The sequence below is a fragment of the Crocuta crocuta genome, unplaced genomic scaffold, assembly GCF_008692635.1.
Source record: "Crocuta crocuta isolate KB4526 unplaced genomic scaffold, BGI_CrCroc_1.0 scaffold197, whole genome shotgun sequence".
NCBI classification, from domain to species: domain Eukaryota; kingdom Metazoa; phylum Chordata; class Mammalia; order Carnivora; family Hyaenidae; genus Crocuta; species Crocuta crocuta.
In genome coordinates this window covers 2,372,911-2,517,089 of record NW_027532002.1, presented here as the reverse complement: position 1 = coordinate 2,517,089, position 144,179 = coordinate 2,372,911, and the positions used below count along the sequence as shown (strand labels likewise).

General features: G+C 36.8%; 2 protein-coding genes across 2 annotated transcripts in view; both read right to left on the bottom strand.

The window, feature by feature from the left end:
* Positions 1-23,143: 23,143 nt before the first annotated feature.
* DPY19L2 (dpy-19 like 2) lies at positions 23,144-110,229 on the bottom strand. The gene is given in 22 exon segments (XM_077775332.1): positions 23,144-25,116; positions 26,851-27,020; positions 28,368-28,467; positions 31,554-31,728; positions 32,634-32,753; positions 40,597-40,621; positions 52,216-52,262; positions 54,901-54,972; positions 56,099-56,200; positions 58,347-58,427; positions 63,617-63,676; positions 70,831-70,917; positions 71,704-71,781; positions 80,282-80,381; positions 81,093-81,184; positions 82,811-82,868; positions 87,898-87,991; positions 90,185-90,305; positions 101,511-101,648; positions 103,476-103,563; positions 105,133-105,157; positions 109,781-110,229. Coding segments are annotated over 22 exon segments (2,301 nt in total). The 5' UTR covers positions 110,139-110,229; the 3' UTR covers positions 23,144-25,006.
* Positions 110,230-125,991: 15,762 nt separating this feature from the next.
* Positions 125,992-144,179, bottom strand: part of TBX20 (T-box transcription factor 20) — a 57,385-nt gene continuing 39,197 nt past the window's right edge. The window contains exons 7-8 of the mRNA XM_077775453.1: positions 128,169-128,281; positions 125,992-126,432 (exon numbers count right to left, since the gene is read on the bottom strand). Coding sequence (XP_077631579.1) covers positions 126,092-126,432; positions 128,169-128,281 — 454 coding nt within the window. The 3' untranslated portion in view covers positions 125,992-126,091. The remainder of the gene's footprint in view (positions 126,433-128,168; positions 128,282-144,179) is intronic.

Genomic DNA, 144,179 nt, shown 5'->3' with positions numbered 1-144,179 from the left:
TGATTAAGATGAGACTGGTGTATAATGCTTAGTCCCATTGAGAAGGGCTCACTTGAAGGCTAGATTTTCACTCAATGTTTTCTTCCCGCCTTCAATCTTCTCCCAGTAATCCACCTCTAGATCACTTTCTTTTTTCATTTCTAATGAATAGATTTTGTAAAGCCCTGGTGCATAACTAGCCCACAGACTCTAAAGCATGCATTACTTGTATTCAATCCATATTAGCATTATTTAGACTCTAAGCCTAAAAAGTATTTATCTATCCAAATACTATGTCCTCAAGACTCCCCTTGAGGGGACTGTGCACTTTTTCTTCATGTCACCAGTTACAAATGGGAAGAACTCCACCTAAAAATGCATTTCACCAAAAAGAAGAAATCACATTGGAGAAGTCTGTTTTCATACATTAGTACACGCCTTTTGGTTACATTTCAAATTATCCAGGTGGACGTAAAAGAGACGGTCCCATTTCATGTGCTAATTATCACAAGGTTCTCAAAGGCTGTCCCCATGGCCCGAGGTTTTGTTATTTACTAAATGTGATGGTAAAAACTTTCACTCATAAATCCAGCATGCACTGAGTACTCACTATGGGATGGACAGTGTGCTTGATATGGACACGGAACAAATGAATGAAACAGAGTCCTGCCCTGCCATCTGAAANCCTATACCCGGGGATATAGCAGCTCTACTGTGGGACTTTTCCCTTCACCCCAGATGAATGGACGCTGACCCACACAGGGCCGAGCGTATCATCTCTCCCAAGAATTTTGTCTAATTTAGTTTGGACAAGTCTGCTGAATGAAGGACTCAAAATAGAACCTGACAGAGCAGCCACCTTCTGCTTGTCACGTCAGCTGAGAAGTAAAAAAAAAAAAATCAATCCGTGGAAAGAGTGGAATGAAACAGACAGCAAGAGAACAGGGGTGGAAGGGAGAGGGAGAGAATGAGAGAGAGAGAAAGAGGGGGGAGACTCAGAGAGAGACAGAGAGACACAGAGAGACAGAGAGAGAGAGAGAGAGAGAGAGAATGGGTGAGTGAATGAATCTGGAAGAATCCTGCTTCCTACCAGCAGCTGCTTAACTGACCCTGCCTGAAGTCCGGCCATGTTCAAACATTACAGGGCTTAAGGCACCCAGTTCCTTTTTCTGTTAAGCCTGCTTACATTTTTTTAAAAATGCTTATAACCAAGAGTTCTAACTAATAAATGACTGAATTGTTATTAATATGACAGTTGAAATGGGTGAAGGTGAGGTAGGAAAGCAGAACAGACTCCATTTTAGAATGGCTATGTTTCCGCTGTTTTTCTGCAAGCCCCATTTACTCACGTTCTATATTTTTCTCCTGAATAAGCCAAAGAAGCTACGTCCTCACGTCAATGGGGAAGCAAGGAAGCTAATCATTCTCTGACTTTTGTCCTGGGCCCCAAACACCTGTGGCCCCAAACGCCTGGGGCCCAGCATCTCAGAAGAGCTGGATCCCACACATCTTCCAGAACCTTAGCTTCAAATAAACCTCGGCTACTGCTGGCACTACCCCTACCTTCGCTAATTTATGGAATAACACCTATTGTTCACCTAACATTTGCCTTTGATTGGACCCTACCTTGGATTTCTGGAGGAACGTGTACCTTAGACCCCTTTCCAATATAAAACCCTAACCCCAAGCAAGAGTGAGACTCAATTTTCCTTTCCTTTCTGAGTCTCTCAGACACTTCGTCTGCTGTTCTCTGTCTTGTCATTCATGCTGTTCAATAAACTCTGCTTTCACTTTCTCCAGCTTGCATTGGATTTTTATCCTACTGGAAGCCAAAGGCCCTCTGGCCTGGTCTATGGGCCACTCCCTGAGTCCTTGGACCCAGCCTGCCTGCATCCAAGGAAAAGTTTTTACTTATCTTACTGCTACAGGTGGATAAAAATAACAATTGTAGTTCATGATAAATAGGCCAATGACAATGCATTTAAAACATTTTTAATGCTTATTTATTTATTTTTAAATTTAATGTTTATTTATTTTTGAGAGAGAGAGAGACAGAGTGTGAGCAAAGGAGGGGCAGAGAGAGAGAGGAAGACACAGAATCCGAAGCAGGCTCCAGGCTCCACACTGTTAGCATAGAGCCCGATGCGGGGTTCGAACCCACAAAGTGTGAGATCATGACCTGAGCCAAAGTCAGCCGCTCAACCAACTGAGCCACCCAGGTGCCCCAATGCTTATTTATTTTTGAGAGAAAGAGAGACAGAGAGACAGAGCATAAGCGGAGGACAGGCAGAGAGAGAAGGAGACACAGGATCCAAGGCAGGCTCCAGGCTCTGAGCTGTCAGCACAGAGCTGGACGCAGGGCTCAAACTCACAAACCATGATATCGTGACCTGAGCCGAAGTGTGACGCTCAGTTGACTGGGCCACCCAGGCGCCCCTAAATTCTTTCCATTATAAACATCCACACTCAGCAGCAGCTTTTGCAAGACTTTGAGCTTGGCAATGGGGTTAACAAAACGCATAGCAGTGGTGGGCAATCTTATTTTGATCAAGGACATATTCAGGAGAAAGCACAAATGTTTACAGGCTATATTTCTCTCCATCCAAAACGGTTTTATGTTGACCCTATGGGAGAAATTATATTCTTTCAGCTTAGGTGATCTATTTATTGAAGAGAAGAATGTCATTGAGAAAACTATGCTTGCTTTTAGCCTTTGAAATATTATAATACAGCCCAATTTGAAAGTTAGCAATACAAGACAGCTTTTCCTGATTGTTCATCTCTCATGTTTGGACAGTGCGTTAACTTTTGCCACAAGTTCATCTGCATTAGCCTTGTTTATCCGCCCACTCCCCCCCCAAAAGATCTATCCCAAGAAGTATTATTATTCCATTTAACATATGGAGAAACTGAGGCTCTGTGGAGGTCTCAAAGCACCTCTGTAAATTCTGTGACATTCTCTCCATCGAGAAGAGGGGTATACATTCCCCTCCCCCAGAAACATGAGCAGGACTTTCAAATCCTCCAGGAAAACAATGTGGTGACCAGATCAGTGTGTGACCTGATGCTGGGTCACAAGAGGCAACTGACTTCCAATTGCCTCACCCTTGGGACACGTACCCTTGGGTAAGAAGGGTACCCTGAAGCCACCATGCCAGAGGGTCTACATGGAGAAAACACACTCTGACAGGGAGGGGTGTCCAAGAAGCCCCCAGACGTTTAGGGCTCCCCAGATCAGGCAGCTGACATGTGAGTGGAAAGGCCTTCGAGAGAACTAGAGCCCAGCCAGTGTGTAATGATAATTGCAGAAGGACCCAAAACTGCCTAGTGGGGCCCTGTCAACACCCAAACAATGAAAGATAATAAATGCTTATTTTCATTTCCCGCTGCTGAGTTTGGAGGGCTTTGTTGTATAGCAGGCCCCAAGAGTAGTAACTTCCCAGGATCCCTCAGGACCGTCCATGTGGCACCAGGGCTAGAATCCATGCATTCCACTCACTGTGGTATTAACCAGACAAGGTGGTCCCTGGGGACCTGAGGAGACTCAGGTACCGCCCAAACCCTGCCCAGGTTAGGCCTCCTCCTTCCACCTCACCCTCGCAGAGGCTCTCCCTGCGGGAGATGAGCCCCACCACTGCTGGTTTCTAGAAGGAAATGGCTCCGGGGCACTATGGCAATTTCTCTACACCATGCTGTGTGCAGGTGGCTTCTGGCACTTAGAGGTGCCAAGCCGGCTGCCAGGCTTGGCTTTGCCTCCCGTCCTTCTCCGAGGAGTTGGCTGGCTGTGTTTGCATTTGAAGACAGGCAGTGTTGCAAAGGTAGGTGGGTGCCGTACACCCTGCCTGCAGAGAGTTGCTCGGCTCTGATGAATTACTCCCAGTCCCTGGTCTCACATTTGGCTGGATCTCCAGGAAAAATATGTGTGTTCTGGGCCCCAGCTGATCTTTTAATCTAGCTTCTCTGTTCTAAAATAAACATTCTCTGTTAAAATTGTAAATTTTCATCTGCTTCTTCCAAAGAGATTGGTTGAAAAGGTATAAAATATACAAAACTCATTTTCACTTGGAATGAACTCAGGGCTGCTAGGTGGCCGGCACTCATCTAGTGTCCTGGGGCTTTCCTGCAGGGGGCGCCACTTACATTAAAAAAAAAACAAACAAACAAACCCATGAGCCATGAAACCGGGGCTGCAGTGCTGTGGTACTATTGTGTGNAAGCCATCTTTTTCGTTTGGGGGGGCATATATATTCTCATTTAAAATGTATATGTTTCATGAATTAAATCGACAAATATTTACCAAGTATTGACTTTATTAAATATGTTTTTTTTTAATGAGAACCATCCTTTTTTTTTTTTTTTTTGGTGTATTTTAATTTCAAAGCCCAGTTAAAAGATTCATTTCCAAATCTGTATTTCTGCTTTCTAGGTTTCCTTTAAGCAAGGTACTTCTGCATAGTAAGGAAGAAGGAGTAGGAGGGGAAGGAAGGAGGGAGAGTTTCAGGGTTGTAGTAAGGAGTAAATAATATGTTTAGAACATTAAGCATGGTTCTGGCCCACGATAGTGCCTCAGTAGATGGTAATTACTGATCATTACTACTCTCGCCTTATCTTTCCAAGGTTGCGCCACCGGGCAGGGATAAAATGAGGTCAAATTAACAGGACAATTCGAGTTTCACTCACTGGTTGTCTGGCCGCCTGGTGCCCGACCTTCACACCCCCTCCACCTGTAAGCTCCAGCTGGTATTTCTAGGACTCTCCAGAAGGCGTGTCGCTGCTGTGCCGGAACCAGCCTGCTGCCTGTGCCCTGCCCGTCACCAGAGTGCCCTGTCTTCAGGGCTGTCACGGCTTGTGGGGGGACAGCCTCTCTGCGTGCCACCCACACTGATGCCTAGAGAGCAAAGCTGTGCTGTCGCCTGTGACAATCGGGTGTGGGGACTGAAGGAGCAGCTCTGTGTGACTGGCTGTTGGAGGAATGCCAAGCAGGGAATGTCCTGTGTTAGAATTTACCGACAAAACTACTATTTAAAAAAAAAATGTAGTGCCTTTTCTCTCAGTAGGAAATGGACAAGCACGTGCATCCCAGAGCCTGGGCCGGGCAGGGGTGAGTAACTGCCTTCTCACTGAGCTCCGGACCGCCCCCCCCTTCCTTCAGCAGCGAAGGCTTTGTTATCAGGCTCAGCTTGTTGCCCCCGCACCCTTTCTCTTGGGAGGTCTTCTCCCCTGGGGGTTCTGTTCAGCTCTCTACAAAGAGTCAACCCCACAGGGGGCCCAGGTCCCCCTCCTGGAGGCTCTTCCACCAGAGCAAACAGGCCATCCAGGGCCACCCTCCAGCCCGTGGTCTCTTAGGCTTAGGTTCCCCCACTTCAAGTCTCTTCTGTGGAGCACCTCTCCTGTATCTCATCCTCCTCAAGGGACTGGCCTTCGTGGCTGCCACAGGTTCTGCTGGGTCCTGCTGGGACTTGGTGCTTTCTGCCCCAAAGTGACAATTCTGACAAACGGACTCGGGTAGCATGGCGTCTGAGGCGAGTGAGAAGAAACCAGTGTGTAGTGAACACCTACTCTATGCCAGCCACTGTGTCAGCCACCTTCTCTGCTAGCTGTACTAGGGTTCCCCTTTGAGAGAAAGGGGAGACAGATGCTTACTTTGTCCTGGCCTCCAACCCAGCTCTGGCCAAATCAGAAGGCCATGCTTCTCAGAGACTCTGTCTCTATGTCTCCTGAGGGAATCTTTGCTCGTAAACAGTCATACCTCATGGTGTCATGAGAGATATTGGAAATCCCTCAAGAGCTAGGCTAAACATGACAGAGAATTTAGCTACAACACAATTCTGGCCACCATGTTCCTCCTGCATGGCCTCCGAAATGGCCCCAGACCCTGGCTTTACCCAGTCATTACTCTGACACTGTTTTGAGGTCTCAGTAACTATCCACAGTCCTTCCTTGAGGGTGTCTCTTCAGCCTGAGGTCACAGGTCCTGATAATCTCCTCCAAAGAATCTCCAGTTTCTTTCAGGGTCCCAGGGTCCCAGGTCCCCCCAAGGACAAGGGGCTCCTGGTGTTCCTCCTCCTAATGACATCTCTTCTTTCGTTCCTAATACTGCTAGCTATTGCTTGCTCTCTCTCTCTCGCCCTTTTTTGGTTTCTCTTTCACTGATTTTGCTCTTAATTACTTCCTCCCTTCTACTTATTTTGGGTTTAGTTGATTCTTTTCTAGTTTCTTAATGTGGAAGCTCAGAGTATTGATTTGAGACTTTCTTTTTAATATGTACATTCATGTTATATTTTTTTCTCTAAGCACTTCCTACCCTTGTCAGAAGCTGTATTTTCATTGTTATTCTTTAAAAATATTTTCTTTACCAGGGTGCCTGAGTGGCGCAGTAGGTTAAGCATCTGACTTCAGCTCAGGTCATGATCAGCATAGTTGGGTTCAAGCCCCACATTGGGCTCTGCGCTGCCAGCTCCGAGCCTGGAGCCTGCTTCAGATTCTGTGTCTCCCTCTCTTTCTGCCCCTGTCTGCTGGTGCTCTGTCTCTCAGAAATAAATGAATGTTAAAAAATAAAATAAAATTTATTTACCTTGAAACTTCTTCTTTCCACTAAATAGCCAGTGGGTTATTTAAAATAGCCTTGTTTAATTTCCAAATGTTCGGGTATATACTAGATATCTTTCTGTTTTTTTATTTTTTTCCCTCTAATTCTGTGATGATCATACATGTTATTGTGAATGTACTTGGTATGTTTTCAGTTATCTAACAATTTCTAAGGTTTACTTAAAGGCTCAGAACGTGGCATATATAAGTACTTTAAAAGAATATGCATTTTGCTGTTTTGGAATGGATTGGCATCTGTTGACAGGTTTTCCCTTGAGAACTGGTCACATTTTCCTGATTCTTTGCTAACTAACTTGAAATTATATTCTAAACCATTTGTTATCATGCTGTGGAACTCTGGGTCCCGTTAAAATCCTCTGGTGATCGTTGAATTTTTTTTCTCTAGTTATAAATCTAGAGAGTGTTGATTTTGTTTGTTTGCTTTAGCAGTTAGCCAGCCTAGTTAGACACAGGTCAGCAGTTCTGTGAGACCATGATTTCATCATCAGGTCAGATCTCAGAGTGGTGGCCACATTGCTTTTGGGTCTGTTTCCTGCATGTGCAACTTAGTCATTAGCCCAGGCCTTGTGTTAGTTTGTACACAGAATTAGAGCTTTCTCTTCTCTAGGTCTGACCTCTCCAAGATTTCCCTCCTGCTCTCAGGCTCCCAGGGACACTTGTACCTGGCTCTTCTGGCCATAAAAATGAGTTCCTCTTAGAATTTATTCAGACCATGCTGCCACGCAATTCCGTATGACTGGTGGTGCATTTTGGGCAAAATGGCAAGAAAAAAAGAGAAAAATCGATAGTGGGGACTTCTACTATATTCTTTGGACCTTGAGAGCCCTTTTGCCAGATTCCTGTGACAAGAGAAACGAGTTTTTCCTCAGTGCTTTAAGGCTCAGGCCCATAGCACTGCGACGAAGTTTCAGATTGGGTCCACTCTTGTGTTAGAGGGAGGAGGGAAAACAGGATAAAAGTTGACGTGTGCCATACTTTCCAGGTCACAGTGTCCCCCTTTCCTGCTCTGGTCAAGAAAGGAGTTTTTTCTCAGGGTTCTAATGTCTGCCTGTGTGCCTTTCCATAACTGGGGCCACTATCCCGTCAAGGCCGTGGGACGAAAGACGAAAAATGACCCCAAACCCCCCAGTACTGGTATTACTTACATTTTTGTTTTCCCTCTCCAGCCTACTTTCCATTATTTACTTCTCAGATTCCTTAAGGAGTAGGGGGTTTGGGCTTTTAGCTACAGTTTGTGAGGTATAGAGGCTGTTGTGGGCTCACTTCATCTTGGCCAGTCTCAGTCATATTCAACATCCAATAATTAGTGAATCCTAAATATAACCTGCATCTCCCTGTCCTTCCCTTTTTGGGTATGTGGGAATTCCAGAGACTTCGAGGGAATTTGACTTGCTTTGTCAGGGGAGCAGTGCCTCTTGGTCCACAGGTGACTCCTTTGCATATTGGTAGCTTCCACCTTTCAGAAATAACAATAATCCAGTGTCACAATTTTATGTTCCCATTCTGGAGACACGCCCTACTACTACTACAATCATTACCTGTAATGCTTAGTGTAATTGTTGGTTTGTATGTCTGTTTCCTCTTCAAGGTTCCTTGAGGGCAGAGAATTTATATCTGTTTTCTGAGCTCCTTACGGTCTCTGGCACATAACAGGAATGTGATTTTAAAAATATTTTTAATTGTCTGACTTTGCCTTAAAATTGACTACCAGATTCCTAGCATGAATGATGGCAATGAGTGGTATTTTTCTGGTCGTATTAAACATGTCTGCTAATAATAATATATTACACATCTCTGAGAATGATCTTATAATTACAGTCTCTTATCTCTGAAAAGGTCAACACTTCACAAACATGAGCGTCCTGGAGCTTGCGGGAGAGGTCCCTCTAAATCATCTCTACTTCCGAGACAGGCAAACTAAAGCACTGGAAAGTCAGATGTCTTTTTTTCTTAAGTTTATTTACTTATTTTGAGAGAGAGCATGAGCATGAGTGGGGGAGGGGCCGAGAGAGAGGGAGAGAGTGAACACCCCAACCAGTCTTCGCACCATCAGTGCAGAGCCTGATGCAGGACTTGATCTCACAAACCATGAGATCATGACCTGAGTGAAGATCAAGAATTGGACACTTAACCGACTGAGCCACCCGGATGCCCCCAGATGTCTTTCTAATCAACCTACAATTATTAATCACCATGAAGAAATTGAAAGGGAGAATCTGAGTCAACCCAGGCTCATAATGGCAGTTCTGATTTCAATTTCCCTCAGCTGCAGAGCAGACAGCTCAATATCACTCATTTTTTACTTTTGCATTAAGACATCATTTAAGAACACATTTTCTGACTTTCTCTCTGTCTCTAACCACATTCATAACCAAAAGCAGGGCATGCCATGCTTCCCTGATATCACTGTGCTCCACGGCCGTGTTGCGTCCATTCTATGGAGAAACAAAAGCCTTACAAATATTTTTTTAGTTAAAAAAAAGAAAGTGTTTACTTTCTACTGGCATATGAGTGCAGTCAAGGCAATTTCACGTTATTTTCCAAGGCTTTTACCTACTTGGGGAACTTTGCATCCAAGAGGTATCAGCAAGATGTCACATCAGCCATTCACCTACATGTTCTAAATTGAGCACCTGCCCTGTCTGGCTGAATGCTACATTTATCATATCTCTGGGAACAGCTCCACACCCTCAGGAACTACACTGAATCACATACACCCCTTGCACTGTCACCAAATTGCTTTAGATGGGAATTTGATTTCCTCCAGAGAATTTTAAATTCTAGCAAAAGGGCGCCAGTAAACAGAAAATGCTTCAAAGGCCAGTGCCACACACTTCTACTTCAGCGAATCCGGCACAGGAGCAGATCTAGCAGGGAATCTCAGTAGTCTGGAGAGCAGACAGCTGAATCACCGCATGTGGAAGCAGGGTCCTCTCCTTCGTCAGTGAGCCCACTGCAGGGCGGTGAGCTGCGGGGCTCAGGGAAGGTCTCTGCAGCTCCCCACTAATTAGCTTCCTATCAGTGGGAATGGAAGGAACAGGGTCCTGCTGTGGGTGGGAGCTCCTGGGTTCTCAGAGGACCCATTTGCCTGCTTCCCTTTCCCTCCTGCTGTTGGTCCAGTGGAGACTGGCTCCCCACCTCCACGTCCAGCCCAGCCCTGCACTTCCATGCCTCCAGCAACCCAGAGAAGGTCTGGGATGAGAAGATCTGGGTAATTTGCTCGGCCAGCCATTTTTGAGACAGTTCTTCCAATGAACCTGAGTCCTTTAACTGCAGGGTATTTACCGTATTTTTCACTCGCAGGAGTGCCCATGCCTTTATTCTCAGCTAGCTCTTCCTTATTCTTCATTTCCTTCACCACCTGGTGGTCAGTGTCCTGGATTTTGGCCTTCAGGATTTGTTTTAATCGTGTAGGGCAAGACACACAGACAGGGCAATGACTTTCATGAAGAAAGGTCACTAGTGTCTGAGAAGAGGGGGCACACCATGCCACACTTCATGGAGAAATGCCAAGGAGACAGAGGAAGGTGGTAGGAATGGGGGTACAGGGCTTTACTGTGGCTTCTGGGGGAAGAAATGGGCAAACAAATGTAAATAAGCTTAGAATTGGTTAATGTGAATAATTCTAGCAAGTTCTGGGGCACAGAGGCCGTCCCTCGTTGCCTGGTACCTGGCCCTGGTGTTTAGGGCAGATGGAGGATGACCTTGGAATGTGAGAGCATATAAAACAGGCAGCTGGGGGTGTGGGCTATGGATTGGTTAGTTTGCACATGAGAGGTGTAGTTGTTTGCTATCTCTGGGCATTAGCTAACCCTGAGAGAGCAGTCCTCCTGGGTCAGCAAGGGTCCAGATACCAAAGCATCAAATTATAGATAATAAAAATCATGACTAACAGCTCTTTACTGCTACCCCTTCCATCACCAGCCATGTAAGAAGTACTTACAAAGCACACTACTGAGTTAACCTGGACTGAATGCAGGGTCAAAATGTGTTATAGACGGGTGCCTGGGTGGCTCAGTCAGTTAGGCTTCCAACTTTTGATTTCGGTTCAGGTCAGGTCATGATCCCATCGTTCCTGAGTTTGAGCCCCACATCAGGCTCTGTGCTGACAGTGCGGAGCCTGCTTAAGATTCTCTCTCTCTCCTTCCCTCTCTGTGCCCCTTCCCTGCTTGCCCTTCTCTCTTTCCCAAAAACAAATGAATAAATAAACACTCAAAACATGTTATTAAGAAATCACCAATTTCATCTTCTGGAGCTACCTTGAAAAAACATTGAATGGAAACTTCCCTACTTTTCAAATGAGGCATATGCTCCTATACAGTCTATTTGCTACCTGTTTTTGCTTTTGTCTTTCAATGATATTTTCATTATTTAATCTATCTCCTACAATTTCTTGTGAAGATAGACCTCTCCAGAACCTCAGGGCTCACATATTTCTGTCCCCGCCTCCCACCCGGTGAATCCAAAAGCTTCAGTCATCTTGACATTTTTGTGTGTTTTTAACTGCATCTCTTTTCTCCTCCTCCTGAAGGAAAAGTGTCAGCACCAGTGAGTCATATGCAGAACATGGGCTTTTTAGAGCCAAGAGGCCCTTAGAAATCATCTAAATTGGAGTGAGTTGCCTGAAAGTGAGGTGTTCTGCTAGTCAGGCAGGAGAGAAGTAGCTGCAACCAGGAAAGATAGATACGTGTCCTGAAAGATTGGACTACATTAGTGCAGTACTATAATACACTCAGTTACTTTTCCCTTTTCTTTAAAACCCCCATTGATTTCCCATATCTGCCCAAATCTGGGCCTCCGTGGGAACCATGCATGTGGGATCTGTTTGTATATATAAATTCATTCCGGGAACATTTGCCAAGTACTTGTGAGAAGCCAGGCATTGACCTCAGTCTTGGGCAGGCAAAGAAACCGCTTTCTTCCTAAGGCACGTTTCATGCCCCTAAGGAAAATGGAAGTGGAGAATAAAGGCACCAAAATGTTGTCGATTCTGCAGTGCGAGTCATGATCAGTAGAGTGGAGACCTAAAGCAGGAAGCAGAAGTTTCATCCTTGCCTATTTTTCTGATCTGGAGAACAAAATGGGGGCTTTGTAGAAAGTCCTTGTATACTATCCTCTCATATTTATATTCCAATGTCTGATGTATCCACAGACTCAGTTGAGAAACTTGTTATAACGCCAAATTTCTTGCCTTTACTGTGGTGGCTGTATTGATTTTCCTGCAGGAGGGAGTGGCGTTGATGAAAAGTCTCTTCATGGAGGGCTTCTTTCTACTTTCTGCTTCTCTATGGCCCTGCTTCTGGCGTACTGTGGACATGCTGAATATGAGCGTGGTTTCTACACGTGTGCCAGAAGATCTGAAAGTATGAAGATCTGAAAGTCTGAAAGTATGGACATAGAGTATTTTATTTCATAGGAGGGTATGCAAATCGATAATGACAAACCACCTACGATGAGAAAGTGGCATTAGCTAAAATAGTCTGAAATTGAAGTTTAAGTTTGTTTTTCTCAGGTGACAGTAGCAGTGGGAAAATAATGCCCAGAGGAAAATCACCTGTTATGGTAAGTAAAAGCTATGGTCAGTACAGGGAACAGAGTGTAGAAAGTCTGGGGCCAGTTAGACTGACTCTCCATGCGATGTGGATGATCTGAGAGATTGGTCTCATAACCCAAGTTTCCTACTGGAAATGTCCATGTCATGGCTCTACCCAGTTATGTGAATAAGAGGTTCTGGAAAACTGTTCCAACATTTGTCTGGTGCAACCCAGACAATTACTGTCTGTCAACTGCCACTTCCTTCTATGTTGCTCTACATCTTCTCTCTTCACCATCCCTCCCCTTCTCACCTTGTTTCAGGAGTAGGAGACAGGAGAAAAGAGCAACATACCCACTTATTAAAGAACCAAGCCACGAACCTTTGCCTCTGTTTACCTTTTTGTTTTTTGACTGGCTTATCGTAAAACCATCTGCTGTAAAAATAGAAATTTACAGAAGCATTTACAAAGTCCTTCCAAGAGTAGACAGAAACGGCCACCTTCCCTCATCCTCCACTCAACTAGGCTGTGACATTAGGTAAAATTTGTGCATAGCACATCAACTCTCTTGATGGTATTTAGATTTGTTTCCAGTTGAGACGCAGTTATTCATCTTTTTCAATTTGCTTTGCCTTTACCAGCAAGAAATTTGTCAGAAGCAAAATTCGGGAGGCTCAGTGTTGTTGTGTTTCTTATTTTGTGACTGGAGGTAAAGACCACTTGAGTAAATCCAAAGCTATTTGAAAACTTAAAATACCACTATCCTCTAGCAACCCGCTATTTTGCCAGTTAAACTATAGTCATATATTTAGGCTGTGTTCATCTTCTATGTCTGGCATAATGGCTTCTTAAAATTAAAGATATCAGTTAGCCCTCATCAGAGAAACAACACGATAGTAAGGCTTCCCAAGTTGGCATAGCAAAGTGTTGATAGTAGACTCCGGAGGGAACAGACGGTCCCTGAAGAATAAGCAAAGTATTGAGTGGAGAATAGAAACCCCATGCAGTCAGCGGATGCTCTATGCTGGTCTCACTTTAGCGGGAACAATAGCAAAAAGAACAACAGCAAGTAACCTCCTGGGCACTTACTCAATTTTATATGCTTTATGTGTGTAGCACCTCATTTTTCACTTCAAAAGACCATTTCAAGAGATACAGTTTAATATCTCCATTTTGCATACGAGAAAAAATATAAACATTGAAATGAATTGCCCTAGTTCAATGAATTGTCAGCTAGTAAGTGACAGTGCAGGGATTCAAACCCAGTCTTAATCTACATACTAATATTTTGCATTTGATCCTCAGAACACCCAGATACAGTGCTGGATACCCAGAAAATAATTAAGAATAGGTTGATCTATTTTTGGATAATTTAGCCATGTAGTAGAGACAGAAAACAAACTAACAAAATGACACAAAGGGATCACCAACCCCTCTATCTTTATTTTTTTCCTATGTCCTAACCATTTTTTACATTATTCCTTCATGCAATATTTACTGAGCATTTAGTATGTGCCAGGTACTGGGCAGGAACACAGAAATAAATAAGGCATAAATCCTGTAGTACACAGTAAGAGACTCCCGAAGGCAAACATTTTTTTAAGTTTATTTATTTATTATTTGAGAGAGAGAGAGAGAAGGAGAAAGAGACCAAGCGCACATTAGGAGAGGGACAGAGAGGGAGAGAGAGAGAATCCCAAGCAGGCTCCTCACTGTTAGTGCAGAGCCAAGTTCTAAGCCACGTCGTGAGATCATGACCTGAGCCAAACTCAAGAGTCAGATGCTTAACAGTCTGAGCCTCTCAGGCGCCTCCAAGCATACAATTTTTAAACAGTCAATGGACGTGGCAAGTGGAGTGCGGTGAGCAAACCACGGAGGAGCTGGGCGGGACCAGCTTCCAAGAGGAGGGGGCTTCTGGGCAGAGACGTGAAGGATGAGCAGCAAGAGGAAGTACGAGAGCAGGTGAGACCTTGATAGATGGGAGACCAGATGGGACAAGGAGATGCTGGAGATTTCCAGCTGTTCATTAGCACTGGAGTTGGTAGCATCAGTGATCTTGTGCGGGGGGTGGGGGGTGGGGGAAGCGAAGAGAAGCTCTTAAGACCAGAGAGGAGGGGGATAGAGGGAAGACATGGTACAGGTAGAGTGGGTAAACAAAGAAGAACCTATTCTATTTAAAAAAAAAAAAAGTGTAGTTCATGTCTTCGAGTTGGGTGTTTCTCTTCCTGGATTTCTCCCATTTTCTATTAAAACAAAGGCAAACTAGCTCCTTTAGAATTTTTATAGGTATTTCATGACTAATGTTATAATATGTCATAGCCAGCAGATGGCACTAGGTATATATAAAATGAACATTTGGCACACTACCTTTTTTAGTGGGTCTATTTTTTAAAAAATTAATCCAGTTTTTATAATACAGTAAACCATTTTGATAAGTATGGGGGAATAAACAAGTCTGTATTTCATTCAGATTAAGCTAGTTTTGCTTTTCACAATATTGTAAAGAGAGTCTAACAAAGTTCAACTGTTCATTTAAAATAGCTGAACTTGGCTAGGTTAATTTTATGACCAAATTTCAGCATTTAACGCTTCATATAATTGTACATGAAGCGTTAAATGCTGAAATTTGGTCATAAATAGTGTGAATGTACCATTAACGGTTTAAATGCCTGGCCTCTACTGTTCTCACAGGACTTTTCTCCATTTGGGGAACTCTAAAATTTGATGAGGGTCCAGAACTGTGAAAAAGACAGGCATCTCAAAGCATACAGTCCCCTCTCTTGACAATGGCTGCTGTAGGGTAGCCTCCTAGGGATTACCCTGGGGCCCCCAGTAAGTTCCTAAAAAGGAGAGGAATTTCCTTGGTGGCCACCATCTTTGAGTAGTCCGGAAAATCCATGGAAAACTAGCATGGGTGGGTGAAGGAGTGAAAAGTGGGTTTTCCGTAGTCAGTCAGGTTTTCTGTATTTGTAAGTTCCACTACAACAGGGAATGGCAGAAATCTCTCAGACAGCCCGACAGACGGAAACAAAAGTCTGAACTTGCTTTGCTTATGATTGGGGTCGGCAGTCTGCCCAGGTTAGCTCAGGTTCTCCAGGAAACAGAAGCCGAGATGGAGAAAGGAGGGGGCAAGAGCCTTGACGGAAGGGGTAATGGCTGTGAGAGGAGGTAGGATTGGGTGAGGCAGCCTGCAGGCTGTGAGGTCCATCTGGTACCTGGGAGAGGAGGGGCAAGGGACTGCGAGGGAGACATTCCCCGGGTCTTGGCTTCAGAAAAAAGGTTGCTGGTTTGAGGAGTCCAGCACTGGGCAGAAACTGCCAGGCCCTAGTTCCCACCAAGCTGTCATTGGCCGAGGACTGCCCAGAGGAACGTGGCCACTCCTTGACCGCCATGCCAGAAGCCGCAGGTGCTATAATTCGAGGCCATCAGTTAACTGTACTCCTGCAGCTCACTAGTACGTTCTTCCTTGAAGGAACATCCTAGAGGTGGTGTGCCTTTATGACAGCCACCCAGTCCCAGCTAAAAACATTATTCTTGTTAAGACCCCCTGTGTATTCCTTAGGTCTCCCTGATGAAGCCTTGGGAACAGGTTTTTGGTTTTGTTTTCTTCAATGACTGAGGTGCTACTTTTGTACAGATAGTAATTCCTGTGTCCTTGGGTCCTGGTTCAATTCACTATATTGTATGAAGGGGCTTTGCAGTTTCATTTGAATAATCTCAGAATCTATAGATGACTTAGCTGTAGCTCTTCTATGGAATTGTTCCCCTTCTATGGAATTTTTCAAATAAAGGCCATTGTCTATATGGGTTCAAAGGAGACAAATGAATTTTAATCTCAGCCAGGCATAATAAACCAGTATTTGCAAAAGCTCCTCTAACTTAATTCAAAGCCAAATAAAAATGATCTTGTTATTTGCCCTTTTGGATTATTAATACTTTCAGAGCTTCCTTTAGTTAAAATCCAATTCAGAGTTGACTCAATGTCTTTAGAAGTTATTAAAATGGATTGCATGTGGAGTCCTTTATAATGCACTCCCACATGGAATACCTTGTTTGATCCTCACAATTCTGTAAGGAAGGCATGGGAAATAATTTACAAAGAAGTGGAGGCCCAGAGTTACCAGATTGGAGAGTAAGGGCGTGTGTATAGTCTTCCCGCCGCAGACGAGCATCTTCCTTCAAACCCTGCTGCTTGCATGACCTGCTTGTCTCTCTATCCAGTTTCCAGTAAGTCCTTCAACACGCACACGCTGTCACGGAGCCAAAATGCAATTCCTGGACTGAGCCATGCACTTCACTGGTTCTGGGCTGTTGCGCATGCTGCTCCCCCTACCTGGAAAGTGCCTCCCCTCTTCCCTGGTCTGTTTAGTTGGTTACTTCCTACCTTCTCTTTAGGATGCAGATCAAGCAGCACCTGTACTAGAAAAGTGAAATGACATGGTCTGCTCAGGCGTCCCTTCTGTTGTGCCAGGGCACTGGTCACAGAGTGGTTATCACACAGAGGCTTCTCAGCTCTTTGAAGATAGTCCCTTTAAAAGTACATGTGGACAGGGGCGCCTGGGTGGCTCAGTCAGTTAAGCGTCTGACTTCAGCTCAGGTCATGATCTCACGGTTTGTGGGTTTGAGCCCCGTGTCAGGCACTGTGCTGACAGCCCAGAGCTTGGAGCCTGTTTCGGAATCTGTGTCTCCCTCTCTCTCTGACCCTCCCGTGTTCATGCTGTCTCTCTCTCTCTCTCTCAAAAATAAAATAAAACATTTAAAAAAAAAAGTACATGTGGACAGACTTGCACACTGTATCCACACAGTCGATTGTAGGTTTTGAATAGAAAAACAGAAAGGATGCCGAGAGCTACAGGGCATTCAAAGAGTATGAAGTATCAAGTGTTAATACTTGATTAGACCAGGGCACCTGGGTGACTCCATCAGTTAAGCATCTAATTCTTGATTTTGGCTTGGGTCGTGATCTCAAGGCTGTGAGTTCGAGCCCCATATCGGGCTCTGCATTGGGATTCTCTCTTTCCCTCTCTCTCTGCCCCTCCTCCCCTGCTTGCTCTTTCTCTCAAAAATAAATGAATAAGCTTTAAAAAAAAAATACTTCATTAGACCTTATTTCAAAGAAAAGCAACATCTCCTGTTAAATATTGCTGAAACCCAGGCTAGAAATTTTGCTGTTTTGGAAAAAAAAAATCTCTTTATGGATGTGTTAATATTAAGTAGGTACACTGTGTATTTTTTTTCTAATTTTGATAGTTAACTATCAGAAAGATGAAGAAGTAATTTGCCATAACTCAAGAGAAACAGGGAGCCTAATTTGAAGTCCTAATCAATGTACTGCTTAAAGTCGGGTAAAACAAATCTTGGCTTTAAAAAAATAAAAGCAAATTTAATTTGTAATTTTCCTATATATTATAGAGCATGGGTGTTTAATAGACATAGGCCATCACATATACTGTGTTGGGTGGCAAAAACAGAGCTCTTGCCATTCGGAGGCTATTTTAAGGCCATGAAGAAATCACATTATATTGCTCATTATTATGAATTGTAATACAATTTCTGTGAAAGAGGTGTGTGTTCAAAGTCCAATGAACCATGATGTGCTAATATTTAAGAAGTTATACTCCGTTTTCTTCTCAGTGCTATTCAGGGTTTCCAACTTTCCCTTAATGCACATAAATTACTTTCACAGGAAACATTTTAAAGTAACCAAATTTCTATCAAAAGTTCTACCAAGTTTGTGTTCAATAAAGGCACCATCACATCTGCTGTTTGAAGAAACAAATCGCACAAATGGAAGCTCAATAAACTCTACAGCCTGGCATTTTGTTTGGCTGCTAGACTGCAGTCATCAGAACAACTTGTGATGCTTGCATAAGCACCCTGCGTCCACTGAAAGAGATTCTGAGGTTTAAGAACCACTGAGGTGCTAGCACAGCCCTACCTTTTATTTTTTAACTTAAAAAAGTTAAGTGGCTTATATATTTATACACACCCCACCTTTGATAGCTTAAGTATTTTTAACATTATATTTAAAATTGAGTCCTGCTGATACCTAAGTAGATCACATTCACATCTGTACAGTATTCCATCGTATGGGAATACTTCATTATCTGGTCTACTGGTGGCCCTTTAGGTTGTTTTCAGCATTTATTCTCCTAAGGTAGCAATAATGCTTCAATAAATATTCTTGTAATTGGTTTCCCTGGCATATTTGTACACACATTTCTTTTGGGTGAAATTGTTGGCTGCAGGGACTACACGCTTTCAAGTTTGCTAGGTAATTAAAAATTATTTTCCAAGATGGCCGTATTTCCCTACTACAATTTCGTGAGCACCCATTTTGTTACTCCCTGTTTTCATTGATTATTATCAGACTTGCACATTTTGTCATGTGTTTTCTTTTTTAATGTTTATTCATTTTTGAAGGGTGGGAAGCAGAGAGAGAGAGGGAGACACAGAATCCGAAGCAGCCTCCAGGCTCTGAGTTGTCAGCAAAGAGCCTGATGCAGGGCTTGAACTCAAGAGCTGTGACATCATGACCTGAGCCGAGGTCAGATGCTTAACCGACTGAGCCACCCGGGCACCACTGTCATGTGGTTTTAATTTGCATTTCCCAATATTCTTCTAAAAGTTGTAATGTTTTGCCATTTTCATTTAAGTTCTTGACCCATATAAATTTTATTTTTATGCATGAAGTCATATACTTAGCTGTTCTTTTCAAGTTTTCCTTTTGTGTCTCATGGTTAATGATTTTCAAAAAGACTTGTCTTTATCTCTCACCCCATCTGTTTTGAGGAGACTCAATGGATTTATCAAACAATATGAATGGAGCTCCAGAGAATTTTAAAGATTAAAAGTATAGGGAGTTTTTCCTGGACATAAAACTTTACTAGTTCACATGAGGCCAAAAAAATGTTGAAAATTTACTAATACTCATTTCTGTATCCTATAAAGAGCAACTCAGTTTAGATGAATAATAATGTTTTAAGAAATTTCAGTCATAGGGAAGCCTGGGTAGCTCAGTCAGTTGAGCGTTTGACTTACCCTCAGGTTATGATCTCAGGGATCTGGAGCTTGAGCCCCTGTCAGACTCTGTGCTGACAGCTCAGAGCCTGGAGCCTGCGTTGGATTTTGTCTCTCTCTCTCTCTCTCTCTGCCCCTCTCCCACTCTCTCTCTCTCTCTCAAAAATAAAAAAAAAAATTAAAAAAATAAAAATAGTTTGACCTCCTTCCTCCTGGCTGATTTGGATGCCTTTTTGTGTGTGTGTGTTGTCTGAGTGCTGAAGTTAAGACTTCCAATACTATGTTGTATAACAGTGGTGAGAATGGACATACCTGTCTTGTTCCTGACCTTAGGGAGAAAGCTCTCAGTTTTTCCCCATTGAGGATGATATTTGCATTGGGTCTTTCATATATGGCTTCTATGATCTCAAGGTATGATCTTTCTATCCCTACTTTCTTAAGGGTTTCTATCAAGAAAAGATGCTGTATTTTGTCAAATGTTTTCTCTGCATCTATTGAGAGGATCATGTGGTTCTTGTCCTTTCTTTTATTAATGTGATGAATCACATTGATTCTTTTGTGGATATTGAACCAGCCCTGCATCCCAGGTATAAATCCCACTTGGTTGTGGTGAATAATTTTTTCAATGTATTGTTGGGTCTGGTTGGCTAATATATTGTTGAGGAGTTTTGAATCCATGTTCATCAGGGAAATTGGTCTGAAGTTCTCCTTTTTCATGGGGTCTTTGTCTGGTTTTAGAATCAAGGTAATACTGGCTTCATAGAAAGAGTTGGGAAGTTTTCCTTCCATTTCTCTTTTCTGGAACATCGTCAAGAGAATAGATGTTAATTCTTCCTTAAATGTTTGGAAGAATTCCCCTGGAAAGCCAGCTGGCCCTATACTCTTGTTTTTTTGGGAGATTTTTGATTATGAATTCGATTTCTTTACTGGTTATGGGTCTGTTCAAATTTTCTATTTATTCCTGTTTCAGTTTTGGTAGTTTATATGTTTGTAGGAATTTGTCCATTTCTTCCAGATTGACCATTTTATTGGCATATAATTGCTCATAAGATTCTTTTATTATTTTTATTTCTGCTCTGTTGGTTGTGATCTCTCCTCTTTCATTCTTGATTTTATTTGGGTTCTTTCCTTTTTCTTTTTGAATAAAGCTAGTGGCTTACCAATTTTGTTAATTTTTTTCAAAGAACCAGTTTCTGGTTTCATGGATCTGTTCTACTGTTTTGTTTGTTTGTTTTTGTTTTTGTTTTTTTTTTTTTTTGGTTTCAATAGCATAGAGTTTTGCTCTGATCACTATTATTTCCTGTCTTCTGCTGGTTTTGGATTTTATTTGCTGTTCTTTTTCCACCTTTTTGAGGTGTAAGGCTAGATTGTGTATCTGAGACCTTTATTCCTTCTTTAGGAAAGCCTGGATTGCTATATACTTCCCTCTTATGACTGGCTTTGCTGCATCCCAGAGGTTTGGGGCTGTGGTGTTATCATTTTCATTGGCATCAATGTACTTAATTTTCTTTTCAACTTCTTGGGTAGCCCATTCATTTTTTAGTAGAATGTTCTTTAGTCTCCAAGTATTTGTTATCTTTCCAAATTTTTTCTTGTGGTTGATTTTGAGTATCATAGCTTTGTGGTCTGAAAATATGTATGGTATGATCTCTTTCTGTGCTTGTTGAGGGCTGATTTGTGTCCCAGTGTGTGATCTGTTCCAGAGAATGTTTCATGTGCACTGAAGAATGTATATTCCACTGCTTTAGGAAGAAATGTTCTGAATATATCCCTTAAGTCCATCTGGTCCACTGTGTCATTCAGAGCCATGATTTCCTTGTTGATTTTCTGCTCAGATGATCTGTCCCCTGCTGTAAGGTGTTGAAGTCCCCTACTATTACAGTATTATCATCAATGAGTTTCTTTGTGACAATTTATATATTTGGGTGCTTTCACATTTGGACCATAAATGTTTACAATTGTTAGGTCTTCTTGGTAGATAGAGCCCTTAATTATAATACCCTTCTTCATCTCTTGTTACAGTCTTGATTTTAAAGTCTAGAATGTCTGATATAAGTATGGCTATTCTGGCTTTCCTTTGTTCACCATTAGCATGATAGATGGTTCTCCATCCCCTTCCTTTCAATCTGAAGGTATGTTTAGGTCTAAACTGGGTGTCTTGTAAATAGCAAATAGATGGATCTTACTTTCGTATCCATTCTGTTACCCTACGTCTTTTGATTGGAGCATATAGTACCTTGATGTTTAGAGTGAGTACTGAAAGATAAGAGTTTATTGCCANCTTTTTTGTTTTTTTTTGTTTTGTTTTTTTTTTTTTTTTTTTTTTTTTTTGTCTTTTCTCCCCTCAGCGAGTCCCCCTGAAAATTTCTTGCAGGGTTGGTTTAGTGGTCATGAACTCCTTTTTGTCTGGGAAACTTTTAACCTCTCCTTCTATTTTGAATGACAGCCTTGCTGGATAAAGAATTCTGGGCTGCATATTTTTCAGATCCAGCACATTGAATACATCCTGCCACTCCTCTCTGGCCTGTCACGTTTCTGAGGATAGGGCTTCTGCAAACCTCATCTGTCTTCCCTTGTAAGTTAAAGACTCCTTCCCTTGCTTTCATGATTCTTTCTTTGTCTGAGTATTTTGTGAATTTGACTTTGATATGCTTTGTTGATGGTTGGTTTTTGTTGAATCTACACTTTTATCTGTGTTGATTAAGTCCCTGACTCTTTTCTTTCTTTTGGGGTGAATTCCTTTGTTTCTTCGTTTTGAAGGAAGAAAAGGAATAAGGTAAAAAAAAATCTCTACACACACACACACACACACACACACAGAGTATTATATACTATTATGAAAAACAGTCTCTGTAAAATACTTCCATATGTATTGTATAAATAATAAAACATGTGTTTAAATTATGTTAAAACAAAATATGCATCCCTAATAGTAAAGTTGGAAGAAAACAATGACACGATTGTGTTTGTTGAGTATTTCCCTTCTTTCAAATTTCTTTATTCAAAATTAAAATTCTCAATTTGTATATATCAAATTAAATATAATTTTTATTATTAAAATTAACAGGAAAAGTACTCAATGCATTTTACTGCAGCATCTATTACTGGAAAAACAGTAGAAGACAGATCAGTCACTGAAGCTGTACATCAGAAGATGGATTGATAGAAGATGGAGAGGATGGTCGTAGCTTGTGTGCAACTCACTTCTAGCCATAGTTTCAAATAAATGTGCATATATATGATCACAGGAAATCAAGGGAAACACTTCATTGGATTGGGGAAAATCTACCTATGACTCAACCCACAGTGTTCATGCAGAGTCTTCACATTTCAAAAATATAAACAATAAAATATATGCGGGCAAGAGGCCAATAGCATTATTTGTACAAATGTAAGCTGTAGCCCAGTATTTCTATTTATTGACAGAAAATAAAGGTAGAACTATTTGAAATTCTGAGATGAAATAACTGACCATGTAACTTGATATTACTAAGTTGGTTATTTGGTGAATAGAAAGAATGAGCAATGGAAATAAAATTTTTGAGTGCATATCTGTAAGTGCCAAACACTTTACTACATTATCTTATATTACCTCATAATGATGCTACCAAGTAGGTAGTTTGAGTTCTGATTTACAGGTGAAGAAATTGAAGCTCACATTCATGTGACATGGCCAAGCTTAATTAGCACAGTGCCTGGCATATAGTAAGTGCTCAATAAATAACTTTTGAATGGATGGTAGGTAATACAGCCAGTAAATACAAGTGCCAGGATTTAAAATTAGACCCAACTGGTTACAAAGCCCACATTACTTCATTCACAATACACTACCTTCTGTGTGAGACTGTGCAGAATTATTTTTAAATGGCAAAGAAAGATCATTGCCAATGTAAACATGGTTAATACATTTAAGAACCTATGATTTCTACCTTCATACCAGAATTATTTCAATGTCAAAATGTATGCTTAGTAAAGGATGAGAAAGATAGAAAACACACAGAGGATCTTCAAGGGCTTTTTTAATTTTTAAACATACATAGTACATGAAAGTAACACAAATCCATATCAATACATTATATTTGTATGAAACATTTAATTAGTTAATATTGTTCTTCCCTTTTTTGGTTTAACTCTACCAACTTCTTTAAAAATATTTTTATGACAATACCATCAAAAATGTGTTACTTTAATTTTATGAATGTTAGGTGTTATGTCTCTTTTCCTTCTTTGCCGTACACAGCAAAACTATTTGAAAATTCTAAAACAGTAAAATGTGGCACACTTTCTTAGCTGCTTTGCATTTGGTGTCAAACTATTTGACAACTATACAAGTTGAAGACAATAAATCCATGTAAGAACACTTGTATAAAATATTTTATTAGGTAATACAGCTCTTCTTTTAAAGAAAATTCTACCAGCTTCTTGAAAATATTTCCTATGAAAACATCATCCAAAATGTATTTTAATTATTATGAATGTTAGGTTGTCCCATACCTAGGCCCAAATTACTTGAAAATATTGATAAAATGTGATATGCTTTCTTAGCAGTTTTGCATCCTGTATTAAGTATTTCACAATTATAAAAGTTGAAAAATAATTTTATTGGTTTTCTTGAGTATAATCTGCTACCTACCGTATATAAACTAATCTATGAAATTAAGTCATTTGTTATCTCAAATTTAGAGAGCCAAGAACATAAGGGAATTCTAAAGACTCTGAGGTGATTAATTTAAAGTAGATAGGTATGAAAATACTACAGATGTGGCATATTTACTATGTATCAAGCAAAATTGCATTTGGCAACATCTTCAAGATGACTATTTCCCACTGCCAAAGCATTATTGTTGCATAGGTTTTATACTGGAGGAGAAGATTTATAAAACATCAACTTCCTCATCCAAACCCAAAAGTAAATGAGGATGTAGAAATATGTTATTATAAAAGATGACGATCGGAAAGACGGTAATCAAAAAGAAAGACTGTCTAATAAACTACAGGGCTGTCAAGATGGAAATGCCTTTGCTTCATTCAGGATCTAGAATCTTAAAATCTCATATGATAAATTTAACTGGATTTTCTTTTCTGATTATGTGTAACCCCGAAATTTGGTCACGCACCATTGCCATTTTTCCTTTACCTGGATGTTAAAAGAAAAATCACTAGATTGTAAAAATAGATTAATAACCTGTTGAACTTAGGTTGGGAACTAATCAATAGAAAAAGTTATCTGGTTGGGTAAATAAATTTCAAGAGATTCAAAACATTACAAAATAAGTTATTTAAAAAAATATTTAAACTGAAATGATAAAAAAAATATTAAAAGCTATCAAAGATCTTTCCCGAGGGCTAGTAAAAGCAAAAACAACCTTAAGAGACACATGGTTACACACAAATTTCTTCATGGAGGTACAGAAGTTGTGATCAGTATCAAGATTTTAAGGAAGTGTCATTTCAGAAAGTGCATTAAGTCTATTTGAAGTCGTTTAAAGAGTTTGAGCTGGTACATGCTGGTACTAGGTAAAATCTGAAGCAATTCACCTCGTTGGATACAAAAGGACTTACATATACCCTTGATTTACTAACTTTCATTGTTCCTTTACATATATTTTTCTTTAAAACTTTAAAATGGACATTTGTTTCTGCAGCATGAAATGATTTCATTTAAATAACAAGCTTAATAAGGCTGACATTCAATGGAAAACAATGAAATAATTTACCTTTTAGTAATCAGAATAACTAACATATTTTTATTATCTTTTTAAGGATCCCTTATTAAAGCTTGTGATTTTCATTAATGTAAATAAGACAAAGTGATTGATTTCTACACACCTCTTTGCATCACAGTGTGATGGGCAGTCTAGCTGTCAGTTAACCTTTAATACTCTGTACATACTATTTTGAAATACTGTGGTGAAGTAGGGCCTCGGGTCCTTGAGCAAGACGCTACATAAGGGAGGATTAGGTGTATTGGAAGNCAAGGCAAAAAAAAAAAAAAAAAAAAAAAAAGGCACATATATACCTGTATTAAAAATGCATTCAGATACAAGGGAAATAGGTAAATTATAAAGTAGCTCCAAGTGTTTTAGAGGCTAATTTATTTAATAAAGATTTTAAAGCATCATTTCAAAAAAATATAAGTTCAACAATTAGAGACAGACACTAACTTATGGTCCATTTTCATGTTCCACGTACCCAGATAATCGGTATATTATTAATCCTACCAATAAAAGTCCAATATACATTCAGATATACATATTTAAATTTTTATTTTCAAAATAAAATTAAATAGATATATTTTCTAAGTGGTATCACCATCCAAACATAAAGCCCATGAGTAGTAGGAGACAAATTAAAGGAAAGCGAATCTGATTCTGGATGAATTTCATATTCTTGAGCTTAACCTAACTTAGACTAGCATGAAAACATATAGTCCAAGGCAAAGAAGGAAAGCTCTTTTATCAGATGTGTTCTCCTCAAGTCTTTCCTATTTTAGGTGGCTCTATGATTCAACTGTCTGGGATAATATTTCCCACTAGAGAATAACCCTGCATGAGAGTGAGGAAAGGGAAGAAGTCAGGCAAAACTGACTTTTATTTTTTTAATTTTTGTTAAGTTTATTTATTTATTTTGAGAGAGAGAAAAAGAGAGCACATGAGTAGGGGAGGGGCAGGGAGAAAGAGAATCCCAAGCAGGCCCTGTGCTATCAGCACAGAGCCCGACGAGGGGCTCAAACCCACGAACCGCAAGATCATGACCTGAGCTGAAGTCAAACGCTCAACAGACTGAGCCACCCAGGTGCCTCCATCTTATTAAATTTTAAATTAATGTGATGTGCATTTGCATTATGTTTCTGCTTCTTTTACAAGATGCCGTATCTTCCTAGATATGTTTATTAGATATTAAAATTAGATATAAAAATTGGCTACTAAAACTTGTAAACCTAGTTTTTCAAAAATGTTTTATAGTCGAATTCCTAATTATAGGAGAAATGAGAATTTTTAATGTGAGGCCTAATATGACTAAGATTCCTTTTAGTCAAGGAATCCAAAAAAAGGCCTCAAGATAACCTTTCAGGATTTTGTGACTTTTAGAAATTCAAAATTTAGAAATTAAAAATTGTACTTAAGAATGTTTTTTTTTTACTCTGTTCTCTTGAGTTATCTGAAACTTTTCTCACAAGTCTTATAAATTTAATGTTATCCACCTGTAGCAACAGAATGCCAATGTCTCTATTGCTGTAAATTCAAATCTGTATTTCACACATCTAATAGAAATTATCATAAAAATTTGAAACACTATGAAAGAAAGCTACATTTATGATGCTAAATTTAAATGAAAACTTCTGGAAGCTAAAATACACTATAGTTTTTTGAAATTAGATTCTACTTAAATGACATTTAGTTTCATACATTAAATGATTTTAAAATACAGTATTTTTAAAGTTTATTTATTTTAAGAGAAAGAGAGAGAGAGCAAGCAGGGGAGGAGCAGAGAGAGCAGGAAAGAGAGAATCCAAAGCAGGCTCCACACTGTCACGGGGCTTGATCTCCTGAACCAGCAGATCATGACTCGAGTAGAAATCAAGAATCAGATGCTTAACTGACTGAGTCCCCCAGGCGCCCCTACCACAATAGTATTTCAATGGAATTTATTTAGAATAAAAATTCTTAAAGAATCATAGCTACTGTAATAAAGTAAAACAGTTGTTGCTTAAAGAGACTCCATATTATAGAGCATAGGGCTCATACTCACTTAGTTCTCACAACACACCACGCCTCCTCTAAGACGTAATAATTCACATGTAACTCCAACAGTTTATCTCTTACTTCTTTTGCAGATTTTCGACTATATGCAGAATAAACAATTTTTGTCCGGGCCCTTTACATTCAAAACACAAGTTGAATTTTTTTTTTTAAATAAATTATAGTAGAATGAACTAGAGAAATTTTGCTGGCAAATTAAAATCTTAACACTGACTGTATGGAGCATTCATATATATGACCTCAAGCAGCAGGAATTGTTTTGGGGATAGCATAGATTACTTTTGGATAGCAGTTTCCACATTTCTACTTAAGTATGCATGTGCTAAACCTTACAGTGGTTTGAATTTTGTATGTACTGCTTGTTAGTGTTTACCGGAACAGACAGACATAAATTGGTTTAGAGTCTAGAGCTGGGTAACAGGATAATAGTTCAGGATATAAAATTTGCTTTGCATAATGCATAAAATAATTAATCTCCTCATGGAACGCATTCAGATAAGAGGCTGAAATGAGTGGAAACATTTCAGTAGCTAATTTCATCTGTAGAAGCTCTGAAAAGCATCTGAGTTGAAATTGAAATGCAGCAAATCGAACATTCAGATGGAGGGCATCTAGGATAACAGTCAGGTCGAGAAAATATCTTAATGGAAGCTTGAGAAACAGGATTACTCACCAAAACACGGTACAAAAGATGATTTGGCCTTAAACGGGTGTTATTATGAAATCCCGAACAATTATCATTTGCGCATTGGGCATTTCTTAAAATTTCAAGCATATGGGATGTCCAATGTCCACAACCAGACATAAAACTTTAAGTAATTTAAAACGCTACCTCTAACAATAGGCCAAAGATGCATTAACAGGAAAAGATTACCCTGACAGTGACTAAAATGATTAACATAACTTTTAAAGTCAGTTATTTAAGGAAGACATAACTTTCACACCTCAGTGAAAACCTGAGTTCTCATAACTGGCTAACACCCTAAATTTACATTAAAGCATGTAATATAGCAAATTGCATGCACTTTTTCTGTTTTTAAAAAAGGCTAGTTATAGACCGCCAGTAAGATGGAGGATGGTTTCTCCAATCAGGCAGAGGGGCTGTGGAGTCCAGAGCAAGGGCTGGCAAACCACGGCCATGGGCCAGAGCTGCCCCATCTGCTATTACTAGTACTCAGTAGTTCTACTGGAACAGATAGACACACACACAGGTTAGTCAGAAATATGTGACATTTCCACTTTGAGAATAATTAACCTGTTTTCAGTCTTTGGAGATTTATTAAGCATCTTTGAGAGCCAACAGATACCGAATTATAATTCTGGATGGTTATTATACATTTTTAATCTTCCATCATGAGTACGAAGATGAGAATATGTGCATGTGTATAACATTTTCCCTATTCCTAAGAGTCAATATAAGTTGTAAGCAGGTCTAGTTGAAACATTTTAATCAGTTGCCAACCTCAAGTCTGCATCCTCATAATGTGGGTGATTCACAATGGGGTGAAGGGTAGACAGCTTGACACTGGCCATTGTAGGCATGGCACCTGCAAAAACAGCATCTGGAAAAAAAGAACATATTCCTCAATGACATGTTTTAAAGAAAACCAAAGTGATTTTTCATCAATAATATTTGAACTCAAGAAAGACAGAATACATTGAAATAATAACCATTGGCACTATTTTTTTTCTTTGCTCAATATTGTCTATTATAATAAGAGCCAATTTTGTTATCTCTGTACTGGGAACTGTGTGAAATATTTTTACTAGGATTAAAAAATCTAATTTGCACAACTTTATAAAATGGGTTATATGTTATTCTTGTTTTGTAAATGAGGAAGCAAACAGCAGAAAGTCTTGACTTGCCCAAGACTACACACCTTGGTAGTACTGGAGCCCACCCTCTTATCCTCGTTACTACAACTTTCTGCCATGTTCAAGGTCAAGGTAAAAGATGATACTAAGGGCACCTGGGTGGCTCAGTCAGTTAAGCGGCTGACCTCGGGTCAGGTCATGATCTCCTGGTTTGTGAGTTCCAGCCCTGCATCGGGCTCCGGCCTGACAGAGCCTGGAGCCTGCTTCAGATTCTGTGTCTCCCTCCCTCTCTGTCCCTTCACTGCTGTGCTCTGTCTGTCTCTCTCAAAAATAAACATAAAAAAAAAATTTTAAAAAAAAGATGATACTAGGGGCACCTCGGTGGCTCAGTTGGTTCAGCATCCAACGTCAGCTCAGGTCATGATCTCATGGTTTGTGGGTTCAAGCCCCACGTCAGGCTCTGTGCTGAAAGCTAGCCCAGAGCCTGGAGCCTGTTTCAGATTCTGTATCTCCCTCTCTCTCTGACCCTCCCCTGCTCACGCTCTCTCTCCCTCTCTCTCTCTCTCTCTGAGAAATAAATAAAACATTAAAAAAAAGACGATACTACAAAAACACACAGGACCAGAAAGAACTGTCAAATTTTATATTTTCTTTCGATAATTTGAAATGCTAAGAACTGAGAGACTGTTACAAAGGGCAAGTCTCATGCTACATCTTTTAAAATGACTTTCAGGGGTTGTGAACTGTAGTTTCTTGGAAGACAAAAAGACCAAATGCTTACCTCCTGGCACTTTTGTATAATACATTATATAATTTTGAAGGTTATCATTTTTAATCAGCATAATAAAATCACTAATAAGAACAAGACAGGTCATTCAGATCTACTGTAAATAACTGATTATTTACTTGCAAATATAACTAAGTATTCTAAATTCTAAACTTCAAATGAAAATCTCTACATAGGAATTAAATTTACAAATATATAAGTCAACCAGTGTAGACATGTGTATTTATTATCACAAGATTCAACAATTAATGATGGAAAGCTCTCAGGCTAGAGCAGTGGTTCTCAACCAGAGGCGATATTGCTTCCGAGGGATATATGTGGTCAACTTCTGGAGGCATTTTTGGTTTGCATGCTGTGCAGGATAGAGGTGCTACTGGCAACTGGTGGGTAGGAGGAAGGGATGCTGCTAAATCCTTTGTGATGCACAGGACCACTCCCTAACGCCAAAAGTGCCAAGGCAGAGGAAACCTGGGCTAGAGGGACTCACAGCCTAGGGCCACAGTTATCAGGAGGAAATGAGGCAAGCCTCTTCAGCAAGAGCTGTAATCACTAAAGAGAACCCATCTGTGGCAGAGATCGGGGGAGAAATACCCTGTACACTCTTCTAGGTGGTGAGATAAATATGAACACGGTGGCGGAAAGAATATGGTATTTTCCTATAGGTATACTGAAGTCTCCATATACACTCGACTGACTATATTAGAAAAAAGTATCCCTTCTGACTTGACAGAGCTTCACTAATACATGATTAGACCATGGGCTGGATTTCAGTTCTTACTTGTTCTCTCAGCTGAGCACTTTTATGCAGTGCACAAACCATACAACGCTACACGGGGGACCTGAATGTAAGCACTAGTCTCACCCACGCTATAGAGTATATGCTGATTTTAATAAACATGTGGACTCAAAATACAAGGATGAAAAAGACTTGTAAGAAGATCAAAGAAGAGCAGAAACTGTGCTGGAGTTTGTGAGAGTTATCTTAGAGGAAGTTGCCAAATGTAGGCTCTCTCTGCCAGGAACCTAAGACAAACACTGGAACAAAAAAGACACACTAAAATATTTTAAAAGTAGGTACCCGGTAAAGCTTGGGAAAAATAACTAACTGCGAAGGGGTAAGGGAGAGTAAAGGGAGCACCTATACCTTGTACTTCTATAGGGAAAATTCACAAGAGGATTAATTTTAAAATTCTGACTAAATCATCTTGGCAGCTATAAAAGATCAGGTACTGTCACCTCTGAAAACCAAATATCTGAGTTGAAGCTTATAAAACTTACTTAATGATGGCTAATTAGTAAAATGGTGACTAACAAATAAACGATAAGAGGAAACTGACCCAAGGAGTCACAGGATGGATTTAAAGAAGCCATAGTGATGAACTAGTGCCATAGAAAACTACTAAATATCAAAAATAGTCTGGGACAAGATTATAGATTACTTCTAGAAAATACTGTAGAATACACTTATTCTCTGGAAAGGTTTTTAAACATGAAATACGTTATCTCTGCTTGAGGTAGTTGTGGATAAAGACAAGGGGGGAAAAGGTAAGCTAAAAATGATACTTTGGAGGATTTATACTCATCTCTTTGAAATGATTTAGTGAAGAAAAAAGGGGATATGAGATTCTAACTCTTCTGTGTGAAATGGTTTTACAGAGTTCAATCAGAGAGTCAGCACTGACTGAAGTGAAGAAGGGGTGTTGTTCACATCCCCACGGTCAGAAGTATCCTTTCCAAGTAGGAGTGAAATTTTGTTATTAAGGATTTCTTTTATTTGTCATCGTTAAGAGTTAAAATACAATAAGGATCTCAGGGTTTTAGTATGTAACTGTGAACAATCATTAGTTCCTCACGTTAATTAAAATTCTTGACAGTTATCTAGGAGGTATTTAAAGAGGGCACAACAATGTTTTTTGAAAAGGTTTGATTTGGTGGACACTGCAATTAGCGTGCTCAGAATCTGTGAGCGTATAAATGTCACTCTGTGTGTGCATTGTTAAATGTGTGTATATTACTAACTATACATATACGCAAACAGCTACATACCTGGTCTAGTATTGTATTTGATCCATTGTATCAGTTGTTCCTGAGGCAAATTGTTAAATTCTCCTATTATGCTCCATTGATTATGGAGGTTCACACAACCCTGCAGTGACATCATTGCTAGAAGGCCAAAGATAACATTCTCAAAGCGAACTCTGCAAAAAACCCAGCCAAAGAGCTGAAATGAAAGAAACCATTTATTTTTAATTCTTATATGAAGAGTGCTATAGGGCAAATAATAAACTCTCACCTTGCTACTTTAACCAGGGTGGATTACCATTTGATACTATCAATGCACTAATAATATACGGGACTACCATCACCTACTGTTTGAAAATAGTAAATATTTTGGAATTACAGGGCCAGTAAAAATGGAACTTTCTTTCCTTTCAAAAGAATTAAGGTAGAAACACACCTTATCTTTCTAGTATTGATTTATCACCAAGGATCAGCAAATCACAAAATTATGGAACATCCTAGAACTAAATCCTGTAACATCTGCCTTTTATGGCCATCTATGGAAACCCCACTAAGCAGTAACACATATATTCCTCTTGGGAAAATAAGCACTATGATATAATAAGACAAGACTCTTGTCATCAAAGCTAAGTAAGATGTTTCTAGAAGTGCATCAGTCCCCAAATTCTAGCTGCTTTGTATATAACAATAACAGAACCCCAAAACTGACAACTTTTCTTAGGGGTTCTCTGAGCCAAATAGGACAATATGAGAGCAATTAGCCTGCATCTCCTCTAGTATCAGAAGAACATCTGAGGACAGTCTTGGTGGACCAAGAAACTCTTTCACAGACCTAAACTCTAAATAACTATGTCTGCGGATAGAATACTAACAGAAAGTAAAGTGTGCCTCCTCTTTTGTCATAAAAGTATCAGTTAAAATCTAAGAATAATTTTCAGAGCTACTCAAAGTTGCTTTTGTTGTTCATAGTTAATCATGAAATAACATTTTAAATCATTTAAACCAAGTTTTCTTATGTTTTGGATTACTCGGCAAAACCATGGTTAACCACACTGCTGTTACTATAGTTGCTACAGTACAGTTACACAAGAATGAGCACCTTACCCGTCGAGAGCATATCAAGGAAGCTATAACACACATGTGAGGTGTTAGAAACAACTTCAGCCTCATAATTAAAATGGCAAGGACAGTGAAAGCTAACAGTTGCAATATGTGAAAAATCAGCTGTAAAAACAAAACAAAATGACAATTTCACTTTATATATTTTTAAATTAATATAAACTATGTTAACACTATTATCATTCACTAGGACAAGGCCCTTTTAATTGAGTTATAGCCTGTTAATATTTATTCATTCATTCATTCATTCAAATTCAACCTATTTGCCAGGTACTGTTCTGGGGGCTCTGGATACAGCAGTGAACCAAACAACAGTGAGCCATTCCTGCCCTTGGGAGGCTTACATGTTTAGAAAACTTAGCAAGGAGAAGCAAATATGGTCATAGCATGTAAATGAATCTTACAGAGTCTATCAGAAAGTGGTAAGTGCAGTGGAGAAGAGAGTGTACAGCGAAAGGAGCCTGGGAGCACAGGGTGTGGAGTGAGGCCCCAGGTGGGAGCAGTTGCGATTTCAAGTAGGATCATCAGGATGGGCCTCGAGGAAGAGGTGGTATTTGAACAGAACCCACACAAGGTAAGAGACTGAGCCACAGACATATAAACATGGAGCAGTTCACAAATTAGAGTGTCATTCAGTTGGCAACAAAACATGACTTTTAAAGCAGTGGAATGATATATATCAATATTTGTACTGATTAGTAGGACACCTCATTTTTATTGCTCAGTTCCACTGAGCAAAGGTTTTAGATGAAATTTTTCTAATAGACATATTCATAAAATATCAATCGATTCTTCACTAGAAAAATAGAGTTAATGCAACCAAAAGTTAAGTGGCAACTGAATATTAATGTTCTAACTCACTAATTTTCAAATTAAATATTAAAGATAGTCTCATCTATAAAATATTAAATCGATACTGAGTATTAGAGAAGATGCCATGAAACGCACACTGAAATAGGTAATGGGTACATTTCTGTAATTTGGCAATATTTATCAGGACGTTACTAAAGAGCCAACCCCCTCCCCATGACTTAAATTTCCATTCTAATTGAAGGGAAAATCAAGACAAAAAAATGCTTCTACAAATATTCATTGCAGTGAATTTTTAGCAGCAAAAATAGAAACAGCCTATGTGACCAATATAGAGGAATAAGTAAATCCCCACATTTCCCACATGTATATGGCCATTAAAAGATTACATGTTAGATTATACAATGGCATGGAAAGTTTTCAGTATATTATGATGTACATACAAAATATTTTGTGAAAACTATCCATGTGTATATAGACATACATGGGGGGAAAGGCTATGAAAATATATACCTAAAAAGTGAACAGAGGTTATTCCTGAATGGTGATTTTTCTGAACCTTCTAAAAATTTTAAAATGTATTATTTTTATATCTAGAAATATATAATTCATATAAAAAACAGAATGCAAAACTGTTCCCAAAGCTGGTTTTTTCCTTTTTAAGTAAAGATGTTTAAAAATGAAATGTTAATTTTTTCATAATTCTTAAACCCAAAGCTGGAATGTGGAAGACTTATTTCAAAATCAATCCTTCAGGAGTGCCTGGGTGGGTCAGGAGGTTGAGCATGGACTTTGGCTCCAGTCGTCATTTCAAGCCCCACACAGGGCTTGCTGCCATCAGCATGGAGCCTGCTTCAGATGCTCTGTCCCCTTCTCTGTCTGCCCCTCCCCTACTGCTCTCTATCAAAAATAAACATTAAAAAAATCAATCCTTCATTTTTATTTAATTATTATTTTTAAAAAATTTTAAATTTATTTTTGAGAGAGCGCGCTGGTGGGAAGGGGCAGAGAGGGAGAGAGAAAGAATCTGAAGCAGCACAGGGCTGACAGTAGAGAGTCCAGGGCAGGGCTCAAACTCACAAACCGTGAATGAGATCATAACCCAAGCCGAAGTCCGCCGCTCAACTGACTGAGCCACTTAGGCACTCCCTTCATTTTTCTCTATTCGAACTCCTTTTTTGACAAAATCGGGGCTATGATGCGGAGAGAACAGAAGACATCAATATACTTCACACCTGAATAGGTTCTTTTGTTTAGGACCATTAAATCACAGATTGGTAGATTACATGGGCCATCTTCTTTAATCATCTATCCAAGATAGAGATCTCTTCTGTAAATCTAAGAACTGGATATTATTCACTAATTCTTGAAAAGAAATATGCCAAAGAGAGTACCTGTTATAATTATAATTATGAATAGCTGAAAATATTGGAAAATCTTTGAACCAATGTCTTCCCATAATTTCCACATCTCTGCAACTAGACAAAATTAGTCTAAACCAATTCGGTACACATGACAATTTTCGATTATCCAAATACTATAATCATGACTTTGCAGTAACCCCACCTTCACCCTTAGAGAGCTTTCTATTTTTAAGCTAAATATTCAGAAACTTGGATTGTTAGTTCTGTGTTGTCACAATTCTGGTTGCCTTGCTCTGGACATGGTACAGACTACCCATGTTTTGGGTTAAAATGTGGCATCTAGAAATAGACTACCACAGGTATGGTCTAAGAAATGCAAGTACACATCTGACTTCTCCCAATATGCTTTCCTTTGGTTATTCTGAGCCACAGGATGAGACTATCATTGTCTCTCCTAAATCCCATCATTTCTACTTTATTTTTCCATCACTTCTACTTAGGACCAACTTCTCCTATGACCAAAATGAAATCCAAAGTAGTAATTTGTTTTCATATAGAAACCTGAAAGATCCCTACCATTTCCTTATCTTCCCTGCATAATGTTTTTTGTGGGTGAAAGACCGAGAATAGCCATCCCACATGGCACCACTTATGTCTGTTTTTTATTGTCATCCACATGTTCAACCACTCTTCTACTCACTGGTCACTGACTTTCTATAGAGCTCTCTTGCCATAGTTATTTGATCTCCTAAACTATCAAATAGCTTTCTTTTTAAATACCAAATGGAAGACAGAAGTCTACAGTCAAAAAGTACAGTTCAGGGGGCACCTGATGGCTCAGTTCGGTAAGCGTCTCGTCTGACTTTGGCTCAGGTTATGATCTTAGGGTTCATGGGCTTGAGCCCAGCATCAGGCTCTGTGCTGACAGCTCAGAGCCTGGAGCCTGCTTAGGATTCTGTGTGTGTCTCTCTCTCTGCCTCTCCACCATTCGTGCACTCTCTCTGTCTCAAAAAATGAATAAACATTAAAAAAAAATTTTAAAGTACAGTTCAGGCGTGCCTGGGTGGCTCAGTCAGTTAAGCATCTGACTCTTGATGTTGGCTCAGGTCATGATCTCAGTTTGTGAGTTTGAGCCCTGCATTGGGCTCTGCACTGGGGTTTGGGGCCTGCTTGGGATTCTCTTTCCCTCCCTCCCTCTGCTCCTCCCCAGTTCTTTCTCTAATAATAAATAAACTTAGAAAAAAATACAGTCCAAAAATCTTTATTGTATGTACAGTTCATTAGTACCTCTTTCGACATAAGAAGATAGGAAAATCCTCGTAACATCTTTTTAGAGGCTGGAAACAAGGAAAGAAGAGAAGCCCAGGAAACTGTTCATTACCCATCTTTGAAGGAAGTGAGCCAACTGGGTAAGGTGTAAGGTAGCAGCTACCAAGCATAAAGAAAACAACGACTAAGTACAGAAGGCCAGTCCAAATGGCAAACTGTCCCGGTCAAAACTACCTCCCACAACAGTGTAAAAACAGCTTGAGAATATGATGGAGATGTCCTTCACTGGCACAGGTAACAGAGGGCAGAGTGTTAGCTGGAGCCCCTGACATATTGGTCCAGAAGGGACACAAATTTAAAAGTGGGAATTTACACAGCACTTAACTTACACTAGGTATTATTGTAAGTGTTTTACATGGAACTCATTTAATCCCATAGCCACCATTTGAGTTAAGAACTGTTATTATTGCTGTTGCTTTGGTTGTTCCCAAAAAGATGTAAAGCAACTTGGCTAAGATCACACAGCCAGGAAGTGGAAGAACAAGGATCTGAGGCCAGCAAGCTCCTAGGTCTGTGTCTTTAACCACTATGCTTCCTTTCCAAACAATACACTATCAACCGCATGGTTCTAGTAGTCTGCGAACACAGACTTGTACAGACCCCCAACTTACATCACTCAATCCATTTTCCAAAAGAAGTAATTCTTCCCCCTAATTCTGTATTACTTCACCCTTTCAACAGAGGTATTTCAACCAATACCTCCATATTGGTTCTGATAGCTTCAGCTGTATGTCACAGAAAACCCTCTGGCTGGCTGTAGAAAAACATTACTTGTGATACAAAACACAAACTCAACTGACTTAACATATAAAGAATCAAATATAAACTAATGAAATTGGTTAGGGATTAGGAAAAGAGTGAAGGCTGATACAGGACTGACCATCATGGGCAAAAGGAAGTATGAGTGGGTCAAAAGAATATTCAGGAGTGAACACCCTCAGTGTTATCCCTTGCCTATCTTCACACTAGCTCCTCATTGATACTATAACATTCTGGCATTAAATATTGCTACTAACTCTTTCCCCTCTTTTTCCTTCCTGTGAATTACTAGGCACTCCACCAATTTCTAAGCCCATAAAATAGAAAAATTGGTTAAAAGAAATGAATTTATGAAATAAATAAAATACAGATAAATATGTTAAATTGTAAAGAAAAATCACAACAGAATCCTTTAATCTAATAAACTTTATCAATTATCATGACACTACTGAGGTAACTCAGGGGTTTATTTAGTGAGGGGAAGGTTGCGGACTGTCCCTGATTCAGAGGGTTGGCACAAAGCAAGGAATTTAGAACTTATCCCCTAATTATCCTAAGGAATCCTTACCTAATCCTGAAACAAGCTGGAATGTAGAAACTTCTGTTATCATATCACATCCAGAGTTACCCCTCCCAGGGCTTATGCCTTCCATACCTTATCATCCCTAAGGTGAAAACAGTCCTTGTCTCCTAAACCTTGTAAGGAGACAGATTTCTCAAGTGTGAGTGGGATGAGAAGCCAGCCAGACATAGGACCACATGGGCCCTGTTCAGCAATCTATCATAATTTCCTTCCAGAAAATCTACAGCTTTTAGAAATCTAATCTATGTATCAGGAGTTTAACATACTCTCTTTAGTTAAAAAAAAAAAAAAAAAAAGTCAACACATTTGCTATCACTGTCTTTTAGTCTGTTTGACTTCTGGTTGCCTTTTAAAAAACTATCCTCTCTGTTGCCAACAGGGTGAAAATATCTACAGCTCAGATCTGACTATACCATCTCTTCTTAACAATAAAGTCCAGGAGATAGTCCAGCATCTTGGCCTACAAAGCCACCATAGTCTGAATGTGTGTCATTTTCTGCTACTTCTTGTCTTTTCTATGCATCAGCAATACTGATCTGCCTGCAGCTCTGAATTTAATTTATTACTTTGTGCCTTCTTCATACATGCGCATGCTTTGGCCGTGGTAAACTCCTCCTCAAAGGTCATTAATAAAATCTTTCCCTAACTACCCCTATCTCCTCTACGCAGATTTACTCACTCCTTCTGCACTACTTTTATATCTACTTCCTCTGTCATAGCACGTATAATTATGTGTTCACATTGCCTGTTTTCCTCCACTATACATTAAATTCCAGAAAAGCATAGACCTGGTGTGTAATAAGCACATACTAAAGATTGAGCTGATTAATATACAGAACTAACAAATATTTTAAATGGGCAAAACAAGGATAAATGGAGAAATGAAAGACAATAAGAAAGCAAAATAATGTGAAAAATGAGGGCATAAAATTGAGGAATACTGTGTTTCTAAAAAGAGGTGGGTTTTATATTTTTAATTATTTTATTATTTATCTCCTTTCAGTTTATTTATTTATTTTGAGAGAGCAAGCAAGCAGGGGAGGGGTAGAGAGAGAGGGAGTGAATAAGAAACCCAAGCAGGCTCCATGGCAGCAGTGTGGAGCCCAATGTGGGGCTTGAACCCACGATCTGTGAAATCATGACCTGAGCCAAAACCAAGAGTCAGACGCTTAATGGACTGAGCCACCCAGGAGTATTGAGGTGGGTTTTAAATATAGTATGATAAAATATGAAGTATGAATGTGCGCTACTAAGTAAAAGTGGGCAATGTGACACGGCTGACTTGCATAAGAACAGTTCATGTTAGGTGGGAGCATGTGGTGAGTGATTAACAGCATGGTGTTTGCTGCTACATGGCCTGGGTTCATGGCCTTTGGTTCCACAAAGCTAACGTCACTTCAGCTTTGCAACCCTAAGGTACTCAACTTCTCCATGCCTCAGTTCTCTCTCACCTGTAAAATATACAAAATTAATAGTACTTACCTCCATGGGTGGTTGTGAGAATTAAATTTTAAGTACACATAAATCATTTCCCCAAAATGCCCTGCACACAGGAAGCAGTGAGGGCTGACTACTACTTTGAGGGTATTGGAAATGGACTGCTAGTGTTCAAATGCAAGCTTTAGTACCATATAGCTGTAGAACGTATGAAAGCTACTTAATTTCTTTAGGTAAAGCCCAGACCTCTTTGCTTTTCTTCTCAGACAGGCAGCCAGACTCCATTTCCCAGGGTCCTGGCAGTCAGGGGTGGCTGCCTGCCTGAGTTCCGGCTGCAGGCAGGAAGTTCACATTCCCATTTCCGGGCCTAGTCCTTACAAAACCTCCAGTGCACCCTCTTCCCTGTTCTCTCTCCTTTTCTGGCTCCATGCAGACAAGCACATCAGTCCTCCAGTGCACGGTCTTCCCGGATGCAGACAAGTACGTGGGCTCGGGAAGCCACACGCTGAAGACGGCAGAGCTGTAAGTGGAAGGAACCTGGGTTCCTCAATCACTGCTTGTTGGAGGGCCACCTGCCAACCAGGAACTCCTAGTTTTAACTTTATGTGAGCAAAGAATTAGACTTCTACTGAGTTAAGTTATTGAAATGTTAGTGTTTGTCTCTGCAACGGCTACTAACATCTAATTAACATAATTTTCTTATTTGCAAAATGGGAATAATGTTATGAGAATTAAACAGCACAATACATGACACACAGTAACTACTATAAAATATCTGTTATCATTATAGGCTGTTTTTATTAGGTTCAAATTCAATTGCCCTCTCTTGTAAATTTGACCTTACCCTTAAGACTCAAAGTGCTAATACTTAGGAAATCATATTTCTAGCCCCTGATGAACTTTCTTTTCTTATGCCACAAAATAATTTAGCACCATATAAAACATTGTGTTATTTGTATCATGTCTGTTGAAAAATTACACACAACTGAGGGCAGAAACATTGCTATTCCATCTTCCGTACCTGGGAAAACTGCTAAGATCATAGCTGACTGACCATCAAGCCTGTGTGTGGCAGAAGGCCACCAGTCACAGGGCCATGGGTATCCACCCTGATGGGCTCTAGCTGACTGGCTCAGTGGGCTAGGAATTAATGCTTCCATTGTTGAATGAATAAAAGAAGGTTTTTAATTATGCTCTGTGGTCATAAATGAGCCTTTTGGTTTTCAAATCCTTACTACTGTTCAAAAGAGCAGACAGAAGCATGGGAAGAGTCATCCATACAAGGGTCATACAGACATACAGAAATGTATTACCAGTGCTGAATCACAGAAGCACGGCTGACAGTGCGTCAGCAGCAAGGCAATACCTTTGTGAATTACCCTTGAACTAGAATTTAATACACAAATATAGCAGAGATTAGGGGCACCTTGGTGGCTCAGTCAGTTAAGCATCTGACTTCAGCTCAGGTCATGATCTCATGGTTCGTGGGTTCGAGCCCCGTGTCGGGCTCTGTGCTGACAGCTAGCTCAGAGCCTGGAGCCTGTTTCAGATTCTGTGTTTCCCTCTCTCTCTGACCCTCCCCTGCTCATGCTGTGTCTCTCTCTTTCTCATAAATAAACATTAAAAAAAATAACAAATATAGCAGAGATTAAAATGAAAGCTTTACCTCACCATGTTCAAGGAGCTGTTTTCTGGAATAAAAAATATTCTGTATTTATTGAATGTCCATTATGATTACATAAAAATAAACTTCATTTGTTCTTAGATTTAAAAAAACTTGATTCTCTCTAAACTACTCAGTAACATAAATAAAAAATAAAAATGTTAGACAATATTACTAAAAATTACAGCAATATGAAGGCAGGATTGACAGTCATCTTATTTAAGGTATATAAAAAAGCCATGCTTTGGTTAGGATAAAATAGGTTTTACTGATGGCTGGAGACTGTACCTCTGGAAGAATTTTTAAAAAAGAATTTATATTAAATATTCAACCATGTACAGTATATACACTGCTTTACATAAGTACTGCTGGATNCAACTGTAAGTATCATGAACATCCTTGTACATAAAACTCTGAACATCCCTGAGTATTTCCTTAGGATAAATTTCTAGAAGAAAAGTTACTGGGTAAAGCATATAAATATTTTTAGTTCCAGAAAAGTTTATGTCTAAAAGTTTACTAGATTTTCAAGGTGCACCGACCGAGCTCTAGGCACTGTGGAGGGAACACAGCATGAATAGTGTAAATATCACCCTTCTCCTCTTAGGCTGCATGTTAGAGTCACAAGAGAGGTACCGAACTGCCTATCTCATTGTTCCACTGAGAAGATTGGAGACTTCAGTTTTACATGCAGAGAGGTCTTCTAATATGGATTTTGGGGTTGAAGAGAAAAGTAAGACTGTTCAAGTAAGAAAGTAAGAAGTAAGGGAAGTTCAAGGGCACACACAAATCCAGACACTTTTTTTTTTAAAGGCTGGTCAGGGGAAGGCCTATGAGGAAAGCATTACAATCGCCAAATTGCTACGCCTCCATTGCGACTCCTTCCTGACTTGAGCAGTGGAGGGAGGGGCCAAGGGGCGTGGCTTCCCAGGTCCTGAAATCTACTGGGCACAAGGGAAGGCTGCAGCGAACTGCAGTGTGCAGACGAGAGGCCCTGACAGTAACTGTTGATGTGAATAAACCTAGCAGCTAATTTAAAATGTGAATATACAACCAGATCTGCAAATATAAAAATGAAATAGAGAAATTAAATTGATAAAAAGCAACAATAGATATTCAAAAAAGAGAGGCTAAGCAAAAGATGGAGAGCCTACAATTCTGAGATAAAGAACGATGTGAACGTTCAGATTTAAGTGTCTGAAGAATTAATAAACATATAAATACACACACACCACACGTACATATGCATATGCATATCTTAAAACTCTATAAATTTCCAGAAAGCAAAACTTTATATAAAATTTCTCATGTGTAGGGGCACCTGGGTGGCTCGGTTGAGCATCCAACTCTTGACTTTGGCTCAGGTCAGGATCTCAGAGTTCATGGGTTTGAGCCTGAGATCAGGCTCTGTGCTGACAGCATGGAGTCTGCTTGGGATTCTCTCTCTTCCACTGTCTCTGCCCCTCCCCAGCTTGTGCACTCTCTCACACTCTGTCTCTCAAAAAAAATAAATAAACTTAAAAAAACCTCTCATCTGTAATGCTCAATGCTAGGAAACAATAAAGCAATATCTACAAAATGCTGAAAAAAATCCTAGAAATACCTATTAAACAAACCATCAACTTAATGTGAGGACTAAGTAAATGTATTTTTCAAACAAGAAAGCACTCAGAAACCCTTGGGAAGAACACCCCACAGCACAGCTGCCGTTGCACTGCTCTGAAAGTGGCCCTGCTGTGCGTGTGACAGTGGCCCGCTGAAGTGGCAGTGGCGTGCTGAGGCGATGCGGACTCTGCGGACCTGAAGTTGCTACGTTCCCCAAATGCACTCGGGTTGTATGGCTGCTTGACCCCGGCAGATCTCAGGCTGTGACGCTTCTCCACCTCCCCCATCCCCCACTCAACCCCAGGCAACAGGGAAGCAGCGACCAGTGGGACTGTTCAGGGCTATATACCAAAGCCCGCGGACTGGGACCTGGAAATGTGGCAGAGCGTGGGGCATAGAACTCAGCCCACCTTGGCTACATCCTCAGCACAGGGAGATCGGACCCGAAGAAGTGATTTGCAATGCTTGGTTGAGAAGGGACTGGGGCGACGCCATTTTTCTCCCTACAACCACCAAGGAGGGGCCTCACGGAGGCCAGTGGACACAGTGGAGACAAGACCGGCCTACACCAAGCCATGCCCATCCCCTCCAGAGAGCTGTTTTGTTGTTATTGTAGCTGTTTTTACCTGAGCCTGAGTTTGCATGTTTATTGGTTTTGTCTGTGCGTTTGTGTACCTGTGTTCCCTCTGTGGTTGTCTGTTTTCTTTTTCCAGGGCTGCCTCAAGAAACAAGCCAAACTACACATGGTGGAGAGTCCCAAATACCACTACCAGTAGGGAAACAAAATAACCAAACGCTCAACAAGAGAAACCAAGAGACACCATCCAAAGAACACTTCCTGAACAGACAGGCCCTGAACAGTCAAAAGAGCCCTCTCTAACACAGCAGAACTCGCAGGGGCTGAGGGTACAACAAGCTTTTAAAAGTAACAAGAGATAGAAAGCTAACCAAAATGACGAAATGGAAGAACTCTCCTCCAAAGAAACTCCAGGAAGAAATGACAGCTAGAGAACTGCTCAAAACAGATATGAGCAACATAACTGAACAAGAATTTAGAACAATAATCATAAAATTAATTGCCGGGCTTGAAAAAAGCATGGAGGACATCAGAGAAACTATGGCTACAAACAATATGGAGCTTAAAAAGTTATGGTGAATTAAAAAATGCGATAAATGAGATACATAATAAACTGGAGGTGTCCAATGCACGGACTGAAGAGGTAGAAAGGAGAATAAGTGATTTAGAAGACACTATTATAGAAAAAGATAAAAGTGGCCTTGCTGGTCGCGCATAAGCCTGCGCACAAGCCCTTTGCATATTAGGTAGAGAGATGTGGCTACTCCGTGTATATCAGCATTTCAGACCTCCATGGCAACTCTGCAAACACCAGTGCCTCGGGTGTGAAAGCAGTGCTGCTGCAGGCTAGCCAGAACCCCACACCCACAGTTGCTTTATGAGTATGGCCACTTGATGCACACCCATGTCCCACAAATTGTCACCAATGTGAGCTAGCCAGTGCCCCACACCCTGAGGCCATTGTTGCTCCATGACTGTGCATGCCTGTAGTCCCTGAATTGTGCCTGTTCTGTGTACACTCACATCTTAGGAACTGGATCCACCACTACAGTGGGCTAGCCAGAACTGCTGGAGCCCAGAGCTGCTACTGCTTGTCAAGCACACGAGTTCCAATTCCTAGCAACACAGCTGTCTCATGGTCACCCATGTAGCAAACACCAGTGCCACCACTACCACAAGGGCACCCACAAGACAAACCCAGTGCCAAAGGAGATGCCCTTTACCACAACATGAACCATGGGAGAAAAGAAGATCAAGGGGCCCCTGAAGTTTTACCACTGTAGATCCCAGCATATCAGCCCCCATTACAGATATCCACAGCTGTGGTCCTTGAAGACGCTTGCAATCTTCACTGATGCTAACTTCAGCTGAGAGGGCTGCACAGATACTACAGTGTTGGGCCTTCCCCGGGAATGGAAACAGCACACCTTACCTGACTCCTTGTACCCACCTCTCCTCACCAAAACCAGACCCTAAAGTCTGAAAGAGGTGATTGCGCCATCAAATGTGAAGAGACTGGGGCAAGGCTACAAGAAATGAAATATCAAGAAAGTATAATACAATCAAAGAACACAATAATTTCCCAGTAACTGACCCCACAGAAATGGAGATCTGTGAATTGCCAAAGAATTCAAATAATTGTTTTAAGAAAGATCAGTGAACTACAGAGAATACAGACAACTAAATAAAATTAGGAAAACATTATATGAATAAAACAAGAAGTTCAACAGCTGGAAGTTATAAAAAAGAACCAAACAAATTCTAGAGCCAAAAAATGCAATAAATGAAATGAAAAATGCCATATACAACATCAATAGCATACCTGATCAAGCAGAAGAAAGAATCTGGGAACTTGAACTCTGATACTTTGAAATTAACCAGTGAGAAAAGGAAAAAAAAAAAAAAAGAAAAAGAAGGAAAAAGAGTGAAGAAAGCTTATGTGAATTATGGAACACCATCAGAAGAAACAATATTTACATTATGACAGTCCAAGAAGAAGAGAGTGAGAAAGGACAGAAATCTTATTAGCTAAAAACTTGCCAAATCTGGAGAAATATCTGGATATCCAAGCACACAAGGCTCTAGGTACCAATACAAATTAACCCCCTCAAAATTCATTAGACACATCATAATGAAATGTCAGAACCAAAGACAAAATATAATTGTTGAAGCAGTAATTATCTCATAAAAGGGAACCCTCCCCGCCAAGGCCATTAGCAGATTTCTTAGCAGAAACCTTGCAGGTCAGGAGAGGATAAGATGATATATTCAAAATCGTCAAACTAAATACAAAATCTGCCAACGAAGCAAGGCATCTGGGTGGCTCAGGTAGGTAAGCGTCTGACTCTTGATTTCGACTCCAGTCATGATCTCATGGTTTGTGAGACTGAGCCCCACATCAAGTTCTATGCTGACAGTGCAGAGCCTGCTTAGGATTCTCTCTCTCCCTCTCTCTGTCTGCCCTTCCCCCACTTGTGTTGTCTTTCTCTTTTTCTCAAAAATAATAAAACTGAAAAAAAATCTTCCAACTAAGAATATTTTACTCAGGAAAGGTATCCCTCAGATAAAGTGAAATAATAATTTTCTCAGACAAACAAAAGCTGACGGAGTTTATCACCACTAGATTTGCCTTACAAGAAATGCTAAAAGGAGTTATTGATGCTGAAATGAAAGAATGCTAATTAGTAACCTACACATATGTGAAAGTATGAAGCTCACTGTAAAGTTAACTACACAAATTAGGAATACTCTAATACTGTAACAGTGATTTATAATCACTGAACTCTAGTATAAAGGTAGAAAGACAATAGTATTTAAAAATAAATACAGCCACAAGAATTTGTTAATGCATACCATATAAAAAGATTTAAATTGTGACATCAAAAGGATAAAAAGGGGAAGGGGAAGTAAAAAGGCAGAGATTTTATATGTGATTGAAGTTAAGTTTTTATCCACTTAACAGAGACACTTACAAGATGTATTATGTAATAAGCCTCATGAGAACCACAAAGCAAACAACTATAGTAAATACACAAAAAATTCAGAGAAAGGAAACAAAGCATACCAGTATGGAAAAGGAAGACAGCATGAGAGGAAGAAAAGAAATATGAAACAGAAAGCAACTAGGTAGCAAAACAACTCTTTGTCAATCAATAACTGTTTTAAATCTAAGTGGATTTAATTCTCCAACCAAAAGACAGAGAGTGGCTAAATGAATGAAAAAAACAAGACAATTATATGCTACTACAAGAGGGTGCCTGGCTGGCCCTCCTAAAATGGTTGTTAAGAGCATATGACTCTTGATCTCAGAGTTGTGAGTTCAAGCCCCACATGGGGTGTAGAGATAACTTAAATAAATTTTTTTAAAAAATTAAAAAAGAAACACATTTTAGCTTTAAGAACACACATAAAGTAAAAATGGAGGGATGAGAAAAGATATTCCATTCAGATGGAAACAAAAAGAAAGTAGGGGTAACCCTATATATCATATATATATATGTTTATATGTGTATATATATATATATNGCCCCACATGGGGTGTAGAGATAACTTAAATAAATTTTTTTAAAAAATTAAAAAAGAAACACATTTTAGCTTTAAGAACACACATAAAGTAAAAATGGAGGGATGAGAAAAGATATTCCATTCAGATGGAAACAAAAAGAAAGTAGGGGTAACCCTATATATCATATATATATGTTTATATGTATATATATATACACACACACATATATATAAACATATATACATACACACACATAAATAGACCTATCTATGATATCTATATGTCACGTGAAATAGACTAAGTTGAAAATGTTAACAAGAGACAAAGAGTGTCACTACATAATAATAAAGAGGTCAATTCATTAACAGGATATAACAATTGTAAATCTATATGCATCCAACATCAAAACACCTAAATAAATGAAGCAAATATAAATGGATCAGAGAGGAGAATAAGAAAGCAATGCAAAAATAGTAGAGGATCTCAATACTGATTTCAACAATGGATGGATCATCCAGACAGAAAATCAATTAGAACATATTGGACTGGAACTACACTTTAGACCAAATGGACCTAACAAATATATACAGAACATTTCATCCAATAGCAGCACAATACACATTCTCCTCAGATGCATACAGAATATTCTCTAGGATAGGTCATATGTTAGGACACAAAACAGGTCAACAAATTTAAGAAGACTAAAATCATAACAAGTATCTTTTCTGACCAAAATAGTATGACACTGGAAAATCAATAATAGTAGGAAAGATAGAAAATTCACAAATACATGGAAATCAAACAATCTAATCCTGAACAATTGATGAGAGAGATGAAAAGAAAATAAAAAATATTTTGAAACAAATGAAATAAAAACACAACATACCAAAACATGGAATGCAGTAAAAGCAGTTCTAAGAGGGAAGTTTATCCTGGCAAATTACTATATTAAGAAAAAATATTTCAAATATATAATTATATACCTCAAGAAACTAGAAGAACAAACTAAGCCCAACATTAGCAAAAGGAAAGAAATAATGATCATGAGAGAAATAAATAAAATAGAGACAATAAACAATAGAAAACATCAATAAAACTAAGATCTGGGTTTTTCTGAAAAGATAAACAAAATTAATAACCCTTTAATGAGACTAAGAAAAAAAATCGAAGATTTAAATAAATAAAATCATAAATGAAAGAGGGGACATTAAAATTGATACCACAAAAATACAAAGGGTAATGAGGCTACTATAAACAATTATACACCAACAAATTGGACACCTCAAAAAAAGGACATATTCCTAGAAACATACAACCTACAAAGACTGAGTTACAAAGCAATATAAAATCTGCATAGACTTAAAACTAGTAAGGAGACCGAATAAAATAACCAAAAATCTCTCACAAAAAGAAGTGGAGGGCCAGATGGCTACACTGGGAAATTCCACCAAACATTTAAACAAGGATTAGTGCTAATCCTTCTCAAATTCTTCCAAGACATTTAAGAGGAAGGAACATTTCCAATCTCATTTTACAAGGCTGGCATTACCCTCATACTGAAGACAAGGATGATAAAAGAAAAGAATATTGTAGGCCAATATCTCTGATGAACATAGATGCAAAAAGCTCCAACAAATACCAGAAACCTAATTCAACATCATATTAAAAGGACCATACATCATGAGTAGGTAGGATTTATCTTTGTAATGCAAGGATAGTTCAATATATACAAATCAATAAATTTGATGTGACACTTTAAAAGAATGAGTATTTAAAACCATATGATCACCTCAACAGACACAGAAAAACATTTGACAAAATTCAAAACCCCTCCATGATAAAAACTCTCAAAAAATTAGGTACAAAAGGAATGTACCTCAACATAACAAAGGCACACAGCTAACTTCATACTCAATGTTGAAAACCTCAAAAGCTTTTCCCCAAGATCAGGAACAAGACACAGAGGCCCACTCTATTTCCCTCCAGCACTGTATTGGAAGTCTTAACCATGCAATTAGGCAGGAAAAAGAAGTGAGAGAAATAAGAAGGGGAGAAGTAAAACTATCTATGTTTGCAGATGATGTGGCCTTACATACAGAAAACCCTAACAACCCCACCAAAAAACTGTTAAAACTAATAAATGAATTCAGTAAATTTGTGGAATACAAAGTTAACATATAAAAGTCAGTTGCATTTCTACACTATCACAGTGAACTATCTGAATGAGTAATTTAGAAAGCAATCTCATTTATAATAGTATCAAAAACAATAAAGCATTTCACCAAGGAGGAGAGACCTGTACACTGACTACTGTAAGACACTGATGAAAGAAACTGAAGACCACACAAATAGAAAGATATCCTGTGTTCTTGGTTTGGAAGAATTAATGTTAAAATATTCATACTACCTAAAGCAATCTACAGATTCAAAGCAATCCCTATCAAAATGCCAATGACATTTCTCACAGATATAGAAAGAACGATCCTAACATTCATAGGGAACCGCAAGGACCCTGAATTTCCACAATAATCTTGGGAAAACAGAATGAAGCTGCAGGTATTGTACTTATTGATTTCAAACTATATCACAAAGGTATAGTAATCAAAACAGTATGGTACAGGCATAAAAGTGGATACATGGACCAATGAATCAGAATAAAGAGCCCCCAAATAAACCTATGTGTATATGGTCAATTTACCTTTGATAACGGCACCAAAACAACATGGGGAAAGGATAGTGTCTTCAATAAATGATGCTTGGAAAACTGGATATTCACATGTAAAAGAATGAAATTAAACTCTTACACCACTCACAAAAATTAATGGATGAAAGGCTTAAATGTAATACCTCAAAAACTCCTATGAGAAAAAACTCCTAAGAGAAAAAACAGGGAAAAAGCTCCTTGATGATGATATTTTGTCTGACACCAAAAGCACCAGCAACAAAAGCAAACATAAACAAGTGGGACGGACCACATCAACTAAAAAGTTTCTGCACAGCAAAGGAAACAATCAACAAAATGAAAAGGCAATCTATGGAATGGGAGAAAATATCTGCAAACTATGTATCTGATAAGGAATTAATATCTGAAGTAAATAAGAAATTCATACAACTCAATAGCAAAAAAATAAATAATCTGATTTAAATGTGGGGAAAAGACCTGAAGAGACATTTTTCCTAAGGAGAATAGGAAAAATGCAAATGTGCTCAATATCATTAATTATCAAGGAAATGCAATTCAAAACCACAATGAGATATCACCTCGCCGCTACTGGAATGGCTATTCTCAAAAAGACAGAAGATATATGTTGATGAGGATGTGGAGAAAAGGGAAACCCTGTGTATAGCAGGTGGGAATGTAAATTGGTACAGTCATTATGGAAAGTGGTATTGGAGGTTCCTCAAAAATTAAAAAGAGAACTACCATATGATCCAGCCACCCTACTCCTGGGAACATATCCAAAGGAATCAAAATCCATATTTTGAAGAGATATCTGCACTTCTATCCATGTTCATGGCAACATTATTCACAACAGCTAAGATACAGAAGGAGTTTAAATGTCTGTCACCAAACAAATGGATAAATACCTGGTACATATAAGCAGTGGAGGATTATTCAGTCATCAAACAAAAGGAAACTCTGACATTTGTGACAACACGGATAAACCTGGAGGGCATTATGCTAAGTGATGTAGGTCAAAGAAAGACAAATCCTTTATGGTATCACTTAAGTGTGGATTCTAAAAAAAAAAAGTCAAATTCAGGGACAGAGGAGAATGGTAGTTGCCAGAGGCTGTGGAGTGGGGGCTAATGGGGGTGATTTATATCAAAAGGTACAAACTTTAGTTTTAAGATGAAGTTCTGAAAAACTAACATACAGAATAGTGGTATAGTTAACAATACTGCATTGTATACTTAAGTTTGCTGAAGGCATGATCACACACAAAAAGAGCATTCTCACACACAAAAAGTAACTGAGATGTGATGTAAGTGTTAGATGCATTAACTTGATTGTGGTAATCATTTCACAATGCATATGTATATCAAGTCATTGTGTTGTATACTTTAAATATATACTTATTATTTGGCAAAAAATAAAAATTATGAAAGAAAGTATGTGGAAATAATGATTTTGAAGTATGTATTTCTAGGCAACAAATTAACACGGAAAATATGTACAGTTGTGTGTGACTGTATAGAAATTCTAAATTTCTATAAAGCAAAGACCATTAACTATAAATTGACATCCTAGAAGAAATGTAATAGGCAAAAGGTTACTGTTTATAATATAAATAAAAATACCCTACAAATCAATTTTCAAATGGACAAGATATACAAATACACCACAGTCATTTGAAAGATGTAAAACTTCCCACCCACCCCCCTTTTTTTTGTTTTTACCTGTCAGAGAGAAAAAGTTCAGTTTGATAGTACTGATGTTCATGGAGATGCACGGAAATGGACGGACACTCTCATCATAAGTTCTCATTATTTATCAAATTATAAACATTTATACGTTATGGGTCCAAAAGTCCCATTTCAAATATTCTAAATATTCAAATAAGTATGCAAAGAAATATGTACATAAATGTTCATTATTCTTAGCACTTGTTATGACAAGACAATAAATATAATCTTAACACCCACTGATGTGGGACCGGCTGAATACTTAGTAATCACTCATGATGAGGAACAATAAAATGTGGAGACCACTGCAAAATATGAGGAGGATCTAGGGAGACACCCAAGATATGCTATTAAAAAAATTAAAAGTTAATAACAATAATATTGAGTCTATTTTTTATAAAACTATTGTGTTTTGGGAAGTGTTTTCTAGAATGATACATACAAAGTCACTTACGATCAGCANGGTTGTCATTTTTATGAATGTCAGCACCTCCTTCTTTTGAGCTAAATATCTTCCACCCTTTGGTTCCCTCAAGTCTGTCCTCTTCCACATTGCACCTTCTCAAATATTTGAAGACGGCTGCAGTATACTTCTCAATTCTCTATTATCCAATTAAATATCCCAGGTGCTATCATGTATTCTTTATGTGAATAGCTCCCACGGCTCTAAAAACATTCTTTTTACAATGTCAAGGCATATTTCCCTGGGCTCCATGTGACAAGAACAAAGTAGTGTCGGTCTAGTAAGCCCCTTGATTTGGATTTCAACAAATAAGGTTTAACCATTTCAACCACAGGGTTCTATTTAGCTCTTCTAGCAACCATATGAAATGCTTTACTGAAAATATAAGGATGGGATACGGGACTCATGGAAACTCTCTGTACTATCTTCACAAATATTCCATAAGTTTAAAACTGTCCTAAGAAATAAATTTCATTAAAGACATCAAATTTAATGATATATCTATAAGTATAAATTTTAATTTAAGATATTCCTCAGAAGGAGGTTTTCTTCACAATCTACTTCTCATGTCCTGTAGCAATGTGTGATTTGAGTTATATTTTTCTTACATATGTTTATGCCATAATTCTAGTGACTTCACTAAAACCACCAAAAAAAAAGTGATATAGCAAATGGCTTTACAATAAATGGAGAATAAGCTATTTCTTGACTATGCAGAAAAACAAATAATTCTGTTTTCTCTGAAAGTCAAAAAAATTGCCCAAATAAAACTTAAGCTTACTTCTGTTTATGGACTTTAAATTCTAGTCATATATGAACGTTAAACTAACTTGTTTTAAACTTTTCATTAATTCAAATATCAGTGTCTCTAAAACAAGTCCAAATACATAAGAGAATCTCTAAGAATCTCTAAAAATAATATATTCAGTCTTTTTTTTAAAGAGAACATTTAAGATTGGTTCATGTCTTTCTTAATCAAAAAGCTGATTTAATATACATTCATTTAATATTACGGTAGTTATTTAGTAACTGAATAGAGTATAATTTAAAAACAATTCTAATTACCTTTGATAAGTGTTTGCAGATAAGACACATGAAATATCTCGAGTAGCCTGTGAATAGAATAAATTAAACTTTTCTAAGGAATTATGTGACATTTAAAATGCTCTAATTCATTAACATAAACACCCCTACTAGGAAAAAGTATCTTAATTGTTAAAATGAGTCCTCAGAAACACTTTAATCCCACCTTTGCCCCAGGCAAATATTTTCTTGCAGTTCTAAGTTCCTCTGGTATTAAAAAAAGAAAGGAGTGTTGGAGTAAATNTCTTTCCTTGAAATATGATTTCATCTGAATGTATTACTATATGCATGTATTATTTTTGTAATTTAAAAAACTCCTTTGCCCATGCACACACACACANTAAAAAAAGAAAGGAGTGTTGGAGTAAATCTTTTTTTTTTTTTAATGTTTATTCATTTTTGAGTGAGAGAGTATGCACAGGGGGTGGGTGAGGGCAGAGAGAGAGGGGGACAGAGGATCCAAAGTGGGCTCCTTATAGCAGAGAGCCCAATGCAGGGCTCAAACTCATGAACCATGAGATCATGACTTGAGCCAAAGTCTGACGCTTAATCGACTGAGCTCCCCAGGTACCGCAGTGTTGAGATAAATCTTTAAGGTCCATTTCAACTCTAAAATTCTAAGCCTTTACATGCGGACAACTCCTTACTAGAGTTTGTTTATATTTTACTGGGAGGGAAGTGGGCTAAAAGTGGGGAACTGGTTTCCATTAAAGGGGGCTGCTTCTTCCATATACTTTCAGATACTATCTTAACATTCCAAGCATCCCCACTCCCCTTCTCCACTGCAGTCCATACTCCTGCTTCATTGAAACTTCTGATTATTATAAAATTAGCTATGGCATATCTGCTTCCCTGATCTATCTCAGCGACGAGTGAGCACTGGGAAGGCCAATGAGCACCTCTGACAGTGTACCTCAAGATGGTGAGGGAGGAAGGAGGGTCAGAGGAGTGAAGGGGAAGATGGGGGCTAAATTGGGCCAAGGAGGCTTTACCTACAATCCCATACAACTTAAATGGTAAGACAAAAAACTTAGAGGGAACTTAAAATTTTACACTGTGCAGGATATGTGCTTTAAAACTCAGAAACAATGAAAAAATAGAGTGAAATTTGAACTCTCATTTAAAATTAAATCTAAGTTTAGAATTTTTAACTTCTCTCATTTGTTCAAGAGTATTTTTTATGGATGAATGTTTCAAGTGACATGAATGAGATTCTAGTCACTTAGGTAAGCAGGAAGCCTGTTTGGTAGTATAGTTGATAGAATACATGCACTTCGGGGAGTTTAAGATTTTGTAGTGTCACAGAAAAATCATACTATATATGCCTCCCTTCTATCTTCCCAGAAGCAACTTCACACAAGTGAAAACGTAAATTTAGACCAGAAGTATCCTTGAGGTGAAAAATAAGCCACAATGGGACAAATTAACACCAGGAGTTTACGTGGAGGTAGAAAGGCGTTAAGCTGGGTGCCTGTATGCGCATGTGTGCATGTGTTTGCGTGTGTGTGTGTGTGTGTGTGTGTGTGTGTACTCATGCACGTGCGTGGTTTGAGCTGTGGTGTGTTTGGGGGCCAGTTTATGAGTCTTGGATCTTAGTAAAACAAATAGTAATAGTAGATCCAGCTCTCATCTTCTCCAACACTACCTATCTCCTCACTGAAGAGTTAATTCCTTCACTAGCCATCTAACTGGGGCCTTGGAAGAGTACCACCATTCGCCATGATGGAATGGAAACAGGCTGGAGAGCTAGGTAGAGCCCAGGGGACACGGTGCGTAGTTTACCCATTCCTTCTCATTACCTCTGTCCTCTTTCCAAGTGATCCCTAGGGAAATGGATCAAGGGAGAAATAACAGAGATCAAGGTAGAGACAGGCTTCTCCTAACTTATTCACATTTTACATGAAAACACAGGAATGAGAAAATGTGGGAACTGCAACCACACACACAAGGTATGCACGGTGACTTTACGCACGCAGAAAACTGGTTTGACCAGGGCCACCCCTGGTATGGTGGTAGAGAGATGCTACTACTATCTATATGAAAGTATAAAATAAATACATATGGACTTAAGACAACTTGCAAACAGTATGACAAAGATGGCTCAAAATTGCAAAAAACTAAGACCCAGGTTCTTCAGGCTTTCAGATACACCACTTCCAGACCAAGAAAATCTGTCAGAGGTGTTTTACAATATTATTTCTTCTATCGTTAATAATATTTTATTTTATTGGGAAAACAGTGTACACACAGACAATAACTTTTTAAAGAACGTCTGTACAAGTTTCTCCTGTGTGAGTCTTAAAGTGGATTAAGACTTCCCTGAATGTGCTTTATATTTAAAAGCTACCAAACTGTTACTTTCCTTTTCCAGCACCTATAACAATTGCAATTCTTTAGTCATTGTGTGATTATTTGTTTAATGCCCCACCCCCCAACCACCCCACCGAGACTGTAAGTTCCAAGATATTTATCCCAATGGGACTGACAATGTGACTATAGTTCATAGTACATAGTACGTAACTGACGAATTTCTTTTCAAAGAATAAATAAGTATATCTTTTCTAAGCCTAAGTGTCCATCAACAGATGAATGGATCAAGAGGANTACATTTCCATTACAGCCCTTATCTTGAACCCTAAAGCAAATGATAAACATTTTTAAATATACCTTTTTAAAGACAAAATAAGTAATCATCATAACAACTGGAAGCAATAATGTCTTTGTGTATCTCAATGGAGTCTGAAATAAAGCAAATTATTCAAAAGTCACTTATTAAATATTATATTAAATAAATAAAAATCTATGTCACAATGAAATTTCATAAAGGTAAAAATGTTTTTGTCATTAATACTATATATTTATCAATCTTCACCTTCTAATATAAGAATGAAAATTATAAAAAGTTATACAAATGTACCAATAGTTTTTTTAACAACCAATAGTTTTTAAAAACCAATAGTTTTTAACAGTAAAAACTATTAAGCCAAAAATTACCTATATATTATCTTTTCTGTTCTTTTGGTTTTATCTTTCCTTTAATTAAATAATATTAATTTTTAAATTTTGTGTTTACTGATCCCCAGGCCCTACATTATCATTTCCTGGGCAGCAAAGTTCCATTATTTTCACTGGTGAAACTAGAATGAACAAGGAAGAAAGCCAGCCTACATACTTACTGTAAATATGAATAAGTATGGAAAGACATTAGCAGCTAAATAATTCTCATGACCCATTAATGAGAATTAATTGGGTCAGTGGTTTACCATGCCACTAAATTAAATACTTTGAAGGTACGAATGAGGCGATTTTCCTCTTTGTAGTCCTACAGCAAACAGCCTCACAAATAATTAGTGCTCATAGTAGTTTTTGAGTAAATGTATGACTGGTTGGATAGATAAGAGAATAATGTATGATTAATAGTATATCTTTCCTGGCAACATCTTGTTAAAGATTTTTATAATATTTGATGTATTAAATGAAATATAACTAAAGTTTTTAAAAACCAAAACAAGAACTTAGATTTATTTTTCTTGAGTAGTCCCATACTTCTATGTGACCTACACTGTTAAAGTAATTGAACTGTAATGATAGTAATTCACTGTGGATTAAATAGTATGGTAAGCACTCGTACTGGATTATCTCATTCAACCATCATCAATAACTCTATAAGATAGGGGTCACTGTTTACTCATTTTACACATAAAAAAACAAATAAGGAATGCTGTATGAGTAGTAAAAATTATAGTAAAAAATGATAAAGTTGGTTGTCTCTGAATAAAAATTTGAGTTTCATATTAAAAGGAAAACAAGAGCAAAAAACCATCATACCTACGGACAAGAAAAAAAAACAAAAAAACGTTCATACCGCTTTTTCCATGAAGTCAAATTCAGGAGCACATGTGTAAATCAAGGTATCAAAATCTGTATACCTTAAGATTCTGGCTGCTATAAGGTCACTCAGGCGAATCTGGGAAGAAAATAAAGTAAAATAAATTAAAATTATACTAATAATTATGGTCAATAATTGATTTGTTTTAATACTAATTAAGTCTACAGAGCAGGTAAATTCATGGGTACATGGATGGCCCTCAAAGAAAACAAACCAAAAGAATTGAGTGAACAATACATTGTTATGTACTGAATTATGAAGAAAACTGAAAACAAAGTGAAATATCAAAAGAAATGAAAAGCGGAAAGAGGTCAGAAAAAATAAGCGGAGATGATAATATAAAGAGTGAGTTAAGATCAACACTCACTGGGCAGAAACCACCATGCAGTTAATCATCGTTTATCGAGGAGGAAACAATCTCACATCAACCCTTTCACCACACAGTGTAAATCATGAATGAATATATTTTCTATGTGTTGTTATTTTCACAAAGCTTCATATACTGATTACAATTTTTGGTGTTTCTTGGACTTTTCAGGCATACACTCTAGCCATTAAATATAACAGCTATTCATCATAAGAATTATAACAACTACACATACCACTTTGATTTAGTTACTTGATCTCCAAAGCCTTTGAAATAAACACCACCAACCAAACTCACTGTAGAACTCCTATTTTCAGTTATTTATTACCCACTGTCAGTGAGACAATTATTTTTCCACTGCATTCTCACAAGGCCAAAAAGGAGAAAATATTTGGCACGTAAACCTTAATTCAAATTATTTTACAGGAGCAAAATTATTTTATATGAAGTGTAATAATTATCTGTGGCTTTCATTTGTTTATGGTTCCCCTTATCTACCAGTACCAAGGATAAATTTAGAATTCACTTTATTTTTCTAATTTTGACTAGGCCTGATGCCTAATAATAATTTAACTAAACCACTTTCATTACAAGTCTTTCTCACAATTGTCACGTACATGAAGCCACTTAGGAGAACCAAGGGGATATGTGTTTGTGCATAAGATTTGTAATGAGTGGGTGACAACGTGGAACAAGGCAGAAAGAAATCCCTAGACCAACTTAACAAATAAATGACTTAGGAGGCCTCAACAAAGTTCACCATAAAATGTTCAGCCTCTACAGAATAAAAAGGGAAATAAAAAAGAAGTATATCAGACATACCAGAGAACAGCAGCAACAAATAAACCTAATAAATCACCATGCAGAGCTAGCAATAAATGGCAAATAAATCCGTACATTTTGAAATTTTATTTAACTTGAACATGTATGCTAGCTCAATTCTACAAGAGAGTGATAGCACTTGACTATTTAGAGAGTAAGGACCATAATCTGTTGTTAAAGATGAAGAAATTTCAGCATTAAGACAGGGCTCTAATTGGATAGTATTAGATGAAGTACATTTCAGAGTAGGTTATTGTGTGATTCACTCATATATGCTCTCATAGCCAATATCCAAACATAAAGTGTCAAGGATCAAAAGTAAATTCCTGCATTGTTTTCTGCCCCCTAAACTGGTTAGCTAAGTAGGGACTTAAGCCCTTTGACAAGGGCTATTATGTAAGATATTGGCTTTAAAACAAACACACGCCACATATGAGGGATAGGTCCATATATTTTCTAGAAGATGAGAAGATAAAGGATTTTTAACATTTCCCACTTTCCTTTTACATAACAAGAAAAGCTTTAAAAATATCAAGTCACATCTTAATTTTAGTCCATAACTATACATAAACTACATTAAAATTTTGACTTTAATATTTAAAAGCCGAGTACAGACTGCTCATATGTTAACATTTTCAATATCTGAGTAACTTATTATTTAAATAAATGATGATTTATATCATTTTAATCTTTTTTTAAGATTTTATTTTACTCCTTAAGTAATCTCCATTACTTGAACCCACCACCCTGACATCAAGAGTCGCACGCTCTACTGACTGATTTAGCCAGGTGTATTTTAACTGAAATATAAACACACAACTAATTAAGATATTATTAGTTGTTTTTTTTTCTGGATGGCTACGTCAGCATTCATTGATATGGTTTTTTCCTAGTGGGTTGAAAAGATCACTGAACTGTAGGGTTTTGTTACTAGTATGCCAAAAACTAACTCCAGGACCTTGAGAAAACTATCTCTATAAACTAAAGAGGTAAAAATAGATGGTTTTACAGTTTTCATCACTAGAAAGTACTTACATGATCTGAAACACCTAATATTTTAGATGTCAGGAATTTCAAAATAATTGTTCCGCACAACCAGCCAAAGCCTTGAATCAGCTAGAAAGTAATTGAAAGAAATAGAAGTCAGACACTACAAATCTTAAGTTACCCAGATACAATATTCAATTATATCAGTAAGTGGTATGGGAAATTTTAATCATGGTATGGAATAATTGTATTAGTGATATAGTCTAGAAAAGGTTGCTTCTTTAGAAAATTTTGATTAAAGGCAAAGAATTGAAACAGATGACATTGGTATAAACTACATAACAACATTGGAGTTATACAAATTCTAAAAAAATTTTTTTTCAAGTTATTTCTTTTCAATTTCTGTGAATAAAGGAGTTATATGTTTGGTTCCAAATATGATTTCCTAGCAGAAAAGTTATTTTTTCAAAATAGGATTAAATATAAAATATTCTTCTACCATTCTTTTGGAAATATAATTATATGACTCCTTTTTCAAGAAAGGAAAATTTCAAAACTTAGGCTTTCATTTTAAAGAGAGAAATAGAAACTAAAACTCACGTAGGGGTTTCTGTTGTTTTATTTTTTGGCTAAGCTTGATTAGAAAGAGCACAGATGTGGACTTCTAGGTAGCCTGAGGAAAATTATAGCAGCCTAAATCCAAATCTCTCCACACTCATCCAACAAGTAGGACAATGCAATCATAAATACAAAAAACAGGTAACAATACAAACTTCAAATTACCTGTAAATAGAAAGAAACAACACATACAACAAACTTAAACCTCAATTTCCTGATTTAAGCCTTTTCAGAGAATGAAAGGAATCTCAAAATCATGCAGACGAGGGGAGAGGGATGTGAGGAGTCCCAAAATGAACTGAAATAACCAGAGGGAGAGGAAGTCCACCTTAACATGTGGGAAGAGCTGGGTAGTCTGAAGAATGGACTACAGAGCAGGGGCTTAAAGGGCTCAGTATAAGAAGAACTGACCTCAGAAAGGCATTACTTCTGGAAAGAGAGGACAGAAAAAGAGAGAGAGAAACCCTCTGTAGAATGTGTGGATAAGAAAATAAGCAAGAAAAGAAAATCAAGTATCCATAAAAATAACTGAGAACCGAACAAAAGACAATCATACAGTCACTGAAAGAGGAAGAAGTTAATAACTGACAAAACGAAATTTTGTTACACTGACAAGAGGTTGCATCTGGATTAGAAAACACCTGCTCTGACCAAAAAATAATTAGATGAAAGATGTCTCTATGATCTATAATGTAGCTTTTATTAGAAGGTAACAAAAATGAGAGTCAAACATTTCAGCTGTTGATATTGATTCCAATGAGTGATAAAAATCTTATAAAGCAGAAAAAACAACAATACAGAATTAAAAACTGAATTAAGTAAGCTCAAATAAGCATTCAGAGATATAAAAAATTTTAGCTAAGAACAGAAACGGACAAAATCAGAAAAAAATTGAGAGTACTTATTAAATATAGAAAAGAAATGGAAGAAAAAGGGGAAACCATTGAAAAATGAAGACAATCTCAAGGTAACCAAAGCAGAAGAGATTTAAATAAAAATTCAAAGTAGAAGATAGGCAACATGTTTATAATTTGAGTCCCTGACAAAGAAAAACTGAGCAATGAATTGGCACTAGTATTTAAACTACAATCCAATAAATCTTCCTAGAAATAAAAGACCCATACTGACATGTGGAAAGGAACCACCAGGTATTGGAAAAATTGACCCGTATGGTGAACTACCTCAAGACAGAGCCTAGTAAAGGTTAAAAATGAAGAAATATTTCATAACTCTTCTAGGCACATAACTTAGAAGGCAAGAAAATTTGGCCTGTGTGATACATGTTAAAAGAAACATAAAAGCAAATAAACAGTGTATAAGCATTTTCAAAACACTCCAGGAAGTGGGATCTAAGGGCTTTACATCTAGTCCATCTGTCATTCAGGAATAAAGATTACAGAAAAACAGCTGCCAAGTATGCAATAATTGAGGAAACAACTTTCCTGAATATAGAAAGTTAAAAATGAAAGAGAAATGTGTAATGAAGTATGTAAAGAAATTGTAAATACAATAAAAATAACATAACATTTACATCATCAATAAAAATCTTCAAATTCTCACAAAACGAGACTTAACCTGTGCTGTACAAAGAAGATGTACAGAAATAGATTCAAAAAGGTGACCAAAAAAAAGTGGCAAAAATGCACCAAAGCTAATAAGAAACTAAAGTTTATAATCCTAACATCACTAAGTTTCACACCAAAAAAGCATTAGATACAGAAATTATTTTGACACTAAAAGACACAATTCATGAAGAAAATATAATAAGTATGAATATCTCCATACTGCAACCATCTTTATAAAACAGAAGTTACTAGACATTCAAGGAGAAATAGAAACACACTAATACTAAAATACTTAAATACACTTTTTCAATACAAGAGAGGTCAGTGGGCAAATAAATAAAGATATAAAAGACCAAGACATTTAAAAATAAATTTTGTGAGTAAATTTATCAAAATATGTCTTGTTAATAAAGGATACACCTTCATCTGAAGCACACATAAAATATTCACCAAAAAATAATCATCCATTAGGTCAGAGAGGAAGCATCCAGTAGTTCCACAAACTAAAAATATTACAATCTTCTCTCATCATGATGTAATAAAACTAGAAATTAATAACAAAGTCAAAAGACCAAAATGTTCTTCTTCCTCGAAATTAACAAACTTTCTATTAAAGCAGGTCTTAAGTGAAAGAGTAACAATTTTTTTCCCAAATATGATCATGAAAACTACATATTAGGAATGAAGAAAGTCATGTAAAACAATGATCAGAAGAAAATCCATGCCCTCAAAACCTCATATCAATAAAAATGAGAGAAAAAGTAAATTAATTAAAAGTTGACTCAAACATCTAGCTAAAGAACAATAAGCCAAGAGAAAACACATGAAAAACTCAAGAATAGTCTATTACATTTACTCCTTTATGCATTTATTTTTCCTTCCTGATGTTCTAAGATTCCTCTGGTCATTTACTTTGTGCCTCAAGAACTTCCATTTACTATTCTTTAAAGATTGCTCTGTTAGCAACAAATTCTCTTAGTTTTCCTTCATCTGAGAATGTCTTTTATTTCCCCTACTCTCTGAAAAGACACTTTTCCTGGACATTTAATTTGCAGTTGACAATTTCACCAGCATTTGACAAATGTTATGCTATCTCCTTATGGCCCCATAGTTTCAGATGAGAAGGCTAATGTAATCCGAATCAGTTTTGCCCTATAGGTAACACGTCATTTCTCTCTGCTTTTCAGATTTTTTGTCTTTAGTTTTCAGAAATTTAATCATGATGTGTTTTGGTATGGATTTTGCTGGGCTTATCCTACTTGGGATTCATTTGGTTTCTTGACTCTGTAGATTTATGTCTTTTACCAAATTTGGGTAGACTTTCAGCCATTACATATTCAAAATTTTTTCAGCCCCACTCTCTTTCACCTCTTCTTGTATAATTTCAATGATACAAATATTAGATGTATGTATGCATATGTATCTATATGTATGGGACTAGAAGCAAGAAAACAGTGGTAGCAATGAGAACGCTCAACATTCAGACCTTGGTTTCTAAATACCACATGGAGTAAGATATACAATATAATCTTTATTCCACAGGTATGGAAGAATTACTTGGAATAGTAAAATGCCAAGATTTTTGGTGGGGAGGGGAAGGGGGTTGCAAGAAAAAGTGTTAGTTCACAAAATATCTTTGCTTTTCCTTTTTGACTTTTATGGGACATAAAGCCATAAAAGGCCAGAATATCCTTTGTATTGTTTAGATAACTAATAAGATTTGTTTCTCTCTTTTGCAAAAGACTAACAATATCAATTATAAAACTAGAAATTAAAAACAAAGTCAAAAGACCAAAAGGGTCTTCTTCCTCGAAATTAACAAACTTTCTATTAAAGCAGGTCTTAAGTGAAAGAGTAACAAATTTTTTTCCCAAATATGATCATGAAAACTACATATTAGGAATGAAGTTTTGAACATTAATTATATCTCAACTTTTTTCTCCTGAGACTTTTGTTTCTTTGAAATTCTTGAGTTGAAAGCTTAATTTTTACTCTTTCCAGTCTAAAACTGAAAAGAAGACAATAAATCTTCTTCCTAGTACACCTTTGGCAGAATTCCCTAAATCTCCATAGATGCATTCTGGTTGTTGCCATTTTCAATAGTTTCTAATGGAAAATTTAATTTTGAGTTCCGTTATTAAATGAAGATCTTCGAATTTTCCATTGATTTCTTGGCTTAATCTTCTAAAAATTGCTAATTTTTGTGAAGTAAAAAAATCATATATTAGAAGAGTCATGGTCATCCACTAATTCAAGTACACAAATATTTCTATACTTGAAAGTAAGATATACCCTAATTTCCCATTAGGGTTGGGAAAAAGCCTCAAGCAGTGAGTAACTGGCAACTGAATCCAATGTGTCCTTTTGCAACCTGAGTAGAAATCTACCTTATCTTACCATAATTTCTCCAGCATTCCCCTATTAATATATTATATGTAATCACATAGTTCTTCAATATGGCAGGTTTTATTTTTTAATAGGTGTATATCTACATAAAAGATCAAGAGATAAAGAAGGACTGTCATCTGTCCAGTATTATAAGAATTAGTATTTGCAGTACCTACCTAATAGTATACTACGTTTACTTGGAAACAAAACACGCAAACATAGAAGTAACATGGGCCATCCATTTATATATGTGGGAAGAAGTGAAAAGAAGATTGGGCGGTGCCTGAGTTGAAATAAGAAAGGTTGGGAGACTGTAGGGAAAATGTTACAGGGACAAAAAATAATAGAGTGTAATGTGGGAAGCAGAAGAACAAATAGATAATAGATAGATGTAGAGAAAAGTACAATGGAAAGTGGGGGCAGGACTACATACTAGTTATTTTGAAGAGAAGGTTAATAAATCTAAAGGGAGAAACTCAAGGCAAATAGAAATTTAGAAAGCAAGGCAGTAAGGGTGTATATACAGCAGGATGAAAAGGGAAGAGAGGCGTGAGAGTGGTGCTGAAATAAATTAATTCATTTCTTGATAATGACTTGTAGATATTGCTGGGGACTATTTCTTGCCCTATATTAGTAGGTATTATAAGATTACTGTCTATAAGTCATTCAAGTTTTAAAGTATACTGTCTGTATTCAGTTTCTAGAAATAAAAAGTTTGAAAAAATAGTTAAAATTTTTTAATCTTACCCAAAAGTTGAGTTCAGATACTCTCAGTTTTTGAATTTGATTTCTCTTTAGAATCATCACCTAAAATGCACATGATACAAAACAAAACAATTAAACAAAATTGACATTTTATATGAATGATATATTTTAAAAATTATCCAGCCACCGCCTTCCATCTAGGCTCTCAACAGCCGTTTTCCTTTTTAATTGTTGATTTTTCAAAATTTGGACATGGCAAATTTCCTTGTAGTGAGAGCTCAATGCTTTATGTACCAAAAAGTTGCTACTAGAATCAAGTTAATTCCTCACTGAATTAGTTGGGATGCCTTGTGCAGGTCACTCCTCTGAAGGTGTAGATGGTTTGTGGGAGGTGTGTCCATGCAAGGATATATGTTAAGTCACCCAGCAAAATTAGTGGTCTAAAATAACATGAAAATTCTTCCTCCCCAAATTCCTAAATAAAATATTTTTAAATGTTTTAAAACTGCCTAACTGGGGGCAGCTGGGTGGCTCAGTCGTTTAAGCATCCGACTTCGGTCATGATCTCGTGGTTTGTGAGTCTGAGCCCCGCATTGGGCTGTCTGCTGTCAGCAGAGTCTGCTTAGGATCCTCTGTCCTTCTTTCTCCCTCTCTCTCCTCCCCCCATTTGTGTGCTCTTTCTTTCTCACTCTTTCTCTCAAATAAACAAACACTTAAGAGGTACCTGGGGGTGGAAAGTACACAACTATAGAAAAACAGATGATGTTAGAACTAGAAAGAAATTTAGATGAAAGAGGACGGGGGAGAAGGGCTCTAGAGTTACTATGGGTGCTAGATGCCAGGCATTGTGCCATGTGGGTTGAATATTATAGTGTGATGCCATAAAAATAAAAATATTTTAAAAATACCTAACTGAACTTAAGAAGAAAGAAAATGAATTTTCCAGATGCCAGAAAAAGCAGATGACCTTAAAAAAAACAAATAGGAGAAAACTTAGGGTAGTCTTCAAGGAGAACTGCAGAATAAAGTTGCAACTAGGGGCTTACATCAAAAGCAGAAAAGGGCCTGGGACTATGGAAGGTCAGAAGCTGGACTTGAGACATGCATAAAGCTGGTGTCTTCAAAAATCATACCCTTCAGTGCTATCAAGTAAATGTTTATGTCCCCCACCAAATGCGTGTGCTGAAACCCTAGTATTCACTGTGACATAATGGGAGGTGAACCTTTGGGAGGTAATTAGACCATGATGGCAGAGCTCTCATGAATGGGACTAGTGCTGTTATACAAAGAGATACGGGAGAGATGTCTCTCTCGACCATGTGAGGATACAGTGAAGACATATGTCTGAAAATCAGGAAGAGAGCCCTCAATAAGAAACAAATTGGCTGGTATCTTGATCTTGGACTTTCCAGCCTCTAGAACTGTGAAAAACAAATTTCTGTGTTAAGTCATCCAGTCTATAGTACTTTTACTGTAGCAACCCAAATTGACAGAGACACTCAAAGACTAGGAATATTCCTCCTGTCATTGCTACAAGCTGATAAGGTATTTGTTCAAGTTTGGTTTGGGAACAAAAAGCTTCCTATAAGAAACTGAAATCTTAGACCTTTGTATTACTTATATTTGGAGTTGAATTTTGTAAGCATCTAGTTAGTTAGTTCAGGATGAGCCAGGATTCCTAAACTTCCAACAACAGGAAAATATAAATGTACCAAATTATATACTACAACCTGTTTGTAAATGCAAAATATAGGAAACAATCTAGATGTCCAGACAGGACAGTATTTGAAGCATCTATGGAACATACTCAGTGTAGTACTATGGAACTATACAAAGAATGAAGAAGATCTCTATGAAATTATATGGAGTGATAACCAGGATAGGTTGTTATGTGATGTCTACAATAGGCTGACAAACCAAAGTGCAGAAGACCATAGTATTCTACCTTTCATGTAAGTAAGAGGAGATATAATAAAGAAATATATGTAATATTTATTAGTGCAAAAAAGAAAAAAAAACAACTAAAGGGGAAAACTAGAAAACCAATGAGATATCTTTCAAGAAAAGTAGGACCAAGGTGAAAAGAAAATTGGAGAGAATAGGGTAGAAGGAATGAGAGGGAGTGACATTTTCTGAGTACAACTTTTTATATATTTCCTATTCTTAGAAACATGATAATATTTCGCCCCCAAAATAAAGTAAGTATTTAAAATCAATCAGGATGGAATTGCTACTTCTGGTCCAGTTGATATAACAGGAACCATACATACTCTCCCATCTGAAACAACTAAACTCAAGCAAAATAGATGATAAGAGACTACTGTGAACAATTAGATGCTAACAAATTGGATTACATAGAAGAAAGAGACACATTCCTAGAAGCATACGATCTATCAAGACAGAATCATACAGCAACAGAAACTCTACGCATATCTATAACTAGTAAGAATATTGAATAAATAATCAAAAACCTCCCAACAAAGAAGAGATCAAGACCAGATAACTTTGCTGATGAATCCTACCAAACATTAAAAAAAAAATTAATGTTAATCCTTCTCAAACTGTTCCAAAGACTGCAGAAGAGGGAATACTGCTAAACATATATATTAAGGCCAGCATGACCCTGATACCAAGGCCAGACAAGGACACTATGAGAAAACTTACAGACCAATATCTCTGATGAACATAAATGCAAAAATACTTAACAAAATATAAGCAAACCACGTTTAACAGCACACATTAAGAGGATCATACACCATGATTAAGTCAGATCTATCTTGCAATGCTAGGATGGCTCAACAAATGCAAATCAGTTAATGTAACATGCTACATTAACAGAATGAGCGATTAAAAATCACAAGATCATTTCAATAGATGTAGGAAAAGGATTTGCTAAAATTTAGTATTCTATCATGATAAAAGGTCTCAACAAACTAGGATGAGAGGGAAATTACCTCAACACAAGAAAGGCTATATTTGAAAATCCCACAGCTAACATCATACTGAATGGTGAAAAACTAGACTTTTACTTTAAGATCAGGAAGAAGGCAAGGATGCCAACTTCCACCATTTCTATTCAATATAGTACTGAAAGTCCAAGCTTCAGCGATTAAGCAAGAAAAGGCAATAAAAGGCATAAAAATTTGGAAAGAAAGATGTAAAATTATCTGTTTGCAGATGATGTGATTTTTCTACATAGAACACACACACACACACACACACACACTTGGAATAAATTGTGTAAGAAGCACAACACAAAATCAACACACAAAAGTATGTTGTATTTCTACACAATAACAATGAAAACTCTGAAAAGGTAATTAAGAAAAAAATCCCATTTTTAATAGCNGTCCAAGCTTCAGCGATTAAGCAAGAAAAGGCAATAAAAGGCATAAAAATTTGGAAAGAAAGATGTAAAATTATCTGTTTGCAGATGATGTGATTTTTCTACATAGAACACACACACACACACACACACACACACACACTTGGAATAAATTGTGTAAAAAAGCACAACACAAAATCAACACACAAAGGTATGTTGTATTTCTACACAATAACAATGAAAACTCTGAAAAGGTAATTAAGAAAACAATCCCATTTGTAATAGCCTCAAAAACAAAAGTATTAAGTAATAAACTTAGCCAAACAGGTAAAATACTTAATACACTGAAAACTACAAAACATTACTGAAAGAAAACTAAAGACAAATTGAAAGATAGTATTTGTCTTTATCTTATTTTACAAAGCATGATGCCCTAAAAGTCCATCCATGCTGTTAAAAATGGCAGGGGGGGCACCTGGGTGGCTCAGTCCATTAAGCATCCACTAGAGTGGATTTTGATCCATTTGATTTTGGCTCAGGTCATGATCTCACATTAGGTNGGTATGTTGTATTTCTACACAATAACAATGAAAACTCTGAAAAGGTAATTAAGAAAACAATCCCATTTGTAATAGCCTCAAAAACAAAAGTATTAAGTAATAAACTTAGCCAAACAGGTAAAATACTTAATACACTGAAAACTACAAAACATTACTGAAAGAAAACTAAAGACAAATTGAAAGATAGTATTTGTCTTTATCTTATTTTACAAAGCATGATGCCCTAAAAGTCCATCCATGCTGTTAAAAATGGCAGGGGGGGCACCTGGGTGGCTCAGTCCATCAAGCATCCACTAGAGTGGATTTTGATCCACTTGATTTCGGCTCAGGTCATGATCTCACATTAGGTCATGATCTCATGGGTTCATGAGATCAAACCTTGGCAAGGGCTCTATGCTGAGAGTACAGAGCCTATTTGGGATTCTCTCTTTCCTCTCCGCCCCTCTCCCACTCATGCACACATTCTTTCTCTCTCTCAAAGTACATAAACATATTTAAAAATGGCAGGAAAACCTTACATATTTACCTTTAGCTACCATTGCCTGTGCCCTTCATTTGTGTAGAGCCAGACTGACATCTAATATATCATTTCTTCCATCTGAAGGACTCCAGTTAACATTTATTTTAGTGAAAATCTGCTGGTCATAAAGTCTTTATTTTGTGTTCATTTTTGAAAGATATATTTTCTGGGTATAGAATTACAATTACAAATTCACCATGATTTTTTTTTCTTTTAGTATTTTATAACAATGTTGACTATCTTATTGCTTGCATTTTTTTCTTATGAAAATTCTTCTGACACCCTTACCCTTTGCTCTTCTATATTTAATGTGTCTTAATTCTCTGGCTATTCTTAAGATTTTCTCTTTATCACTAATTTTGAGCAATTTGATTATAATGTGCCTTATTATAGCCTTCTCTCAGTTTTTTTGTACTGGGATTAAACAAGATCTTTTATATCTCAGTTGGTAGTTCTCATCAAATTTGGAAAAGTTTTGGCCATTATTTCTTCAAATATTTTTCTGCCTCCTCCCACTTTCCCTCATTTGGACATGTGCTTTATTTTCCTATATGAACTGTAAGTGAAGGATTGCTATATCACCATTTTAAAATCCCTATTTAATTAGCGCTCTGGTACTAAGCATTGATGGCTGCCACCATAAAAAGAGAGGCACCAGATATTATGTGCCTCCTGCTGAGAAACCATACTATGGACTTGCCAAAGGGATCACATCTGCACCTGTTCAAGTTTTAGATCCAATTATTAATAAACAGTTGAACCTGAAACAACACAGGTTTGAACTACATGTGTCAAGTTATACTTGGATTTTTTTTGATAAGTACAGTACAGTACTGTAAATGTATTCTCTCTTCCTATGATTTCCTTAATAATACTTTCTTTCCTCTAGAGCTTACTTTAAGAATACAGTACATAATACATATAACATACAAAATACGTGTTAATCGACTCTCTATGTTATCAGCAAAGCTTCCAGTCAACATTAGTTACCAGTGGTTGAGTTTTTGGGGAATCAATAATTATATGTGGATTTTTAATTGCATGGGGATTTAATATCCGTAACCCCTGCATTGTTCAAAGATCAAATGTATCATAAAGAAGGCAAAGGAAGACATACAGCTACACCATTTGCATTCAAAGAGCAAAACCTAGACCACAGCACCCTCCTGTGGTATGTTCATGACCTAATTCTTTTATTAAATTTTTAAATTTTTTTAAAGTTTTTTTTTAATGTTTATTTTTGAGAGAGAGTGAGAAAGAGAGAAAGAGAGAGCAAGCGAGCAAGCATGAGTGGGGGAGGAGCAAAGAGAGGAGGAGACACAGAATCCAAAGCAGGCTCCAGGCTCCAAGCTGTCAGCACAGGGCCTGATGTGGCGCTCGAACTCTCGAACTTGAGATTGTGACCTGAGCTGAAGCTGGACGCTTAACTGACTGAACCACCTCGGCGCCCCTCAATGACCTGAATTCTTAACAAATAAATGTCTTGGAAATAATATCAGGAAGATATATAGAAAAGCTGTAGATAAAAATAGAAATTAACTGATGAAACTATAAAGGAAAGCTAGGAATAATTACCATAGTCAAGATAGTTATTCCTGCTTAAGAGCAGTGCAAGGGAGTTATAATTGGGCAGGGCACATAGAGAGCTTCTAGAATGGTTAGACAAGTTCTAATTTTGACTTGACAGTAGCTTAAGTTAGTTTGTCAAATAACAGTTCACGAAGCAGTATTTAACAGTATTAGTCAGTACTAAGTACATAAAACATTTGTTTTATGCAGTTTTTTATGTGTGTTATATTTCAAAACAAATGCTTTCCTAAAAAGGGGTAGATGATTGTAAGTACTCTACTTTGCAATGCTGACAAAATTTAACAAAATGTTGAAATGCTTTTGGGGAGAGAGAAAAAGTAGGGCTTACTTACTCTGAGACACACAAAAAAGGCTGAGGGAGCACAATACTAAAATATAGGGGCAATCCCAAGAGTCCATCTACGCACCATACATGGAAAAGTGCCGTATTTTGGTATTACTGTGGTTCATATCATTTCTAATCATTATCCCAGAAACATTCCAGTGGAGGAAAACACTCCATGCCCTGGTTCATGAATATCAGAAGTGTGACTCTAAAGTAATAAATCGAATTTACTGAACCCACCATTTGAAATACATATCCAAATGAGTGTTATCCCATGAAAGTAAGTCACATGCATTATTCTAATCATGTTGCCATTGCTTAAAACAGTCTGAAACTCCTCTTTCTAAACTGCCTTCAGAGAACATTTATTTCTTTTCAGAAATAATTTAGCTATGGTGCAAGAAAATCAGTCTAATTACTTTATTGTCACACCATATTTTGATCAAGATCTATTTTACCCAAGATCGAATCATGCACCTTGTTCACAAGAGTTTGGTCATTTCCAAAAATTAAATCTATGCTTGAAAGATGAAGATTTGCCACCATTGAGGATATTCAAAAGAATGTGCCACCCTCTATGTCTGTGAAGGCATTTCAAAGGAGTTCAAAACTGCTTTGGGCAGCGGCAGTGTCACTGTAATAACTAGTGTACTAAAGTGACTAATTTTTATCGTAAGTGATGGCACATTTTTTAAGTCTTATTAGCTTATGATTGTTTTTAAAATATTTACTTGGGCATTCCCTTAAAGAGGTAAGTTTTGGATTGTATTCATTTTTCAAGGATGAGATAGAGAGAAAGCATTATTTGGGAGGCAGTTTTTAATGTGAGCAATAATCAGGGTAGGGTGCTATTTATTCTGCTGAGCTTATATCACATGGGTAAACCTAATACTTGACAGGTAAAAACAAATCTTCATGAGCTTAGCAAACACTTACCCATGTCATTAACAAAGATGATGAATAATAAGAAGATAAATACATTGGATTTCCAAACATTAACACAAAACAAAGGAGAACTGAAATCTGAAAATGGAGAAAAAGAAACATATGTTTTATTGTTCTTAGATAAACAGCATAATGCATACTTTGTCTACAGATATAGTCATTTTTAATATAAACTTTATGGACATAAATAAGATTAATAAATAGATAAGATAGATTCTGGCCAAAAGATAACAAAATTTCAACATACTGATAAGTTTTAAGTATTTTTAACACCATAAATTATATACAGGAGCATTTCATTTTATTTCTCTATTTGCTACTTGCTATAAAGAAAACAGAAAACCCCCCCACTATTGTTTCTATTGATTCAATAAGGGAATAATATAATAAGAAAGACACTGGTAAGTATTAATTTTCTAATCTTATTTTTGTTGGACTACATGAAGATTTCCATCACTGACAAGGCCTTATTTTATTTTTTGTCTAAAAGATATGTATGTATTTGGAAAGTAAGGTTTAAAAAGTGCAAAAACATAAAATTTACAGGGTAATATTAATACAAAGTGTTAAAAATCTCAGGTGTCATGCAGAAAAGACAGTTTAAAAAGTAATGATAATAATAAAACATTAAAATTTTTAAAAGTTTCACAGAAGATAAAACATCTACGGTCTAGTTGATAGAGTATAATCTATCTGATGCTATAGATATAGATATATATAAGTGTATCTTTCCTTCTGGATAATAACAACATCATATATATTAAATACACTTGGAAAAGTTACCCCAAAAAATTGAGTCAGTTCTGTTTTATCAACCCTGAAATCTTATTTTAATATTTGACTTATAAATGTTAAAAATGTTACCATGTTCATGTAAATGATCTTCTGAAATTTGTTTGGCTCAATGTATCCCACAACATACATGGGAAATAATGAAGCTATCTGAAATAAAAATATCAAAAAAGCAAAAGTGAAAACAAGTAGAAAACAAACACCTTACTATTCATAAGAAAAGTAAATACAAGAGTAAAGTTTATTTCAAATAATGACAATCAAAATAATTTGGCCAACTTTATCATTAAGAACTAGAATAGCTAGAAAAAATATTTCTAAATCTGTATGAAAGCCACATATTATTAACAAAGCAAAAGAGAATTAGGAAGTTAAAACCAGAGAAGGGATGAAAATCTAGTGATAAGTATGACATTTGGGGGTGCTTTTATCCCAGAAATAGCTGCCAATTCCAAAAGAAACAGATTCTAATAGAGGTAGTTGGGAGATTTCAATGGACTCTGTACTCAGGGCACACAAAGAATGAGATCCCTGCTAAGTCCCCAAGCTTTGGTTTGGGATATAAGGGAGAACCAGAAATCTAGCACCCCTCAGAAAGACTGAAGCCCACCTTTGAATCAGTTCATTCTCTAATTGCATGAGGGTAATTAAAGATTGGTAGTGCCTTTGTCTGTCTACTGGAAGCAAATTTTAATCTTCTCTGGAAGAAGTTAATATCAACCTAGTCCCAAATTAACTCTGTGACTGTTCATGTGCAATATCCAATACCAGATTAAAACTAATCAGGTAGAGGAGATATCTATTATCAGTATGATAATAGAAGCAGATACAAAAGAATTTGCTTTATGGGTCAGTAAACGTTTTATGTAAAAAGCAGCTAGTAAATGTGCTATGCTTTGTGGGCCATGTACAGTCTCTGTTGCATATTCTTCTTTAATTTTTAACAACACTTTAAAAATGTAAAAACCATCTCTTAGCTTGCAAACTATTCAAAAACATGTCTGGCATCATCAAAAACAAACTTTCTTTTTGATATGTGCAAGCCAATAATAGATAAAATTAAGAATTCCTGGGGTGACTGGGTGGTTCAGTTAGTTAAACATCCAGCTTCAGCTCAGGTCATGATCTCACAGTTCATAGGTTAGAGCGCCCGCATCAGGTTCTGTATTGATAGTGCAGGGCCTGCTTGGGATTCTCTCTCTCTCCCTCTCTCTGCTCCTCCCACACTCATGCTCTCTCTCAAAATAAATAAACTTTAAAAAATTTGAAAATTCCAAGAGAATACTGAAAGCCAGAAGAGAAATTGAAATATGTAACCAAATGTTATAATAATCAATACTAAGAAAGGTGGATTTAAAAGCAGGTTAAATACAACCAAACAAAGAAGAGATCAATTGGAAGGCAGATCAGAAGAAAACATTTAGCAAAAAGAATAAAATGACAAAGGGATGAAAAATATATGAAAGAATATAATAGACACAAAATATACAGTGTAAAGGTCTAATATATTATACTTCATATCTCAGAAAAGGATGAAGGAATGAAATAAAAACTATATTTAAAGAGATTATATCTGAGAAGTTCTCTACATTTATAGATAAAAATGAAGCACTGATTTATAAAGTATTACAAATCTCCAACAAGGGATAAATTAAACCAAACGAAACTTGACCACACTTGGCATATCATGGTCAAAATTGCTCGAAACCAAAGGCAAAGAAAAATTCTTTTAAAAATCTGGACACTAACTGACTTTAAGACTTACTATAAAGTTTCAGTAATCAAGACAGCATGGTATTGGAAAAATAATAAGACAAATTAAACAATGCAATAAAATAGAAAGCTCAGAAACAGATCCATACAATTATAGGTAAGTGAAGTTCGACAAAGAAGCAAAGGTAATTCAGTGGAGAAATGATAGTCTTGTCAACAACTGGGGATGGAAGACTTGACATCCATGCCCCCACCAAAAGTGAACCCAGACCTAGACCTTACATCTTTCCAGAAAAATTAACTCAAAATGGATCTTAGGTCTAAATTTAAAACACAGATTATAAAACATTCAAAAGATAACAGAAGGAGAAAATCTAGGTGACTTAATTTGAGAATGAGTTTTTAGATATAAAACCAAAAGCATGACCCATGAAAAAAATTCATAAATTGGACATTCTTAAAATTAAAAACCACAGCTCTACAAAAGACACCATTAAGAAAATTAAAAAGCAAGGAAGAGACTGTGACAAAATCTTCGCAAAACCTGTATCTGATAAAGGTCTGGTATGCAAAATATATTGAGAATTCTTAAAATTCAGAAATAAGAAAACAACCCAATTTAAAAATGGACAAAAGATCCAAACAAATACCTTACCAAAGAATATATACAGAAAGCAAATAAGCACATCTAAAGATGGTAACTGAATTAAAGCAACAAGGACCTACTGCTACACACCTGTAGAATGGCTGAAATCCAAAAACCTGATAAAATTGGCAATCTCTTACAAAACTAAAAGTGTTTCAGTACAATCCACCAATCAGACTCCTGGGCATTNGTATCTGATAAAGGTCTGGTATGCAAAATATATTGAGAATTCTTAAAATTCAGAAATAAGAAAACAACCCAATTTAAAAATGGACAAAAGATCCAAACAAATACCTTACCAAAGAATATGTACAGAAAGCAAATAAGCACATCTAAAGATGGTAACTAAATTAAAGCAACAAGGACCTACTGCTACACACCTGTAGAATGGCTGAAATCCAAAAACCTGATAAAATTGGCAATTTCTTACAAAACTAAAATATAGTGTTTCAGTACAATCCACCAGTCAGACTCCTGGGCATTTACCCAATTGCGTTACAATCTTATATACATACAAAATGCATATGCATTCTACAAATGTTTATAGAATCACCGAAGCAACCATAATGTCCTTCAAAAGGTGAATGGATAAACAAACTGTGTGAATCCATACAATGAAATATCATTCAGTACTATAAAAATATGAGCTATCCAGTCATAAAAAGACATGGAGAAACTTGAACGCATATAGCTAAGTGAAAGAAGCTATGGTGAAAAGGCAACATGCTCTATGACTCCAATTACATGACATTTTTGGGGGGTCATATTTTACTCAATTAAAGATTGCAGAGCTCTACTACAAATCACAGTATTGCCATTTCTTATATTTTAGAGGACTATATTCACAGTCATTATTATGACTGGGCCCAGGAATTCTTTAGTTTGGACCTTTGAACAGAAAAGTCCTATGGCAATTTAACATTCAGTAGTAAAGAGGTTAGGAGTTCATTGAATGTACAGTTTCAAAAAATAATTTGTAAGCACATAAACAATGGGTAATTCATTCAACAATGCCAAGGAGATGTTTGTGTTAAATGGCTAAAGATGGTAATACTTTCAAGTACTAACCAATTTACCTGCATACAGTTTCCCAGTGTTTTATCATACCTTAGCTGCTTGAAGCCTCAAATACAGTTGTTGCTTTTTTTTTTTTTTTTTTAAGACAATCCTGTAAATTCAAATCCTTTCAATGGTTACTAGAGTACCAATGCTATCTCCACCCTCAAGGTACTTACTTGCAGGTGGTGTGGAAAAAAAGGCAAGGACACAAATAGCTCAGCAAATCTCTTTTCAACACATTATCAAGTGCCTCATAAAGCAAGCTAAAGCACAGCAGAAAGCTACTGTCAAATCTCAGAGTCAAAGAATGCACAAATTGTTACAAGTTTATTCTATACATCAACTACCCAGAATTTGGGAATTTGAGGCTGATACCTTACTCACAAACCCTTTGTCATTTCTTGTTCTCTCAGCCTAAATACCTTACTACCCACCTTCTCCCCCAAAATAGGCAGGTAGAAAATGGTTCCAAGTAATACCAGGTAATGGATAATCAGAACTTAACTGCACTTAAGAACTTTATCCTTTTTATTAACTCTACCAAAGATCCCCCTATTTTTTCCAGATTTATTAAGATATAACTAACTTACAACATTGTGTAAGTTTAAGGTGTGTAACATGTTGATCTGACACACCTATATGTTATAATAGGATTACTACTTCATTGTTAGCTAACACCTCCCCCTATTATGTTGCAAAATTCCTATTTCATTTTTGTAGTAAGAACATTTAAGATCTACTCTACTGGCAAATTTCAAGTATATAGAACAATATTGTTAACTATAATCACTCTACTTTGTATTAGATCCCCAAACTCAATCCCCCAACTTCTAGTTGCAAGTTTGTGCTCTTTTGAACAATATCTCCCTATTTCCCACCCACCACATACTGGTAACCATCAAACTCTACTAGTCTGGCTTTTTTAGTTTCCACATAAAAGTGACATCAGACAGTATTTGTTGTTCTCTGCCTGACATATCTCATTTAGAACAGGCCCTCAAGGTCCATCTATGCTGCCACAAATGGCAGGATTTCCTTCTTTCTCATAGCAGAATATTCCAGTGTGTGTGGTGTGTGTGTGTGTGTGTGTGTGTGTGTATCCCATCTTCTTTATCCATTCATCCATTGACAGTCACTTAGGTTGTTTCCACATCTTGGCTATTGTGAACAATGCTGCAACAAACATGGAAGTGCAAATATCTCTTTGATACTCTGTTTTCACTTCCTTTGAATATATACCTAGAAATGGAATTGCTGGATCATATAATAGTTCTATTTTTAATCATATGTAGAGCCTCCTCTTTTCCATAGTGGCTGCACCAATTTAAATTCACATCAACACAACACAAGGGTTCACTCCATTTCCACTACATCCTCTCCAACACTAATTATCTCTTATCTTTTTGATATTAATCTCTTATCAGATGTATAGACAAGTAAGATTGCATCAAACTAAAAAGCTTCTGCACAGCAAAGGAAACAATCAACAGAGTAAAAAGGCAATTTATACAATGGGAGAAAATATTTGCAGACCATTATCTGATAAAGGTTAATATCTAAAATACTTACTATTAAAAAATTCCTAACACTCTAGGAAAAAAAAACTAATAATGCTATTAAAAAAATGGGCAAAGGGCTTGAACATGTATTTATCCAAAAATAGGCAAATAACTAATATATATACACAAAAAATGTTTAATATCACTAAATCAGTGAAATACAAATCAAAACCACAATGACATGTTATCTCACACCTGTTAGGACAGTTATTATCAACAACCAGGCAACAAGTATTAATGAGGATGTGGAAAAAGGGAACACTTTCACATAGCTGATGCATATGCAAAATTATACAGCTATGAAAAACAGTATGAAGCTTCCTCAAAAAATAAAATATAGAATTATCATATAATCCAGCAATCACACTTCTAGATGTTTATCTTAAAAGAACTGAAAATAGAATCTTGAAGAGATACTAGCACTCCCATGTTCACTGTAGCACTATTCATAATATCCTAAATGTGGAAATAACCTAAATGACAATCAATGGATAAATGGATTAAAAATGTATCATACACATACAATCTTTACAAAGATGGAAATCCTGTAATATGGCACAATATGAATGAGGACATTACGCTAAGTAAGCTAGTCACAGAAGGACAAATACTGTGTGATTCCACTTATATGAGGTATTTACAATAGACAGACCCATAGAATCAAAGAATAGAATACTGATAGCCAGGGCTAGGTTTGGGGGAAGAAACCTAATCATTGCATACAAGGTTTCAGTTATGACATATCAATAAACTCTAGAGATCTGCCGTACAACACTGAGCCTATAGATAACAATACTGTATTCTATCTATACTTAACAAATCTGTGAATATGGAATATCTCATGTTAAGTGTTCTTATCACACACAGATGCCTTAAAATTTTTTAAGGCACAGGGGTGCCTGGGTGGCTCAGTCAGTTAAGTGTCTGACTTTGGCTCAGGTCATCATCTCATGGTATGTGAGTTCAAGCCCTGTTCAGAGCCTGGAGCCTACTTTGGATTCTATGTCTCCTTTTTCCTCTGCCCCTTCCCTACTTGTGCTCTGTCTCTCTCCCTCTCAAAAATAAACATTAAAAATTAAAAAAAAAATTAAGACACATTACATAAAAATAAAAGGAATATTTAACAACTGTGCATATCAAATATTGTATCAAAATATTTAAAGTAAGAATCTACAGAACTAAAAGTAGATATTGACCAACAGTTAAAGTGGAAGATTTTAACACATTCCCCCTCTAGTAATTGAAATAAGCAAACAAAAATAGTAAATATCTACAAACTTTGAATAGCAAAAGTAACAAACTTATGTAGAACTATATACCTAACAAATATAAGATACCCAATCTTTTAAAATGCATCAAAAATTGAAAATACCTGGGAATAAATCTAATGAAAGATCTGTAAACTCTCTAAAAATCTCTGTAACATTATTAAGGAAAATTAAACAAGGACTAATTAAGTGGCTATATATCATGTTCAGTGGTCAGAAAATACAAAATTTTAAAGATTTAAAATTTTTTTTACTAACATGAATCTTTTTTTTTTCAAAATGAAAAGGAAAGGAATAGTTATGGAACCTCCTGAAATTTCATCTAAATCTGGGGGAGAAACAAGTCTGGAACATAGGTTTTGAGTGGCATCAGGAAAAAAAAATGCAGTTGCTTTCTGCTTGTCTCTTGTTGAGTCCAGCTCATTTAATATGATACAGTTGTTAAAAGGAAGTTTATAAATTCACTTGTGAGGAAAATTAATCTTGACACTAATTATGAAAAATGTGTCATATAGGTACTTATATAGAAAAGCAATTAGATAATAGAGTACACTCAATTAATTATAGTTTCACAAAAGATACAGACATGTTCTTTAAATGCACATTTCTTTTATTAATGCTGCATGAAAGCCGGAAGTAAGATAATACAGCCAAGTGTGCAGCTGTCAAAAGTAAAGAGTTCAAAGGCCTTAGATATGCAACAATAATAAACTGGAAAATGCTGGAGTTTTGTGGTTGGATAGACTTGATTTTAATTTAATCTTTGGCCTGTTTTTATCTGTAATACCCATCTGACTGGACTCCTTGAGGATTAAATAAAATAAACTCTAAATAAACTCTAAAACTGAAGTCTGGCATATGTTAGTTTCCCTTTCTTTCCTCTCAGAGACCAATATTATTAGGATATGCAAGCCTGGACCACACTTATTAAGTATCACAAATAAGCTTTGGGTAAGAGAAACTCTGAACGGGTGAAAATTCTGCTCAGTCGCTGAAATGTTGCTATTTGAATTGCTGGTTCAAAAGAGAGCCCTCTCATTTAGATACAAGCAGCAGAGTCGACATTCTGTTGTAAAACTGTAGAAAACGAACTTCTTTTCTGAAAGCCCCCAGATGAAGGTTTCATCATGATTCTGCAGACACTAGCCTCAAGGTGAGTAGGTGTCAACACATTGTACACTTTAGCTTATAAAATATTACTTGTCAGGGGCACCTGGGTGGCTCAGTCGGTTAAGCGCCCGACTTCGGCTCAGGTCGTGATCTCATGGTTTGTGGCTTCAAGCCCCACGTTGGGCTCTGTGCTGACAACCAACTCAGAGCCTGGAGCCTGTTTCAGATTCTGTGTCTCCCTCTCTCTCTGACCCTCCTCTGCTCATGCTGTCTCTCTCTCTCTCTCTCTCTCAGAAATAAATAAAGACAGTAAAAGAAATATTAGTTGTCAATTATATCTTAATAATGAAAGAAGAAAAAAAAGAAAGAAAAGCCTATCACATCTTTTGAATGGACCGAAAATCATTAAAGCAATATCAAAATTACTCAAACAGTTACCTAAGCAGTCTCCTCAGCACCAGTGGATTAATAAATGTGCTTGCAAGGAAGCGAGGCACATTAGAAATCTATGTTGGCACATGCATATAATGGAAGCCAGACTCTCTGTGTTACAACCTGAAAGGGCCAACTCTAAGAAGTAAAGCAGAGAGAATACTTTAAACATGTGGCACCAATTAAGCTGAGATTATAATTTCATTCCTTGTAGATAACGGGCAGCACAGTCTTCTTGGTACAATTTCTTATCAGCAATAGAGAACATTATTATTATCAGTGCTGGTTAGTTAGGTAGAAAGGAGCTCTAATGGAAAATTCGGGTATCATGAAATTTGAAATTTCATCAAAATTGACCTTTTACTTTCTGCTTTCCCAGCTCAGTGTCTTGCCATTAGTTACTTAATGGCAGGATATGGCCTCAAATTCACTCAAATAATACCATGATTGAAGCTGAGAAATGGCGTCCGGTAAGATTCTGCTCTTTAGGACTTAACAGCCAACAGTAAACTAGATTAGAAGCAGATACCCCCTACCATGAAGAGTAGGACTGGCCCTTACCATGTTGTGTAGCTTGGCATCCAAAATGATTCCTAAGATAAAAGGAAAATCTACAGGCAAATTTATAGAGATCTCAAAAATAAACAAGAAAAATTGTGAATTAAAGTGACAGTAAAAGGCCTTTTGCATGCTGATCATTAATATCTGCCTGACTAACCCAACACATTTATAGAAGGTAGAACTATAATTATTCCACATTTAAAAAATCTATTAAAGCAGTATCATAATGATATTTTAAAACTTCTGTAAAAGTAACCAAGTACATCTTGCATTCAACTTAAATTAGTTTAAAATCATCTTACCTGTGTAAAAAGTATAAACTGAGCAAACTGCCAGGGAAGCAGAAAAGCAACATTGGAAAGACAAAGTGCAATAAAATGCCTTCTACTATTGTTCGAGGTCCTTAATAGAAAAAATTGATATCAATAAGTTTTACCATTAAAGTTAAGCCTATCACCAAACAGAAAAGCTAACTGCAAAATGATGAAATCTAATGACTCCTTACCTTTGATATAAGGCAACAAAATATAGATAAACTTAAAAACTCATTAAAAAGAACTTAAAATACCTGTGTTATAAAAATGCTTAGGACAAAACAATCTAAGTTAGAGGTTTAAATATTGTATCCAGTTTACCAGTAAATAAAATACTTTTAACATAAAAGTTTATTTTCCTTTCACTGTCATTGGCATTAGAAATTTAAATATTTAATATTCCCTGCATAGCTCAAGATAAACAAAACAAAAACCTGACCCTGCATAGCTCAAGCCAAATAAAATAAAAATGACTTTTAGCTAAAGTACAGAGTACATAATACAAGCACTCAAGGATTTAATCCTAAATGTTGTAGTTAACACATTTCATTCCATGAAACCCTGAGTGGTCAGACTAAAAACATTTCAAAAAAATAAAAAATAAACCATGTCTCTAGGAATTTAGATCACGTAAAATCTGTAGTCTAGACTCAAGTGGAAAGCAATTGTTTGTGTAGTAATTTTAGATTATTCTCTCAACTGGATACTCAATTTAATTTTAAAGTAGAAATAAAAGGAAAACTAAACTGGACAATTATAACTTAATAAGTTATAAAATTATATATTATATAAAAATTACCTGAGAATCAAAGTTAAAATGCACATCTGAAGTACAAGAAATGGATATGAGAAACTTTCCCGGAGAGGTGGTGTCCACATTACACGGGTAGCCTGAAATCAGTAAAATGCTTACTTTATGTTCCATTACAATAAACATTATTAATCTAAAAATCACGGGTAGGTTGGTTTTAATAATTTTAATACCAGGCTCATTGATTTCTGAATAGCTGGGATAGCTTCTCAGTTTTTGGAGCTCGCTTAATGGGCATACAGGCATTAGGTAGGGAGCCATTACAAGTCCAGAAGCAAGTGAATGTTGTATCATGCCAAACATAAGAAAACCTGAAGGACAAACAAGATAGATGATAGGCATAGGAGCAGTGAGGATTCTGGGACAACCAGCTCTGCATTAATGATCCTGGCATCCCAGGGCTGTGGCCCAGAAAAATATCTAACCAAATGTCACCTAGGGCATTCACAAGCACCAAGAGAGTTTACATGTAACAAGTTTAATGAGTACAGACACACATACAAGTAATTAAGATGGTCTCTGAATTTGTGAAATATACCTTTAAAAGGGTTAACTGTAAATTTCTAAAAACAACTGGAAGTATTTGGAAATCACTAATGTGATGCATAAATGAAAGTATTAACATTTTTATAGGCTTTAAAACTAATCATTTCTAAGACATGAGTGAGGTATTATAAAAGTTTTATAACAAGAAGTCTAAAATGCTAGAGAAAATCAAAACTCTTATAAACTTTTAGTACTCCTCTTCTAAGAAACCAAAACTGTAAACTTTGGAAGCTGGATTATGGTATAAGAAAGTCTGGCATACTCAAAGAAACGTTCTTGCCTTTATATTAACACATTGGTATTTGTTTTAAGTTTATATATTTAAGATATTTATCTATAATTTTTATGATTCCCTTGTCTAACTGGTTTTCTAAAAATCACCAAGTATTTACCTTTCTCAGTAACAAAAACTTCAGCCCTATGTAACCCATGCCGAAACATATATATTTTGCTTCCCAAAGCCAGCAGTCATATTCTCTCACTTTTCCCTGCCACAGTCTCAGCATCAAACAGAATCTGGCATAGGTCATATACTCAGTATTTTGTTGAATGAATCTATCATATTCTAAATAAGTTTCTATGAGCTTTTTGTAGGTAGACTACATCCCATTGGACTGAGTTAGTAAATTTCTAATTTGAATTCAGCATTTTGTGTAACTGAAAAAGGGAGCATGATGTAATAATAGAAAGAAGCAAGGTTTTAGAGCAAGACAGATGGAGAATGGGAAACCTAGCTTCATCAGGTACTGAAAGTGGAATCTTGTGTAAGTAACTTAACCACCCTAAATTTCAATTTCATATCTTCTACTCTGAGGATAACAACCACCTCCCAAAACACTGTGGTATGAGTAAATGAGATAATGTTTATAAAATGCCTGAACTCAACAAGTACAGTATTTGCTTTTTCAACAAAACAGAGTATTTGCTTTTTCTACAAAATACAGGTACACTAAAAATCAGGCAAGATAGTTCACATCATAAATTCAAATTAAGTAAAAATGTGAATTAACATGATTAAAATATCAACTGACAACACAAAGTTCTTTAAAATATTGCGAGGTCCTAAGTAACATGAAATTACATATTGTTTTGATGAATATATTTCCTTGTTCCTATACAGCCCCTTCTATTTCTTAAAAATTATTTTCTAGAAAACAAACCTCTCCATGGTTGAAAAAGTAGCATAATACTGTAATTAGACCTCCAAGTTGAGTCCCACTGTTAAAAAAAAAAAGAGTATACATTCATAATTCATGCAAAACATAGTGAGTTTTTCATAAAATTATCTCTTACAATTTAAAGTCATATTTAAGATACCACAGTACCAAACCATATAATAGTACAAATTTCAAAAGTAACCATGTAGTTAATACTTTAATCTTGATGTATAAGTATCCATATAAAGAAATCAGAATTTTTAATTTATTGTATTTAAAATATTTTCTAAATAAAATACACGTGAACATAAAATTTTTTTTACCAGGCCAGCATTTCAAAGTCTATATTGCATTGTTTGAATTGTCTGAATGGAGGCCAGTTTTTGTTTTTTGAAATTGGATTTCAGTGACTGAGAGATGAAGACAAGAGATCAACAGTTTTGCTTAGCAGTAACTCTGAACTGTCTAAACTACTGCAAACATTCTTTTGCTGAGTCCCAAAGAAACAACAATGCAAAATGCAAAACTTAGATCCCGATGGCTGATAACCATCAAAGATTAAGAACAGTTTCTTAAAGTTGCCTTTTCTTTGTATGTTGTCATCACTGTAGCCACAGCTTCACACTTGGAAGACAATAAATATCACAGGAATGACTGAAGACAGAAATGAACTAAAAACAATAAGCAGAGGAAAATTAAAGGGAAGTGATTTACCATCAATAGATTTCCATCAAGAAAAATTCAAAGAATACCTTTGAAAAAAAAGAAATTTCGAGGAGGAAGGTGTGAGATGCAGAATGACTGCAGCATACAGAAAGTAGGACCCTGGGGATATAAATCTAAGCAAGATTTGACCACATAAACAGCAATAATATTGACCATTATGGAGGGGAAATAGAAGCGCTAAACTATGGTAATAATTATAAGGTATGAGGAGCTGTTTTGAAGCAAAGTGTCCTCAAATTCCTTGTATTGATCAGAAGAAGGAGAAATATCTGAATTAATTTTAGACTTGATAAAGTCAGATATGCGTGTTAACATTTTATTATTAACCACCAAAAGAATAGAAATGGAATAGCTGCCTTCCAAGTTACCACCAACAGGGGAGGGTAGCCAGGGTAAGAAATATAAAATTTACCCCCACTTCCTATTTATTTTGTTTCTCATATGCCATTGTTTCCAAACTCCTCACAGTATTGGTGACACTTTTTTCCCCTTTTTATTTATTTATCTACTTATCTATAATTTATTGTCAAGTTAACTGACATACAGTGTATATACAGTGTGCTCTTGGTTTTGGAGGTGGACACTTTCATAGCCAACATTTGTAATATCTATATATCTTTCTTTTTAAAGACTGGAGCCGAATAATGTATTTGATATTCCAGAACTGTATAACCAATTCAGGGAAGACTATGACTTCTTGGGTAGTTCTCCCAGTGAAAGATATTAATCCTAAAAAGTTTTAGTCTTGTATAACATTTTCCATATAAAAAAAGAGTAATATGAAATAATTTCAAAAATAGAACATTTTGAAGCCTGCCAATGTAATCTAACGGTAATCCTTTCCCATCAAAATACTGATGAGCTTATATTTTCCTATAAAGCATATATTAAAAAGTACATAAAATTTTGTTTCTAGAACAATTATAAAGTGAACATCCTTGCAACCACTATATATCACTGAAATAGAAAATTGATCACACTCTGAGTCCCCACTTGACACCCCTTCAAAAGCCACTATCCTGATTTTTATGATTATTAATATGACCAGATCTATGCACAGATCATACTATGATTTACTTTAATCTGTTTTTAAACTTTATACAAATGGAAGTATGCAGGCTTTCTTTAATTCTATGCTTGCCTTCATTCATTCAACATTCCATTTGTAGGATTTGTCCATGTTGATGCGTGTAGCTGTAACTCATTCATTCCCAATGTTTCATAGTAGTTCACTATTAATAAACTGTAATGTATACATTTCTCTGTTTCATAGACATTTGAGTTGTTTTCAGCTTTCAGCTCTTACAAACAATACTGCTGGTGTACACGTGCAATACATACTTTCTGGTATATACATGCAAAAGTTCCTGAGGCATATGTATACACATATATCTATATATATATAGGTATAATTTGCACAAAATTATATTAGTTTCAGTTCTACAACATAATGATTCAATGTCTCTGTCCCTTATGATACGCTCACATGTGTAGCTATGATCTGACACCATACAACACTATTACAATACCATTGACTATATTCCTAATGCTGTGCCTTTTCTCCTTGTGACTTTTTCATTTCATAACTGGAAGCCTGTATCTCCCATTCTCCTTCACCTATTTTACTTATTCCCCATCCCCCTCTTTAGTGGCGACCACCAAGTTTGTTCCCTGTATTTACAGGTGAAGAGTTAGAAAGTATCTACACTTTCAACTTTACTAAATTAATGCACACTGTTTTTCCAAAAAAGTTGTACTAATTTTTATGTCCACCTGCCTTGGAAAAAATTTCCTTTTGCCAATCTAGTAGATGTGAAATATCCTTGCGGATAAAATCTGTATTTTTCTGAAAACTAATTATGGTAGCCAACTGTACATGTGTTGGAATTCTTCTGGTGTATGTCTCATCATAAGCATTTTGTGCACTTTTCTATTGAGCTATCTTCTGAGTCTTGTCTACCCTCCAGGACATAAATTCCAAGAGGACAGAGGTTGTTTTGTATTCTTGGCATCTAGAGTAGTACTTCTGGGCACAGTAGGCATTCAATAAATAGTTATCCAATTAATAATTGCAATGTCTGGGTACTATGTTGGGTATATGCTTCGCAATATCTTTTCCCAGTTTGGGGATTATTTTTTCATTCTGTAATGCCTTGAGGAATTTAATTCTTCCCATCAAATATATTAGTTTTCTTCTTCATGGCTAAACTTTTGTTCCTTGTTTAAAGAAATCTTTTCTTATCCCAAGTTACTGATATTCATTCTAAGCATTTTATAATTTTTCTTTCATGTTTTTTAATATAACTACGACTTAATTTTCATACAGTTTAACTTCTCCTTGTTCCTTATGATCTTCCAGTGATTTCAGGACCATGTGTTGAGAAGCTGACCTTATGGTCCTTACCTACTGATGGACAATATCCATTCTATCATATATCAAGTGTCTTTAAATCAGCCAAGTGTTTAAGGTCTGAGACCTACTTTACTTCACTGATCTACCTGCTTATACCCATGCCACAATCACATTGCCTTATTTACATCAGATTTATAATACAGAAATGATTACTAAAGCAAGTCCTCCTATCTTCTTCAAGAATGTCTCCACTATTTAATTTTAGGTCCTTTGCATTTCTGAATAATTTAAAAATCAGCTTACCAATGAAAACAAAATTGGGAATGCACTGAATCTATAAATCAATTGGAATAACTCTATCATTTTAATATTGTCTTCTAACCCATGATTTATCTCTAGTTATTTAGATCTTCCTAATAGCCTCCCAACAAAGTACAATCTTCCCAAAAAGGTCATATATATCTCTTGTCAGATTAATTAATGCTTTCAATGTTTTCATGCTTTCCATGCTTTCAATGATTTTCTAAATGGCATCTTTTTAAATTTTCACTTAAAAAATCAAAGTACGGGTTTACAATGTCTTTGTGTTAATTTTTGTATTCAGAAACATTGTAATTTTTTATTATTTTAATATTTTACCCATAGATTTTTTTGGATTTCTACATAAAATCATGTGATCTACATGGAAGGACAGATACTTGTTTCTTTTTTTCAAGTTTTCCAATTCCTTATACTTACTACTACCATTTCTTAGCTGGATAGGACACCCAGTATGTTGACTATGTCACAATTTTTTATTTGTACTATGCTAGTATTTTTATGCTGAAAATTTTCTAAAACACCAAGTGTGTATATATTAATCTCTACATAGACATAAACCCTAGGAAAATGCAATGCTTACTGCAAGATTAGATCTAGATTTTTAACATTATATCTTTTTTAATGTTTGTATATTTTTGGCAGAGAGAAAGACAGAACGTTAGCGGGGGAGGGACAGAGACAGAGGGAGACAAAGAATCCAAAGACTCAGCACAGAGCCTGACATGGGGACTGAACTCACAAACTGTGACACCCAACCGACTGAGCCACCCAGGTGCTCCTAGATTTTTAACTTTACACGCAAGAATCACCTTATAAAGAAAGCTGATCATCAGTTAGGAATGTATTTTGCTGTAGGAAACAAAACCTAACAAAAGTGGCTTAAACAACATGGATGCTTATGTCTTTTAACTAAAAAAAAATGAAAGAAAGGTGTGGTTCAGCAGAACAAGGATGTTAGGGCAGATTTGGTGCTATATCTATGGCCTTTCCCTCCTGGTCACAAGATGACTGCAGCAGCTCCTCACATCACACTCAAGTTTAAAAGCAGAAGATAGAGGAAAGGACGTTGAAATCTATCCTTTTGTCAGAAAGACAAATGCTTTCCTAGGTATGAACAAGAATAATTTCACCATATTTTTTCACTGAAAAAAGTAACTTATTTGCCTAACACAAGAAGCAATGGAGAGTGGGAAGCAGAAGACATAACTGTCGTAATCAACTTCAGCCTATCACCTGAGACTGGACACACTGCTACCCTAAACTAAACTGTGGTACCGTTAACGAGAAACATAGGCTGTCAAATGTAAGTGTCTGCTACAGTGATACATGTTTTCTTTTATACTTTCTTAATTTCATATGTGCAGACATTAAAATTAATCAGTCACTAATGCCAACCAAAGATTCCTCTAATGTTATAATAATTTGACATATGGCCTACTGGTATTCTCATTAAAGGCTTTAAGGAACCTTAATTTGTCTTAAAAAATGCAGAAGGATAAAAGAGAGAGCTTTAAAAGTGACAGCTGTAGTTTCTGGTTGCATGATATTAACTAAGTTTTTGGAAAAAAATGTTTAAAATTACCTATTATTAATCAATTAATCTCATAATTATCCTTTTCATTTAATCAGAAAATGTCAGCCAGTCTTTATAAGCCCACTGAAAGATCTAGTAATACAGTAATCTTCTTACCTCAGGTATGCACCATACATGAAGAACAATCCCATCATTACTCCATTTAAAATAAAAATTACAGCAACATAAAAGCAAGCAGGGTCTCCTAATCCTTTAAAAAGACACAGATTATTCAGTACTTCATGAATGAATGACTATAAAAAAATTGGGCATAACTATCTCAGTGCTTTGTAATCAAGTGTTCAGAACTTGCTGAAAACATTTGCTTTTCAGATTGCTGCTCAACTTAAGTTACGTAAGAACTTTCCCCTTTCATGAGGTATTGCTATATTTATATTTTATACTTTAATGTAGTTACATTTATACTTTCCCCTAATGAAGTTTTATTAGACACAATGATTAGTTGGTGGTGCATCATTTTGTTTAGGTGATGCTGCCATTGTTCAGTATCTAGAATTCTCTGTAAAGTCACTTGACGCATTAAAGGAGAAAACCTACTGCATTATTTTTATCCTTTGCAACTTTCTTCTTCCTATATGTATCTAGGCTGATAGGCACTTGACATCTTCACTTTAAGGTCTCCCAGGTACCTCAAACTAATATAGCAATTCAAATCTGCTACTTAAAAAATTTTTTAATGTTTATTTTTGAGAGAGAGAGACANGAGAAACTGAAGCAGGCTCCAGGCTCTGAGCTGTCAGCACAGAGCCTGATGCAGGGCTCGAACTGAAGAGCGGGGAGATCATGACCTGAGCCGAAGTCAGATGCTTAACCAACTGAGTCACCCAGGTGCCCCCAAAACCTGCTACTTTTAAAAAGTTTTTTACCAGTCTAAGAAACTCGATTACTCAGCCAGAAACCAGTGTTACAGGATTTCATTCATTTTCCCCTTCCCCAACAACAGATTACCTAATCTTGCCAATCCTACTTCCAAAATCCCCCAAATGTCTGCATTTCCCAGTTATCTTTCCTGCAATCACTTGCTGAGGGCTCAATAGTCTCCTTCTGGTCTTACTAAACCCACTTTTGTCCTTTACTAATATATTTTCCATGTAACTGTCAAAATAATGTTTTTAAAATGTTAATCTGCTAACATTCTTCAATGAATAAAATACAAAATCCTTAACAAACAAGTGGCTTTTTGTTTTCTGCTCCTTGCTTACACTCCCAGCATCATTTCACACCATTTTTTCTTCTTTCTTTCTCTGCTCCCAGAAGTCTAGCCTTCTTTCAGTTCTCTCTTGCCTCAGGACTTCTAAATATTCTGGTCCCTAATCTTGAAACACTTCTCTTTTACTCCTAACCTCAGCAGCCTTATTTTCTTATTTACAATATCTATCACAGTTGTAGCCACTAACACCCCTCTTATGTGTAAACTCTATGAGGGTAAGGTTCCNAAGAAGATGTGGTGAGGACACACACACACACACACACACACACACAAAGTTTCTCTTTTTAAGAAACATTTTCTTGATTCCTTTACTTCCTATAAGAGTAAAGTCTAATTACCCCTCATATATCTTCTATCAATGCTATTTTAGATGCTATAAAGGTCAGCTGAGAAAATTAGAAAAATGTAAGGGAAATACAGAAATACAGACTTAGTAAATATTCCAAGAATTAACTGTTATATAAACAAATCTAAAAAATATATTTATAAAATACCATAAGTAGTCATGTTGCAGAGAATGTGAATAAAAAAAACCCTGTGTAAATATTATGCGAGTAGATATATGTGACTTTGAATAAAGTTCTTAGATTGTAAAAGTGCTAAACTGCAAATATGTTAAATAGAAGTGACAGTGACAGATCTTGGGAAACAAGACTCCAAAAGGGGTTCTTTGACAAAGGTGCCAATGAAGAAAATGTATACAGAGAGTTCGGTTAGAACGATTCATGAACTGTGAGAATAGAAAACAGTATTTCTAAAGCAATCTATTAATTGTATTTTGATTTTTAAGTATGCTTGCATAACTAGATTTTTACATAAACTATTACAGGTAGATATTTGTTTTCACTCTATATTCCCGAATTTGATATATTCAAACTGCCCCCAAAATTTTTAAAAATCTTTTTATTATGAAAGGGAAGACTAACTGAAATTCAGGATTGTCTTATATTGGGGCATATTAATACTCAAATGCCAAATTGATACTCATATTAGTAGGTACACAGTCTTTCAGAAAATCACCTTAAAGGGCAAATACTCTTTTAATCAGCTCTACAGTGTTATAAAGAAAAATTATCAATCACAGTAGTTCATAATTCTTAAAATGAGTCACAAAACCATAAAACATTTTTGTAAATATGAATGACAACATGTAGCATTTAGAAAGAAACATGCCTTCACAACTTTGAACTTCATTTAAAGGTTCTATTCTGGTGACATTCCAGCAGGTCTTAGCTTCTAACCCAAATAAATTCAGTATTCCCATAAATATGCGATACCAGAAGGCTATAATCACCTACAAAGACAAAAACAAAAAGAGATGATGGGGGAAAATATCTTATCTTCATAAGAAAAATTTTTCCAAAATACTATTTCATGATGGTTTCCTTTGACATTATAAACTTTTGACAAATTTAAGTCATTTTATTTGGAAAACAATCATTTTAAAATTATATATATACACATAATAAACTAAAGCTGTATATTACTAATTAATGCACATCTACAAAAATGTATCCTATGATTAATATCTCTGTAATATGTCCGTGTAATCAATTCTACAACATAAATAACAGTAGCTGTAAAATCAAGCATAATAGTATATAATTAAAATATAGTGGTAATTAGTAGCCAAATACAATGTTTTACAGGAATATTTCATAACATTTCATTTATTGAATTTATTTTCTTCAAAGTCTACAAAATATAAAACAACTGCATATGGAATAATAGCTCCTGTGCCCATTAAAACTTTAATCAAGCAGGGGCACCTGGGTGGCTCAGTTGGTTAAGTGTCCGACTTTGGCTCAGGTCATGATCTCACAGTTTGGGAGTTTGAGCCCCACGTCAGGCTCTGTGCTGACAGTTCAGAGCTGGAAGCCTGCTTCAGATCTGTGTCTCCCTCTCTTTTTGCCTTTCCCCCACTCACACTCTGTCTCTGTCTCTGTCTCTCTCTCTAAAATAAAATAAAACAAAACAAAATAAAACAAAATAAAATAAACTTTTTTTTAATGTTTTATTTTATTTCTAGGAGAGAGAGAGAGAGACAGCGTGAGCAGGGGAGGGTAAGAGAGAGAGGGAATCACAGACTCTGAAACAGGCTCCAGGCTCTGAGCTGGCAGTCAGCACAGAGCCCGACGCGGGGCTCAAACCCAAGAACCGCGAGATCACGAGCTAAGCGAAAGTTGGACGCTTAACCGACTAAGACACCCAGGCGCCCCAAAATAAAATAAACTTTAACCAAGCAGATTTAATTAACCAATTCTTCTGAATCTGCAATCCACTTTGTGAAATTTAAAGACAAGGGAAAAGAACAACAGGAAAACAGCAAACAAAATGCTCATGCCTGGGAGATTTAAAAATAATTATTTTATAGATTTGGGAAAAATAATATAAGACCATTGGGAAAAGAAATAAAAAAATTAAGCGTTCAAAGTGAAAGTAAAAACCACTTAGCTCTATTTTTAGTATTTTGGTGATCATCCCTCCAGTCTCCTCCTTGGTGTATAAAAACAGATACATAGCTAGAGTCATTCAGTATTATAAAATATTATCTAAGATGCTAATGTAATATGCATCACCAAACATCATCAACATCTTTCCATGTACAAAAAATATATAGATTTACTATTTTATCACTTACTTTTATAAAACTGGCCTTATGCAAAAAATTATAATGTATATTCTTAGGTATTTATCATCCATGTACAAAAACTTATTACATTAAACGTATGTGCTAAATCTAAAACTATATTCCTTTCTGGAAGGTAGCTTGATATAATAGGAAAGCATTGCTTGAAAGTCAGAATTAAACTCCAATTCTGATTCTGTAAGTCATGGTTTTAATGGTTTGAAGTAACCAATCCTCCAACCTCTGAACCTCAGCTACCTTATCTCTAAAATGACGTTAATGATAAACATCTTGCAAGAGTAATGGGAAATTAGAAATTACACACTGGCATATAGTTAAGTATTAAATGATCTGCCTTAAAATTTTTTTTAATGTTTATTTATTTTTGAGAGACAGAGTGCAAGTGGGGAAAGGGCAGATTAAAAGAGAGAGGGAGGCACAGAATTTAAAAAAGGCTCCAGGCTCTGAGCTGTGCAGGGGGTCGAACTTGGGAACAGTGAGATCATGACCTGAGCCGAAGTCAGATGTTCAATTGACTGAGCCACCCAGGTGCCCCAAATGCTTTGCCTTTTTAAAACACATTGTTCCAAACTTAACACTCTCAGCTTTAGGTGAGAAATTAATCTCCTTATGAATACAAAAGTATGGAAGTCCAAGGCTGTGAGCATCTAGACCTCCACGTTGTATCTATGCAACAATGAGATTGAATGACTCCTTGTTGCCTCATCTTTTATAATGCTATCAAGTTTATGTTATTATCATGGATACTTCAAGGAAACTGAAAACTGCCAATTATTCAATAAATATCTTTGAATGAATAAAAAGAAAAAAATTAGCTAACTGGAAATATTGGAATGATATTGGAATATTAATGGAATAAGAAACAGATTTTACTATATGAGGTTCTAAATATAACCAAAAAGGTAAAAATAATTATCAAACACTGGAAGAAAGGGAGCTAGTGTAGTAAGTTAAATCCTCATCTTACATACAGAGTAAGTCAACATTAACTAAAGTGGAAGATTCAAGAAACAGGCTGTCTTTTGATTTTTGCATTTATGCTATAGTTACACAAATAACCACAGGAAATAAGAGTGTCTCTGAAGAGTAAGCTGGGAAGTAGATAAAGCTGGTACAGAAAACTGTTTCTTTCATCTTAGATCTCAGACAAGTCCACACTATACAATTTTTACTATTGCAAATTACATTGAAAAGTACTTATAGAAAACAAAAAAGAAGAAAGAAAGAAAGAAAGAAAGAAAGAAAGAAAGAAAGAAAGAAAGAAAGAAAGAAAGAAAAAAGAAGGAAGAAAGGCAAATAAATAAATAAATCTGGGAAATTCCCAAGTAATTGGAAATTAAACAATCCAATACCAAATATCCAATGGGTCAAAAAAAATATGGGAAATTAGAAAATAACTTTAACAGAACAAAAATGAAAAAACAGTACATAAATATTTAAATACTATGAATTTCTGTTTTGGGGAAGATGGAGCAGATGTACCTTTTCCTATTTCACTAAGTGAGACTAAAACTCTTGGAAATTATATAAATCAAATGTAAGAAAACTTTGAAAGGCAGAGAAAAGGCAAACTAGCCAAGGATTTTAGGGTTGATGACCTAAGGCACAAAATAGTGATGAGTTTCCAGGACTTTCTTTTTGTCTCATTTTCTCAGAATTGGTGTTAAAGATCTTGTCAACAAAAACACCAATAGGTAAAGACACAAAAAAGACAACCAAAGACTTTCTCTCTAGCTAAAATGCCAGGAAAGCAGAGGTCTAGGAATACATAAAAATTTTATAGACAATAATAACTCTCAACCAAATGCCACAGAAAACAACAATAATAAAAACATGTGGTCCCACTCCCACCAACAAAGGTCAAATTGGGAATTAGAGACTTCAACCTTCTCTAGGCTTTCTCAGGTCACCCCAACTTACCCACTGGGATGTTGTAAGAAGAAACCACGTAGGAAGTTCTCTATCTCCATGGTATCAGTATAAACCATGGTACTCTAACCAGCAATAAGTCATCCTTCCCTTTCACAGTGGGGTAATGTCAGAGGGGGACTAGTGAAGAGTCAGGGCTTTCATTACTACCCAGGCGTAACAAGGCCATCCACATTATGTTGTCTGTAGAGATCACAGAGTTAGTCAGATTCTGAACCCTTCAATGAGGAATATGCCCACCTTGGGATTAACAAAGGCCAGGGAAGGAATATGGACTTCCATACCTATCTGGCAGTAACAACATGGCTCCAATGAGAAATTATGAATGTGTTGAAACAAATAAAAATCCAGAAGGTCTTAGTAAAGAAATTGAAAGTTTAACAAAAAAGATAGAAAATATGAAAGAAACAAAAAATTTCAGAAGTGACAAATATAATAACCAAAATTAAAGCTCAATAGTTGGGCTTAACAGCAGAATGAAGGGGATAGAGGAAAACAATCAGTGAACTGGCAGATAAAACAATAGAAACTGCTCAATCTGAACAACAGAAAAAAAAAAACAGACTGAAAAAATAAGGTTCTCTACAGACCTCTTGGACTATAACAAATCTTGTTATCACTGAATCTTGAAAAGAGGAAACCAAAGCTGAGCAAACAAAAAACAGGATAAAACCCAAGAAATCCACACTAAGACACATCACACTTTTGAACACTTGTGAAAACTGAAAAAGAAAAATATTGAAAGCAACGAGAAAGAAAAAAAAAATCTTACCTAAAGGAAAAAAACAATTCAACTGACAACAGATTTCTCATCAGAAACCATGAAGGGCCAGAATGAAGTGGCACATTTACCAAATGCTGAAAGAAAAAAGCTGTCAATCTAGAATCTTAGATCTAGCAAAAAAATAGCCTTTAAGAATTAAAGGGAGCTCAATATGAAGTTGGAAAAAAAAAAAAACTAGGAAAATTGTTGCTAGCAGACTTACCCTAAAAGAAGACATCTTGGAATATCAGGAAGGAAGGAATTAAAAAAAATATTTTTTATGTTTATTTATTTTCAAGAGAGAAAGAGAGAGAGTGAGCATGGGGGAGGGGCAGAGAGAGGGAAAAACAGAATTGAATCTGATGCTGGCTGTCAGCACAGAGCCCAGTGTGGGCCTTAAACCCATGAACTGTGAGGTTATGACCTGAACCAAAGTTAGACACTTAACCAACTGAGCCACCCAGGTGCCCAAGGTGGGAATATTTTTTAGAGTAAAATAAAATAGATTTCCCTTCTGAAGTTTTTATGAAAAAATAAGTTTGAAGGTTAAAACAAACATCTAGTACGGTCTGATGTAGTTTTAAATGTACATAGAGGAATTATTTAAGATAATGATTTTATAAAGGGAGAAGGGTAAAGAGATGTAAAAGGAGGTAAGGTTTATGCACTATTTGAACTAGTAAAATGATAACAGCAATAGACTGTAATAAGTTACCTATATGTAATACAATATCTACAACAACCACTAAAAAAGCTACATAAGGAGATATATTCAAGAAGTATAGACAAATCAAAATATAATTTTTAAATCTTCAAATAACCTATAGGAAGACAAAAAAAGAAAACAGGGAAATGAAAAACCAGGGACAAACAGAAAACAAAAAATAACAGACTCAAGCTGAAACAAATTAATAATTACATTAAATGTAAGTGGTAAAATACAACAATGAAAAACCATTAGATTGACAGATTAAAAAACATAACTACAAGAAACTCACTTCAAATATGAGAAAGGCAGACTGAAAGTAGAAGTATGAAAATAGATGCTATGTACACATTTTTCAAAAGAAAAAAGTAACTATGTGTATCAGGAAAAGTAGAGTTCAGAGCAAATAATTTATAAGCAAAGGGGGTAGGGTTATTATGTAATAATAAAAATCCAACAAAAAGACATAGCAGTCCTAAATGCATATGTACTTCACACACTGCTGTAAAATATATAAAAAATAACTGATAGACTTAAAAGGAGAAATACATGAATCCACAATTACAGTTGGAGCCTTCAGCATCTCTCAGCAATGGATAGATGAACTAGACAGAGTCAGCAAGCACTTAGAAAATATCACCACCACCATCACCCAACAGCATCTAATCAATATTTATAAAATACTTCACCCAATAATAACACAATGCATGTTTTTTTCAACTGCCCACAGAATATACATCAAAAGGACCATATTCCAGGCCATAAAACAAACCTGAACAAATTTAAAAGAATCAAAATGATACAAAGTGTGTTCTCTAAACAATGACTTGAAACCACAAATCAGTAGCAGAAAGATAAAAAGGAAATCTGCCAACACTTGGAAACTAAAAAAGTCACTTCTAAAACATCCACGGATCAAACAGGAAGTCTCAAGGGAAACCAACAAACACACACACACACACACANACATACATTAAATTGAATAAAAATGAAATACAAAGTTTCCAAGTCCAGCATCTAAGAAGCTTATAAGTTGCTATTTCATCCTAACAAGTAAAAAGTTGAACAAACGGAAAAAGTCAGCAATTCTTCTTAGATGCATAAGAGAAGTTAGATCACAAGGCAAACTCTTGCTCCCCAAATTGGAGAATTGATAAATTGAGAGAATCACAACTTAGTGGAACAGAAACTCAGAGCGAAAACCTCCAAAACCAGTTGGAGAGTAGGAAAAACTAAACTGTAATTGATAAATTGCTGGAGGCACAGGGTCAACAAGTCTGAGAATCAAAAACTCGAGGGAGACCCAGTAATAGGGGTAGTGCCAGCACATTTATGAGTTTTCCTTCTAGGAGCTCAACAGTGAATATCAGAGAAAAATCTCCTCCCACCCCAGGCAGGGGGAGTGGAAAAAGGACCAGAGCACTGTGTTTTTCTTAACAAAGCCTGTCTCAGTAGAAATTATTCTACTACAGCCTAACCTGCTAGGGTTTTACCAGAGCCTAACACACAGGGAAGCAGGGAAATACCCAATTTCAGCCCCTTCTAGCCATCTCATTACACCTCAGTAGGAGGAAAAAACCTGAGAAGCACTTGAGAAGTTCACAGCCCAGGGGCACAAGTTCATAAAAGATTGACACCTAGTAATAGGATTATAGAATGTCTCTTATCACCACATGACTAAAAGCTATTTACAGCAGTTCTTATTACCCAGGGCATCAGGTCCAGGTATTAAGAAACAATTACCAGGCATACTAAAAGCCAAAAAAATAAGTTTGAAGAAACAGAACAGCATCAGAACCAGACATAGCAGGGATGTTGGAATTATCAAATTGGGAATTTAGAATGACATTTTTAATATGCTAAAGGTTCTAACGGATAAAATAAATACCATGCAAGAACAGATGGGTAATGTAATCAGAAAGAGAAATTCTAAGAAAGAACTGAAAACAATTACTAGAGATAAAAAAAGTAACAGAAATGAGAATGCCTTTGTTGGGCTTTTTAATAGACCGGACATGGCTGAGGAAAGAATCCCTGAGCTTGAGTATATTTCAATAGAAACTTTAAAAGTGAAAAGCAAAAATAAAAAAGACAAAACAAAAAAAATTTAAAAATCCACTAACATTCAAGAACCGTGAGACTACAACAAAAGGTGTCCCTATATATGATGGGAATACCAGATGGAGAAGGGAGAAAGAAAAAGAAGAAATATCTGAAATGATTCAGAATTCCCTCAAACTGATGTCATGGAGAGCCTGAGTGGCTCAGTATGCTATGTGTACGACTCTTGGCTTCAGCTCAGGTCATGATCCCAAAACCCACATCTGGCGCTCTGCTGACAGCGCAGAGCCTGTTTGAGATTCTATCCCTCGCTCACTGTCCCTCCCCCACTTTTCGGCATCCTATCTGTCTGTCTGTCTCTCAAAATAAATAAATAAACATAAAAAAAAGAATTCCCTCAAATTGATGTCACACCTCAGACCCAGGAAGCTCAGAGAACAAGCATGATAAAAGCGAAAGAAAGAAAGAAAGAAAGAAAGAAAGAAAGAAAGAAAGAAAGAAAGAAAGAAAGAAAGAAAGAAAAGAAAAGAAAAGAAAAGAAAAGAAAAGAAAAGAAAGAAACTACACCTAGGCATATGGTATTCAAACCACAAAAAAATCAAAGATAAAGAAAAAATTCCCAATGAAGCTAGAACTAAAAAACATCTTACTTATATAGAAGTACAGCTAAGAATTACATCTGACTTTTCCTCAGAAACCATTCAAACAAGAGGAAACTGGATTGATATGTTTAAAGTGCTGGGAGAAAAAGAACCCAACTTAGAATTCTGTATCATGTGAAAATATCCTTTAAAAGTGAAGGAGAAATAAAGATTTTCTTAGACAAATGAAAATTGAGAGACTTTGTAAAACAGTTCTTTAGAGGGGATAGAAGAAGATATAGATCAGAAACTTGAATCTACATAAAGAAAAAAAAGCATCAAAATAAGAAAAGTCAAGATAAAAAGTTTCCTTTTATTATTCTTAATTGATCTAACATATATGTTTTGTTCAAAATAGTAATAGCAACAATGTATTCAACTATGTATAATTATGAATGTGTGTAAGCTTATATATAGGTGACATGAATGACAGAAAGGATTCAGTGGTTGGGAGGGAGGAATTACCATTATCTTGTTATTATAAGGTACTGGAAGTGCCACGGAAGTGGTTTAATGTTATCTGAAAGTGATCTTGGATTAGTCACAAATGTATATTGTAAACTCTAGGGCAACCAAAAAAAGTATTATAACTCATATCCTTTAAAAGGAGAGAAAATGTAATAATATAAAAGCTCCATTAAAACCACAAAAGGCATAGCAAGAATGTTGGTCAAAATAGAAAAAAAAAAGGCAACAAATAGAAAACAGTAACAAAAATAGTACATTTTTGTATATACTAATTTTATATATACTAATTTCAAACAGAGCAGATTTTACCATAAAAATTTGTCAGGGGTGGAGAGTGGTATTACATTATAATAAAGGGGTCAATTCTATGGGACATAATCCTAAACGTGTGCATCTAACAAAAGAACATCAATAAAATTGAGAAGTCTTTAGCCAGGTTAACTGAGGAAAAAAAAAGGAGAGGGCACAAATTACTAATATCAGAAAGGAAAAGGAACACATCACTACAGATGCAACTGATATTAAGTGAATAATAAAGGAGCAACCCTATGCCCATAAGTTTCACAGTCTAGATTAACCAATTCCTTAAAAAGACACAACTGCCAAAACTCACACAAGAAATAGGCAATTGGAATGGGACTATATCTATTAAATAAATTTAATGATAATTAATAACCTTCCAGATCAGAATGTACCAGGCCCAGATGGGGTCACCAGTGAATTCTACCGAACATTTAAGGAAGAAAGTATACTATTTCTAGAATGTCCTCCAGAAGATATGAACTCATTTGTTGAGGCCAGCATTTCTAGTTTGGTAACCAGAAAAAGATATTACACAAAAACTACACTACAAACATCTTTCATGAACATAGATGCAAAACTCCTCAAAAAAAAAAAATCAGCTTACCAAATCCAACAATGTATAAAAAGATTTATATACCCTGACCTAGTGGGATTTACTGACAGTATGTAAAGCTGGCTCAGTATTTGAAACTGAATATAATCCATCATATCAACAGGTCAAAGAAGAAAAATTACAAGATTATATCAACAGATGCAGAAAAAGCAGTTGACCAAATTCAACAACTGTTCAAGATTTAAAAAAAAAAAAAAAACACCAAACCTCTCAATAAACTATGACTAGAGGGAACTTCCTTACCTTGATAAAGAATATCTACAAAAACCCTACAGCTAAAATTATACTTACTGATGGGAAACTTGAAGTTTCCTACTAAGATCAGGAACAAAGCAAGGATGTCCCATCTCACTACTCCTATGATGAGACAACTCAACAGGGAAAGCATGGGAACTCAAAGGAGCGCATGGGAACTTCTTGGAATTATGAAAATGTTTCAGAATTCAATCGTAGTGGTTATCCATTTTACACATTTGTCAAACATATTACTCAAAGAACTGTACTCTCGAAATGAATGTATTTTATAGCATGTAAGTTATACTTCACAAAACTGATTAAACAAAAAGCAGCCAGAGAGAAGATATGTACAGCACATATTACTAAGGATTACTCTACAACATATATAAATTTTGGCAACAAAGCAATAAGAAAACATCCATCAAGTGGTGACAGAGATTAAAACGTGTTTTTGATAGAATAAAATATCCAAACTATTAAGCATGCAAATATTCTTAGCTCCACATATAATAAGGGAAGTACAAATTAAATAGCATATCATAGCAATTAGAAGAGCAAATTCAGAAATTTTGATAAATCGAAATCTAATAAGCATAGATGAAAAGTAAATACTACTACATAGCAGTGTGAATTGCTACATTTACCCCAGAGAGCAATTTAGGAATATCTGATGAAGTTGACTACACATACTCTGTAACACAGTAATTCACTTCTAGAATGTATCTTACCAAAAAGTCTGGCACATATACACAATTATAAAACCCATACAAGAATATATACTTTGGGATGATTTAAAAATCTAGAAACAAATATCCACAAAGAGGGTAATGGATGAGTGATTTTGCAATTCATAAAATGGTTAAAATTAAAGAAAAAATATGCACATACACAGGATTCAAAAATATAATGTTGAGGAAAAAGTTGTAGAGTCCTTTATTCGGTGAGAGCATTTGTTTGGATTTACAAAAACACATGAAGCAATCCTTGAAAATCAGGAATAATGGACACACACATTACACTCATAATGTGGATACTTGTAGGAGTGGTGAAGGAGCAAATCTGACTGGGAAGCAAACTAAAGATGACTCTAACTGTATTTATGATGCTTTAACATACCTGAAGCAAAAATTACAAAAGAATAGCATTATTTATTCTAAGTGGTTGATCACACATTTGCTTATTTTCTCTAAATTCTGTAAATTTCAACATTTCAAAATCAAAGGAATAATAATTTTTAAAAACTATAAAATATGAAGTAAGGCTTAAAGAGCACTAATTTTAACAAATGTGCTGGATTCTGAGATAACTCAGAAGCAGTGGATACCATGACATCAAATTAGCATTTATCTTAAGAGTTTAAAAATTGAACTCTCGGGGCACCCGGGTGGCTCAGTCGGTTGGCCATCCGACTTCGGCTCAGGTCATGATCTCAACATTCGTGAGTTCGAGCCCCGTGTCAGGCTCTGTGCTGAACGCTTGCTCAGAGCCTGGAGGCTGCTTCAGTTTCTGTGTCTCCTTCTCTCTCTGACCCTCCCCGTTCATGCTCTGTCTCACTCTCTCAAAAAATAAATGTAAAAAATTAAAAAAAATTGAACTCTTAAGTTCAAAAATTTGAATAATTTTTGTTGCCATTTTTCCAATTTCTAGAATCTGCATACTACCATAAAATCCATACTCTTTTAGGCTAAACATTGGAAGATATTCATAGAACTCTGAATATATAACTAAATAAATCTTGTGTTATTAATGTAACTCCAAGGTCACTGTTAGTGCTCACGACTTTCAATGTCCCTTCATGAGACCAGAATTGCCCATTTGCAGGGTCTCCCAAGACAACAGACAATCTCCATTTAGAACACAATTTGACTCATTCCCATTTGGCTACTCTAATTATGCTGGTCATTACTTCCACACTAACATTCATTTCTTTGAGTTTATGTCAGCTTAGTATCTGGAGTCTTTAAAATTTAGGAGAGGAATTTTTGATTCTCTGCTTAACTATAAGGACACATACATCAGTAAGTCTTAAAGGTCCCTTCTTTTTTTATGACATCATTATGGTTACTTACTATTTTTATCTGATTTAAAAAAATCATTCTACAAATATTTTCTCCTGAATAGTACTCACCTCTGGATAAAGATGGAAGCGTTTCACTGTATTAATTACAAGGGGATATTCAGTGAGCCTATCATTCATAATCATCCACAGTCCTTCCAAAAACGAAGGTGCTTCAATAATGGTCTTGAAGTAGGAATAATAAAGTCCCTTAAAAATGTACAGATTTTTGATGTAATTAAACATGAAAGTTTTTAGAACAATTTCTTCTGAATAAAAGGGAAAGGTAAACAGTGAAACTTCTTAATTTCTCCTTGCAACTGCATTCTTGGGCTCAGAAAAGACATGCATTTTCAGGTTATCACTGTGCTATTCTTTCATATTTTCTGTATGCTTGAATAGAGGTGGAGGGTGGTTAAATGTTGTAAGGAATTTTTCAGACCATGGTTTAAGACAGGGATGCAATATATCTGAATTCCAGCAAGCCTGTTTGGCCCCCACATTATAAGATACCTAGAGGCTGAGATTTGATAGATTCTGGCATAAACAGAGATGCCTTCATCTCCTTGTACAACTTTGCATGCACTTTTTTCCACCTCTTAATAACATACAATGATCACAAGCAAAAATGAGCCATGATTTCACGCTTGCAACTCACTTCCTAGCTCCACCTAATGGCTCTGCACAAAGTGAAAGCTAACTAAATGTCAACTGACCATTGTTCATGACACAAACGCAGTCCTGAAAAGGGGATTATCTGAGTGTATTATGCTAGCACAGGAAAAAAGACTTTATTAGGCCAGCAAAAGTGCTGTTTAGTTAAAATTCAGAGATTAACAAAAGCATGTTGTTTCATATTACTTCCCTCCATCAATTTCCTGCTTTTCTTCCTTAAATCTAAAAGCAAATAAAGGGCCACACTGCTCGTAATACATGCTCCCAAAAACATTAAAAATAATTTTCAACTTTACACTCACTCCTGCCTCATAAAATTACTTTGTTATTAACAGATTAAGCAATGCTAGAGGCTACTAGATTGAAGTTCTGTTTTAGCTGACGTCTGAAAGAACACTTCCCCATAGCTTTGAATGGTAAAATAGGAGTTCATGTATGGATTGCTCCTTTCTGCTTAGAAGGAATGAAAGAATATTTAATATGCATAAGTCTATACTTAGAGACACAGAAAAATGACTTTTTGTTAATATCTGTTGTTTTTGTGCCAGGTACTGTGTTATATGCTTCATTCATTATCTCCCTTCATATTCAGTAAAATCCTGTAAAAATGGCATTATTTATAGACGACAGAGGAGATTACTGAGAATCAGAGAGGTTGAATAGCTGTCACACAATGAAGCACAGACCTGCTACCTGAATCCAGTTATTGTCACTAAAGCCCACACCCCACCACAGCTACACAATCATTTAATAATATTTTATATCCTCTCTTTGGAAACAGTATGTATAAAATATTAAAATTTAAGTGCCATACAAATGCTAATGTATCCAATTCTTCAAAGGTTTAAGGGAGCTCTTAGGATGAGATTTTAAACACATTGGGTGAGGTAAATGTATGCAGATAAATCTGCAGAGACAGAAAGTAGAACAGAGGTCATGAGGGGTTGTGGGAGAGGGGCATGAGAAGTTGGTGTTTTAATGGGTAGAGTTTCTGTTTGGAATCATTTAAAAGTTCTGGAAACGAATGGTGGTGAGGACAAGCAATTTCTGACAACATTTGGCACCCCTGTATCACTTCTTAAATGTTATCTTTGTTTCCCTTCTTCCCCAGCTCGTCTGATTGATCCTGTCTTTAAAAGAAGTGTTTAGAAGAGTAGGGTAATTATGTAAGTAAAAGAATCCTAAAACATTTCCTATTTAAACACTAAACCTAAGTTATAGCTTGAGAAACAGTGCAATTCAACAAAAATTCATTTCAGTTTCTATTTCATTTCAGTTCCTGATACATTTCTACCTTAGAATACATCTCTACCCTATCTTACGATTCTTAAACTACAAATTAATTTATTATAAGAAACTAACCATTTCAGTTCGAAAAGTCATCTCCCGTTCTAAAGATGAGAGGTGAGAAAAATGACGATCATTTTCAAAAAGTGTTACTAAATGCATCCTAGAAAAAAAAAATGATGCACCATATTCTAAGAATAAGAACATTTCAAAACAATCAGTATTAAAGTACTAAAACCATGAAAAGAAAAAATAAATTTTTGTACTAAATTATGAGATAATTTTATAAGTTGCTTAATAATTTGTATATTTTTAGGCATTTATAATTGTGTACAGAGATGAAATTCCTTAACTTCTTGGTTCTTAACCACAATTGTATATCTAAAACTCCCTCTCTGCCCCACTCCCCCCTTCCACTCCAGGTCTCTAAACCAGAACAGAGGCAAGTTTCTGTTTAAGTTTCACAAATGGTTCTAATGTGCCAGGTTTGGGAAATGCCTCCGTAACTGTCAAAAAGCGTGTGGAATATAATTTTTAAAAATTAATTTAAAGCAGTTTTCTTTTAATTTTTTAATTTAATTTTAATTTTTTTACAGTTTATTTATTTTTGAGACAGAGAGAGAGGATGAGTGGGGGAGGGCCAGAGAGAGAGGGAGACACAGAATATGAAGCAGCTCCAGGCTCTGAGCTGTCAGCACAGAGCCTGATGCAGGGCTTGAACTCACGAACTGCAAGATCATGACCTGAGCTGAAGTTGGACACTTAACCGACTGAGCTGCCCAGGCACCCCAATTTAAAGCAGTTTTAAAATAAATAGAATACTATAAAAGGGATCAACTTTCAGGTGCCGAAGACACAGAACTGTATTTTAAGATATTTTATTAGTGAGATGCAAGAAAACAGCCACAGGCAGTGCAAACAGGAGCACATGGGATAAGTAAAATTAGTCAGCAATTCTGCTATTCTTAACTTACAGAGTAGATGCTTTCCAAATACACAGAGAGCAAACTTCCATGTATCACCCCTGTCTTCCACTTACCTTGACTTACGTGTAAGACATATGTCAGGGTACCTATAGGAAATATTTCTTACCATTATAGCCTTCGTTCTAAAATCAAAATCTCCCTGCAGACTAAATGGCCAGAACAGCACTGACCCAAAAAGATGTGAGGTAGTTCCCACTCTTCTTAAGAGTAAAAATTCCTGAGCTCAGGTAGAAATGAAAATATATCAGAGGAAAAATATCAAATTACATACAGTTTTTACAGATAGATCACTTGTGTAAAATAAGGTACATGTGCATGCTCATTTAATTCTGGATTACCACAGTGGCATCTTTATTTTCATTTTTACCTGATTTCCAACTGACAAGTGTTGTTAAAACTTTATTTCCAACCTTATGTCACTAATAACACACAATTACTGTAAAATAAGGGAATTTTTTAGATGAAATAAACATGCATAATACTCTAGAAAAGCTAGATATTTAAGAAACATAGTGGTGAATCCTTTGGTAACACAAAAATACTTTAATTCATAAGTACTATTCCCTTAATGCATCTATTTTGTAAATGCTGCTTCACATATGGCTTTTTAAAAAAAATAATATGTTAAATTAGTGTACAGGTATTCTATTCACATAGCAAGCGGTTACTGTCTTATTGTTTGTATGCAAACAGCTCAATTTTGAACCCAAATGTTTTTATTTATTTAAAACTGTAACAAATCTTACCAGTGCAAAACTCCCAAAAAGGCAGCTGGAAAAACAAACAAAAAAGTCATTAAAAGCTGATTTATCATACCTTTAAAACAACTATTTCAAATGCATTCCCTTATATGCTTAAAGACAGAGCACACACTAGCAAGATGGCTAATTCTATCTATATAAAATAGGAAAAATTTACAAACAGACATAAAACAAATTGTGAACAGTTCTCACCTCCGTAAGGGAGGGCTGAGGAGCAAAGGGAGATTTGGAAGACTATGTCTCATTTACATTAATTGCAAAAGAGTGATGAAATTATTGATTTTGAGCTTCCATTTTCAGTTTATTCTCTCTTCTCCCTCTTATTCTCTATTTCTTTACAATAAAAAACTTAAAACAAGTACATATATACGCTATGCTCAGCTCAGTCCTTTCAGGAGTGAATCCAGCCTACAGGAGCCGCTCTGGACCACTTTCCCCCATGCTCATCAGAAGACTGTTAAATGCAGGAAACACCTTCCTCAGCAGCACACCTGAAAGCCCCTATTTATGGAGCTCTGATTGCCCACAGATGCCTGGCCTGGAAGACTCAACTAGAACTGCCTTGTCTGCACCCTAGGAATGAGGCTTTATCAGAGGGTGTGGAGACAGGTCAAACAGTGACACTCCTGTGGGTATGGGTTATTTTGAGGAGCTCCAAACACTGTCCATCTCTCTGGTGGCTGGAATACTGCTGGTTTTCAAGGACACAACAGAGCCTGGGAGGGGGCGTGGGAGGAGGCCTAATTAACATGCCACCAACTGCTGTTCTTACAGAATTGCAGTTTTGTTGAATACATGCTCTCTAGAGTACGGTAACTCTTTGGTTATTTTGTAAAGTTTTAAAAAGTTGATTCTGACAATTTCCCAAGTATTTTTTTTTAATTTTTTTATTTTTTTTATTTCTAGGAGAGATAGAAAGAGAGTGTGAGCAGGGGAGGGTCAGAGAGAGAGGGAGTCACAGACTGAAACAGGCTCCAGGCTCCGAGCCGGCAGTCAGCACAGAGCCCGACGCGGGGCTCAAACCCATGAACCGCGAGATCATGACCTAAGCGAAAGTCGGACGCTCAACCGACTAAGCCACCCAGGCGTCCCCCCAAGTATTTTTGTTACTAGCACAGAGGAGTGAATTTACTCAGCTATTCCTAACGTCCTGTCTCCCCTCCAAGATTTTATAATAGCATTTCTTATGGTTGTCCCAAATATGGTTGGCAAATCATTTTAGCAAACCACCAATTTGAGCCTCTTAAAAATTCAAGAAATTACTCACCTCAATTAACAAAATAAATGTAAGTCGATAAAAAACTAAATAATAGCAATAAACTGCAATTTTGAAAAAATTCCCAGCCATGGTTCTCCACGTTCCTAACCATCTGGTCCCTACCACTCTTCAATGCTTCTAAGATTTATAGCCCATGGTCTGTTTTTGTATTGTCCACAAGCTAAAACTTCTTGTTCCATTTTTAAACAGTTGTACAGATATGGAAGAAGAACAGGCAATGGAGACTATAAGTGATCTCTGAAGCCTGAAATATTTACTACCTGACTCTTTATAGAAAAAGTACATATTTACTACATGTTAGTTCTTTCTGTCTCATATGTAATCTACTCTGAACCACTTTGAAATTAAACCTATACCTTCTCTCTCAACTTAAAACAGATGCTCCTTTGACAAGCTTTCAATAGCCTTCAAATACATACACATTATCTTATTCAAACATATTTGTAATCCCTTTCTCACTCTCTTGGCAATTATGTATACTGGCAAAAACTCTTAATGATGTTGAAGGGAAGGAAGAGAAAAGATCAAATATCCTACTAAAGCCATCTAGCCTTCCAAAAATCTTCAAAATATTCTTATGCCTCTCATTCCCTCCCCTTATCCCACATTCCACACGTGATAAAATGATAAGGTGTAATGATGCCAATATTCTAAATGCATGAAATACTTATCACAGCCCCTTCCAAAGTTGCGATAAAAAGCATGTCTCCGACCCCTGTATCCTGTCAATTTCACCTCTGAAAGTGACCTAGCCTCATATTTCACTGAAACAGAGATCATCTGATGCCAGCACTCTTAACTTCTTTTATACCCACTTTAACATTTCTGTATATACTAACCCTTGCTTTTCTATTCTCTACCACCTATCTCAGCAAAGGAAGTCTCTCTTTTCCAACTAACTACTCAAATTTGTGTCTCTAATCTCACCTGTCTCAAAGATTCCAAGGCTTTGTACCATCAATTATTTCCTCTCTTGGAACCTGAATATCTCCCTTTCCCCTTGATCTTTCCCTTCAGTCTTCAATTCTCCTAAACCCTAAAATACTTCCATTTACCGAACAGCCCTTCACTTCAAACTATGACATATTCTCTCCCCAACCCATAACCCCGTCTGCTGACAAGATTCTCGGACAATTTCTTTCTTCTACATTCCTATAACTCTTTAAAAATGACCAATGGATGGGGCGCCTGGGTGGCTCAGTCGGTTAAGCGTCTGACTTTCGCTTAGGTCATGATCTCGCAGTTCGTGGGTTTGAGCCCCGCGTCGGGCTCTGTGCTGACTGCCAGCTCAGAGCCTGGAGGCTGTTTCAGAGTCTGTGACTCCCTCTCTCTCTGACCCTCGCCTGCTCACGCTGTCTCTCTCTCTCTCCTAGAAATAAATAAAAAAAAAATTTTTTTAAATAAAAAATAAAAATGACCAATGGCCTCTTTAAATTCTTATGCCTTTCAAACCTCTCTCTAGCAACTGACCAGATTCTTGGATTTCTTCATCTTTTATCACAGTGACTCTTCCATTCTTCCATGTTTCTTACCTCTGTTTATGTATGCGTATCTGGCTTTTCCTTTTCCTCTCCTCTCTGGAAACTAAGTAAAAAGGGGTTTTCTCAAGTATCTCTGCTTTGCCCACTTTTCTCTCTTTGGGAATCTCAATCCTCAAGTTTCAGCTCATTTCTACATGGATGATTCCCAGATATATAATCCTCATCGCTGAACTTTCTCTTCCCCTTGTCCTCCCGCCTGGTCTACCTCACCGCCGACCCCACAATATGCTTCCATCGAGTCTCACCTCTGTCCCGTCCCCTCCTCTCCATTCCTGCTGTTGCTACCCTCGCTGAGACCACTATTGCCTTGATTCCGGCATTCCAAGCATGTTCTTCCGCTCTTCTCTATCCATCTTGGGTCCATTTTACAAACCACTGCCAAGTTAATCATGTCACTCGATTTTAAAATAATTCAACGCTAATAACACCGTTAATGTCCTAAAAGCCATGGAATTATTCACTTTAAAACAGTTAATTTTATATGATGTGCATTTCGCCTCCTTAAAGTTGTTGTTGTTGTTGTTGTTCCTTAAAGAATCCATCAGTGCTTTTCACAGAATGAAGTTCAAATTCCTTAACCCGAGTTTTAGGTTAGACTCTCCACTGCTGGTCCCAGCTGACCTTGTGAACTTACTTCCCACTTCTGTCACTTTCCTTCTCAGTCTTACGTCACCTTTATATTTCTTACTTCCTCCACGTCAATTATGCCATTCTACGGGCCTCTAATACCTGCTGTCCTCTGCCTCACATACCCAAATGTCAACCTTCGAGTCAATTCTAACCCCAAATGTTAACCCTCGAGTCACAATTCTAATCCCACTTTTTCCTATAAGTCTTTGCTGACCGTATTTCTCACTTCCCATCTTAAATTACTTTGCTCTTCTGAACTCTCCTAGCACTTCATATATTCAGTCCTTCTTTCATCCAGCACTCAGGTAGTGCCTTCAGGGGGCCAGCCACGGGTGGTCAGGAGCTGGTGTTTGGGTTGGCGAAATAGCGTGGTATCCAAGACCATGAGGATTCTGGAGGCGGGATGTATCTGCGGTCACGATTAGACATCTGATAATATGTAAGTGTGAATTCCCTCTATTATTCCACTAGTATTTCTAACACGCCACATGTGGAGGCCCACTCCTTAACATTAGCAGTCACCTTATGATGAAAAGAAATCACAACAATTTACATTAGCGGACATTCCTCCATGTTTCCACCTATGTCAGTAGCCAGTCTGACCAAGGACTAGGCTCAAATCTGATTTTACTGAAAGAGCAACATTTAAATTAACTCTTAAACTACAGAAAATGAAGAATGTAAATAAAGAAAAAAATCAAGTGCTTAAAAAAAAAGTCCCCACTTCCAAGCAGCGAGGCTCCACAGCAGGATGGAAGTAAACGGGTACGGACGTGAGGCAACATATTGCCTAATCTGATACTAATAAAGGTTCTCAGCGAATTAAACCAACACTTTATTTTGCTTGAAGATACAAGAGGAACATGTGTGCCCCCAAGAACTAGCCTATCATTTTTAGAACCCGTGATAAATGACTGCCCTGATTAAAACGACATTTTGGGGGTGACACAGGGGGTGATACTATGCTCCGCCACCCCCACCCCCCCAACCGGGAATATGTTTTGAAACAAGAACCAGGTGGGCTGGAATTTTGGTCAGCGATCTTCCAGAGCCTGGCCCTTGTCATTAGGACTGCTAAGCTTTTTTGTTAAACTGATCATTACGACTCACGCAAACCACTTCAAACCCGAGGCTCCGAGGCCATCGGGCCTTGCCACGGGCTCTCCCGCCCGCCTCTGCTCACCTACGCCGAAGGAGGTCCTGCTGTTGATCTGACGTCTCCGAAGCTGCTGCACCTTATTTCGGAGCTGCTCCAGCAAACAGCCGAGGAACTGGAAGCGGCCGAGGAGAAGGGTCCTTGCGACCACTTCCACGTGCATGCAATTCTGCGCCTTCAGGTTTCGGGTCCTCCGCGGCGAGTAATCCCGGGAGCCCCCCGGCAGGTTCCCCCTGCCTACGGGCAGAGGCGGCTGCGGCTCCTCCGCCTCCGCCTGCAGCTCCTCGATCTCCGGCTCCCCGGCTCCGGTGGCCTGGCGCCTCCGCCTGGAATGCACTGGCTCTGAAGCCGCTTCTTTAAGCTTACTCCTCGTTTGCCGGACCATTTTCTCATAGTCTCTGTTCAGGTGGAGCTGGGTCTCTTCTCTGGCGCGGGCCCAGCCCAGCCGGGCGAGGTCCGCTGGGGCCTGGCTCGGGTCGCAGCCTCAACGACTAGTCCCCGCAGCCGTTGCGGGCCGCCCGGTCGTNCCCGCACGCAGCACAGGCTCCCGGCCCCACTCAAATCCCCGCGCGCGTCCTGGGACGCTGGTCGCCCTGCGCCCACCTTGACTCTACGGTCCTGTTGGCGCGGAAGTAGGAGGAATTCGGATTTAATGCTTTTGTTCCGGCTCAAGGTTAGCTTTGTCATTCTAACCTAAAGTAATGGGAGCAATGAAAAGGGAAAGAGAGTTGAAAGAAAGAAACCAAAGAGAGGGAGGGAAGAAAGTGGTGTACCTGGCACTTTGGGAACATCTCTCCTCCCACCTATGCACATTGGACAGTAAATGCCTCCTACAGAGGGATTGGTCGAAGGCCATCGGCGACCTGTGGGAGAGCAGGCTGGGCCAGTTGAGTCTAACCTCAAGGCCTCGGGGTGGCAGGAGTTCAGTGAAAGTGCTGCTCCCCTTGGAGGGCAGCATTTTGTGAATGCGTTCTTGAATTATGTGGACCTTGAAAATTAAAGTTATTTTATCAGCAAAAGGAAAAAAAAAAAACCCAGTGGGTTTATTTAGGGATATCAGAGAAACGCAATTCAGGACATGCAAGCTATAGGCAAAACCAGAGGAAGTACAACAGAGAGGAACTTACTAGGAGACAATTGGGAGGGGGTATTTTCAACATTAAGAGTGCAAGGTGATGAGGATCTCTCATTGGCAGACTTGCTTGCGTTCCGACGTTCTTGTGGGAGATACAATGTGCATCTTTCTCTGTTAGTACTTGTAATAGAGGATTCTTTCTTATTGATGAGGCTTCTGTCGGGGTCTGTAATTGACCTCCAGTGGTACAGCGTGGTAGCTCCCCCTTCTGGCCTTTAGACTCCGTTTGAACAAGGTTTCCCCTCATTAATTTTCACAAGTGAAAGTGTGTATCCCTAGTGATAATTGTTTCTAAGACAGAATTCCTTGGGCATAGACTCCTTGTCCTCAGTGCTCTCACCTTCCTAAACCAGACCCTACCCAGCCCCACAGTCACTGCGTAGCCAAACGCGATGCCACAGCGTCTGGCAAAGATGGACATGATTCATTCACATTTTCATGTCCTCTGGCATCTTTGGAGTCCACACATCTTCACTTCCCATCTGTTTTATGATGGATCAGATTGAACTCCCTGATCCCCACCTCCCCCATCAAATCTATGGCTCATTTTGGCCAGATTAATTTTCCTGATGCAACATCCCTCAAAAATGTTCATGGTAGAGGTACCTAGGTGGCTCAGTTCATTGAGCGTCTGATTTCTGCTCAGGTCATGATCCCAGGGTCATAGGCTGGAGCCCGAGTGGGGCTCAGCACTGAGCGTGGGGCCTGATTAAGATTCTCTCTCCCACCACAACACTCTCCTCTGCTTACATGAGTACAGATTCTCTCTCTCTCTTTCTCTCTCTCTCTCAAAAAAAAAAAAAGTGTTCATAGTTTCCATAGCCCACAAATGAAATGTAAACTTCTTGGCTTACTCATCAGTGCCGTCAATAATCTGCTGGAATCTGCCTTTTCAACTTCAATTTCCCACTTGTCTGGACACAAACCTTCCGGTAATTATGAGTGAGGTCCAGAGCATGAGACTCCATAACTATCTAACCGTTTGCTCATAACAGAAAGCCATCCCCTTGCTTTTTCATCCATTTCTCCCTGCTCATCTGAATTCTGTTACCTTCCAAGCCCCAGCCCGCATGAATTCCCCTTTCGCTGAAGATCTAAAGCCACTACTGACCATAGTGTTCCTCTTGTCACTTATTTAAATTCAATAAGTACTGTTATTAATTTGTTGTTTTGTAAGTTTTTTTTTCAAAGAGCATGTCTACATTTCTGACACTGTGTGTGGTGCCTAAAATAGTTTCTTACTTAATTCATACAATAACTTTGTACAAATTAGAAGACTGAGGATTATGAATACAGTAGTTTGTCCAAGGTTTAACACTTAGTAAATTGTCCAATACTGAGTTTAAAATGAGAGGTATTTATGGGTGGTTGATAAAAATGTTATTGAATAAATATGCAAACTCAAAATACCTTAGTTTTCTGAATTTTCATTTTTTTTGAAAACAGTAAGTGAAATGCTATGATTATTTTTTATTAGAGTTATATTAGATTTATAAAATGAACTGGGTGGATTTGTACCTTTTTGTCTATACTAGAACATCTCGTTTGGAAGTCTTTTTTTTTCTTTTATCTTTCAGTTCCCTTCATGATTATTGGTCTATTTACATTGTCTACTTCTTGAGACAATTTGGGAAATTAATTTTTTCCGATAGACATTTCAAGTTGGATGAACTTTACACCGTGTTTTACCTGAAATTAATATGGCTACGTGTGCTTTAAAAAAAATTGTGATTACTCAATGAGTCTGTTTATCCTTCGACTGTTATTTTAATAGATGTATTTCTTTTGAGCTATATGTAGTTGAATATTTTTAACATAATTTGAGGGTCCTTGTTAATAGATTATTCATTTAAGCGACTTTATATGCTTTATATTTTTGTTTTTCATGAGGGTGGGTATTTTTGTGGGAAGGAGGGAGTGGATGCTACTGGAGCGTTGACCTGATGTCATTTTCAGTGTTGTTTTCTTGGACAATTCTGAACTGAACTTTCTGATTTTTATTTCCTACCCTTCAGTTTCTTTTGCTTATTTCCTATTACCTATGTTACACTTTTTGGCCAATTTGTTCATCTGTTTCCTGGAGCTTCCAGTTGCCTTTTGGATCACTCAGTGTACTAACAGAAAAAGCATATTCTTACCCTTGGTTTAGCCCTTGAAAGTAAAATCTGGTCACTTTTACCATTTAAAAAATAATTTTTATAAGGATGTTCATTGTGTTATTCTATGAGTGAAAATTAGAAATAACCTCAATATCAAATAATAAATGATAGAATAGTCATGCAGTGAAACACTCCTAAATTGACTAAAGTCATTTGAATGAATGGTTAATAATGTAGAAAAATACTCAAGATACTAGTGTTTAAGGTATAAGAAGCAGGACATGTAAGATTTAAGCATATAGTAAATGCATACAATTATCTATATGCCAAGCTCCATTTTAATTTTTTTTTAGTGTTTTTATTTATTTGTGAGAGAGAGACAGCATGAGCAGGGGAGGGTCAGAGAGAGAGGGAGACACAGAATCTGAAGCAGGCTCTGAGCTAGCTGTCAGTACAGAGCCTGACGTGGGGCTTGAATCCACAAACCATGAGATCGTGACCTGAGCTGAAGTCAGACGCTCAACCGACTGAGCCACCCAGGCGCCCCCAAACTCCATTTTAAATCCTTTACATAGTGGGCTCATATGTGGAAGATTACTATGGTGTGACCTTGAGCTAGTAACTTAGCCACTCTAATATTTGTGTTCTCATCTGACAAATGTTAAAACACGTAAAACATAGTACATTTTTAATTTAAATATGTTTCTATATCTTGCTCTAGATTGAGCATATTAGAAGTGTCNCTTGAGCTAGTAACTTAGCCACTCTAATATTTGTGTTCTCATCTGACAAATGTTAAAACACGTAAAACATAGTACATTTTTAATTTAAATGTTTCTATATCTTGCTCTAGATTGAGCATATTACAAGTGTACTGGTAAGTATTACTTTCCATTAATATTTGCTAGTCTGGATTCTTTTTCATTAAATTATATCTCTGTATAGTCGTATTATTAAACAGTAATATGACTTCTGGGTTCATTAGCTAATGCAAAACAGTGGGAGAAAATTGCCTAAATAATTATGCATTCTCTTATTTACTAAGAAGGGGAACAGATTTGTGTATGGGAGGGAAACCATGGCACTTAGTTTTATTCAGTTGAGTAGAATCATGGCACATTTTCATCTTTCTGTAACTTCCAACAGCAATCACTTGTTTTACCTAGTTGTTTTGAACAGTTATTTGAGTTGTATTTTAGCTACATGATTATTATAATAACTTAAACCAGTATGCCTGATATTTATTCTATGATGAACTGACAATTGAAATAGCACATTATAATTTGATACAATGCAATATATTCTTACATTATTGTATCCTATTAATACGAAGATGCCTCATATTGTAGCAAATTATGTCTTTTACTTAGAGATTTCTAATTAGTCTATATCTAAAACTCCTCTGTTTTCTCTTAGTATAGTAAAGCAATTGGTAATTTTTACCCCAAAAATGCAATGAATCAGAATAACCAGCAGATGGCAATAATGACTTGTAAATCAGAATTTTAAAAATTTAGGTATTTTTAAAAATTTATTTTAAAAAAATTACTGTTTTTATAATAAATCCATTTACTAATATGAAATGTAGGGAAGTTCCAAATGTAATGCCACATAAAAATGATTATGTTTCATATTTCATATTTCAGATAATTAAGATACTCATCATGGCCAACATTTGTTTTTCCAAATAATAATGACTTTACTTAAATTGATTCAAGTAACTTTTATATCAAATTTAAATGTTTTATGTTTGTTTGTTTTTTATTTGGGAGAGAGAGACACACAAAGAGAGTTAACGAATGGAGTAGAGGAGAAAGAGAGAGAGAGAGCAAGAGAGAGAGAGCGCATTCATCCTAAGCAGGCTCCACACTCAGAGCAGAACAAAACAGTAGGAGCACCAACTCATGACTTTGGTCTCATGACCGGAGCCAAAATCAAGAGTCGGATGATCAACAGACTGAGCCACCCAGGCACCCCACCAACTGAAATGCTTTAACTTTGCACAAATACATAGATATAAATTGGCATGGATAGCTTAGTGCACATCTTGGTTTTATGGACCAGGAAGGACAGAGGTAGAGGTAGTTCTGAGAACATCATTTTGAAAAGGTTAAATTTTCCACTATAATTTGATAATTTACATACTAATATCACTTTAATTGAAGCTCTTCTGCATAAAAGATGTTTTTTTTTTATCAGTGTTGTTTCAGTTTCTTACACATTAAAGTACTTTTTTCCCCTCTGCTGGCATGAGGAGTTGGAATAGGCATCAAAGTGTGTATCTCTAGTTTATCACCATTAGTTAGTCCCAAAGATGGTAGCAAAGTTTTTAGGATCTCATAATGATGTCAACTATAATTGAACCACATATCCAAGATTCTTTTGGGATCTTTCAAATTTGTAATTGTATTCATTTCAATTAAGAAGTTTTAAAAAGGTGACCCAAATGGAATTCATTTTTTATATTTTTTGCAGGACTTCCTATAAATTTACAAAGATGAAAACAAATGTTGTTTAATCACATATCTCTATATTTGTCTCCAAAAAATAGGCTAACCATAGGTATGTGCTTCTTGGTGGCTATGTATTTTCTAATTGGTCTGTTTTTATATGTTGAAAGATCTATTCAAATTCTTCTTCAGCAAGCTGCCTCTAATAAATTAAAGAAATGCTTTTGCACATATGTATTTTATAAAACAACTACTTCCAAAACCATTACGTATCTTGGATCGATTCATTTTTAAATACTATATTTGCTGCTACTGAATTACTTTATAGAGCCTGCTTAAATTCTAGTTGGCTGCAGGTGCTTCTTCATAGGAGAAAGTGGAAAGTCGCCAGGTGTCAGTGAAGCATGCAGCTTGAATGTAAATACATCTGTATGTAATGCTTTGCATACTGCTGCCTTTTCATCCAAATGAGAAAGGTACCTGTGATAAGTTGGAATTTCTAGGAGTTCTAGTCTATTTTCTGTGTCCATGAGGGGCCTATTCTTCTTTTAAAACTGGGGCTCCTGGGTGTGCCTGGGTGGCTCAAATGGTTGAGTGACTTTTGACTTCAGCTCAGGTCATGATCCCAGGGTTGTAGAATCTAACCCTGTGTTGGGCTCCATGCGGAAGATTCTTTCTCTCTCTCTCCCTCTGCCTCTCTCCCAGCTTCACACACTGTCTCTTTCTCTAAAATAAAATAATAATAATAATAAAACAAAGACAAAACTGGAGCTCCTTCCAACACCCATACTCTGGTCGGTTGTTACCCAGGCCTATAGTAGATGAAATGAGATCTCTTTGATCTTGAATAGCCTTATATAGGCATATTTCATTCAAAAGAAGGGGGGAAATCCATGAATTCCTTCACCCACCCCCCATGCCACATGAAGACACTGCCTAATGGCATAGTATATACACACTGATTTGAGCAGAAAGGTACTCAGTAATCATTGATAAATGGCTTAAACTATATATATGTGTATACATATATACACATATATACACACATATATACATATACCACACTGCCCAAAAATCTATTTTTCCATGAACCCAGTGATGGTAGTTCCATGTACAAACTCCAGTATACTGAGATTATTTTTATTTACCACCAAAGTAACTATTACAAGAATTACTACATTCAATATATAACCAAAAGTCTTAGAATATATTAAAGAGTGAATTGTAGAATACATGTGGGCAGATTAAATGCAAAACATAGCAAAACAGCAATGCTACATAAGGCATGTGTGTGCTATGTTTTATATTACATAATATTTTAGATATTAAGATTTAACTTTGATTATGACATAGTGGTCTAGAAATATCACTGTACTGGGGCCAGTATGTTTTGGACAATTAATTTTACTTCTCTCACTTTTATTTTCCCAACTATGGAATAAAGACTTTAGACTACATGGCCTTAGTACAGTCTTTTATTTGATTCTGGCTAGTATTTGTACATATACTTAAGAAGCTGGAAAAATATACCTGTTGAGTCATTTAGTGTCTTGTACCCAAGTCCCTTCTTACCAATGCTTCCCTTCTCTCATTTGTGTCCAGCTATGTTTGGATTCCACCCCGAGGGTCTTCCTCTCTGCAGTCTACCCCGCAGTGTATCCCCATCCTGTACTCCAGGTGCTACACTTCACCGCCAACCCAAATGAGCTAAGCCTATCTCTCTCTAACCTGTTCAGCTCAGCCCCAACCTGGTCCCTGCTCCATCATCCCTGGTCTTTCCTTCTGATTCCTCTCTGACCCCACTTGCTGTCTAGTCGTTTAGTGCAGTGGGCTTCATTGTTTCTATTTTCTAATTACTTCTATGCTCTAGCAGAACTAACTTGGAACCAGAGTTTAAGGGAGAAGGAAAAGTGTCCCTAAATGAGTACTAAGTGTTGACATCAAGACCACCAGACTCTTGTTTTGGGCAGCAGAGACTGGCTTTCACAGGTATTGACCCATCCCCAAAAGATAAATGTGGACCTCTAAACTTCCCTCCTGTTCTTTGCCATAATTTCAAACTCTTCTTGAGACACTTAACCAGTGACAATTATATAACCCACTGCGAGAAAACTTACGGGGTCATGCAGCTTTTATGTTTCTTGATTAAGGTTCTGTATATGGGTTTAGTAAAGGCAATGTGTAGGCTTTAAAATTTTTTTCTTTAAATTTAGAATCATTTGTGGGGTTATCACAGTGTCTCAGTTATGAGTACAGACAGGAACTGAATCCTGCCTATCTCACTGAGGTAGGTTCTGAACACTTAATTTCTCTCCCCCCTCAGCTTTTTCATACCTCAAATGGAAATAATACTATCTCCTACCCCAGAGAGCTGTTGCAAAGATTAAGTCAGATAATATGTATAAAGTGCATAGATATAGCAAATGTTCTATAAAAGGTAGCAGTTATTACCATATCAAGGCTTAGGTTGGATAGGGAATTATTCATATCATCTTTTCCCCCCAGGGAGTCCAAAGAACTAGCTATGATTCTTTCTAGGAAAATAAAACAACAAGGGGGAGGTAAAAATAATATAAATGGAGAGCCTAAGGCCACACAATGCTATCAAATAGGCAATATTACCTTCTTTCTACAGATTAAAAAAAATGAGGTAGGGAGAAGATTCTAGACAGCCCACTCAACTCACAAGTACATAAGATTTACTCCCCTGGAAGTCCTCAAAGTTGACAAGTTGGGCACTAAAGACTGGAAATAAAAGATTTGCTGCATAGCTTTTTATTTCATGTTTTAAAATAACAGGGAGCTACAATTCAAACACCATAAAAGACATTATTTTAAAGGGTAGAATTCAGTGACTTTAGTATATTCAAGAGATGTGCAACCATGACCACTAATTCTGTTTTTACTACCCACAAAAGAGACTCCCATATCCATTGGCATTAATTCTCATTCCTCCTACCTTCCAGACCTGACAACCACTGATCTGCTTTCTATCTCTATGAATATCCCTATGCTGGGTATTTTATATAAATGGAATCATACAATACATGGTTCTTTGTGTCTGGCTCTCTTACCATGTTTTCAAGGGTCATCCATGTTGTAGCATTTATCAGTACTCCATTTCTTTCCATAGGTAAATATTCCATTGTATAGATATGCCAAATTGCATCCATTCACTGGTGGAAAAACAATTGGGTGGTTCCCACTTTTTGGCTATTATGAAAAATGCTGCTATGAAGATTCATGCACAAGTTTTGTGTGGACATATGTTTTGTTTTCATTTCTTCTAGGTGAATGCCCAGGAGTCGAATTCCTAGGCCATATGGTAACTCTGTGTTTAACCTGTTGATGAACTGCCAGACTCTTTTCCAAACCAGTGCACCACTTTCCCAACACCAAAGTACAAGGTTTATTTTGTAGACTATTGTTTTGTTAATCCACTTGTCTACTATTTCACCATACTGTCTTGATTACTTCAGCTTTATAGTAAGTTTTGAAGGCAGCCTCCAACTTTGTTCTTCTTCAGTATTTTGTTGACTTTTCTGGGTCTCTTGCCTTTCCATATAAACTTTAGAATCAGTTTGTTGAGAGCCATAAGACTTGCTGGGATTTTGATTGGGACTGTGTCGACTTTATAGATTAAGTGGAAGAGAACTGACATCTTGGCAGTATCGAGTCTACCTATCCTCAAGCAAGGAATCTCTCTATATTTGTTGAGATCTTTGATGTCTTTCATAAGAGTTTTCGTTTTCCTCATAGATCTTGTACGTATTATATTTATACCTAAATATTTACCCCTTTTTGGGTGCTGATACAAATGGCATTGTATTTTTAATTTCAAATTTAGATTGTTCATTGGTGATATATGGGAAAGCAATATGCTAATTAACCTTGCATTCCACAACCTAGATAGAATTTATTAGTTCTATGAGGTTTTTGTGGAAGAACGTTAATGTGGTATGTTTTATTCTTTTTAATTAGTAAGAATGAGAAGGGGAAAAAAATCCTTCCTTAAAATTAAAAGCAACTGGCTGGCTTAGTCAGTAGAATATGCAACTCTTCATCTCAGGTTTGTGAATTTAAGCCCCATGTTAGGTGTAGAGCATCTTACTTTAAAAAATAAACTAAATAAATAAGTTTATCATTAAAAAAAAACCCACCAAAAAAACCTGTAAGCAACTAAACAAGTGAACCCAGTTGTATTGTGAATGAATAATATAACCACATGGGAGGATGAAGAAGAAAATGATCTAACAGCTAAACATGCGATTTGACTGTGTTCCCTTAGTAAAGGAGGGGGTAGAAGGGGACCAACTGCCAACAAATTCTGAACTCTTTTTAAAAGGTTTGTTTATTGCCATTTTATGAATGAAGCAAGATGAAATTATTTGGGGTATATGGTTGAATTGATTAATTAAGTATGTTGATGCTGGGAGCCAGGGAGGAGGTACGTGCAGATATGGAACGGGGCTAAGGAAAGGGAAAAGGCCCCTGTGGGAGTGTACTGCAACTGGAGATAGCAGCATAGACTCATGATTTCTAGTACATACTGTACACACACACACACACACACACACACACACACACACACGTGCTTATATATGCATTCCCAATTCTGCTGGCTGAGAGGGCCTAGAAACAAACATATCCTATATGGTTCATAGCTGGTACCCAGATCTTGGTTTCTAATATATTCCCCAACTAAAAGGAATCTGGGCTCCTTAAAGAAGTGGTTGGTTCCAAAAAAGGTATGAGATGAACCCTGGACAATGTGTTAGAAACTGAAGTGCTATAAAAAAGGAAAAAAAATCAAGCAGGGCATGTCAAAAGGACACAGGAGCCAGTTTAAGGGGCTCCTGATGACCAAATCTGGGGTGATTTGAGCATCAAGATAACTAAGAATAGTAATAAACTCTAAAACATTGCAAGATAGGAATTCTTTTGCCATGAAAGGCACAGAAAGGCTGAGGAACTGTATCACCTTAAAGGAGACTGCAGAAACAGGGTAACTCCATGCAATACATAATCCTGAATAGGATCTGTACTGAAGGAAGGAATATGCTACAAAGGACATCACTGGGGCATCTGACAAAACTGGAGTCCAGAAGGTAAATCACAGTATTTTATCACCATTAAATTTCCCCGAATTGCTACTTCTCCTGTAGATATTTAATGGAATCTTCTTGGTTTTAGGATGTACACTTTGAATTACATAGGGATAACAGGGTATGATGTGTGAAGCTTACTCTCAAATGGAAGAAAACAAATTGTATATATATTGGGTGTGTGTGTGNTTTGAATTACATAGGGATAACAGGGTATGATGTGTGAAGCTTACTCTCAAATGGAAGAAAACAAATTGTATATATTGGGTGTGTGTGTGTGTGTGTGTGTGTGTCTGTGTCTGTGTGGGCGCTGGGAGGGGGACTACACTACTCAGTGTGCATGTTAATTGTAAGTCAAATGGGGCAAAACATTAACAATGGGTGAATCTGGGTAAAGAACATACAGCGTCTCTTTATACTATCCTTGCAACTGTTTGGTAAACTTGGAATTATTCCAAAGAAAAGATTTTGAAAAGGTTGGTGTTCAGCATGCACAAAAAATTAAGTGTAATAGAGCAGACTTCTGAAAGCACAAGATATGATAAAGTCAAATATTCAAAAGGACTGTCATGTGGAAGGATTAAGACTTTGAATTTGGCTAATCTTATTTTGTATCAGCCTGCTTTGTGTAATATCATTACAGCACATGCAAGAGTTTATGGCTAGAATGAGAGGTAGATCTTTAAGCTTTATGGAGTCTTTGGTATCATTCTGTACAGAGAGGTGTAAATCCCATGATTTTAAGATTTCATCAGGTGGAATAAATGAATGAAGGGGACTAGGTGTAGGAAAATGGGAACCAGTGGGGACTTGAGAGCAGTGTTTTCTATAAAGGCTTCCAAATACAATTAAAGACAAAACCCAAACCCTGTACAGTAATCCAGTTGGCTGTGTCTGGCCTGGGAATGGCCAGCTATGACCCCTAATCTTACATAATCCTCCTTTTTTTTTTTTTCAAGGTGAGGAAACAGGTACCAAAAGTCACAAAGCAAAGTGTGTAAGATAATGAAAGTGTAAATGTGTGCATATATATCAAAACACACCATTTTTAATGAAAGAAATTAATATCCACACCATTTGTACTTCTGTACAATTTTGGGTAATATATAATTTTAAGCTGTTTACAAATAACATGTAATGCTTCAAATATTACATAATGTTGATAATACATTTCTAGCAGAAATAAATATATTGCACTTAAAAAGAACTTCGTTAGGTGTTACTTCATAGTATTAGGCTTATAACTTCTTTTTTCATAAAACATTTCCCATGCCCTTCCCCCCACCCCCAACACACACACTTCATTACAGTGACTGTTCTCACGCAATTCATTAAGCAAATGGACACAGCAAACGATATAACTGTGATAGAGTCTACTAAAGAGGCTATATCCAATTTTATCCTCTAGGAAATAAAATAATTTTTAAGGTTTCTGAAAATAAGAAAAAAAAAACCTAAATACATATTTTAATGTATTAGAAGTAAAATACAACAAACTGTATTTTTTGTCAAGATGTATTATTTTATCAATGTTTTTATTTTCTTATTATCAGGGAAGGGCATTGGAATTGAAGGATAGAGAAAGAAGAGTGAGAAAATACTTACAGATTATTTGCCTATCAAATATTTATAAATGAAACTTTGCATATTTAAGCATGCCAAAGAAAGAGAAGTATTAGAGTATTTTATAACTGGCATGGAATAGTAGTGAAGAAATTATTTTATGGTGTTCTAAACGTTTAAGAATTTGTAACTTTCCCTTTGCCTGTTTACATAAAATCTTTGCATCCTGAAATAATATAAAAACATGTAAAATCCATCCTCCATAAGTCTGTCTAAAGTAGCCAACTGAAAATCTTTTCTGTCCAGTGCTTTGTTTCTTTCCAGCCTAGATTTAGGGTGTAATATTGTTTTGTTTCAAATAATTATCAATGCTATACACGTTTTAATAATGAAAACAATTTCCTTACTTAGTCAATGGAAGATTGAGTAAAAATATTGTTTTCCTTGCAGTATGTGACCCTGGCACATTACGTAACAAAATTTTTCTAACTTTAACTGCTGAGTCATGGCTAAGCTTGACTGCATATTTAATGGGGTGATAAAGTCATTCTTGAAGCTTATTTTTCTCAATACAATTCAGCTCATATAAGCAAGACAGCCTGAAGAGCTAACATGAAATTCAGATGTGGGTTAAATATCCCAACATCTCTCTGAAAAATTCATAGGTATGGGAATGGTGATCCTTTTCTTCTAAAAATACTTTTTTCTTGGGCTTTTGGAGGGTGTCTTTTTTTTTTTTTTATGGGGGCAGGGGATGCTGTGGCTAGAGAAATGCAATGAAAGAGATGTGGATGAGAGCGAGGGAGGGGAGATCTTAGAATACCCCAGAAGTTAATGTAACTCCTATACCATAGCCCTACATAGGGTTTTTCTCAATATCTTCTTAATATCTCCCATTCTGTGCCTACCTACTAGGAATAACAATGAACCTTCATTATAAACTCAAAAGGACAGCAGTGCAACCTAAAATCATTAATGCAGACCTTATAACCTAATAATTTGTGATATGATAGACCCAAGATGGATATACTTTACTTACATTCTGCTAAGGGTCGATGAAGGAGGGGGGAAGACTTGGTAAGTAAAAGAAGTAACTGAACTTACTCAGCGTTATTGATAAGTGTTTTAAAAACAAATCGCATATGCAGAAGCTACAAAGTTATAAATTAATTCCTTCAGCTTAGATAAAGCAATTCTGGAAGGACCTCTTTGTAACAGCATTGCATGTTAGCCATGCTTTTTGATACAGTAATATACCCAGGGGTGGGGGATGTGGCTGCATTTATTCCAAACATACTGTAACTCCTGCTCTTAACTATTCAATAGGCTTTCCCAATAACTGTCTAGTTTGTGCATTTACTTTTGGTAGAATAGACCTTAGACTTTAACATCTTAAATACTGAGGAGAGTTAAGTAAGAATCAGCAACCATAATAGTTTAGAAAGACCCGGGGGTTGGGGTAAATTTGTTCCCTTGGTTCTCATGGCTATGGTGACTTTGGTCACGTTAAGTTCCATGTCACTTGTGCTTTTTCTTTCTCATTCAAATAATGCCAAATACTTAAAAAAAAAACATATCCAATTTAGAACTTCAGGTGTTATTTTCCAAGAGCATGCTTTGGTATCTTAGTCTTTCCTTTTCTCTAAGCACTCTCCTTATTTTCAGTCTTCTATTGCCTAATTACAAAATAAATTTATGAAGTCAGGAAATACTGGTGTAAAGCCATATTACAAAAACAAACCTACTTTTAAGATATGTCAGTTGGGGAAAATGTCTAAATGGTATTAAAATGACCTTTCATTCTCACTGAAAAGAAAACTCAGATACAGATTCACTCTAGTAGACCAGTAATTTACCAGAATATTGAGTAGCATCATGTTAAATAGCATCTAGTTTTGTTATTCCTGCTTTAAGCAGTACTGTGTATTAAACAGAGCACTGGCAACAGGCCAACTATTAAGTATCAAATCCCTATCCTAAGCTCTATGGATACTTAAACATTACTCATAGCTGCTTTTTTTATTTTTTATTTTTTAAATAAATGCACATCTGTGCTGTGTTTGAAAACAAACTACCTGTGGATACTATAGCAGAGCATGCAAGAAGTTAGAAATTAGCCTACAGTATCTGCCATAGGACTTTGAGATGCTGGGGTAGCATAGTCCATGCTTCTCCATAAGTCAACTTTGGGACACAGTGGAGAAAAACAATTGCAAAGTCCAGCAACAATGGCATCACATAGACAGGCTATGCCATTATGCCTTGTTCCATAGACTAGAAATGCCCAAGAAAGGCATCTGATATGGAAAAGCATAACAAAATAACTAAATAAAACCCCATGCACTCTGATAAGTATATTGCATTTACTCCCACCTCTACTCTCGGCAGTGATATTTACCATCTCTTTTAACAGATTCAAGACTTTTGCAGTCAGACCAAAGTAGATACAAAATTTAATTAGGATACAGTAGAGTTGTGGGGAGTTTTGTCAAGAAGACAGGTTATATCTTACAGCTAGAATATATTATAAAGTTGAAGGACTATAAACTTTATTAAAGCTGCAAAATGCCAAATACTACCCCGACTGCAAATGCTTAGATATGTTATGTGTTGCCCCCTAAATATAGAGATTATATATAACTAAAATATAGTTAATTATTAAACATTAAAGAAAGGCTTAAGAAGACAGTAAGAACTCAAAGTGGATAAGTACCTTGGATTGACTTATAAACACTGCCAGGATTTCAGCCAGGGAGTCACTGAGTTGACATACAATTTCATATAATGGACTAGGAAAATGATAAAGGAGTCACTGAACGGAAAAGTAAGAAAGAAGGACAAACCAGATATATGGACACATAACTCCTCGGGAACATAGGTTAAGTGGTGGCTATATGGGCATTCAGAATGGTCATTCATAAATCTTTGTCAATTAGTGGTAATAGCTAATCTAATAATAAAGCAGATTTACCAAAAATGAGAATGTGGCCCAGTGCATCTTACCATCCATAAGGTCTCCTGAAGCTGGAGTAAAAATAAAGGACCTCTGGTACCCATGGCAGAGAAATCCCTTTCAGGACAGGGCAACCATCTTGTTATTGCAGATTGAGAAAAAGCCTCACGTGTCATCATTTAGAGTCTTTAGAAGTGTTCCTCAGTGAAGGAGTCAGTAGTGCACTTAGAATGCAGCCCAGAAAAATACAACCTCAGTTTTATAATGTAACACATACAGCCTCTCGCTTCAAAATTGTGTATAGGCTCTTCCTACATAAATGGCGAGTAATTGCAAGAAAGAGAATTAAGAAGACAAGACTGAGAAAAGGAGCTTGTCAGGTACTGGCCCTTCAGTATTATAAAAAGAGCTTTGTAAGATCATTACCATCTATTCATCCACAAAATAGGATGCATTAGCATTATCTCAGCCCTTTCCCCCAGCAAACTAATACAAAGGAAAACTAAACATGCTTAAGCTACAGCACTACAAATATTTCTCTGTTGGCTCTCATTTTCTATAGAGAGAAACGGACTTAAGTTAGTCATTATGCATTATGGTCGGTATATTATATATATTGCCTCTTTGAAGATTCTTTAAACCTGTGGAAAGCAGAAAGATAACCTCTACACATTGATTTTATACATTACTGCACTGACACAGCAATTTTAACCGCTAGGTATAATGCACCTTAAGATTCATCTGCCTTGTGTTCTTTTCTGGGTAAGTTAGTATCCTTAGGCTGGCTAAGAACTTGAAACTGATTCTCTCTTGAACCCAAGAGCTATCCCCGATCTATACATGAGTCCTGGTCTGGTGCTTTCCCTCAGCGGTAGGCTTTACTGTGAGTCCAGCTCTCCTCTTTAATAGGTCCCAGGTCTCCTGGAGAGCCCCTGCTCCACACCCTACATCCCACCCACCCTACCCCACCCCGTCCCACATTTCCATACCCATTTGCACATTCTGGATCTGGATTCTCCTAGGTTTAGGAGAGTCATACAAATGGTGTCATCACCGCAGAGGAATGGCGCAGTCCTTGGATAGCAGCATAGGGCCCCTGCTGAAAGTAGTGATGGTACCGGGGCATGTGGAAGGAGGGGAATGTCGGGCCGCTCCCCTGCATGGAGCCGGCAATGGCCGATGGGGTCAGAGGCACCCCAAGTCGGCTGTATGGCGGCAAAGAACCCTGTATAGGGTGAGGAATGGGTGTTGCTATGGATGCTGTACTGGTGCCGAGAGCAGCGAGGGACTGGGGGTGCTGAAATCCAGGAAAAGTGGAGGAAGAAGAGACCCAGGAGCTGAGGGACAAATTATCAGATGTCGTAAAGGCTGACCCTGAAACAAAAAACAACTCATTAGACTAGAAACTCTATTTCAGTGTGCAAATCAAGAATTACATTATCTGTATGGATTTATTTTTTTAAAAAAATATATAATAGATCTGCAATTTAAAAAGATGTGCACATCATATGAGTCAGAACTACCTTTCCAGATAAAAGCATATCATTTATACCATAAGAAAGAGAGAATTTACTAAATAGAAAAAGACTTAGCTCATTAGATGGCCTGTATGCTCCTGGAGAATGGTTAAAACACAAGTATCCTGCCTGAAAGGAATAAATGGATTCCCTTTAAAGGAGCTTCAGGGGTACCTGGGTGGCTCAGGTGGTTAAGTGTCCAACTCTTGATTTAGGCTCAGGTCACAATCTCATGGTTTGTGAGATCAAACCCGACATTGGGCTCTCTGCACTAACAGCATGGAACTTGCTTGGGATTCTCTCCCTCCTTCTCTCTTTGACACCCCCCCTCCCCTTCCACCTAAAAATAAATGAAAAAGAAACATTAAAAAAAAAAAAAAAGAAGCTCCAAATAGCTGGTATCTGCTATTTGGATAGCACCCCTGTAAGGGAGACGGACATATGAGCCTCAACAAAGCTAGTTGGTTTTCTAAAACGAAAACCCACAGAGTGTTTTTCTTTTTCTAGTTTCCACAATTCTTCAATAAATATTTGACAAGTTGCAAGAATGAGTTTTCCCTCATCACAGCATCCACAGATTTAAACAAAACTTGACACTGGATTTGCCAGCTATATAATTTACCAGTAGTTCACTTGGATTTATTTATAAATCCTATAAGACGTCCTATGTTTTGACAGATTATGCTGTTCCATAAAAAATATGGCGAGGGCTCTCTCCCCACACGAACATCCCTATGCCCAGCATCAGGCACCATCTGGTTTCTTTTCTCTGGACTCCCAGGTGCAGAGGGCTCCTCAATGAGCCTTTGGGACAGAGGGACTTTTCAGTCCTCCCCTACTGTCACTGCTGAGGCCTCTACATAATGCCCTTCAATAGCAAAAGTTTCTTTTTAAAAGAGTTTTCCATTTTAGTCATTGATCCTAATGAAGTATTCCTGGAACCTCTTCTAAGTGGAACAGATATACTCCCTGATTTGCACTTGATAAAACTGAGGTTCAGTAAGACTAAAGGATGGCCCCCAAGTCCAATAGCTCTTTGGTGGTAGATCACAGACAAGTGACTCCTGAGCCCTGACGCAGAGGCTTGCTGTCCTTTCACTAGAAAACAAACCACAGGAAACCATCAAGCAGAACAATCACTTAAGACTTAGAGGCAAGGGCACCTGGATGGCTCAGTCGATTAAGCATCTGACTTCAGCTCAGGTCACGATCTTGCAGTTCTAGAGTTTGAGCCCCACATCAGGAGCTCTGTGCTGACAGCTGAGGGCCTGGATCCTGCTTCAGATTCTGTGTCTCCCTGTCTCTCTACCCCTCCCCTGCTCTCGCTCTGTTTGTCTGTCTCTCTCTCTCTCTCTCTCCCTCTCTCTCAAAAATAAACAAACGCTAAAAATTAAAAAAAAAAAAAAAAAAAAGACTCAGAGCCAAAATAATGATCTGTATGAAAATCAGGCTCGGCGGCTGCCCCTTCCTCAGGAGACTCCTGTCATACTTTGGGGGCAGACTGCATGCTGACGACTAGGACTCCCATCCTGCCTTTTCCTCATCCTGCGCGCTCTTGCTCCCAGCAGCTACATAGCCCAGAAGCGGCCTTACCTCTATTCTGTGTTGTCTGAACCTCGTCCCCCAGCACATCATCTTCTCCTCCATAGGTACGGATGGGTGAGCGGGCATAGGAATGCTTCTGGATCAGACTCTCCACACTTTCCCTAGGTCAGAGAATGACACAGCCTGAATAAACTAAAAAGTACTCAGAGATGGAGATGAGTCTTAAAGATGGTTTACTAGTCAGTAAAATCATTTTTTCAGACAAAAGACCCCACTTCAGGAAAGACGACATTCAAAACATGTATATTTCTGCCACTGTAGACTCCCTGGAAACTTCAGGCATATGAATACAAGCAACCACTGGATAAGATAGGGTCAATTCCCTGAAATCCTACAAGATGAAGGACAAAGAGGTGAACAAGGAACTATGACACCAGACTATAGGAATGTAGAGAGTAATGAATGAAAAATGAGTGAGTGAATTTCCTATGAGGAGTTGCAATAAATCTCTGACTTCATCAGCTAATGAGTATAACACAAATACTCAACTGATATGAACTACACTTATTCTTTTTTTTAATGTTTTCTATTTATTTCTGAGAGAGAGAGAAAGAGAGACAGACAACGTGAGCAGGGGAGTGTAGAGAGAGAGGGAGATACAGAATCTGAAGCAGGCTCCAGGCTCTGAGCTAGCTGTCAGCACAGAGCCCGATGTGGGGCTCGAATGCACTAACTGTGAGATCATGACCTGAGCCGAGTTGGACGCTTACCTGACTGAGCCACCCAGGTGCCCCGAACTGCACTTATTCAACATCTGATGAAATGCAGGCCAGAAGTTCAGAATATCATTAGTCATGAAAAGATTCAATACTCACTAATAAACCTAGGAAGTACACAGACGATATGATAGTATGGGTAGTTGGGATAATGGACTCCTTGAGATTCCTGTTGCTTTAAGATGGAAAATTATAGAAAACTGCTGAAGGACACATAAAACATTAGGAAATTGAGGCCCCCCCCAAGTAAATTGATCTATTGATGTTGAAAGTGGTCTTCCCATCCAGATGGCCAACAGACACATGAAAAGATGCTCAACGTCACTCATCATCAGGTAAATACAAATCAAAGCCACACTGAGATACCACCTCACACTAGTCAGAGTGGCTAAAATGAACAAATCAGGAAACCACAGATGCTGGCAAGGATGTGGAGAAACAGGAACTGTTAGTGGGAATGCAAACTACTGTAGCCGCTCTGGAAAACAGTGTGGAGGTTCATCAAAAAATTAAAAACAAAAATACCCTATCACCCCGTAATAGTACTACTAGGAATTTACCCAAGGGATACAGGAGTGCTGATGCATAGGGATACATGTACCCCAATGTTCACAGCAGCACTTTCAACAATAACCAAATTATAGAGAGAGCCTAAATGTCAATCAACTGATGAATGGATAAAGAAGATGTGGTTTNATCTATACCATGGAATACTACATGGCAATGAGAAACAATGAAATCTGGCCATGTGTAGCAACATGGATGGAACTTGAGGGTGTTATGCTGAGCAAAATAAGTCAGGCAGAGAAGGACAGATACCATATGTTTGCATGTATAGGTGGATTAGGAGGAACTTAATGGAGGACCATGGGGAAGAAGGGGAAAAATAGTTAGAGGGAGGGAGCGAGGCAAATCATGAGAGACTCTTGAATGCTGAGAACAAACTGAGGGCTGATGGGGGTGGGGGAAGAGGAGAATGGGGGAGATGGGCATGGAGGAGGGCACTTGTTGGGAGGAGCACTGGGTGTTATATAGAAACCAATTTGACAATAAACTAAGAAAAAAAAGAAAGAGAAAGAAAGAAAGAAAAAGAAAAGAAAGACGTGGTTTATATATACAATAGAATACTACTTGGCAATGAGAAAGAATGAGATCCTGTCATTTGCAGCAACATGGATGGAACTGGAAGGTATTAGGCTGAGTGAAATAAGTCAGTCAGAGAAGGACAGACACCATCTTTTTTCACTCATATGTGGATTTTAAGAAACTTAACAGGAGACCATGGGGGAAGGAAAGGGGGAAAAAGTTCCAAACAGAGAGGGAGGGAGGTAAACCACAAGAGACTCCTAAATACAGAAAACAAACTGAGGGTAGATGAGGGGGTGGGGGAGAGGGGAAAATGAGTGATGGGCATTGAGGAGGGCACTTATTGGGATGAGCACTGGGTGTTGCATGTAAACCAATTTGACAATAAATTATATTTTAAAAAAAAGTGGTCTTCCTGTGAAACATAGTCTATCAACTAAAGAATGCAATTAACTTTAAAAACAAGAATTATTTTGGCATTGACCCTTTTGACTTGCTGTACTTGTTGCTGTTAAAAAAATATATATATATCAGCAAGAATTTAGCCAAAGAGGGGCATGTGGGTGGCTCAGTTGAGTGTCCGACTTCGGCTCAGGTCATGATCTCACAGTTCACAGGTTCGAGCCCCACATTGGAATCTGTGCTGACAGCTCAGAGTCTGAAGCCTGTTTCAGATTCTGGGTCTCCTTCGCTTATTGTCCATCCCCCACTCAAGTTCTATATCTCTCTCAAAAATAAATAAACATTAAAAAATAAGAATTAAAAAAGAATTTAGCCAAAGAATTTTTTTGCCAAAAATGAAAGTTCATAACAGGTTAGTTTACATAATATACATCTTCAGAATAGCTGTGGCCTAAAGATCAACACTGAATTATCCAGCAAAGAACAAAAAAAAAATTAGAAAATTGAAAGACTTGTGTTGAATTAAGAACAAATCAAACACCAAATTTCACACTGAGGCGACAAGGGAAGCAAATAAAACACCATAATAACTTTTCAAAGTGTAATACTTGTCAACATTTCACATAGATATACAGACTTGTAAAAAAAAAAATACTTATAGTGAATTTGGCCTTCTATACTCACAGAGTTTCATGAAAGCATTTTGTTATATTATTTAGCTTGCAAATGAGGACTTAAAGGTATGCCTAAAAGAAAAATTAATTCTAGCAACTATCAAGTAACATCTTTGTTACCAAAAAGTTTTAAAATAAGCATACAGTACCAACCTCACGTAGTCACAATGATTGGGATCTGTACCCAGTAGATTCACATATAGCTATTTTAAAAAGTGAAACCATTCCATATTTATTGTAATGGAATGAACTCGAAGATATAGTAAGTGAAAAAAGTTAACTACAGAAAAATGTATAAAGTATGCTACCATTTGTGAATTTAATTGTTTTAAGTTTATTTATTTATTTCTAGAGAGAATCAGTGAAAGAGATCATGCATGAGCGGGGGAGGGACAAAGAGAGAGTGACAGAGAATCCCAAGCAGGCTCCACACTGCCAGCACGGACCCCAATGTGGGGCTCAAACCCACAAACTGTGAGATCATGACCTGTGCCTAAATTAAGAGTTGGATGTGTGGAAACTAATTTGACAATAAACTATTTGTAAAAAAAAAATTAAGAGTTGGATGCTTCACTGACTGAGCCACCCAGGCCCCTTACTACATTTGTTAATTTAGAACAAGGAATATATATGTTTGTATATGCCTGTGTATGCATAATATTTCCAAATTGCTCCAGTTTCAGAAGAGGAAACTGGCTAGAAGAGGTCATCTCTGCAGGGTGGAACCTGTGACCTGAAGGAATGGAGCAGTGAATCCCAACTTTGTCTTGATTCTCAAATTGTCAGAAATCCATTTGAGTCACTTGGCGCTCTTCAAAAAGAAAAATTACATTAAGGTATAATTAATATACAATAAGTGGCACATATTTAAAGTGTACAATTTGACCAGTTTGGGCTTATGTGACCTGTGACCAGTGACACCACCACCACAAGTAAGATAAACTACCTAACACCCACAAAAGTTTCCTCATGCCTCTCATGTTCCCTGGTCCCCATGCCAACAAGATTTGCCAAGGAAACTACTAATATGATTTGTCACTATAGATAAGTTTGCATTTTCTAAAATCATATAAAAATGAAATCATGTCTTCTGTTTTCTTTTTGCATTTGGCTTCTTTCCACTCAGCATAATTACTTTGAGAGTCATCATTTTGGAGCATATATCAATAGTTAGTTTTTATTCTGAGTAGCATCCTATTCTCCAAACTAGTGTATACTACAGTTTACCTATTCATCTTTTGATCTACATTTGCCTTATTTCTAAACTCTGACAGTTACACATGAAGCTGCCACCCATATTAATGTATACTTTTTTTTTCCAAAAGGACATATGCTTTCACATCTCTCTCTCTCTCGTTTTTTTGTTTTGTTTTGTTTTTTAGTTATAAATTCAAAACTACCAGATCATCTGTTTCTTCTTGAATGAGTTTTGGTAGTTTATGTCTTCAAAGAATTTGTCCATTTCATCTAAATTGTTGAACTTCTAAGTGTTCATAATATTGCTTTTTTTAATGCCTCCTTCTGGTATCTGTAGAATCCATAGTGATGTTACTCCTCCTATTCCTGACAATGGTAATTTGTGTTTTCTCCCTTTTTTTCCTAATCAGTTTGGCTACAGGATCGCCAGTTTTACTCATCTTCTTTGCTTTTGGTCCCAATGATTTTCTGTATTGTTTTCCTATTTTCTATTGCACTTATTTTCACTCTGATATTTATTATTTCCTGTCTTCCACTTACTTTCTTGCTCTTCTTTTCCTACTTCCTTGAGATGGAAGCTGAAGTCACTGACTTGAGATTTGTTCACTTCTAAAGTGGGAATGTAGCCCATAAATTTCCCATTTTAGTGGCATCCTACAAGTTTTTGTGGGCTGTATTTCATTTTCATTCAGTTCAAGACATTTTCTTTTTTAAAAAAAATTTTTTTAATGTTTATTTATTTTAGAGAGTGAGAGAGAAAGCCTGAGCAGGGATGGGGGAGGGTGGGCAGAGAAAGAGAAGATGACACAGAATCTGAAGCAGGCTCCAAGCTGTCAGCATAGAGCATGATGTGGGGCTCAAACTCCCAAACGGTGAGATCATGACCTAAGCCCACATCAGACATTTAACCAACTGAGCCACCCAGGCACCCCAGTTCAAGATATTTTCTAATTTCCTTTTTGATATCTCTCATGACCCTTGGGTTTTTTAGACATATGTTATTTAATTTCCAAATGTTTGGGAACTTTCCAGTTATCTTTCTGCTATTGCTTTCTAATAAAATTCCATTGTGGTCAGAAAACATATTTTGTATGACTTGAACTGCCTTTAAATTTATTGGGACCTGTTTTTTGGCACAGAGTATGGTCTATCTTAGTAAATATTCTGTGTGCACTTGGAAAGAAAGTATATTCTGCTAATGTAGGATGGAGCATTTTATAAATGTCAATTGGGTCAAGCTGGTTAACAGAATTGCTCAAATCTTCTGTATCTTTACTCATTTTCTGTCTACTTGTTCTACCAGTTTTTGAGAGAGGGAGAGTAAAATATCCAACTATAGTTGTGTATTGTTCTATTTTTCCTTACAATTCTATCAGTTCTGCTTCATGTACCATACCCTGAAGGTCTATTAGGTGCATAAATATGTAGGATTGTATGTTTTCCCCATGAATTAAACCCTTCATGGGTATATCTCAGAGACATGGTGGATTCAGTTCCAGAACACCCACAAGAAGGCAGATATTGCAATAAAGTCAAATGAATTTTTTTGGATTCCTAGGGCATATAAAAGTTTTATTTACACTACACTGTAGTCTATCAAGCATACAATAGCATTATGTCTGAAGAAAATAATACATATACCTTAACTAAAACAAGATTTCATTTTTTAAAAATGCAAACCCAACATCTGAGCTTTCAGCAAGTCAATCTGTTTTGCTGCTGACTGATCAGGGTGGTGGTTGCTGAAGGCTGGGATGATAGTGACAATTTCTTAAAATAAGGCAACAATGAAGTTTGCCACATAGATTGACTCCTCCTTTCACAAATGATTTCTCTGTAGCATGTGATGCTATTTGATAGCATTTTACACACAGTAGAACATATTTCAAAATTGGAATCAATGCTTTCAAATCCTTACTGATGCTTTATCAACTAAGTTTATAATACTCTGAATCCTTTGTTGTCATTTCAACAATCTTCACAGCATCTTCTCCAGAAGTAGATTCCATCTCAAGAAATCACTTTCTCTTATCATCCATGAGAAGTACCTCTCATCCGTTAAAGAGATCACAGCAATTCAGTCACATCCTCAGGCTCCACTTCTAATTTTTAGTCCTCTTGCTATTTCCACCACATTAGCAATTACTTCCTCCACTGAAGTCTTGAATCTTCAACTTGTAAAATAGGCAGTATCCACAAATCACAATAAAGTGACATGCAATAAAATGTGGTATGCCTGTATCAATATGAAAGGATCTAATTTATCAACAGTAAATTCTTTGCTCTAAAATCTGTGATACTGATGTAGTCACCCCAGTTTTCTTTTGATTAGTGTTAATATGGGTATATTTTTTCCATTGCCTTACTTTCAACTTACATCTTTATATATAAAACTCATTTTTTATAAGTCAGCATATATTTGGAGTTTGCTTTTTAATCCAAACTGACAATCTCTCCCTTTTGAGGTATTTAGTGCATTTATATATAATGTGATTATTAATATGGTTAGGTTGAAATTTATCATCTTTATCATCTATTTGCTTCTACCTTCTTATCTGCTATTTACCTTTTCCTTTTATTTTTTTTTTGGCTTCTTTTAGAATGTTTCTTATTATTTCATTTCATCCCCTTTGTTGGTTTATTAACTATAGCTTTTGTTATTTTAGTGGTTGATTTAGTATTTGTGGCAAATATATTTTTACTACAATCTACTAGGCATTCAAGTACACTGTAAGACTTAACAATAATATATCTCCATTTCTCCATCCTTTGTGCCATTCTTGTCAAACATTTTACTTTTACATAAATCCTAGATTACATTATTATGGTCAATTTAAACAGTTATTTCCTAAAAGATGTAAATAATATGAAAAAAATGTGATCTACTTATTCTTCTGGTTACCATTTCCACTGCTCTTTACTATTCTGTGTAGATCCAGATTGACACCTAACTTCCTTCTACCTGAAAAACATCTTTTAACATATCTATAGTACAGTTTGATGATGGTGAATTATTTCAAGTTTTGTGTATCTGAAAAATGTCTTGATTTTATTCTTGTTTTTTTAAAGTTATTTTTGCTGAGTATAAAATTCTAGGTGGACATTTTTTTCTTTCTGTACTTCAAAAATGGTGCTCTACTGTCTCATTACTTTGTTCCTGACAATAAATATACTCTCACCTTATCTTTAATGTAATATGTCTTTAATTCCCTGGTTGCTTTCAATCTTTTTTCTTTATCACATTTTTGAACAACGTGATTATGATGTGCCTTGGCGTTATTTCTTCAACCTTTTTGAGCTTGAGTCTGTTGGGCCTCTTTGGATTGTGTTTTCAGTTGTCATTAAATTTGGAAAAATTCTGGCTATTTTTTCTTAAATATAATTCTTCTCCTATACCCCACGTCCCATCTACCTTTCAGGAATTCCAATTATGCATATATTAGACTGCTTAAAGTTTTCCCATATCTCACTGATACTCTTCATTTTTAAAAATTTCTCTTTGCTCTCTACATTTAATTTTCGGTCGTTTCTATTGCTGTGTCTTCAAGCGTACCAATCTTTTCATCTGCAATATCTACTTTACCATTAATCCCATCCAGTGGGATTAATATATTTTATACATTGTATACATTATAGTTTTCATCTTTAGAATTTTGATTTGAGTCTTTTGGACATCCTCCATGTCTCTATTTAATTTTTTGAATATATAAAATAGTTATAATAATTGTTTTATTGTCTTTGTGTAGTAATTATAATATTTGTATCAGTTTTATTTTCAATTGATAACCATGTTATTGTTTATATTTTCCTTGCATATTTCTTTGCATTTCTGATAATTTTTTATTGGATGCCAGACTATAAATTTTAATCTTGTTGGGTGTTAGATGTTTTTGTATTCCTATAAATATTATTGATGTTTGTTCTGGAATATAATTAAACTACTTAGAAATAATTTGATCCTTTTGGGCCTTGCTTTCAAGATATCTGAGGGAAGACTGGAACACCATTTAGTCTAGGATTAAATTTTCCTCACTACTGAAGTGAAACCCTTCTGAGAATTCTATCAAATGCCCTGCAAATCACAAGGTTTTCCAGTTCCTCCATTAGATGCTAGAACAGGCACTATTCCCACTCTTGTATAAATACTAGACACTGTTTCCTCTAATCTTTTCAGGTGTTTTCTACTCCCAGACTCTGGTCGTTTCCTTGGATGCATGTGCTAATCAGATCTCGGCTGACCACTCAAGAGGGATCCCCTGAAGATCTTTGGAGTTCTCCTATCCGATAGTCTGTCCTATGGATTCTCAGTGTTTTAGTCTTATCAGACTCTAAGCTCTAGTTGCTAAACTCAGGAAATCTGCCAAGCTCTGCCTGTATTCTCCATCCTTGCGCCATGACCTAGATACTCTCTTAGACTATAAAGCTGGTGCCATCGTAGGGCTTACCTCATTTGTTTCCTGTCCCTTGGGGATTACTGTCTTTTGTTGCCTAATGTCTAATGTCATAAAAGAATGTTTCATATATTTAATGTGTTTCTTAGTTATTTAAGACAAGAGAGTATACTTGGTCCTTGTTACTTTACCTGAAGCAAAGTCCCTCCTGGCAATCTTCTGAAAATTCCAACACCCAGGCCACACACACAGACCAGGTAAACTAAACCACACTCTCTTGGGATGAGACAGAGGCTTCAGTAATTGTCAAAGCTCCCCCAAGTGACTCCAATGGGCGTGCAAGTTTAGGAACAGAAGAGAGATATATGATGGATGCTTTTCACCATATATGCCTCTGTACCATTTGAACTTTGGACATATATATTGTTTATTCAAAATTAATTAGAGGGGCACCTGGATGGCTTAGTCGGTTAAGTGTCCGACTTTCACTTAGGTCATGATCTCGCGGTTCGTGGGTTCGAGCCCCGCGTCAAGCTCTGTGCTGACTGCCAGCTCAGAGCCTGGAGCCTGTTTCAGAGTCTGTGACTCCCTCTCTCTCTCTGACCCTCCCCTGCTCATGCTGTCTCTCTCTCTCTCTCCTAGAAATAAATAAAACATTAAAAAAAATTAAAAAAAAACAAAAAAAACAAAATTAATTAGAAATTATAAAAATATCACGAAAATAATACCTTACCAAGGAACAAAAAGAACTGAACATCAATACTTGTAAATTTACTATAATGAATTGATAAAAATTGTCATTAACATGCCGATTTTTTATAGAGTAAATGCATCGAAGGTAGAGAGTGGGATACTGGAAATATCACAGGCTTTAAAACCATTTATCAAATGGATGAACAGAGAGAGGAGTAGGTGGACCACCTAGAACCATTTTCACATTCTAGTTTCATTACTTCCTTAACTTCTCTTCATCTATAAATTGAGGCACATAATACTACTCTCACAGGGCCATTAATTCAGCCAAAAAATATTTATCGAGTACCTATTATGAACAAGGTACTGTTCTATAGCAGCAAACAAAAATAAAAATCCCAAACAGGGAAGGAGGCTTGAGAGGAGAGAGAGAGAGAGAGAGACATTAAGAAAAATATGAAGCATATTAGATGATGATAATAGTGTTATGGAAAAATAAAGCAGGGACTAAGGCTAAGAACAATAACTATGAGGATTAAAAAAGATAAGGCATCTGAACTGGCCCAAACAGTGTCTGACACACAGAGGTACTTAGTAACCTATGCAAGTATACCTAAGGCAGGTAAAATATTTTATTTTCTTTGAGTATATTTTTCTCCAATTTATCTACCCATATGAATCATCCTAATTCAGAGCAATGAGATACAAATTAGAGGATTTTTCTTGTTGACAGAATATTAAAGTCAGCAGAGAACTTGACTAGAGTATTATTTGTAGTTTAAAAACTTTTTTAAAAATATTTTATTTATTTTTGAGAGACAGAGAGTGCAAGCAAGGGAAGAAGAGAGGGAAAAGGAGACACAGAATCCAAAGCAGGCTTCAGGCTCTGAGCTATCAGCACAGAGCCTAACGCAGGGCTCAAACCCACAAACCGCGGGATCATGACCTGAGCCTAAGTGGGACGCTTAACCCACTGAGCCACCCAGGCACCCCCATCTGCAGTTCTTCTATAAAATTATACCTATCACAAAAGATTAAATGTTGAGCTTGAGTCCACATCACTTGTTTAAAAGTATGACCTATTTTTAAAAATCTCTTGTACATACTTATTTAATCCTCTGAGTTAGACTTGTTGAAATGAAAATAGTTTATCATTTACTAAGAGGCATCAGTAAATATATTAAATGCAAGAGTTAATGCAAAAGGATAATTTGGCCTGACATGGACCCTAATGAATCAATTTGCCAACTGCCATATATTTTAACCTTTAAATGCCCACATTCTGGTAATGTTGGACCCCCACAGCCTTAACAGCAGATATCACTTACTCAAGGACTTATTTCACTATAATATTAGAGAGTTACTATCTTTGGGGTAGCGTGGGTAATTAAGAAAATAGTCAGGTAAGCTTAGTAACCCTTAATAAAATTAAAACTATAACATACATTCAAGCTGATGTCCTTTTAGTTTGAGCCATGTGTCATGAAGTTAATATTTAAAATGAACTTAGGTGGCTATTTTCACCAAGGAACTTGCTTCAGATATCCTAGAAAATATTTGCTCTTTGTATAGTTAAAAGGAATGGCCATCATAGGCCCATTATGGATGGTATATTTGAGGTATATTCCTCTGCCCATCCTATGCACATAAACTATTCAATCCAAGCATTTAAGTTCAAGAACAAAATGTAGTATTTGCTTCTCTAAAAGAGTCCTTATATAAAGTCACTTAAACATCTTTCACATATACACCCTGAGAAATCATTTCCCAAATAACATAATGGGTCACTGCCTTGTGAAACACCTTGCTTTTCTATAAGAAGAACATTATATTTATTCTGTCCTTGATAGATCACTAGTATCATTACTTATTCTCGTCTCTAAGAGGGAGAGAAAAAAAAAGGATTTTATCAAAGTGATTTACTTGTGTCAGGCCTGGAAGTGAACTGAAAGCAATGTCAGTTCTTATATAAAGGCTGGCGTAATTGAATTATTGCCTTTTAAGTGATTGGAAACAGTGGTGCAATAGCAGGGCCATCTCTTCGAAGATGTTACAAAGACTAGACAGCCGCATTGTTTACTTTATGTCTAATCCCTGTTTCTAAAGAATGAAAAGTGCAAAGAATCTGTTTAGCCTAGAAACCCTATCACAAGGACTTCTAAAATACTGTACCCTGAAAAGCAAGGGATGACTCACCCAGTGGGTTAAGTGACTTAGGTATCACAAGCCATGACAATGTCTTGTAGTGCTCAGTTCTCTTCCATCCTAAAGCATGAGACTGTAACTTTAGTAGGCTTCCTTTGGATTTAGTGAATAAATAAAATGGGTACCTTTACTTAAGTACCATTATCGGCCTTTCTAAAAACCTAACACTAAATTATTTTTCTAGGCAAAAGAAGTACATTATTACCTTAGGTATCTGTAAAAGATCTCTTTTGATTATTAGGTAACCATCAACTCCAAGAATAATACACATGTATGAGGCACTATGATAGCCAGAGGTGGGCAAGATAAAGGGGAGCTACAATGATTATGTTGATATCCTGCCAAAATGTTTGGACCTGTTTGAAGTCACTGTTTGTTCAAACTCCAAATAAACAAAATCAAAACACTCTTATTAGCATTGGAACTGATGGCCCATCATCTGCCTCTGAAACTAGAGTGGAGTTCCTCGAAGTTCAAAATGCAAAACCTTCCTTTTTCCCTCACAGTCTCCTTTGCACCCCCACCGCACCTAATATGTTCTTCTTTTATTGTACTTACTGATCACAATCATGTGCTTGTGTGACCATCTCTACTGCTGTACTGTTGGCTCTTGAGCAAAGAGAGAACAATACTTAATCTAGGCAGTGGGTCTCAAGTTTTAGTGTGTATTATGAACTGAATGTCTGTGTCCCCCTGAAAATTCATCTGTTGACATCTTAACTCCCAATTTGATGGAATTAGGAGGTAGAGCTTTCAGTAGCCAATTAGGTCTTAAGGATAGAGCCCTAATGAATTGGATTTGTGCCCTTGCAAGAAGAGCTTGCTGTGTCTTCTGCTTTTTAGTCATGTGAGGATACACTGAGAAGACGGCTGCTGACCCAACACTACACCTGGAGAGCTATTGCCCTAATGTAGGGCTTGCTGGAACCTGCTTAGCTTGAATCCTAGCTCTGCCACTTGTTAGTTTGGTGCTTGTGGGCAAATGACTTCACTTCTCCACACCTCGGTTTCCTCATCTGTAAAATGAGAATATTAATATGGTCTAGCTTTTGAGGTTATTATTCAGATTCAATGATTTAATACACATAGAGAGCTTATATTGGAACCTGGGATATAATAAGCATTCAATAAATGTTTACAGATAAAAATAAATTCTTGGGTTATTATTGAGTATTGAGATTGTGTGCTCCTAAAGCTGGCTACGGAGTCATAATCATTTTAGATGAAATTAGGACTTCCAGGGGCTTTAACTTGCCATGCTTCATTGAAGCCTTCCTACGCTATATATGTCGGAGAGAAAATTAAATATTATTGCAATTTATATTCTAACTTTCTCTCCTAAGTATAGTCCCGGAAAAAAAACTATGTTTAGGGAGAAAATGTCAAATCCATTAAAATCAATTCTAATTTCTAAGAGACAAAATATTTAACGTTGTTCTTGCTCCTCAATTTGTTCAAGTTTATATCGTCTTCCTGAGCCTTAGTAAATAACTCCTTGTCACAAAGATTTTCCCAAAGATTTATGCAGATAATGGTATAAGTTGTGGGAAGATAATATATCAATATCTGTAGCTTCCACAAAGTGCTTAATAAATGAGAACTTTACATAATACAATATGAGATGTATTATAAATCATTAATTTTAATTTGAGAACTGAAATGTATAATACAATCCATTTTGGAAAAACAAAATAACTCTAATTTTTTAAAAAGCTTTTAGACTCCAGTTTATTATTATTTATTTTACTTAATCCTACTGGTTTTTCTTTTCAGTGGTAATATGTATAACTGTTTTTATGTTATCATTAGCAACTTTACTTATAAACTGGACCACTGAAAAAAACCCAAAAGCTATTATGTTTTGTTTCTAAGTCTTATAGCTGTGACAACTAGAAGAAAGTGCTCAAGCAAAGTACAGATCACTCAAACTCTAAATAATCATTGGTAAATTGTGAGGCAGGGAAAAATAACCTTCATACACAGTTCAAAAACACAAGCAGGAAAAAAACGAGGACAATTCACAACTAAATGCCAATCATGAATAACTCTGCCACTCTAACTACCTGACTCACCGGTTTGTTCGACACTACTTTATAAAATAAATGCTTTCTCATAGAAGCTGTGGACAAATGAGTTAACATTTTAAGGACAGAAACACAGCTTGCTAGCTAAAGGAATTCTGTGGTAACTGTAAGTTGAAAAAAATTAATTCTGTTAAAAGCTACCCTTCCTTTTTGAGGTTGTTGTCAACAGATTATTTTACCTCATTCAACTAGTAGATTTTATTTAAAAGCAGACTTTAATCAAGTAACCAAAGAAAATCGCTTTCCTTTTATGCATACAGGCTCTTATACTAAGTCTCCTCATTAGAGATGCCCTTTTTTTGTTTTTTAATTCAAGTTAGTTAAATTACAGTGCAGTCTTGGCTTCAGGAGTAGAACCCAGTGATTCATCTCTTTCATATGACACCCAGTGCTCATCCCAACAAGTGCTCTCCTCCAGGCCCATGGAAAATTTAGCCCATCCCCCAACCCGCCTTCCCTCCAGAAACCCTGTTTGTTCTCCATATTTAAGATTCTCTTAAGGTTTGCCTCCTTCTCTGTTTTTTTTCCTCCTTCCCTTCCCCTAAAGTCATCTGTTGTGTTTCTTAAATTCCACATATAAGTGAAATCATGATATCTGTTCCTTTCCTATGAAGCTGTGTGATTGGATTCCTCATCTGTATCTGGGCTTTGATTTCTTCTACAAAGTGAGGGGGTGGTACAGGAGTGGCGAGCTAGATTAGATGATCTCTAAGATTCACATGGCTCTAACTATTTATGACCCTTAAACATATAAAGAGGAAAAAATAAAAATAGCCATTTTGAAAAAGTCCACTGGTTCTAACCCCCAGATCTTCTACTAACTAACTGTGTGACCTGAGCAAATCACTTGCAGGCTCTGGGCCCTCGTCACTTCATTGGTGTAATGACAGATTAATTGGATGGCTCCCCAAATCATTCCAGCCCCAAAATACATACTTCATAGAAAGCTAGGTTTAAGAGGATTTTTGGAAGTTCAACTGCAAAATGTCAGGGCACACTTAGAGGTATGAATATAATTTAAAATATTTTTCTTATGTTTTAATCTGTGTTTAAGAAAGAAATATATATATATATCTCTCAATAATTAAAAATAAAGTCATTTTCATTTATACAAGATTGGAGTATCATATGTTGCTCAATAGTCTCAGAGATAAAATTCAATTTTTGACTCTTTGATTTCTGTCTCTTCATTCTGAGCAGCATCATATTCCTGGGACCTGTCCCTCTAAGCAGAGGTGACACAGAGGTCCTCTGTCCTCTCCTTTCGCAGAAGCCCTGGCCTGCTCTGTGGCTCCTATGACAGAAAGTGGGTGGCAGAGGAACACTGCGGGTCCCTGGGAGCAGGGGCAGATCTGAAGGGCAGAGACTACTGTTATTAGCTTTTGCCATTTGCTATTTTTAGCAGGTTTATTTGCAAGTAGCTTGATATGTCGCTGCCTTCAATATCCAAAGAGGGTTTTTTGGTTTTGTTTTGTTTTAGCAGACTTCATGAAAATTCTATTTCAGTTCTACTTCATCCCAGATACTGCAGAGTGTGCCTTGGAAGAGTGTCCATAACACTCAGGGATAGTTGTATTCATGAAAGATTAGGGAATTAACAAACTTTATGAGCCATAAGCATTTCTCTATTCACTCAGCCAAAGTTTAATCTATGTATTTTCTTAGCCAGTATAGTCCCCTCCTCCCAATATACACATTTCTCTCCTTTGCCTAAATCTATTCTGCTGGTCTTCTCTAAGGATAAGATATAAAAGTGATATGAGAACTTACGTTGTTGGCCATCTGGGTAACAACTAATGGCTGAACTAATCACATCACAAAATGCACGATTGCAGGAGCCCTGTCAGAGTTTTCTTTTTTCCAAAGCTAGCCCAAATGCTTAGAAGAAAGCCCACACACTAGCAGAAATCCCAAGTGGGGGAAAGTGAAAACAGAGAGGAAAGATGAGCTAAGTGCACAGAAGTACACTGCAGAAGTCTTGTTCTACCTCAAACCTCAAGAGAAAGATAACTATTATATCCAAAATTCAAAGGTAGAGGAGGATATTTAAAGAAATACTTCTACTATAGGACCTCTAAAGAGAGTACTGAGCATGACATCCATTCCGCTCTTCCACTGAGTCCATCAAAATGGTGTGAGCGCCAGCTGTCTAGAGGGGACCCAGGATATAGACAGGGGGAACCCACACAGTCCTCACATTTCACTTTACCCACAAATTGCCACCTCTCTGACTCTAAAGTTACTGGCAGTGCTTTTAACAATTCAAAAATAATTCTACTGGGAAGCTTACAAGATTTAGTGTAGGGAGAATCGTGGATTGGACACCAACAACGACTCCCTCTAAAGAAGCATGAAGTACAAGAGAAGCAAATGAGTAACGGTTCAAAGGACTGATACCACCTTCTTTCTGTCCCTCAACACCATCTATGAGTGAAGGAAATAGGGACACAACAAGTCCAGATACCCCTCTTCTGGGAACTAGGGATGCCCCTCTATCTTTTAATCAAGGACAATAAGAACAAAGGAAAAAGAAGGAAATCTTTTGGTCATT